The following is a 121896-nucleotide window of genomic DNA, read 5'->3' as shown; positions in this document are numbered from 1 at the left end:
CTCCAGTTTTTCCTCTCCTTTTCCAGCCTTTGGTTTTTCCTTATTTCTTCTTTCTACCTCTTTTTCCACCAGAGAGAAAAGAGCAATAAAATTTACTTTTTGGGCCGGGCCCAGTGGCTCACACCTATAATCCTAGCACTCTGGGAGACCAAGGCGGGCAGATTGCTCAAGGTCAGGAGTTCGAAACCAGCCTGAGCCAGAGCGAGACCTCGTCTCTACTATAAATAGAAAGAAATTAATTGGCCAACTAATATAGATAGAAAAAATTAGCCGGGCATGGTGGCGCATGCCTGTAGTCCCAGCTACTTGGGAGGCTGAAGCAGAAGGATCACTTGAGCCCAGGAATTTGAGGTTGCTATGAGCTAGGCTGATGCCATGGCACCTAGCCTGGGCAACAAAGCAAGACTCTGTCTCAAAAAAATAAATAAATAAAATAAGATAAAATAAAATTTACTTTTTGTGACCTGCCTGGATGACTGAGTTGATGGTTCACCAGTCTTCAGTATGGGTGTCTGTGTCTTCATTCTGGAAAAAAGAAAGTTGATCATCGTCGGGAGATGAGGCTAGGAGCCCTACACCTTCCTCCTCGTGGGTGTCTCATTTTGTGGCAAGTGATCTCTCTGGAGAAGACATGGCCAGAAGCAGTAGCAACCAGGTTCGAGGATGGTTTTAGCTACAACCACAAAGAATACAGACCAAAAAAACTGCCAACAGGGACAGTGTGAGGCTTTGGTAAGGAGACAGCCTCCTTGAGAAGAGCTTTAAATACTAGAGAATTTGGGAAGGGTCCCAGAGGTACTGGGACAAATTAGATGACCTATCCTCCTGTGTTTCAATGTGCTATATGTGAGACTTGGGGAATCAAAGGGGCCTGGGCTCACTGCACTAAAGAGAACCCCAGGGCTCCCTCTTCTTGTTAGTTTTGACCAAGATGCTCACCCCCAAGCCTGGAAATATCTCAGTAAAGCCCTCTGAGTTTACCAGGGTAAGTCAGCCCAACCTGTACCACGGTACTTGGAGGAAGAGGGCTGAGAACTTTGACAGGCAACTAGACTCGTGTCAGGGAGTGGGTGCTAAGCTCTGGTCACCATGACCTACCCTGCCATCTCAGGAAACTGAGACACTTCTCCAGCCAAACCTCCTTTTATGATCCTGGGGCTCTCATGCACTGTAATCGATCAAACCTTTATAGACTTTCCCTCAACAATTATACATTTACATGTATTGTTTCTTCTGCCTTTAATGTCCCCATTTTTCTCCCTATAGAATTCATTCTTTAAGACTAGTTTAAGAAGCACTCTCCAAGGCAACTTGGAAGTGTGTCCCAGACTGCAGTTAAATGAAAAAGAAAAAAAAGACTAGTTTAAAGACTACCTCCTCCATTAGGCCATCCCTCCAAGTTAGAAGCTCTTTTTTTTTTTTTAAGAAATGGGGTCTCAGGCTTGGCGTAGTGGCTCATGCCTGTAATCCTGTAATCCTAGCTCTCTGGGAGGCGGAGGTGGGCTGATTGCTCAAGGTCAGGAGTTCGAAACTAGCCTGAGCAAGAGCAAGACCCCGTCTCTACTATAAATAGAAAGAAATTAATTGGCCAACTAATATATATAGAAAAAATTAGCCGGGCATGGTGGCGCATGCCTGTAGTCCCAGCTACTCCGGAGGCTGAAGCAAGAGGATTGCTTGAGCCCAGAAGTTTGAGGTTGCTGTGAGCTAGGCTGACGCCACGGTACTCACTCTAGCCTGGGCAACAAAGCAAGACTCTGTCTCAAAAAAAAAAAAAAAAAAGAAAGAAATGGGGGTCTCAATATATTGCCCAGGCTAGACTTGAACTCCTGGACTTCTGGGCTCAAGTGATACTCCTACCCCAGCCTCCCAAGTAGCCAGCTGCTCTTTTGTCTTTGTTCTCAAAGGACTTAATTTATGCACGTCATTAGCCACATCCTTTTATTTGTTTATGCATGTGTCTGTGCCATTAGACTGTAATTGCCCAAAGCAAGAATCACACCTTAATTATCTTGGTATCCTCTGAATTTAGCAATTTAGTACATACTCTGTAAAGATTTGTTGAATGAATAACTGTATATTATACTTGGAACTAGATACCTTGAGGTGTATATATAAAAAAGACAAAACATAAAATAGAATCCCTCTCAATAAGAAGTTTGTCTATTAGTTAATAATAATTTAATTTAATAATGATGATTTAATACATTTAATATTTAATAATTTAATAATAATGAGTATGTGTATGATATATGTACCATTTAATATTACTTCTATATACCAGGCACAAAATCAATGAAGTAAACATATATACCCATTTTTTAATTAATTTATTTCTCAATGACATGTAAAATAAGTATTGTTATTTTCCCCAAATTACACGAGTAAAATTCGGCTATGAGATATTAAGAATTTGTCTGAGAGCCTGGTAAGGCGGCACAAGCCTATAGTGTCAGCTACTTGGGAGGCTAAGGTGGGAGGATCATTTGAGCCCAGGAGTTTGAGACCAGCCTGGGCAACATAGTGAGATCCCCCAGCCCTGAAGAAAACATTTGCCTGAGATCTCAAAGTAAATGTCAGAGCCAATGGCTGAGTGTTGGCATTTCTGACTCTGAAACTCATGCTCTCTCTCTTTTTTTTTTTTTTTTTTTTTTGAGACAGACTATTGCTCTGTTGCCCGGCTAGAGTGCATTGGCATCAGCCCAGTTCACAGCAACCTCAAACTCCTGAATTCAAGCAGTCCTTCTGCCTCAGCCTCCCGAGTAGCTGGGACTACAGGCATGCACCACCATGCCCAGCTAGTATATATATATATATATATATATATATATATATATATATATATTTTTTTTTTTTTTAGTTGTCCAGCTAATTTCTTTCTATTTATAGTAGAGACAGGGGTCTGGCTCTTGCTCCGGCTGGTTTCGAACCCCTGACCTCAAGCAATCCTCCCGCCTCGGCCTCCCAGAGTGCTAGGATTACAGGCGTGAGCCAATTTGCCCAGCCCTTGAAACTAATGCTCTTAACCATGATACTATGGTGCCTAAGACAAGTTCTTGTACAATACAGTTTATATCATTACTATTATAGGAGGATATCATAAAACATTAAATCACATGGTTCAAATAGAAAATAAAATATTTAAATGAGGTTATTAATTCCCTGGTACATATCATTGCAAAAGGAGTTAGAAAATAGGACCACAGGCCGGGCGAGGTGGCTCACGCCTGTAATCCTAGCACTTTTAGGAGGTCAGGAGTTCGAAACCAGCCTGAGTAAGAGCAAGACTCCATCTCTACTAAAAATAGAAACAAATTAATTGGCCAACTAAAAATATATAGAAAAATTTAGCCGGGCATGGTGGCGCATGCCTGTAGTCTCAGCTACTCGGGAGGCTGAGGCAGTAGGATCGCTTGAGCCCAGGAGTTTGAGGTTGCTGTGAGCTAGGCGGATCCCATGGCACTCTAGCTGGGGCAACAGAGTGAGACTCTGTCTCAGAAAAAAAAGGAAAAGAGGAATATATATATGCACTAACATAGCCGGAAAAAGGGTTGTATAGTTAGAGCTTGAACTGAACTGGGCCTTGGAGAGTAGATCAGAAGAAGGGAAGCAACATTAATGTACTTTCTGTATGTGCACTGTATGTACATTGCCTCACCTCATCCCTTGCACAACCTGTGATGGAAGCTCTGTTCTCCCTGATTACCAAAGGGAAACTGAGGTTCAGAGATTTCCCCAAATCCACAGTGCTAAGTACTGAGCTGAGACTCAAACCCAGATCTCTCTTCTACTCCATAATGCCTCAGTTTGGTAGAAAAAGCCAAGGAGGACATTCCAGGTGGAAGGAAGCAGCAGGAACAAAGATGGGAGGCTGGAATGAAAAGGATGGTTATGAAAGGGGTAAGCCAGGCATCTAGCTTTCCATCCTCATAGAGCAGAGGGTGGGACTTCCTAGCAGCTCCACCCACTGCAGAGGATTGCAATAGTGTGGGGGTGGGTTGGAGGTTCTGGGGTTCCTGGAAGGTGACTGAAGCCATAAGCCTGGCTCTGTGCCCATTGTGTGGCTAGAACTAGCCCTGCCCAGTAGTGCTGGGATGGAGAGCCCTGGCCTGAGGGCTAGTTCCTTGAAGTCTAGCCCCCACCGCTCCCCACCAACGCTGGTGCATCTTAAGCCTTGGCTCTCTCCCAGAATCAGGCTGCTTACTGGCTCCAGTTCTGTCCCAGGCATCTCTCTATCAGAGCCTGGCCTCCAGCTAGGGTGTTCTCAGTTCCTGGAGCCCCTGACACACTCTGGCCTCCAGGTATCTAAGCTTTCATTTCCTAATAATAATAGACTCACATTTGTATTGATCCCATTTTACCTTCCCAACAATTCCACTAAGGGGGAATATCATCATTATTTCCATTTTTCAGATGAGGAAATAAAGCTCAGAAAGATTGGGTAGCCCAAGGACACATAGCCATTAAATATCAGGACCCAAGCCCAAGCCTAAATTTTTTTTTTTTGTTTTTTTTTTAGAGAGACAGGTTCTCACTATGTTACCCAGGCTGGCCTCAAACTCCTGGGCTCAAGTGATCCTTCCACCTCAGCCTTCTAAGTAGCTGGAACTACAGGCACACACTATCATACCTGGCTCTAAGCCCAAGTCTTGAGATTCAAGATCTGGTACCTTTTCTTTCTAGATTTAGAAGTAAGCCCCAGGGGTTATTTCTTCTGAGCTATTCTAGACTCATCTGTCAGCCTTCATCCATTTGGGTGTCAGTGCTGGACTTTGCTAGCAAAGTCTTAGATACCAGGGTCTGAAAATGTCAGTCCTACCCATTCCCTTGAAAGCCCCATGCTCTTTTGGCCTGAGAGTGGGGTTCGGTATCCTTTGAACTCCTGATTCAACCCTCTAAAAATTCTTACCTAAGGAAAAAACCTCCTCAAAGACTTGTTTTAAATCCTATCCCAAACTGGAGCACAAGGCAAAATGAGCGGATGGTTCAGGAGGCCTGCTCCACCACCTGGGCTTCAGTTTATACCACTCCTCTTACTTTAGTAAGAGGGGCCTCACTATTCCCTGGTCCCAGACGCCTCCACCACCTCCCCCCACCATCAGGGTAACCGCCTGGCTCTGCTGCCTAGGATAACGCCCAGCCCTCCCCTTGCCCCCTGTGGCTGCCTCCCCTTTCCGTCTGTTGAGAGAGGAAGCCAGGGGGTGGCGGGTGCAACCCTGCAGGGCACTGATAAAGGGCCAGCCCTCCCCCACCCTCTGAGGCCACTGCGGTCAGACCAGCAGTCAAGCAGGCAAAGCAGCCAGCTCCCTCTGGGACCCGTGGCCCTCCCCTGGTTCCACCTCTACCCACCCCGCCCTTCTCGGGAAGCTGGTTGCATAACCCAGTGGGTGTTTGGCAACATTGCTTGTGGCTTGACCTGCTGGTGGTGGTGGTGTACACACACCACACGTTATGGGGGTGAGGGTGGAGATGGGTTGACCAGTGTGACAACAAGTCAACCTCTTGCAGGTGGGTGAGCAGAATAGGTGAGGAATGAGAAAATAGTAAAGATATGGGGCTGCATTTTTGTCTGTATTCTGTCTCTGCTACCTGGGTTGAAGTGGGAGAATCTTGGGGACAGGAAAATTTTAGGCATCCCTGCCCTGCCAAGCCGAAGACACTATCCAACCCATTCAGGGTGGTGCTTGGCTCCTACTGCCCTGAAATTCATAAATCAAGCAAAGGAGACTTAACGCAAAAGGGTGTTGACTCTGGACTTCAGGAATAGGAGAGGAAGGAGGTAACCAACCCTTTATAGCCTTTGCCTAAGGGTTTACTGGGTGCTGTGGAGCCAGGACACAGCCTGGGAGCTGCAGTGAAGTCCTCTTCCTATAGGAGAGGAGTGGGGGTGAGGAGAAACACCTCTGCCCTAGCCAGTCACCTAAATGGAGGTTGTCTCTTCACTTAGCTCACCCTACATGACCATGTCTGTCCCCCCAAAAAGTAGGAAGTGACTTCAAATACTTCCTTGACTCCCTCTTGCTTACAGAATAAAATACAATAGCTTCACTTTCAAGACACTTTATAATCTAGCCCCAGTCAAATTTCCAGGCTTTTCTTCTATTGCTTTCTACCGCATACCCCACCCTAGGAAACCCAAAGTATCACTCTGTGTTTTATGCCTCTGTGCAGCCACATCTTTGCTTAGAATACTCATTTCCCCTTCTCTTCCTGGGGAATTCCTAATCATTCTCCACAGTCCAGCTTAATAGTCACCTCCTCTATGAAGCCTTCCTTGAATTTCATCAGGCAGAACTTATTTCCTCTTGTGCTCCATACCACTTTATATAGACCTTTATTGATGTAATTCTCTAACGAGAATCTGAGGACACAGACAATGTCTTACTCATCTTTGTGTTCCTGGAGTGTAAAACACAGTAGACACTCAATTTATTTGTTGAATGAATGAATGATTAGGCTTGTGTTATCCATAGTTGGAGCTGTAACACCACAGTGTCCTGAACTGGAAATTCTTATTCAATAAATGTTTGTTGCCTATCTGTAATCTGATATCATTATATAATCAGCCACAAGTGTGACTATCATCACCGCTCATCCCCTCTGGGGGGCCCAAATAAGTATGCAAGCAAGAGAGCTATAGCTGAAAGCCCATGTATGTGACCCAGATTCATGCCCAGGTCATCAAAAGATTCTGAACTCACATGTAACATGAGATGAAGTCATTAGATTGCCTCCTGTCCTACGTAGATCAGGCATGCACAGTCATGATCTACTAGGATAGGGATGGAATTCAAAGCATGCAACCATGAGTTTGGAATAGGCATTAATCAATTCCAGCACATGCAGGTGGCATAGGAGGCTCCTTGTGGTGTCAGGATTGCCTCTTCACTTGCATAGTTGTGTTGCTGGGCTGAGGGGATTTTAGGGGAGCACTGGATGGCCTGGGTAGTGGTACAGTAGTGGGGGACACTTGGAGGCCTCACAGAAGCTGCTCTTTATCAACTAGGACAGAACATTTTCCATTATTTTAACAGTGAACACAATCCTATTAGAGCATGCTGGCTGAATGCCAGCCCTCCCTTGAGATGGCACCTGTCCACTTCCCCAGTCATCAAATGTTTCTAATATAACTTGAACACCATAAGAAGAAAAAAATAGAGAAAAAAATGTAAGCTGCTGCTATAAGGATTTAAGCTAGACTTATGAAGGACATTCCTTAGAGCTGAAAGCCACTAAAAGCTAGAAAGAAGGAAGATCTCCGTCTCTCTCATTTTTTTTTTTTTTTTTTTGTAGAGAAAGGGTCTCACTCTGTCACCCAGGCTGGAGTGCAGGGATTTAAGCAATCCTCCTGCCTCAGCCCTCCCTAGTAGCTAGGCACACACTGCCATGGCTGGCTAGTTTGCGGGTTTTTTGTTTTTTTTTTGAGACAGAGTCTCACTTTGTTGCCCGGGCTAGAGTGAGTGCCGTGGCATCAGCCTCGCTCGCAGCAACCTCAAACTCCTGGGCTCAAGCGATCCTCCTGCCTCAGCCTCCTGAGTAGCTGGGACTACAGGCATGCGCCACCATGCCCGGCTAATTTTTTCTACATATATTAGTTGGCCAATTAATTTCTTTCCATTTATAGTAGAGATGGGGTCTCGCTCTTGCTCATGCTGGTTTCGAACTCCTGACCTTGAGCAATCCGCCCGCCTCAGCCTCCCAGAGTGCTAGGATTACAGGCGTGAGCCACCGCGCCTGGCCTGCGGGTTTTTTTGTTTTCCATTTTTTTTTTATAGATGAGGGTCTCACTATGTTGCCTAGGCTGGTCTCAAATTCCTGGCCTCTAGTGATCCTCCCACCTCAGCCTTCCAGTTGCTGGGATTATAGGTGTGAGCCACCATGCCCATTGAGACAAAAAGATGAATGAGTGACTTCTGAGGGTACCTGATAGCCCACACACATGTCCTGGCCTGTCCTAGATATGTGGTTGCCATGTGGCTGGGGTGCCTTGCCTGGGAGAAAGGAGGACAGAGGGCACCCAGGGTTCCCTTTAAAGGAGATGAATAATCTCCCTGCTGGGCAGCCCCCCACCTAACTCCCCTCACACACTAACAAAAAACCTGGCCAAGAAAGAGGCCTTTGTCCTAGGACATCTGAGGCTGAGGGGGGAGGGGAGAAGACTACAGGTGAAAGGACACTTCAAAGCAGCCAGCTGCCCCTCCTCCTCAAAATAGCTCCCCTACCCTGTTCCTAGAGCCCAGGTTTTCCTTAAAGGAAGGCTGTGTCCTAAACGCTCACCTGCCTAAACAGCTGGGAGGCTAGACACCTGGTCCTTACCTTCAGCTGCCTTCCACTTTGCTATGACTCAGTTTCCCTGTCCCTACAACCTACATAAAGTGTAGAGATCATTTTTGACTGGACCATCACGATGGAACTCATCACCGGCATGGAAGAAACGCAGACCTGGCTGGACTCCTAGGCTGAAAGGAGGGCTGGAGAGGCTTGGAGCCATGTGTGCCCCCGCTGGCAGGGAGCAAGGTGGGGGCGGGGTGTAGGCAGAAACCACACCAGGCTCAAGTTTCCTCTCTTGGCCAGAAGGGGCAGGAGGAGAGGAGAGCCTGGGGAAAGGGGAGGGTTGGAGGAAGGACGAAGAACTCAGGCCGAGGGCGTCAGGGAGGAGGCTGGTGCGCCTGCTTGGGGCTCCCTGCCCCAGCCCAGCCCCAGCCCCAGCCCCAGCCTCCTCACTCAGAGCTCAGCAATGGCCCGGGGGCGGGGCGCGGCCCTCGCGGATTCTCAGAGGTAGCAGGGATCCTCGCCCAGGAGGTGTCAGCTCAGGCCCAGCCTCCCCAGAGACAGCACCCGGAGCCTCCTCTCCTCACCTTGCTGGGACTCTGCCACAGGTGCTTGAAAGGTGGGGTGGGCAGGTGGATTCCAGTGGGATCTGAGGGGCAGGCTGGGAAGGGCGAAGGTAGAGGGGGAAATAACCAACTTTCAGGATGTTCTTAGGAGGTCTCAGACCTTCCCAGACTGCTCCAGGGTTGAGAATCTGACATCCTTGGGAACTCCTCTATGAAAAGACCTAGATGGCTTCCTGAGTGCTCTGGGATCTTTGGGGTGGGAGACTGGATGGGGACTACAGGGTGGGGCTGGGAACCCTTCAGCTAGTGGGCTGCCCTGGGAGAGAGAGTAGACTCCCAGCTACATGCTGTCACCCTCTCCCCTACCCATTCCAATCCACTGCCCTGTCCAGCCAGCTGGGAAGGCTTGGGGGAAGCTAAGGAATTGAAGACACTGGATCTCTGGACCTCTGAGAAGTGTTGTTGCAGCAAGATGGGGTGGTGGGTACTGGGTGTTCCCCTCCCATTACTCCTTCTCTTTCGGGGGGCCCAGGAACAGTAGAGATCCGCTGGAACTGGAAGGGAGATGAAGGCATCCTAACCCCAGCGGAGTTCCTTCTGACTGGAACTCTTGGCTGATTGGGAAGTAGGGCATTGGGAAGCAGGGGAAGAGAAGAGGGGATATCAGATCTGCTGGGGTTGGGATTCTCTAGTCATTGGTCCCAATGGACTGGAATTTGGGGTCCAGGCATAGAGTGACAGGACAGTAGAAACTTGCCCCTCTCTCTCTTGTTTCCACACACAGGTTTGAGTCGGGCATGCCCCTGGGGCACTGAGCTCACTCTGATTGCCTCTCTCTTCCCGTTTCCTTCATTTTTCTTGTTTCTCTATCTCACCTCTGTGTGCCTCTCTTTGGGGATTCTCCCTAATATTTCTAAATAGGTTGCTTACTTGCCAACCCACACCCCACGTTTTACTGACCTCTCCCCATCCTTTTACTGCCTGTACTGACACTTGGAGAGGTGGGATAGTCCAATGAGCTTCAGAAGAGGGACCCTTCTCATCATTCCCTCTTGTCAAGGAAGTTGAGAGCCCTGGAGCAGCAGTGGAGGCCAAATGCCTTCCTCTCCCCAGCATCACTCTCCAAACGCTGCTGGCCCCATATCCCTGATCATAAAGCTCCATATCATTCTGTGAGTATTGGGGGGACTATGATAAAATCTTTCTGGGCTGGTAGGACCATCAGGATAAGAATAAAGAAGATGGCCGGGTGCAGTGGCTCACGCCTGTAATCCTAGCACTCTGGGAGGCCGAGGCGGGCGGATTGCTCGAGGTCAGGAGTTCGAAACCAGCCTGAGCAAGAGCGAGACCCTGTCTCTACTATAAACTTTTATTTTTTATTTTTTTTTTTGAGACAGAGTCTCGCTTTGTTGCCTAGGCTAGAGTGAGTGCCGTGGCGTCAGCCTAGCTCACAGCAACCTCAAACTCCTGGGCTCAAGCGATCCTTCTGTCTCAGCCTCCCAAGTAGCTGGGACTACAGGCATGAGCCACCATGCCTGGCTAATTTTTTCTATATATATTAGTTGGCCAATTAGTTTCTTTCTATTTATAGTAGAGACGGGGTCTCGCTCTTGCTCAGGCTGGTTTCGAACTTCCGACCTCGAGCAATCCACCCGCCTCAGCCTCCCAGAGAGCTAGGATTACAGGCGTGAGCCACCGCGCCCTGCCTGTCTCTACTATAAATAGAAAGAAATTAATTGGCCAACTAATATATATAGAAAAAATTAGCTGGGCATGGTGGCACATGCCTGTAGTCCCAGCTACTCGGGAGGCTGAGGCAGGAGGATTGCTTGAGCCCAAGTGTTTGAGGTTGCTGTGAGCTAGGCTGACGCCACGGCACTCACTCTAGCCTGGGCAACAAAGTGAAACTCTGTCTGAAAAAAAAAAAAAAAAAGAATAAAGAAGATGGATTTTAGTCTCTGCAGATGACTCTAGTTCTACCTGATCCACAATGTTGGGGAATAAGAGAAAGAACACCCAACCCAGTAGGAATAAGATGTTGTGTGACCTTAATACACAGGCTAAACTGTAAAGTGGGAGCTGCTTATTATTGTAAAAGAAAAGGGACACCGGGAAGCCTACTTCCCCAGTACCTCCCCAGTTTCTTTGCTCTATGGTGCAGAATTGGATCTGACTACACCTCCCTCCCTGAGCTATGCCTCTGCCTGCCAGTTCCCCTGTCCTCTGAAATACCTCCTAAGACCCAGAGGGACCTATACCTGGTGTATAGACCACTATCCACCTTTGAGTGTATAGGGAAAAACCTCCTATAGCCTGGTGCAATCTTGCTACTATACTAGAGAGCTGACTGGAGCTAATCCAGACATTTTCCTCAACTCCCTGTCCCCGAACCTCTTTCTTCCCCCTGCTCCTCTCCTTCTATGTTCTCATTTTCCTTTCCCAGGAGGAGGGGGAGACTGAGCTCCAGGTTTTCTTGGGAAGGGGCTGATATATAGGCTCAGAGACAGGGGCTACCTGGAGTCCAAGCTTGCTTGGGTCAAGGGAGTGAAGTTAGAAGCAGCCTAGTGATCATTTTCTGGTCTCTTTTCTGGCTTTGTGTTCTTTCCTGTAAATCCATATGGTTGGACTAGTTTAGCGTTTCTCAAGGCAAGGTTGATCTGTTGTATTAGAATCACTGGGGCACTTGTTAAAATGCTGATTCCTGGGTGCCTGCACCTATGAGTTCAATTCAGTGGGTCTGAGGTGGATTTTAAGAATCTGTGTTTTTACAGGTAGCCCAGGAGAATGTAGTGACTCCCTGAGCTAGATGCTACCTACTGCCTCTCACAGCACGGAGGGCCTCTAGTCCTATCTCTATTTAAAGGAACAGACCGAAGGTGAAGCAATTTGGCCAAGGTCATGCATCTTGAAGTCCAGAGAACCCCTTCTCCTACCTCTAGGGCAGGATCTTTGTACTACACCTTAAAAGTTAAATCCAGAAAAATAAAGGAGAGACAAATGGGGGGGTAGGGTGGGTGAAGAACTATGAGGCAATAGTCTTGTCCCTGCCCCTAAACCCCTTCTCCATTCACTTTGCCTTTGGGCAATTTCCGTCAGAACCTGGGTAGGGGAGGGTGGGGTTCCGGTGTTGAAATGGCATCCTGGACAGACATAAACACCCCACCCACTCTGCCCACTGGCCTAAAGCCTGTGCCTACACCAACTCCCAGCTCTGGTGATGGCAATATGACAAGGGAGTGGAGGGAGAAACTAGGGGAAATCCTCTTTCAAAAGGATAATTTGTAGTTTCCACTAATTTTGTGGTAAGTCAAAGAGTGGAATCCATATTAAATAGCTGTGGCGGGCCATCCTTGTGATGAGTGGTCTAAGGTCATGGAATTTGAGGTCATCCAGTCCTATCCTCTGTCCTTCTGTGAGTTTCCTTCACCTCTAGCCTGCTTTCCTTTCCTTATATGGCAGTGCATGTGTGTGCGTGCACGTGTGTGTGTGCATATGTGCAATGTCTAGCTCTAAGAGATCAGGAGGCCCCTGACAAATCTACCTGGGATCTCTTATGGAAGGCAGGTAAAACATTCAGGGAGAGACAGGTATCAGGGAATAGGGAGGCAGCATGAGGAGAGGGACTGACAGAGAGAAGATAAAGGCAGGAGTAAGGGTTTTGCTGAGAACACTAAGCTGTCCAAGCAGAAAGGGACCTCTGTGTTTAACTTGTCCAACTCCCTAGTTTTACAAATGCGGAAACAGAGGTCCGGAGAAGTGCGATGGCTTGCCCAATGCCACACTGCTGCTTTATGGCAGAGCTGCAGCTAGAGTCCAGATCGAAAGAAAAGGGATTGGAGGTGAGTGTGCATTTAAGGCTCTAAAGAGATATTACCCAGAAGAGAAAAGACACAGACTCTACAACCCTAAGCAAGAGCGAGACCCTGTTTCTACCAAAAATAAAAAAAATTAACTGGTGCACCTAATTATGGTGGTGAAACCCTGTAGTCCCAGCTACACCAGAGGCTGAGGCAGGAAGATTACTCGAGCCCAGGAGTTTGAGGTTGCTGTGAGCTATGATGATGCCACTGCACTCTACCCCAAGGGAAAGAGCAAGACCCTGTCTTCAAAAAATAAATAAATAAATAAAAAGAGACAAACTCTACAGAAAGAACTGACTGATGTAGGCTGCCAATAGAGGACTAGAGTATGGAGACACAGGGTGGGATGGAAAGTGCCTGAAGGCATTATAGGCAAGGAGAGTCAGATTCCAGACCTAATCCTGATATTTTTCTGCTTGGATCTCAGTTTCTGAATATGCCTTATAGGATCTTTTTGAAAACCAATCTCATAAACTAATGCTTGTAAAATGCCAGTACAGTTTTTGACAAGTAAGTCTTTGTTGTTGTCATTATATTGCCTCAAAAGAGGAAAGACCTCCTGTTATATGGGTTGGGGTATGGCCAAAATGACCCTGTGAGGACACAGGGAAGAGGTCCTGTGTCTCCAGAGTCCATTCCTACTCTGCCTCTGCTGCCTGCAGCTGATAAACCCCTTATCTGGTGCAGGCGGGGGAGCCAGGGCCAGGATAGGAGGAGAGGGCAGGGCTGCTATCAGCCCCCAGGCCTGGGCCATATCATGGAGAAGGGGAGAGGCTGTCTGCTGGCTCTTTCCACAACTAGTCTTGGGGATCCCCAAGCACGTATTCTCATCTTAGGAAGGAAAGGCATAGACCCTAAAACTGAGGCCAGTGGAGGAAAGCTGGGATGACTTCTGATGTTGCCACAGAAAAGAGAAAACAAACCAAAACAAAAAACCCAGAAGATCTGACTCTGCCCCTGGCTAGAAAAACCATTTTGGGGAGTAAGAAGTAGGGGAAAGAGAAGACACCTTGTCTGGAAAAAAGGTAAAGACCTATGTGCTTCCAAAGGACCCGACTAGGGCCATAATAGGTGAGGTAGAGATCACACTACAGAAAAAGACTTTCTAGCTTAAGGGGTTGGTTAATGAGACCAGCATGAGTGAGGGGGATGGGGTCTCTCCTTCCCCCATGTGAAGCTGGAGGGAGCCCCTCTCTGGGGCAAACTTGCTGATCCTAGCAGGTGCAGCTCTAACACCCTTCTTCCTTTAACACAGGTTTCTGGGGCCATTTGGGCTTTGGGGGAACCTGGACCAGACCCTGGTCCAGTAGGATGCCCCCGTGTCCTCCCCAGCAGAGCAGGAACAGGGTGATACAGCTGCTCACTCCGGAGCTGGGCGAGATGGAGCTGACTTGGCAAGAGATCATGTCCATCACTGAGCTGCAGGTGAGGAGGGAGCAGGAAGGGAGTGGGGAGTGGGGATGAAGGGAGAAGCAGGGAGTTGGCCTGTACTGAGGCAGGGGGTGGGAGCAGGCAGGGCTCAGGGCTGGAAATGTTGCACATACTAGAAAAGGGAGGGTTGGAGTATGGGGAGATCTGGATGGAAGACACTGAGGAACGTTGAGGAAAAGGGGGTGTGGAGGGGCAGGGATAGGAGTGGTGGGGAGGGAAGGATGTGATTGGGGTGTAGGCTTTCTCAGCAGCCATCTGCTTACATCTCTCTCCACCCCAGCTCCTGCTCTGCCCTCCATTGCTCACCTTATTCTCTTCTGAGTTCCCTCCCCTCAAATCCTGCCCTTTTTCCCTCATTTCCTCCCCCTGCCCTTAGCAGCGGGGCCCCTTTCCCCCAGGTAGCAGTAGTTCAGAGGCCTCAGGAAGGGGAGTCAGACTGTGCCGGGGTCCTCTCCTCCTAGTGGTTGGACAAAAGGGTGACTGTTGGCTTAACAATGATGCCTTTGTCTCCAGCTGGGCTGGAACAGGGTGGCTCCCCGATGTGGGTTGGGGGCCTTGTTTCCAGCATGCTCTCTTCTCCTCACTGCACCTGGGCAGGGACAGAGGAACTGAAGAGGAGAGGGCAGAGCTTGTGCTGGCTCCCCACGGTGTTTCTTAGCCTCCAGCCCGCCCCCTTTTCCTCTCCTGATGCCATGCCTGGTGCCCTCAGCATCTGCCCTAGGCCCTCCTGCCACACAGCAGCTCCCTCTGCTGGGCACACAGGGCATGGCCAGGGTCTGAACTTGACCCTTTGACCCTAGATAACCGCAACAGGAAAGTGTTCTGAGGGGTCATCTTGGATAACAACGCCTTATCTTCCTGAAGGAAATAAAGGAACATGAGCCATTTCAACCCAGCAAGAACTTTCTCCTGAGGAGATTTCATAAATGTTCCAACGTTAGGTAGTCTTTTCTGAAGTCTGACCTCAGTGACTTCCATTCTTGCTTAAGTTGCTTTCTTCTTGGAAGAGGGGCATCACAGCTTTGCAAGAAGCTTCCAGTGATTTTTAGCACCTTATTCTTTCCTTTACTATCTCGCAGGGTCTTTCAGAAGAACCAGCTTGGTCTTGAGAGAGTGCTGGTTTCTCTTCCTGTCTCCAAACCTCTTTGTGTCTTTTCTTGCAGGGTCTAAATGCTCCAAGTGAGCCATCGTTTGAGCCCCAAGCCCCATACCTTGGACCCTCGACACCCCCAACTTACTGCCCCTGTTCAATCCACCCAGATGCTGGCTTCCCCCTTCCTCCACCACCTTATGAGCTCCCAGCATCCACATCCCATGTCTCAGAACCCCCCTACTCCTATGGCAACATGGCCACACCAGTCTCCAAACCACTGACCCTCTCAGGCCTGCTCAGTGAGCCCCTCTCAGACCCCTTGGCCCTCCTGGACATTGGGCTGCCAGCAGGACCACCCAAGCCCCAAGAAGACCTAGAATCTGACTCAGGATTATCCCTCAACTATAGTGATGCTGAATCTCTTGAGCTGGAGGGGACAGAGGTTGGTCGGCGGCGCAGCGAGTATGTAGAGATGTACCCGGTGGAGTACCCCTACTCACTTATGCCCAACTCCTTGGCGCCCCCCAACTATGCCTTGCCACCTACTGAGAACCCCTTGGCCTTAGATCCCTCCTCAGGCCCTGTGCGGGGTAAGCCCACTGCACGGGGGGAGGCAGGGAGTCGGGATGAACGTCGGGCCCTGGCCATGAAGATTCCTTTTCCTACAGACAAGATTGTCAACTTGCCGGTAGATGACTTTAATGAGCTGTTGGCAAGGTACCCGCTGACAGAGAGCCAGCTGGCACTAGTCCGGGACATCCGACGGCGGGGCAAGAACAAGGTGGCTGCCCAGAACTGTCGCAAGAGAAAGCTGGAGACCATCGTGCAGCTGGAGCAGGAGCTCGAGCGGCTGGGCAGTGAACGGGAGCGGCTTCTCAGGGCCCGAGGGGAGGCAGACCGGACCCTGGAAGTCATGCGCCAACAGCTGACAGAGCTGTACCGTGACATTTTCCAGCACCTTCGGGATGAATCAGGCAATAGCTACTCCCCTGAAGAATACACACTGCAACAGGCTGCGGATGGTGCCATCTTCCTGGTGCCCCGGGGGGCCAAGATGGAGGCCACAGACTGAGCTGGCCTAGAGGGGTGGGACTGGTGATGGGAATTTCCTTCCTTACCTCCTGATAAAGGTACCCCCTAACCCTGGGACCCAGAAGGCAACAATGGTAACAAGGTGTTTGGGAGCTCCCAGGTGTTTATAGAGGCTTGCCTTGAGGGAGCATGAGAGGGCAGGGTTGGAATGTCTTCCCTGACTCAGTCTCTCAGATCTCCAACCTCCACCTCTTGTCTAAGCTTTGGTCTATAAAGTGCTCTACAGAAATAGCTTTTCATTGTGTCTTCCTTCTTGAGGGAGGGTGATGAAGCTGAGCACTCCACAGTGACCACTGCCTGTTGGGGGTAGGTAGCGAATACTGCCAAGCTCATTTCTTCCTCAGAGCTCTGTATGAGAGGTACACATAAAACGGGGTTGAGCAACATGGACATCTCCCATCTTCATCCCTTTTCAGAGTGATAGGCCATGCATGATCTGAGGAATCTCACACCTCCTAAACCCTATTTATAGAGCTTGGAGAGCTGCCAAAGCTGTTTAGACCTTCTATACAAGTTCCCTCCTCTGTTAATCCTTGGAACACAAAAAAAGCTAGAACACCCACAGGACTTTTTTCTATTCTTTCCCTCCTGCTTACCTTTTTTTTTTTTTTTAATTATTATGGGTACATAGTAGTTGTATACCTTGAGTGAGTGCCTTGGCATCAACCTAGCTCACAGCAACCTCAAACTCCTGGTCTCAAGCACTCCTGCTGCCTCAGCCTCCCGAGTTGGAACTGGGACTACAGGCATGTGCCACCATGCCCGGCTAATTTTTTCCTCTATATATTAGCTGGCCAATTAATTTCTTTCTATTTATAGTAGAGACGGGGTCTCGCTCTTGCTCAGGCTGGTTTCGAACTCCTGACCTGGAGAAATCCGCTTGCCTCGGCCTCCCAGAGTGCTAGGATTACAGGTGTGAGCCACCGTGGTCGGCCTAGTTGTATATCTTTATAGGCTACATGCGATGTTTTGATACAGGCATACAACATGAATTAATCAATCTCCTGCTTCTCAGCCTGGGTGCTAATGTGCCTGGGCTTGCTCAAACTGAGCAAATGTGCCTGGGCTTGCTCAAACTGAGAAAGCGGTTCTTGACTGGAATGAGTTTGATTAGACACCAAAGTTTCAGAGGATTTCATATCCAAGCCTTGATAAAACCTGCTCTACAGTGGTGTAAAATATGCATCCTGTGAAACTTTCTTTTCCTGATTATATGAGACAAACACTATCCAGTTCTTGTTTGGGGGCCCTCCTTTTCTAGATTCTTTAAGTTTTGCTTACTAATTCTTTTTTTCAGACAGAGTCTCTCTGTTGCCCCAGCTAGAGTGCCGTGGCGTCAGCCTAGCTCACAGCAACCTCCAACTCCTGGGCTCAAGCAATCCTACTGCTTCAGCCTCCCAAGCAGCTGGGACTACAAGCATGCGCCACCATACCTGGCTAATTTTTTCTATCTATATTAGTCAGCCAATTAATTTCTTTCTATTTATAGTAGAGATGGGGTCTCAACTCTTGCTCAGCTGGTTTCAAACTCCTGACCTCAAGCAATCCGCCCACCTCGGCCTCCCAGAGTGCTAGGATTACAGGCGTGACCACATTGGGCCTGCTTACTAATTCTTTCTTCTTGAAAAAGAATATAATTGGACTAAGTATCAGAATTCCTTAGCCACATTAAGTCCAATCAAACCTTCCAGAGGCCAGGCGTGGTGGCTCACACCTGTAATCCCAGCACTCTGGGAGGCCAGGCGGGAGGATTGCTCCAGGTCAGGAGTTCGAAACCAGCCTGAGCAAGAGTGAGACCCTGTCTCTACTATAAATAAAAAGAAATTAATTGGCCGGGCGTGGTGGCACGTGCCTGTAGTCCCAGCTACTCGGGAGGCTGAGGCAGCAGGATTGCTTGAGGCCAGGAGTTTGAGGTTGCTGTGAGCTAGGCTGACAGCCAGGGCACTCACTCTAGCCTGGGCAACAAAGCAAGACTCTGTCTCAAAAACAAACAAACCTCCCAGACAGGATGGGTGTGGTGGCTCACACAAAGTAATCCCAGCACTTTGGGAGAGGGGAAGATCACTTGAGGCCAGGAGTTCAAGAGCAGCCTGGGCAACATGGCAAAATCCACCTCTATAAAAAAATTTAAGAATTGGTTGGGCATGGTGGTGCTCACCTATAGCTCCCAGCTACTCAGGAGGCTGAGAGGGAGGATCGCCTGAGGCCAGTTTGAGGCCTCTGTGAGGTACAACCACTCTACCCAGGAGACCCTGTCTCTGAAAACAAAACCACATCTCCTGGCTTCCAGCTGGGGGGTTCCTTATCTTCTGAGCCACTGAAATTAGTTTACCTCTTTGGAGTATTTTATCTCTATCCATTTATTTAACTAGTTCCTCTACAATGAAACCTTATTTCCAAGTTCTAATATAGACACCACAGATGTTGAGACACAAAAACAGATTAAAGATGTAGAATCTTCATGCCTTTAAGCTTAGGGAATGAAAACAACTTGAATCTTCTCAAAAAATTCATCTTTTTAAAAAAAATGCCCCCACATTTCAAGTTGTAAAAGGTAGAGCCCTTAAGTTAGTTCTTCAGAAATCTGATTTTTATATTAAATATTATGATGTATAATTAAAAAGAAACTATTTTACTAGTTCACCCGACAGGATTTTTTATTCTTTCCAAGCTCACAAATGTGTCAATTCCTGGCTTCAGATGTCTACTCAAGAACCAGATAGCTGGCTAACAAATACTTGTTCACCAAAGACGAGATATATCATGCCCCTCCACAACTCCACGCAACAGATGGTAAGCATGGCTCCCAGTGGAGACCTACTGAGCTCAATGGCAATGTTAGCTTGTACAACTTGATTTTCCCTTGTCAGGGGAGCTAGAAAAAGCACATGCTTAAGTGGAGCGATAGTAAATAGCTTACTTCTACTGGGCCAAGACTTACTTCTGCAGTGAGAGCTTGTTTCTATTTTCATTAAACCATGACACTGAATGGGATAAATTTCAACATAGTAAATGAAAGTGTTAGACTTCAACAACCAATACTCCCTAACCTGAATTTGAACATGTATTAAGATATTTGTTTTTCCATGTTCTCTAAGCAGTGATGCCCACATAATGCCTTGTGCCTTAAGGATCTGAGGAAGCACTAGTAAGGGATTAAAAAGAGGCTGCTACTGGCTGGGTGTGGTGGCTCACATCTGTACTCCTAGCACTCTAGTAGGAGGGTGAGGTGGGAGGTTTGCTTGAGCTTAGGAGTTCTCAAGACCAGCCTGAACAAGAGCAAGATCCCATCTCCACACACACACAAAAAAGAAATTAGCCAAACAACTAAAAATAGAAAATATTAGCCAGGCATGGTGGCATGTGCCTGTAGTACCAGCTACCTGGGAGGCTGAGTCAGGAGATCCCTTGAGCCCAAGAGTTTGAGGTTGCTGTGAGCTAGGCTGATGCCACCGTACTCTAGCCCAGGCAACAGAGTGAGACTCTGTCTCAAAAAAAAAAAAAAAAAAAGCAGCTGCTAAAAATTATAATTTACCAGACAACTGGTATGTCAGACACCTACATTTCTGATCCCCAAATCTGAAATGGTACAGTATATAAAGTATGAAGCTATTTATCATAGATACCATTAAGACAAAACAAGCAGAACAAAGTCAAACAAGTTATTTATTAAAAAACCCATTCACAAAATAGAATGACTAGATTAATTAGATAGAGCTGCAAGCAGCTTACGTCCACTGCATGGCAGTGAGAATGAAGTACAGTGGCTCAGATAAAGGTTGTCCTCAACAAGGATGTTCCTGCAAAAGGAAAAAGAGGTTATGAAGTATTTACATAAGCAGAGGTGCCAGATTTTACAATTACATACACTGTGCCCAGCCTCAATTTGGTTTGAAATGCCTGTCATTTTTTTACTTGGGAAATACAGAGCACTCTCTTGTTGACCATTACCTTATAAAAGCTTACCTTTTAGCCATGAACTTGGACAGATGAGTTTCTGGCTTTTTAAATTTTTTTTAAGAGTTCATAAGACAGTAGTAGCAGACTCCTCCCTAGAAAAGTAAAGAACCTTTAGAACTAGCTCTTTTCTGAGACCAAGTCCCATCTCAAGCTAAACCTCCCACCTCCCATTAATGGTCCACCCATCCTCCCACCATTTGGGGAAAAGATTCTAATGCATTACTTTGAGCCATTGTTTTAAGGAAATGGGTCAAAGGAAGGTAAATAAAATTAAAGGGCAAAAATATATTACGATAGTAGAAATTAATATGCTCACTTCCTTCAATTAGGAGACACCAAAAGTAGGGTGTCAATTTAAAACAATTCATCTCCAGAAAAACCAAGTTCAGCTTAACTGGACTATTTTGGCTCAATATATTAAGTAAAATGCAACAAAACTGGATTTTTAGGTAACTATATGGATGTAAGTAAAATCTGTTCTTACCTACAAGCATAGCAATAAAACCTTTCCTCCTGGTTCTGACTGCTAGTCCTAAGAGTCAGGTGTGCCTTACTCTTGTCTGCCTCCTTCCTTGCGATGATCACTGAAACTTCACTCCCTCCTAGCTTTCAAGGAGCGTGTCGTGGCCTGTCCCTGGCTTATCTGTACTCCACATACCACAAGTGTCTACTCTCAGCTGCAGAGTGTCTGAGCTCGGAGCCATTCGCGCTATACTTGCTAGCAGTTCCTAGTAGCTGAACATCTCTCCTGGATCTTTAAAGGCATTGTCACGAATCCTGAGGTATCTGCAAACTCCCTCAATAGTTAAGGTTCCACCTGCTATTGCAAACTCAGCCAATATCATGGAACTATCACCCATGCTTTCCCACCCACCACCACCTCCCACCCTCCTCCAACCACCCTCCCCCCCAAACTTCCAAGTAACACACCCATGGGATGGAATATACAATTCCTATTGATAAACAAATCTCTATGCTACTAGGTACAATGGCACTGAAATTATTAGGGTAAAGGCAAGGCTCAAAATAACCTATGTACAAATAACAATTATTGGATATTAACTGTTGATGGTTTAGAAATCATTTTCCATACAATTAACACTATAGGATGGTTGTGTAATCTTGTGCCATATAAAGGAAAACTGCAGTTAACATGAAATTATGCAGAAAAGAATATGATTCCTTCTATTTTTATAGTTTCAATTTCTAATTTAACTACTGTGGTAAACCTATAACTTCCGAACACCCACCCAACCAGAACCCAGTAAAACTGCAGTTTTCCTTTAATGTAAGCCTATTTTTATGTTCATTAAAATTCTTGCTGGTACTGGTCATTTTAAAGAAGTCTCCGAAACACTTCTAATCTGTGGATTTACGGGGTGGCATTAGCCACAGCTGGTTTCTATTATCTGGCAGAGCTTTGAACTTGAATTGTGGTAGAAGCATTCAACATTATCAGGGGTAGTGGGTAGGGAAAAGTCCAAATCTCTGCCAGTCCCAAATCCATACAGTTGTCATTTCATTCAAGAGAATTAAATCGTTTATTGATTACACATGATAATGGTTGATACACAAGCTTCATTCCCATCTATAATTTTTATCTGGTACCATTATTCAATTTAGATATATTGCATAGGATATGCCAACAATCATCTTTATAACCAATAATTCCATGATTTTTCCTTGCATGACCCCTTTTAATGGTGAACTTCAGGTCACAACAGTAACCATCAGTTCAACTACATCAAGGTTTCTGAAGACAATGGCTTCTCCACCCAAGCAGGTTGTAAATGAATTTCAAATAGAACCTGGCATCACCCTGAAGGAATTCTATCTTCACACTTTTGGGGAAGTTTACCAAAATGGCTTCAGAGTAGACTAACTTTACACAGCACATTTAAAAAAAAAAAAAAAAGACACATTTATTCAGCGTCATGATCAGACTATTACATTTAGCAATCAACAGCATGGGTGCAAAAAAAAAAAAAAAAATCTACATTAAAACCCTTTGTTGGAATGCTTTACACTTTCCACAGAACAGAAACTAAAATAACCTGTTATACAATTAGTCACAAATACAGTCCTCGAGTTTTTTGCCCATACACATGAGTATTGTCTAAAACATGTCTTCTTTGTAGCAGCTAGGCCCTGCCACCACTGTGCTTGGCTGAGTTCACAAATCTGTTGTAACCTGTAGCTTCCCTGTCACTTCTCTGGCTCTCCTCTCCTGCTAAGCTTTGTTTCCTGTTGAACAATATGGAATAAAGTTGTTAATCTAAACATATTAAGACTCATGGCTACAATCCAACAGCAAGTTTTGTTCCCACAAATTTTGCTGATCTGAATATTAACTTAATATCCACAATTTTACTGCAATTACAATGTTAACTATGTTGCACTGCTCAGCTACATTAGGGTTACTGGGTTCATCAGCAATTTAAGAATTAAGCTACACACAAAAAGGTGCTTACTTACCTGGGAATAATTAAAACCTTCTGCCACTGCCATAGCTACTGCTGCTACTGGAACCACCATAGCCACCTGAGAACAAAATTTTTCTTTTTAAGGTTTGGAAGTGCTAATAAAAATGTTTTTATATTTGAGATAATCAAAAGCTTAAAAAATTTGACTATTTTAAAATGGCCCCAGTAGAACTGATAATGGAGGTATAGAGGTCACATTAAGTTTTCCAATTTAATTGCAAATTATACCCCCTTTTGGAGGTTTTCAATTGTCAGCTTTTTAAAGATTTTGATTTTAGAGATGGGGCTCTTGCTTTATTCCCCAGCCTGGACTTGATTCCTGGGCTGAAGGAATCCTGTATCATGCTCTCAAAGTAGCTGGGACTATAGGTGTATATCATAAAGTCCCAGCTTTTTATTGATCATATATATACCACCCTAAAGAGTTAATCCACTGCTTTCTAGTAGTAGCTATCCTCTTATATTAACCAATATTACATACACACTATACCTTGGTTTCGTGGTTTGGCAAAGTATTGGCCTCCACCACCATAGGGGCCAGAGCTTCTGCCTCCAAAATTTCCTCCCTTCATGGGTCCAAAATTTGAAGACTGATTGTTGTAATTGCCAAAATCATTGTAGCTTCCACCACCTCCAAAATTGCTTCCTAGGAATGCAAAGAGGGCCTTTGTCTGTTACTTGAGGAATATAAGCCCCAATTCTGTTTAGTGTTTTATTCAAAAGGCTGTATTATCTGCCTGCCTTCCTCCTCAACTCTGGTGGCTCCAAATCTTTGTATTTCATTCTCTGGGGAAGGCATGCAGTACAATGATCTAACTTGCCATGACATTAAGAGTTTTTCATGACGGCATTTACAAGCACACTCTCCAGTCTTAAGGCCTTTATGGATTCAGGGCCACTGCAAACATAAGTTCCCTGGATGTAACAACTGAATGTCTAAGGTCCCAAAGGAGTTAAGATACTAAATCCTGCCATTATGCTAATCTAACTCAAACACACCACTATCTACTTCTCAGGGAGTGAGGCGGCCCCAGCTTAAAGCTAGGAGGAGGTAGCATAGCAAGCTGTTTTTTAATATACCATGCACTGTACCACACAATGCTTTAAGAGCTTCAAACCCCAATATGGGCAGCACAAACTCTAAAAGGCTAATCTAGCTATCACACCAAGTACTTGGATCACTGGATACCTACCACTACCACCGCCAAAGCCGCCTCCGCCTCCTCCGTTGTTATAGCTGTCATAGCTGCCACTCCCGCCATAGCCACTGCCCTGGTTTCCATAACCCTGTCCACCACTTCCATAGCCTCTGCTTCCACCAGAGTAACCAGGGCCGCCTCCTCCATAACCACCTATAAGAATACAATTCTTCTCAATAAGACCAAAGTATTTAACAGTAAAAATTTGTTCAATGGCTAAAGGCCTGCTCACAGCATGCGTGTTATGGGCCAAATGTAACTTGTCATGCACTAGTTTTAGTCTCTAACTAGCCTACTCTAAAGACAGAGATTGCTAGGTATTTTTGCCAATGTACTCCTTAAAAGAGCTTACCATCATTACCAAATCCATTGTACCCATCCCCACTGCCACCATATCCACCACCACCACGGCTGCCACCAAAGCCACCTGGAAAGAAACAAAGTTGTAGATTAGAAGTATACATGAACAGCATTTATGTCTTGGAAACACCTCCTGTACTGTAAATAAAAAGATTTTCATATTCAAGATTTTAACTTTTGGTTAGAAAAACTACATGTAGATAACATATAACTTTGAAATTGTAGGCCAGGACAAGTCACACAGGGAAATCAAATTACAAGCTTTCTATTACGTTTTAGTAAACCTTAGCTAACCACACATACCTCGACCACTGAAGTTTCCTCCACGGCCAAAGTTGTCATTCCCACCAAAACCACCTCCACGACCACCACCAAAGTTTCCAGAACCACTTCGACCTTAAGAGACAGAAGAGTTTAAGCGTTAAACCACACATATTGTTATAACTCTAAGTTATCTTCAAAGTTTAATTAAACAATAGTCAAACACACCTCTTTGGCTGGATGAAGCACTAGCCATCTCTTGCTTTGACAGGGCTTTCCTTACTTCACAGTTGTGGCCATTCACAGTATGGTATTTCTGAACTAAAAAAATTTAAGATAAAAAGAACATGATCTTAGGGTTTAGAATATCACATGGATTTCCGAACACTTAGTAAATGCCAGTGATCTGATACTTACTGACAATCTTATCCACAGAATCATGGTCATCAAAGGTTACAAAAGCAAAGCCCCTCTTCTTGCCACTGCCTCTGTCAGTCATGATTTCAATCACTTCAATTTTCCCATACTGTTCAAAATAGTCTCTTAGGTGATGTTCTTCCGTGTCTTCTTTAATGCCACCAACAAAGATCTTTTTCACAGTTAAGTGGGCACCTGGTCTTTGAGAATCCTAACAGGAGGAAAACCATTTATGCTACTTAGATTACCAAAATTGTTTAAGTTTAGAATACTTCCCAAGTCTGAGTCCACTAGCAGAACATCTCCAAATGAATATGGGAAGAAGGGTAGGAAAAAAACACTCACTTCTCTGGAGACAGCTCTCTTTGGTTCCACAACTCTTCCATCCACCTTGTGTGGCCGTGCATTCATTGCTGCATCCACCTCCTCCACAGTGGCGTACGTGACAAACCCAAAGCCCCTGGAGCGCTTGGTGTTTGGATCTCTCATTACCTGAGAAAAATGTTAATTCATTTAGCGCATATACTGACCCCAGAAATTACTGACACTAACTTTCTGAATAAAAGGAAACGTGATGCCAGTCCTTCATACAAAGCCCTGGTTTCCCACTACCCTACATTTAAGAGGCAGCTTTTCCAATCAGAAAACAAGTTCCTTTGGAAGTTTACTTCTAACTATAATACCATTAACCTTTTTTAGTATTCAGACAGAAACTGCACAAAGGTAAACCAAGGGAGCTGACCAATTCTATTGCCTTTTGTCCCTTCCAAGTCTTACCACACAGTCTGTGAGCGTTCCCCATTGCTCAAAATGGCTCCTCAGACTCTCATCGGTTGTTTCAAAGCTCAATCCTCCGATGAATAGCTTCCGCAGCTGTTCGGGTTCTTTAGGAGACTAAAGTAGGGGAAAAAGCATTACACGGGCTTTAATACGAAACAGTTTCCACTAAGGAGAAGCAAAACTAGACGGTGGCGTACGTAGCACGTATTGTTCGTTCGGGTCGCAACAAGACACGTGCTTGCCCCCATTAGGGGAGGTGGTTCGCTGGGGGCTGGGAGTGCTGGGAAGCTGCAAGCGCATGCGTCCCTACTCTCCCTCTGACGCACGCGCAACAAAAGGCCTGGCAAGGAGGGGTGCATCGCCAAAAAGGGATTAATAGCTCTTAAGGTAACTCGCTCACCGAGACAAGGCAAAAAATACACCGTATGTGTCTCAGAACTTTGCAATGAGTTACGAGCCAGGAGTGATACCCAGTGGTTGACGGACGGCGGCCTCATGGCGAAGAGGACAAAATGGCGACTTGAACTTTGGGAGGGGTAGGCCCTGGAAGCGACCGAAGAACCGTCGAATGGGCTGGCGTGCAAGCAACGAAACCAAGCCGCATCCTACCGCATTGAGGATGGGACAAGGGAGAAATTCAAATTGGAAAGGACTTGTTACTCACCTCTGACTTAGACATGACGGCAGTGGGAAGAGAGACTTCAACGATGCTTCCTCGACAGCGTCCACGGACAGAAAGGAGTAAGCTAACGAACGTATCTGCCAGCCTACCTTCGGCCTCTCTTTTTTATCCCGCCTCCTAGCCTTCGGCATTGGTAGACCCCGCCCCCACCTAACTCTGATTGGATAGTTGAAATCGCTTACTCCTACGATTGGCCTGTGGTACCACACGCTGTGAAACGTCACCCGTTTGGGCATTCTAAGTAGTCTCCACCCCTTGAAGTCCATTGGTTCCCGAGTAATTTTATCCTTAACCTGTCTGATTGGTTAACCGAATAATCATTCATATTTGAACCCAAAGCGTTTAAACGTGTTTTTAATACTACACGCCCAAACATTACATTTAACTCGCTTGACAAAGCATTATTAATACTATACATTAAAAAGCAGGTAGCTGGTGACGATTTTTTTTTGCAACAACAGCCTGTTGAGCGCATGTGTAGTAAAATGGAGAATTTACGCAGGCGCATTAAGAAGTTCCGTCTGCCTCTTGGAAACACGTGAAATGGCGGGCGGGAGAGGGCAGTGAACCTACGGCGCCTGCGTCGTGGCGGGAGTTATGCTCCGCTTTGCGCATGCGTAATGGGCGGAGTAAAGGTCTCAGCCCAGGATTGGTTGCGCAGGCGCAGGGAAGGATCCGTTTTGGCGGGCGGTTGGCGTTGCGCAGAAGGCGGCGGCAGAGGTGGCTTGTGGTGCCGTCTCACCATAGAGGAATAGGGCAGAAGGTAGCGTGAGTGATCATTCTCGATCCCGGGTAAGTGGCACACAGTCTTATTTACCCATACGAGGGCTTGAACTGACTCCAGTTAGGCCCGTTATTGTGTGAAATGAATGGACTGCGGGGTGGGGGAAAGTGAAGGGGCAGCGGTGGGTCGGGCCAACCAATAGTAGAACAGGGGGCGGGATGTCTTATCCCTGTAGGTACTTTGGAGCTGTGCGGCCGACGAGTGTGACTGGCGAGTGTGCAGGCCAATTGTGTCTGCCTTGAGCTGCCGACTGATCGGCCCTTGGGCCATCGGAATGTGGGAGGCGGGCTTTCCCCTCCTGAGCAGCGTCTCACTGAGCCAGTGAGCACCGAGCGCGCGGTAGGTTGGGCTTCTCCAAGAGGCAGCGGTTTGACTCCAATGGGGAATGCGGGGGTCGGGCGGTTAAATGGATGGACCAAATCTGGAGCTAGTAGACGGACAAGCGGACGGACAGCCTAAGGAAGGCGCTCGGACGCGTAGTCCAATCGGCTCCACAAACCAGGGAAGTCTTAGACTCGGGGTTGTGAGGAAGGAGATTCAATGACCGTGATGGTGTGGGAGGGTGGATATTTCATCCACAATGACTTCTAACGAAGCCTTTAGGCCTTCGTCCCGTACACCTCCCTGTTAGAAAAAGTGTACATTTGTTCCTGTATTGGGCATTTTTTCCCCCCACTTCGGTACGTCCCACAGTCCACCAGTTTAGATTTTGGGGAACGGGGGAGGTTTTTTGACTTTGAAAACTCGCTTCTTTAGGGAGGCGGACTTAAAATGTTAGAACGAATAGGATAAATCCATGTAGTGCCGCGGAAAGGCGTCCGAGAAAAACCTCCATCATAATAATGCATACTTCCACGGACAGATAGGTATATTTATAGGCCATAGAAAAAGTTTTGGAAATCTACACATCAAAATGTGTTAGTTATAGGGACAAAGTGGGATCGAGGCAAGTTGGTTCTCTGTGGTTTAAATCTTTGCCGGGATAATAAATTGTGATTAAAATTAAATAAAAATGAACTCTGTTGTTTTTGTGTTTCTAGTCATAATCACATACTTCTCACCACCTCTTTTCTCTCTTTCATTATTCATGTTCCCAATGCTTTTATTTTAGTTTTTACCAGGAAATTTACCACGCATGTATATATTTACACCATTAAAGATTTCCTAAGCCCCTCTGCTTGTTCCCTTGAGGATGTCTGACTGGCTAAAAAGGAAGCTGCTTACAGAGAGTGATATTTAGGGTTTTGGGAACCGAAGACTCATACATACATCACTTGGATTATTTTTTACCTTTTGATTAGATTTCTTTCAAAGTGTAATTTACCTGCAGTCTGCTTCATGTTGGCAGTGCCCACTCTACTTATTCCAGGATCTTTGGAAAAGATACAAATTTTCATTACGTATTGGCTGTATCAGAGTCTTACTGCTTTATTGTTCACAGATTTATTTAGGGTCAAGGAAAAATATTTAAATACTGTAAGAAAATCAACTATATATAAATTACACTTAGGATTAAGACCTTTCTGACTTTATACCAAAGACAAATGATTTTAGTGAAGTTTACAATGAACAGAGGAGAGATTTCCATGTTCTCTGGCACTTGCAAAAGGACAAACCTATATTTTATACTTGGTTATAAACCTGTTTGTAGATATGCTAATAATGCATTTGCTGAGCTAAGAACTAAAGGGATGTGAGTTAAGGGTATCTGTCTTGGATTAATTTAGGTTTGAAAGGAATACAATCTTGATCTACTGCAAAGTTTTTCAACCTCAGCACTATTGATATTTTGAGCCACATAATTCTTCATTGAGAGGGTGGGTGGGTATCTTGTGCATCTGTGCATTGTAAAATGTTTGGCAGCATCCCTGGCCTTGACCCACTAGATGCCAGTAGCATCTCACTTCTCCCCACACCCCCATTTGTGACAATCAAAATGTCTCCAGACATTGCAAAGGGGGGGGCATTGAAATCTCCCTTAGATTAAAAACTCTTAATCTAAAATGCTAGGATTTGCTGGGTTCAGTAACATGAGGCTGTAGTCCCAGCTACCCGGGAGGCTGAGGCAGGAGGATCACTTGAGCCCAGGAGTTCTAGGCTGTAGTATGATGGTGGCATTGGGTAAAGGCGGGATAAGATGTGTGGTAAATGGATCACTAAATCCTATTGTTTATGTCTTCAGATATAGAATGGATCATTACTCCGCTAGATAAAAGGAAATTTTCATTAAGATTTTTTACCATTTCTTGCAATTTAAACATATAATTGGTTGCATCTTGTGTTTGTTTTGTTTCCTAAAATAATGGCATTTTTTTTTTATGAGACAGAGTGTCACTCTGCTGCCTGGGCTAGAGTGCCGTGGCATCCTTGCTCACAGCAACCTCAAACTGGCCTCAAGCAATCCTGCCTCAGCCTCCTGAGTAGCTGAGACTATAGGCATGTGCCACCATGCCTGGCTGTTTTTTTCTATATATTTTTAGCTGTCTAAACAATTTCTTTCTATTCTTAGTAGAGACAGGGTCTCATTCTTGCTCAGGCTGGTCTCGAACTCCTTAGCTCAAACATTCACTCACCCACTTTAGCCTCCCTGAGTGCTAGGATTATAGGCGTGAGCCACTGCACCTCAGCGAGGATTATGGGGGTTTTTTTTGAGACAGAGTCTCGTTTTGTTGCTCAGGCTAGAGTGCTGTGGGGTTACCCTAGGTCACAGCAACCTCAAACTCCTGGACTCAAGCAATCCTCCTGCCTCAGCCTCCCGGCAGGGCCTACAGGCATGTGCCACCATGCCCGGCTTATTTTTTATATATATGTTAGTTGGCCAATTAATTTCTTTCTATTTTTATAGTAGAGACAAGGTCTCGCTCCTGCTCAGGCTGGTTTCAAACTCCTGACCTCGAGCAATCCGAGGCCTCCCAGAGTGCTAGGATTACATGCTTGAGCCACCACGCCCAGCCGAGGATTATGTTTTTGAAGAAAGTAAACTTTGCCCCAGATGCTTCTTACATTTTTCACTTGATTTAAGCCTCTTTCCTTTTGTGAGATTCTTTTGAATCAGTGTCTCAAACTTTTTTGACTTTGACCCTCAGTAAGAAATATATTAACATTTTACACTGACCCTGTACATCCATTGAAACAAGTTTCACTAAACAAATGTGCAAAGCACTCTGATACTGTCTCATCTACGGTCTGCTATTTTGTTTTCTTAAAAAGGCCTATTTGCACTGAACTGATTTCAAAGCTGTTTAAAGACCTGTAGTTGGGGGTGGGGGTGGGGCAGGGATAATAACACTGATCTGAAGAATAGGTAACCAAGCAATCATGCTTGGATTACTTAGATTACTTACATTACTTAGATTACTCTTAGTGGATTCCTCCCATCTTCACCCCCATTTACTTGTACAGATGGTCCCCAACTTATGATGGCTCCATTTAGGATTTTTCAACCTTAAAATGGTGCAAAAGGAATACACATTCAGTAGAAACCATACTTGGAATACCCATACAACCATTCTGTTCTTCACTTTGAATACAGTATTCAATAAACTACATGAGATATTCAACACTTCATTAATAGGCTCTGTGTTAGATGATTTTGCCCAACTGTAGGCTAATTTAAGTGTTGTGAACATGTTTAAGGTGTTACGTTCAGTAGGTTAGGTGTATTAAATGCACTTTATTTATTTATTTATTTTTTTTTGAGACAGAGTCTCGCTTGTTGCCCAGGCTAGAGTGAGTGCCGTGGCGTCAGCCTAGCTCACAGCAACCTCAAACTCCTGGGCTCAAGCAATCCTGCTGCCTCAGCCTCCCGAGTAGCTGGGACTACAGGCATGCGCCACCATGCCCGGCTAGTTTTATATATATATTAGTTGGCCAATTAATTTCTTTCTATTTATAGTAGAGACGAGGTCTCGCTCTTGCTCAGGCTGGTTTCGAACTCCTGACCTCGAGCAATCCGCCCGCCTCAGCCTCCCAGAGTGCTAGGATTACAGGCGTGAGCCACCGCGCCCGGCTTGCACTTTATTTTTTGTTGTTGTTAAGAGAGCCCCACTCTTGCCCAGGCTAAATTCACAGCAACCTCAAACTCCTGGGCTCAAGTGATCCTGCTTCAGCTTCCCAAGTAGCTGGGACTACAGGCATGCACCACTACACCCAGCTAATTTTTCTATGTTTAGTACAGACAGAGTCTCTCTCTTGCTCAGACTGGCCTTAAACTCCTGACCTCATGGGATCCTCCTGCCTCAGGCTCCCAGAGTGCTAGGATTACAGGTGTGGGCCACCACACCCAGCTTAAATGTACTTTCAAAACAGTATTTTCAATTTATGGTGGGTTTATCAGGACATAATGCCATCTTAAGTCAAGAGCATCTGTGTAAACAGATTAATTGGTGACCTTTTCTTACTGTTTTTACTAATGCATTTTACTTTGAAATATTATAGGACCTGAACTGAGACTTCCTACTTTACTGTGGTGTGCAAGGAAAAATTGCTTGTTTTACTGTGAAGTCTCTTACAATATGGTGGTAGGTGCGATGAACATTTCTCTCTGGTGGGGAAATTTTAGTCTGCCATTTTTCATTGAAATTCTGAGATTATCACATTGAAGGCTCTAACTTTAGAAATATTTTTTGCCTTTAGAGAACCTGGTTTGGTTAAATTATACCCCTCTGTTAATACAAAGTGTTGAGCCCCAGTCATGAAAGTTAAAGCACTTGTTCTTGGTACTTAAAGACATACTGTTGCAACCAGATCTAAAAGGGTTGTTCTTTAGAAGGGAAAATAACATATCTTCACTGATCTGTGTGAAAACTAAATAGAAAGCTTCTATCTGGGTACTAGATCAGGATAATAATCAGGGAAAGAAAAAGAAAGAGCATTTATCTGAAGTAACTGGATTTTTATATGGCTAAGAAAGTTTTGGAGATTCTCAGAGCCCTTGCCAATACTCAAGTAAAAAGGTTGGTATCCAGGGTACAAAGATTTCTGAGGAAGACTAATGAGTCTTTTTTGCTTTTATTGAGGTATTTCTGTAACTACTTAGCATGATTTCTATATCTTATTGGAATAGCCCATTTAATAATTCCCCATAGTAAAGCAGTTCTAGCCTTTATTTTGTCATTTTACCTGGTTTATTTTTATTTCCATTTACCTTACATGAAATTGAGCCTAAAGCTGTGTTATGCTATTGATTTTTAAAGTAATAAATTATAGTGCAGGTTACAACTTGACTCAGTATAGCTTTTTTTTTTTTTTTTTTTTTTTGAGACAGAGTGTCACTCTGTTGCCTGGGCTAGAGTGCCATGGCCTCAGCCTAGCTCACAGCAACCTCAAACTCTTGGGCTCAAGTAATCTTCTGCCTCACCCTCCCTAGTAGCTGGGATTACAGGTATGCGCCACCATGCTCATCTAATTTTTTCTATATATATTTAGTTGTCCAATTAATTTCTTTCTATTTTTAGTAGAGACGGGGGTCTCGCTCTTGCTCAGGCTGGTTTTGAACCCCTGACCTTGAGCAGGCCTCCTGCCTTGGCCTCCCAGAGTGCTAGGATTACAGGTGTGAGCCACTGCGCCTGGCCTCAGTATAGCTATTTACATATTGTTATTCATGAGCTTGGACTCTGGGTAATATCATCTTTTTCTCCTGATATAAACTTTGATTTTGCTTCCATACTTACAGAGGATGACTTTAACTGATCATTGTACTGACAGGAAGGAGTCCAGGTCATCCTGAGAGGAGTTGGCTTGTACAGAGTCCAAGATGCAGATTTGTTGGATTTCTGCAAACCACTCGAAGTCACATATTTATTTCTGATGACAACTTTACACTTGTGCTGGAAGAACACCCACAGTGACAACTGCTGCCTATGTTTAGTCTGTCCAGGAACTCTACCAGCTAGCATGTTTGCAGAAAAACCTACACTGTTCTTGTTAGCAGCTATGTAAACATTAGACCTTTCTGAGTTTGTCTTCTCAGGTCTACCAGTTTATTTTTGGGCAAATCGTATCCTGTGGTTGCCTTACTTTACCCTTTGAAGTGAGGGATTAAACATTTTAGGCATTCTTTGGGTTACTTGAAGCCCAATTCTTTTTGGATCAATAAATGGTTTTACATATGTCTAGTTTATGATTTTTTATTTTTATCTTTGAGACAGAATCTTGGTCTGTTGCCTAGGCTAGAGTGCCGTGGTATTGGGCTTGCTCATAGCAGCCTCAAACTCCTGGGCTCAAGCGATCCTCCTGCCTCAGCCTCCAGAATAGCTGGGGGTACAGGAACATGCTACCATGCCTGGCTAATTTTTTTCTATTTTTAGTAGAGACAGGGTCTCACTCTTGCTCAGGCTAGTCTTGAATTCCTGACCTCAGGCAGTCTTCTGCCTCAGTCTCCCAGAGTGCTAGGATTACAGGCGTGAGCCACTGCTCCTGGCCAAGTTTATGATTTTTAAATTTTTATTTCCCTTGTGTATTAGTTTCTTGTAGCTGCTATAATAAAGTACCACAGATTCGGCTTAAAACAAGAGGAATTTATTCGTTTCACAATTCTGGAGGCCAGAAGTCTGCAGTCAAGATGTTGAGCCCCTTCTGGAGGCTCTAGGGGGGAGTGCGTTCCTTGATGGTGGTTGGCATTCCTAGGCTTACAGCTCATATTTCTCTGCTCTGATTTCCTATTGTCTTCACCTTTGTGTATTTGTCTCAAAAGTTCATCTGCTTCTCTCGTAAGGATACATGTGATTGCATTTAAGACTCACTTGGATGAACCAGGATAAATTCCTCCTCATATCTTTTAATCAAATCTTTTGCTATATAAGGTAGTATTCACAGGTTCAAGGATTAGGATATGAAACTTTTTTGGAGGGCCACCATTCAGACCATTACACCTTGATTCCCTAATCCCTTCCCAAATAAATTTGACCTGATTCCAAAAAAAGGTTTTGAAAAATGAAAGAGAGGCTTATGAAAAATAAAAGGCTCTGTAACCTGTATTCTCAATCTACTCCTGCCATTCATTAACTAGTGATATAACCTTGGCTGGGCCATTTGCCCTCTTTGGTCCTTAGTTTCTTTTTTTTTTTTTTTGAGACAGAGTCTCGCTTTCTTGCCCAGGCTAGAGTGAGTGCCGTGGCGTCAGCCTAGCTCACAGCAACCTCAAACTCCTGGGCTCAAGCGATCCTCCTGCCTCAGCCTCCTGAGTAGCTGGGACTACAGGCATGAGCCACCATGCCTGGCTGATTTTTATATTATATATATTAGTTGGCCAATTAATTTCTTTCTATTTTTATGGTAGAGACGGGGTCTCGCTCAGGCTGGTTTTGAACTCCTGACCTTGAGCAATCCACCCGCCTCGGCCTCCCAGAGTGCTAGGATTACAGGCGTGAGCCACGCGCCCGGCCTTGGTCCTTAGTTTCTTCATCTTACATGGAATGAGTTGGATAAGTGATAGCTCACATCCTTTTTGACCTCCGACTTTTGTGATATGACTTCTAAGTCATCTTGGAGTTTGTTTTTTAAGTGAATAATTTCACATGCAAATTAAACATTCCAAATTCTAACATTTTGGGCCTGTATAGTCCTATGGTATTCTTGCCTAGAACTTGAGGGACAGAAGATTGAGTTATTCGTTAATTGTCAGCTTGGGATATTAACATAGGGTAACAAAACTGCTTGATAACTGTGCTTAAACGTTTTTGAAGAAAAGATTTTCTACAAAGAGTGTAATGGCCTAACTGGGCCATTTTTACTCTCGTAGTGAGACTGTGGACTATGTAGTCTGGATTTCCTTTCCAATAATAGTATTTATCAAAATTAAACACTGACAGATTTTTCTACCATAAACTAGGTCATGGATAGAGTAAAAATGTTCACATGTCTGAATCTTAATCTTCACATTTACTGAGTATCTCTTCCATTGTGTTTTATTGCTAGGAAGGACACTAGAAGGCATGAGCTTGAGATGGTGTACTTGAAAAAACTGTTTCAAGATCAAGTTTTATAACACACTCATTATTTATTTCTTCCATGGAAAGGAGGAACCAAATTGAATTCAAGTATTTCTCTGATTGTAATCTACGTTTCTTAGAATAAAGCAAGTTTGTATCTGAGCCAGTGGGCATAATTATGTCGGAAAAAAATGCCCTGTGCTAAAGAGGTCAACTAACAGGCTGGGAAATCTTAAGTTTGGTTTCTGAGGCAAATCCTTGAACTCCTTGTGCCTTTTTCCTCATCCCTAAATCACCACAACTCACCTCACAGGGAGTTGTGAAGGGTAATATACTGCTAATTTGTTCAGTATTTCACAATAATAAATTATGTGTAAAGATCTGATAAAACATAGGCAAACCTCATTTATATGAGTAGTTGGAGACAAGCATAGATAAAACTTACAGATAATAAAGAAAATTCATTAAAATTTTTTTGCTTCCTTTATTACCAAACATTTTACCGTCTGTTTCCTATATAATTTCCAAAGTATTTTCTTGTTCTTTTTTCATAATAGACTTAAGAGATAAGTAAGGCAAATAACTAACACCAGGTTATGTAATAAAGGAATCAATTCATCAGAAGGACATAACAGTCCTAAATGTTCATACAGCTAATAATAAAGTTTCAGAATACCCAAAAGAAAAAAGAGAAATGAAATAATAGACATCTGCAATTGTATTTGGGAATTTCAATACCTTTCATTAATTGATAAGTAGACAGAAAATCAGTAAGGAAATAGAAAACTTGAACAGCATTATCAAATAATCTGATATAATTGAGACTTATAGAATAGCACACATAGCAACAGCAGAAGACACTTGCTTTTACAGTGCACAAGTAACATTTACCCAGACAGACCATCTTCTGGGTCATAAAACAAATCTCAGATTCAAAAGGATTCAATCATACAAGTCCGTATTTTCTGGCCTTAGTGCAATTAAGTTAAAAACCAATAACAGAAAGACATCTGGAAAAATACGCAAATATTTGGAAACTATACAACACACTTCTAAGTAACCCACAGAGATCAAAGAGGAAATTACAAAGGAAATTAGGAAATATTTTGAATGAAAATGAGAAGATGTCATATCAGAAAACTTGGGCGACTTGGGGTACCACGCCTGTAATCCCAGGTACTAGGAGGATTGCTTAAGGTCAGGAGTTAGAGAACAGCCCGGTAACTGTAACAGGGCACTCATCTCTTAAAAGAAATTATCCAAGCACAGTGGCACGCCTATAGTCCCAGCCACTTGGGGCTGAGGTGGGAGGATCACTTGAGCCCCCCAGGAGTTTGAGGCTGCAGTGAGCTGTGATCATGCCACTGCACTCCAGCCTGGGTGACAGAGTGAGACCCGTCTCAAAAAACAAAAAAACCCCAAAACTTTGGGATGCAGTTCTGGAAGTTCTTGGAGGGAAATTTGTAGCTTTAAGCACTTCACCTGCAAAAGCAGGTCTAAAGTCAATGACTGGCCAGGTGTGGTGGCTCGTGCCTGTAATCCTAGCACTCTAGGAGGCCAAGGTGGGCGGACCACTCAGGGTCAGGAGTTTGAAACCAGCCTGAGCAAGAGCAAGACCCCATCTCTACTAAAGATAGAAAGAAATTAATTGGCCAGCTAAAAATACATAGAAAAAAATAGCCGGGCATGGTGGCACATGCCTGTAGTTCTAGCTACTCAGGAGGCTGAGGCAGGAGGATCGCTTGAGCCTCTAGCCCAGGCAACAGAGTGAAACTCTGTCTCAAAAAAAAAGTCAATGACTTAGGTTTCCACCTAAGAGCCTAGAAAAAGAAGAGCACATGAAATCCAAAAGTAAGCAGAAGAAAGAAAATAGTAAAGATAAACGCAGTCATTACACCACTACACAATCAACTTCCATTAAAAAGAAAGCAGTAATTAATGGAATATAAGACAATAGAGAAAATCAGTGAAACTGAAAGTTGATTCTTTGAGATCAATAAAATTGATAAATTAGGAAAAAAAGATTACCAATATTAGAAAATAGGGGATATCACTACTGATCCTGTAGACATGAAAATAATAGGGGAATATTATGAAAAGCTATGCCAATACATTCAGTGTCTTGGATGAAATTAATCACTTCATTGAAAGACAAACTACCAAAGCTTGCTGGAGAAATACAGAAACTTGACTGGGCGAGGTGGCTTACGCCTGTAATCCTAACACTCTGGGAGTTTGAGGCTGGAGGATCACTCAAGGTCAGGAGTTCAAAACCAGCCTGAGCAAGAGCGAGACCCTGTCTCTACTAAATAATAGAAATTAACTGGCCAACTAAAAATATATATATTGGCCGGGCGAGGTGGCTCACGCCTGTAATCCTAGCTCTCTGGGAGGCCGAGGCGGGCGGATTGCTCGAGGTCGGGAGTTCGAAACCAGCCTGAGCAAGAGCGAGACCCCGTCTCTACTATAAATAGAAAGAAACTAATTGGCCAACTAATATATATAGAAAAAATTAGCCGGGCATTGTGGCACATGCCTGTAGTCCCAGCTACTTGGGAGGCTGAGACAGAAGGATCGCTTGAGCCTAGGAGTTTGAGGTTGCTGTGAGCTAGGCTGACGCCACGGCACTCACTCTAGCCTAGGCAACAAAGCAAGACTCTGTCTCAAAAAAAAAAAAAATATATATATATATATATATAGAAAACATTAGCCGAGCATGGTGGCGCATGCCTGTAGTCCCAGCTACTCAGGAGGCTGAGGCAGGAGGATTGCTTGAGCCCAGGAGTTTGAGGTTGCTGTGAACTAGGCTGACGCCACGGCACTCACTCTAGCCTGGGCAACAAAGTGAGACTGCCTCAAAAAAAAAAAAAAAAAAAGAAACACAGAAACTCACTAGCCTTGTTATCTATTAAGGAAAAGGGATTTGTAGTTATTATAAAAACTATACCACAAAGAAAATTCCAGGTTCAGATGGCTTCACTGGAGAATTTTATGAAAACTTTCAGGAAGAAATAATTATCAATTCCACACAAACTTCCAGAAAATAGAAGTGGAAGCACTTATCAAAGCATTAATTGGCCGGGCGTGGTGGCTCACGCCTGTAATCCTAGCATTCTGGGAGGCTGAGGCAGGCAGATTGCTCAAGGTCGGGTTCGAAACCACCCTGAGCAAGAGCCGAGACCCCGTCTCTACTATAAATAGAATGAAATTAATTGGCCAACTAATATATATAGAAAAAATTAGCCGGGCATGGTGGCGCATTCCTGTAGTCCCAGCTACTCGGGAGGCTAAGGCAGCAGGATTGCTTGATCCCAGGAGTTTGAGGTTGCTGTGAGCTAGGCTGACGCCACGGCACTCACTACTCTAGCCTAGGCAACAAAGTGAGACTCTGTCTCAAAAAAAAAAAAAAAAAAAGCATTAGTTATTTTTAACTTCACTCACTATCAGATATTTAACTTATATTTGGTTTATATTTTTCAAAGCATTCTCTTGTTTTTCCTACAGACAGATGTATAAGTAGGGCAAATAGCTAACACCCTTAAGGTTCAGTGAACTGTCCAGTTTGATCTTTTAGTGATCTAGTTGGGATAGAATACACGCACACCTAGTTATTTCTAGTCCTCATCTTTCCACTGTTAACAAGTTGGCCTTTTAGTAGCTTGTCTTATATTTTAAAATCCTCAGCCCTTAAATTAAATCCTGGAATAGACTGCCCATGCAATGTTTGACACTTACTAGACCTTCAATAAATATCTTGTAACCAACCAAATAATTTATAACATGGATCAGAATTACTATACTAGCCGTTGGCATAGGTTTGAATTGGGAATGTAGTTGGAAACTGGACAAAAAGAATCAGAAAAATCTTACTTGGCTTAAGTAACATGTCAAAACAGTCAGTTGAAGAGCCGAGTGGCCTGATATTGGCCATCATTTTAGCCATTTTTCTGATGGTGCCCTTTCTTTGCATTTAACTATCAATATATCTGAAGTGTGGAATACACTTTTATGATATTGTGGCATAGTAACTCACACTTAAATGTCAATAGAGACACTTGCAAAGACCTGCAAGGTTCAATAACTTCTGGTATGGGTTTGTTTCTCCTGTCATCACCCATTATGTATTTTTTTACAGCTTTTAAATTGCCACAGAGAGAAATTGGTCAGGATCATAATAGATGGCCCAGGAGCTGCCAAGGATACCCTTGTATGGGATGAGAAAAGTTCAATACTGGCTTGATTTTATTTATCTAAATTGTAGACTATTACTTCAATAAAATTCATATTGCAGATACACCAAGGTGATGGCAAAGCACAAAATTATGCCGTAGGTTGAAGGAATGTTCTGTTTTACTCCCTGTAGTTTTATAGTCTGAGATATTTCTTATTCCAATTATATTCAAATTTATTTTTTGTCATCATGTATTAATCAGATTTTAGTATGTTGATTTAAATTCTTATATCTTAACAATTAAATTAGAGATGTTTTAGCAATTTTAGTTTATGGTTATGCAAATTAATTTTTATATCTCTTGAATGTCTGCTCTAAACTGAGACTATGAGAACCTAAATTGTCTGACTTAGTACAGGCTCTTCCTTAAAAATAGGTGATTTGTGGCCAGACGCAATCACACCAGTAATCATAGCACCTCGGGAAGTGAAGTGCTTGAGCCCAGGAGTTCAAGACCAACCTTATCTTTACAAAAAATTTTAAATATTAGCCAGACATGTTGGTGTATCCCTGTAGTTTCAGCTGTTTGAGAGGCTGAGGCAGGAGGATTGTTTGAGCCCAGGAGCCCAGGAGTTTGAGGTTGCCATGAGCTATGTATGATAATGCCACTGCACTATGTATAGCCTGGGCAACAGAGCCAGTCTCAAAAAAAAAAAAAAAAAAAAAGTAATTTGTTGAAATAACCTGAAAGGGACTTTGTAACCCTTAAGCTGCTGATATCTAAAATCTGTGCAAGCTAGATGATGGCAGGGTAAGGGCTGGGTCTTAGTTTTATGGCTGATGTTTGAAAAATGCTTTATGACCACAATTTTATTTGGAGGTGAGCATTTCAGTTCTCTTTTAACCCTTCCATATTTTGTGAGCATGATCTGCCAAAGTGGTATATGTAAATCTAAGATTCATGATAATCTATTTAAACATTGCTGTTACCCATTTTTCTTAAGATTTATTTATGATGAAATTGCCAGGTTCTTTGTGAAAGGTGACAAGGTCTACAAGTTCATGCTTCATCACATTTAATTAAGAGAGGAGTGAGTGTGAGATTAACACCCACCTGAGAGTGTGGTGCTTTGAGATGAGTTCAGTACATTCCAAGGATAGAGTTGTTGGAAAGCACCATCTGGAAGATATTTTCCCATAGTGGTGCCAAGTTCTACTTTCTCATAAATCTTGGAACAATTAGATATTTAACCTCTTGCCCAGTGGTGAGTTTAGGTGTGCCCTAACTAAATTTAAAGAAAACTGACACTTGAGAGGAGAAATCCAGTAAATTTTAATAAAAGGGGGAAAAATCCCATGGAAAATTATGAGATATCAAGAATTTGTGTCCTTGCGGGATATACCAGTGTACCAGACTGATAACTTCAAGCATTTCTGAGAATTAAGTCTTGTAATCCACATTCACTTATAATAAAATGGTGGTCAGAGCTTGGAAGATGTACAGCCATATGGAATTTATAGGGCAGCCTTTATCTCCACTATGTGTTTTTATCAAAAAGAACAAAAGGTCCTTTACTCCCTTGCTTACTATAGCAGGAGACTTGGATAATCAACAAACATACTTTGCCCCAGAATAGTTCTGTAGCTGATTGAAGCAGTGCCTTGGCCTGATTTTTAAAGGATCACGAACTGGAGCTGTGCTAGCCAACAGGAGAGCATTTCTTCTCTCCACACTCCCCTCTATTAATAAAGTTTGTGTTGTCTATATGTGGCTTGTTAATGATAGGAGTGTTAACAACCACAGTTAATCTTTCTCCTCAACTCTTTCCTAATCCAGTCTCTTAAATAGACATTTAAAAAGCTTTTAACTCCTCTTGAATTGGGTGCTCATGGGCTTTTGGTGGAGGTGGAGTGATAGTTATCAGCCCATTTAACAAAACCTGAGACAGCCAGGACAGCTGTAATGTGCATCTCTATGCTGTGTTTTTGTTAAAATGCCACATGGCCAATACTTTGGAAATCATAAATCCACTGCAAGAAAACATCTTTATAGAGGGTATTTTAGTTTTATGCTGTTTGTGTTACATACCTAAGACCATCAGTACTTTAAGATCCATAAAGAGCAAAAAACATAGAGCAGATTAAAATGGTTCTGTAAATTTAGTTTGTTTTCATCTCTTTTATTTGCTGCAATAAGGCTATATAGAGGACGCCTTGAAGACAGTGCTATAGTGACAATTTAATCTTCACCTAAGCCACTGTCTTTCCCCAAGGGCCTCAAGGGAGAAGTAGGAATTTGCAAGACTGGGCCAACTGAAACCTCTCATCAATGGCATATCTAATTAATCCATGTGATTGGGAGCTTTGCATACGCCCTCTCCTTTCCCTGCTCTTCAAACCTGGCCTACTTTCTGGAGGATTCTGCCTACTTAGTGTGCTTATAGAATTTATATTGAAACCCTAAAATGAAGAGAGAGTTCATTGATTATGCATCTTGACATTTAATCTGATTACTACCTCCAAATAATTTGGTGGTTAGTTCAATGAGGCAGCTTACCAACTGGCTTTTATTCTTTTTCTTTTATTATTATTATTATTTTTTTTTGAGACAGAGTCTCGCTTTGTTTCCCAGGCTAGAGTGAGTGTCTCGGCGTCAGCCTAGCTCACAGCAACCTCAAACTCCTCAGCTCAAGCGATCCTCCTGCCTCAGCCTTCCGAGTAGCTGGGACTACAGGCATGCACCACCACGCCCAGCTACTTTTTTTTTTTCTTTCTTTGAGACAGAGTCTCACTCTGTTTCCCAGGCTAGAGTGAGTCCTGTGGCATCAGCCTAGCTCACAGCAACCTCCAACTCCGGAGCTCAGGTGATCCTCCTGCCTCAGCCACCCGGGTAGCTGGGACTACAGGCATGCACCACCATTCCTGGCTAATTTTTTCTATATATTAGTTGGCCAATTAATTTCTTTCTATTTTTAGTAGAGATGGTCTTGCTCTTGCTCAGGCTGGTCTCGAACTCCTGACCTCAAGCAATCCGCCCGCCTTGGCCTCCCAGACAGAGTGCTAGGATTACAGCCGTGAGCCACCATGCCCGGCCAGCTTTTATTCTTTTTAAACAATAAAAAGAAAGCTTAGAAAATATCTAGAATTGTGTTATATGTGCTTTTGCTTATCAGTGTTGATGAAAATAAATTGTGCTACACCAAGATTGAAGAAAAGCCACCAGGACAGCTGGCACTGAAAAATAGTGACTGGAGGGACTAGAGCAGAACCTGAACTGGACAGATCAGGCAGATTCCAGGGACCCCCATGTAGGTTGTTCCAGGATCGATTGGTTAATGCCAAGAGCTAACCATGATATCTGTTGTTCTGTGTCACCCCAGCTTTCTTGTAATGCCCTCTCTGTAATTGCTGGGGACTGACAATTTTTAAACATTTTCTTTTACCAGCATGATGTATTGAATCCGCCCCTCCCCCCAGCAACACACACACACACACACACACACACACATACACACACACACACTCTCTCTTTTTTTTCTGCTTCACCTCCTCACCTCTTCCCCCATCTTTTTTGGAAGATTCATCTGTTAAAAGAGTCCCCTGTCAGCAGCTTGGAATGTGAGTTCTGACTGTGCTTGACCACAAAGTTCTTTGATGTTTTTCCAAGGCTGACTTCTCACCAGATCCCTGGTTTGAATGTTTTTCCCCCAGCATACAGAGGCCTATAAGGTGAATTTGCCTTGTATTGTTGATGCGAAAGGTTGTTGGAACCTGCTCTTTTCTCGTGACCTTATGGTGGTTTTTTTGTTTGTTTGTTTGTTTTGAGACAGAGTCTCACTCTGTCACCTGGGCTAGAGTGCTGTGGCATCACCGTAGCTCACAGCAACCTCAAACTCCTGGGCTCAAGCAATCCTCTTACCTCAGCCTCCTGAGTAGCTGGGACTACAAGTGTGTACCACTACACCTGGCTAATTTTTAGTAGAGATGGCGTCTCACTCTTGCTCAGGCTGGTCTCTAACTCCGGAGTTCAAGCGATCCTCCTGACTCAGCCTCCCAGAGTGTTAGGATTACAGGCCTGAGCCGCCTCACACTGCCCTTCCTTCAGATTATTAATGTTGGGTTTTATCTCACTGACTTCAGCCTTCTAAAACATGATCTTACGGTTTTTTGTTGCTATAATCTACCAGTAGTTGTTGATACCTTTACCAGAGAGTTCCTGTCTATATTCAGGAGAGAGCTGAGAGCCGTTACGCCTGAAAGACTTTCTAGAAACTTGAGAAGCTACTTAGGCCTTCCCATGGAGATTTCCACAAGGATAAGGTTGCGCTCAGAAGCTCATCCTCTCTTCCTCTGTCATGGTATTGGGATTCTACCTTAATCACTCCATCATCCTGCCAGCCATGTCTCATTTCTCATACTGGAACACTCCCTCCTCCCAAGCTCAGCATGAACCACCAGTCTTGATGCTTTATCTGGTCCCGGCGCTAGCTCTTAAATTGTCCGTCTGGCTTTGTGTTTCATTTGACCCTAATACACTGGGTCGCACTGTCTAAAAGAGAATTATGTCCCCTCCGATGTCTGAGTGCATTTCTCATTTCTTACTGCTGCTCCTGAGCAGATCTGTAACTTCAAGGTTAAGATAAGACACATTCCATCAGAACTATGTCGTCATCCTTGCCAGCTTCTGATCTGTGACTGTCTAGGAGATTTACAAGACAATTGCACACCATTCTTTAAAGAATATTATGGTTGGACTCTGACTCTTGGCATCAGGCCCAATTCGATTTGTCAGCTGTTATAAAACCCATTTCCCAAATAGAAAGGGACCTCAGCCCATGTGCCCTTTAGGCAGTGTTTAAGGATGGGAAGGAGGGAATTGATCTGAATCTTTATTTCCTAATGTTTTAGGGAAAAAGGAGGAACCAGAATATTTTTGTCCCCTTTTCTCATTGAATTCACTTTTTTTCTGAAAGATTTAACGAAAATTTAGTGTTGCTGTCACTCTTTCCTGTCTGTTATCCCTTCACAGAATTACTATTAGTCTTTTCATTCTGTCATCTTCAACGTTATTCCTGAGTTTTAAGGAGTAAGAATAAGTATTTTCCCCTTGAGAGAGAACATACCTACCCTGTTCTTTCAAGGTTTATTAGTTTTCCAGTGTCTCTTAACAAAGACACTGTTTCTCCTTTTTCTGCCGTTTACTAACATGTTAAGCTCCAGGAGTTAATGCATGTGATAGAGTTTACTGGCTTAGGAATTTGGAAGGTCACATACTTCTTTCTGCTGTTGTATTCGGCCTTGACATATTTTTACAGAAGGTTCTCTTTGGGGGACTTAAGAGCTCTTTAGTTTCAACATAAACTTACTCTTCCCCTAGGAGGTAGACAGTGGGGATTTATTTGGCCCGTTTTAATGATACCAGAGTTCTAAAATTTATTTACTCGAGATCACACATGGCAAGTTAATCACAGAATCAGAACTGTGTTTTAATTTTATGGCATTGTTTTCATATCCTTTAATTATGAAAAGTTTGAAAAAAGATAAGAGTTTAAAACAGGCAGTTTTTACTCAGGGTTCCTGATGGGTCCGTTTAAAATTGAGGAAATCCCCTGTAATTAAAAAATTTCTCCTTTGCTCTCATGGTCTATGATTTCTTCTGTTTGACAGCCACAATAGTCGCCATTCTCTGCTTTTTCTTCATTTTGAGTTCCTTGCTTTTGATTGTCCCTTTACTGTCCTATGGCAGCAACCTCTGGCTCTAATGTTGCTATATTTGTAAAGCAGAGTAGTGTTTTGATGCTCTGTAAAAATGTTCTTTAGAGCCAGGAGAAAGGAAAATTTGTAGAATTTCAAGTCTATCAGTATCTTTTTTCTTTATCCCAGTTCTTTTCTCAAGTATTAGGGATTATTGATGTAGGGAGTTGTGTATTAACAATGTATTAGGCGATGAATAATTATTAAGAGATATGTTTCATAACATTATAAGAGTAACTGAGAAGTGGTTTTAATTTAACAACCATTAGGTTGTGGTCAAACTGTTCTCTCCTTTTTAAAAACTTCTTAGTGACTAAACTTTTTTTCCACCTATAATTTCAGTTGAAAGGGTTTTTGCTAGTGCTTCAAGCCTCTGGATTCTATTTCTGTGTCTAGTAATCCTCCCAAAGAAAGAAAGTTGTATAGTATCTTTAAAATACTTCCCCTCCCCCCTTTCCTGTTATTTTTCCCCTGAAGCAATTTTAATTAACCGTTCAGTGACAGATGGTAGAAAAGGCCTTGTCCAAAGTGCTTCTGGTGGGCTGGATTTAGGGATGTGTGGTTTGTGCCAATCCTGTTGTAGAGGGACCTGGCCTTTCCCCTCCCCCCTCCAGTTGAGCTGTAATCTTGTTAGATGATCTGAAAATGCTATTGATTTATTCACATCACTCTTAGAGGAATAAATATAAATTTTGGATTTAAAACCCAAGAACTAATTCCCTTGAGCTCTAAATGCCTTAGCCTTGAGGCCAAGGGAGCTACCTTTCAACTTCTCCACCCAGTCTTCACTGAAAAGGAAAGTTAAGCCTTTTAACTTTTCCATTTGCCTCTCCCCCTTAGTGTAGTACTGCTGCCAGTTGCCATGGCAACGGACTGGGACAGCTGCGCACTGGCGCCCAGGCAGCTGGGTGGGGGCAGGGGAGCTGCCAGCCCGCCAAGCCCCAGACCTGGGAGGGGAGGCCCCTTCTGTTAGCCCAGAGGGAAAGAAAGAACTGGGGCGATCCGGTAGGTACAGGAGGGAACCCCCATTTATCTTCTACCTTTGGGGCTCCTCTTCTGCATGAAAGGTATAAAGGGAGATTTTCCTTTTCCCTCCCTCAAACTGAAGAACACATGTAAATCCTTGTTTTTCCTGGTGAGGCAGGGGAGGCCATAGCCACAATGCTTAACTGCATGCATCTAATATGGGGCTGGTTTTAACCCCAGTGCTCTGACCTAAACTGCTCAGCTCCCGGAAATTCCAAGGTGAGTGGGAGTGGGGGTGGGGTACTCTCCCTGGAATATGACATTTCCTGTCTCTGAGGTTGGAGGCTGTTTTTATTTTAAATAAACCAAATCAGATATATTTTCTTGAAGCTTAGGGCTCTTCTAAATTCCTGGAAAAATTATTTAAAAGCCCTCTATCTACATTCTCCCACTACTCTTCCAAATAAAGTATTTTAATGAAAACTTAGTTTTATTGTAGGGCAGTAATGGATACAGGTAGTTTTTTAGGTAGACAGACTTATTGCATAAGTTCTGGAGATATGGCTTCCAACTATATATTTTTGTAATAATTTTTATTTAAGTTTTGCTGATTTGAAGTGACTTGATAAATGTAGCTTTTTATACTACTTGAACATAATTCTGAAATTAATAGTGTCCCTCCCTATTCCCAGCACTGGTTTTCTGGTCAGGATAGAAATATTATATATTTAGAGACTGCTGGAAAACACCTTTAAAGATTGCAGCAAAATAAAAATGGAGTTCCAGCTAAGAAAACAATTCCTGCTACTCTGTAATCCAGACTGTAGGCACCATTTAACATGGTTAAGGAAGAATTCTTAAAAATGATTATAGTAACAATGTGGGAATTTAAAAAAATAGATTCTGTATTGAGTACCCCCTGGTGTGCATATTTCTGTGCTTAACTCAATTTCCATTTGTGTTGCCTTGTTTCAGCTTTCCTTGGGCCTATGAATGGTTCCTCTGTGTTTTGAGAAGGTTTCATGTTGATGCTGAGTCTGGGGCCAGACTTCTTTTTCCTCCTCCTCTTCCTTTGGCCCAGAGTCAACTTCAGTTAAGAGGAGAGGTACCTCCTTGACTATTTGTGTTAGTTGCGCCTTGGGAATTACTGAACAATCCAGTGATTAGTTTTGAATTTTAGGACTAAAAATTTTTTTCTGCTCCCTGCCTCCTTCCCATCCCCAAATCAGCTTGCTAAAAAGGAGGCTTAGTGTGTTTGAGATGTCATTCTTACTTTTGTTAGCTGATGGATGCTCTGAAGGGACAAGCTCAATTTGTTGAAGGGAAATGTACCGAGTCACTGAAAATGTGAAAGATGTCTGAGCAGGATTTTTTGTGCTGCTAAGAGACTAGTCAAGATACTCAGAGCAGAGATAAGTTATATTTTAGTGGCTTTTCTTTTTTTTTTTTTTTTTTTTGAGACAGAATCTCATTCTGTCGCCCTGGGCTAGAGTACAGTGGTGTGATCATAGATAGCTCACCACAACCTTGAATTCCTGGGCTGAAGCAATCCTCCTGTCTCAGGCTCCCAAGTAGCTGGGACTACAGGCATTCGCCACCACACCCAGCTAACTTTTTCTATATTTTTAGTAGAGATGGGGTCTCACTTTTGCTCAGGCTGGTCTGGAACTCCTGACCTCAAGTGATCCTTCTACCTCGGCCTCCCAGAGTGCTAGGATTATAGGTGTGAACTACCACACCCAGCCTTGGTGGCTTTTCTTTTTTCATTTTTATAAAGAACCACATTCATCTTGGAGGGAATGGTTTTTAATATTATCATGGTTCATTTAACTGAAAGTTTTCCACGTTTTACATTTCTGTTTGAGTTCCTGGCTTGTCAACAGTTACAAACATAGCCAGGAATAACATACCACACTACTTGTCTTTTGGAATCTGGAATTAGGGGAGTCAGATAATTATGCCATCTAATAATTTTGGTCTCTTTAGCCAAAGAGAGAGTCATAGTTGAGGAAGTGAGGATTCACCCATTTTTAAATTAAATTCTTAGGACTCATCTGTACAATGACTCAAGACCCAAAAGAAGGGCACATGGCAACTTTGTGTTGTGCCCCCTTCATCCCATCAAGAAGAAGTAGAATTTTTAACTTCTTACCTGGATTCTAACCAATTTGTCCTTCCCCTTTGCCAGGAACCCGGTGGCCTTAGTCTTCAGGTGGAACCGTGTGCGACATGGGAAAGAAAACCAAGCGGACAGCCGACAGTTCTTCTTCAGAGGATGAGGAGGAATACGTTGTGGAGAAGGTGTTAGACAGGCGTGTAGTTAAGGGGCAAGTGGAATATCTACTGAAGTGGAAAGGCTTTTCTGAGTAAGTGCCTTTTTTCAGGCTTTAGAACCCTGCAGAGGTAGACATCTTCAGTTTACTTCCCTGTGAACCACCACCATCTTTGTCTTTTTCTTCCCCCTCCAAACCTTTCCTAAGAGTAAGAAGATGCAGCAGTAAACTAAACAAATTCTCTTCCTCATGGAGCTGGTGTTCTAATGATACTGCATTTGAGAGGCATTCCAATGAATTGGTTAGGAGCACAGGCTTGAGAGCCACATTGCCTGGGTCTAGATTCTTGCTCCACAGCTTGTGGTACAATCTAAATGACTTTGGCTAATTTGTTTAATCGTTTTTTCTTCTAAGTAAGATAGATAAAAGAAATAGTACTTATCATAGGGTTGTTGGGTAGATGTATAGAACCTGACACATAAGCTCAGTGTAAGTGTAAACTGTTATTGTTATTATTTGGATATAATAAAGCTAAAATGTGTAATGTAAGCAAAAAAAAAAAAAAGGAAGATGATCCCAAACATAGCCCATAGTTCTACAAGATTGGATCTCAGAATTATCCCAGGACAAAGCACCCATCTTAATGAGAGACTTAAGCCAGGTGCATTGGTTCACACCTATAATCCTAGCACTCTGGGAGGCTGAGGCAGGAGGATGGCTCAAGATCCGGAGTTCCAAACCAGCCTGAGCAAGAGCGAGACCCCCGTCTCTACTAAAAATAGAAAGAAATTAATTGGCCAACTAATATATAGAAAAGATTAGCCAGGCATGGTGGTGCATGCCTGTAGTCCCAGCTACTTGGGAGGCTGAGGCAGTAGGATTGGTTAAGCTCAGGAGTTTGAGGTTGCTGTGACCTAGGCTGATGCCATGGCACTCTAGCCCAAGCAACAGAGTGAGACTCTGTCTCAAAAAAAAAAAAAAAAAAAGAGAGAGAGAGACTTAAATCTGAGGGCACATTTCTTTTTCAACATTTTGTTTTTTAAGATTTCAAACATAGATCTGAGGTGAAAAAATTTAGAGTGAATGCTCAGATACACAACACCTAGTTTCTATAATTAACATTTTAATATAATCTATCCATTTATTTATCCCTTTAATGAGCTTTAAGAATGATAATGAAGTGTTGACTAGAATCTGTTAGGCAGTAACTGGCTTTATGCTGAAATGTTAAAGTAGATTATTCTTTCCTTTGGAATAAATAGGATGAGGCACATATTAAAGGATAGATGAGGCAGCTTGTAGGTGAAATATGTGAGGCTGTGTAATCTTCAGGCATTCTTCTGCCTCAGTTTCTGATGAATTTTCTTCCCGGGATGCCTGATAATGAAGAATGGATTTCTCAGAACCCCAGTGAACTTATAGGAACGGGTAAAGGCTCCTTAGAGCAGTGCTGTCCAATAGAAATATAATGATATTATATTAAATTTTCTAGTGGCCACATTAAAGAAAAGTGGAATTGATTTTAATGATGTATTTTATTTAACCCAGTATATCAAAAATATTATTTCAGCCAGGCGCGGTGGCTCACGCCTATAATCCTAGCACTCTGGGAGGCCCAGGTGGGTGGATTGCTCGAGGTCAGGAATTCAAAACCAACCTGAAAAAAGAAAAAAAAAACAGCCCGAGATGCCGGGCACAATGGCTCACACCTCTAATCCTAGCACTCTGGGAGGCTGAGGTGGGCGGATTCCTCGAGGTCAGGAGTTCGAAACCAGCCTGAGCAAGAGTGAGACCCCGTCTCTACTATAAATAGAAAGAAATTAATTGGCCAACTAATATATATAGAGAGAAAAAATTAGCTGGGCATGGCGGCGCATGCCTGTAGTCCCAGCTATTTGAGAGGCTGAGGCAGGAGGATTACTTGAGCCCAGGAATTTGAGGTTGCTGTGAGCTAGGCTGACACCATGGCACTCACTCTAGCCTGGGCAACAAAGTGAGACTCTGTCTCAAAAACAAACAAACAAACAAACAAAACCAGCCTGAGCAAGAGTGAGACCCCGTCTGTTCTATAAATAGAAAGAAATTAATTGGCCAACTAATATATAGAGAAAAAATTAGCCGGGCATGGTGGCTCATGCCTGTAGTCTCAGCTACTCGTGAGGCTGAAGCAGCAGGATTGCTTGAGCCTAGGAGTTTGAGGTTGCTGTGAGCTAGGCTGACGCCACAGCACTCACTCTAGCCTGGGCAACAAAGCTAGACTCTGTCTCAAAAAAAAAAAAAACTATTTCACAGCTGGGCGTGGTGCCATGCTCCTGTAGTCCTAGCTTCTTGGGACACTGAGGCAGGAGGATCACTTGAGCCTAGGATTTCGAGGCTGCAGTGATCTGTGATTGCACCACTGCACTCCAGCATAGGCAACAGGGCAAGACCTTGTCTCTAAAAAATATATATATCTTCAGGTCGTATATGGTGAAAAACCAAAAATAAAAAAGAAAATAAAAAAACATATATACTATTTCTACATTAAGCAATAGCAAAACTTAGGCCAGACACGGTAGCTCACTCCTATAATCGTAGCACTCTGGGAGGCCGAGGCGGGAGGATCACTCAAGGTCAGGAGTTTGAGATCAGCCTGAGCAAGAGCGAGACCCTGTCTCTACTAAAAATAAAGAGAAATTAGCTGGACAATTAAAAATATATAGAAAGGTCTGTAATCTTGGTGGGCAATACAGAGTTATGTGTGTTCACTGTAAGGGCAGACCAACAAGAACTTTTTCCTACTTTTTAGCCACCTCTTTTTAATAGGAGTGATTCTTCCAGTTGCCAGGGAGAAATTGTGGTAACTGGAGTGAGAGAGTGGGAACAGGGCATGTTAAAAGAAAAAAAAGATTTTATATATGTGTGTGTGTGTGTGTGTGTGTGTGTGTGTGTGTGTATAAAATTAGCCGGGCATGGTAGCGCACGCCTGTAGTCCCAGCTACTCAGGAGGCTGAGGCAGGAGGATCGCTTGAGCCCAGGAGTTTGAGGTTGCTGTGAGCTAGGCTGACGCCACAGCACTCTAGCCCAGGCAACACAGTGAGACTCTGTCTCAAAAAAAAACTTAATGAGATTTTTTTTTCTTGTGTACTAAGACTTCAAAATCAAAATCTGGGATATATTTTACATTATGGCACATGTCAGTTCAGACTAGCCACATTTCAAGTCTCAATAGCCACATGTGACTAGTGGTTACCATATTGGATAGCAGAGCTCTATGGTGTAGGACCTAAGTATACTAAAAGGTCTAAGGTTTTGCCAATGCCTGGGATAAAGGGTGTGCATCAGGAGCCTTCAGAACATAATAAAGATTATTCCATTACACGAATCAAGGTGTATCTGGAGCACTATTGGCATTTTATTTTATTTATTTATTTATTTATTTTATTTTTTTCTTTTTTTGTTTTTATTTTTTTTCTCCTTTTTATTTTTTTTCTCTTCTTTTTTTTTAGTCCAACTTAACCCTTGTAAAACTATTGGCATTTTAGATGGGATGATTCATGCATTGCAGGATGCTTGTCAGCATCTCTAGCACCCAGAGTGCTAAATATAGGTGGCACAACAATCAGAAAATCCCCTCCATATTTCTAAAGAGGAGTGGTATCACAGCTTCCACTAGAGATGACAACCATTGAGTTTGAGACACCTAGAGCACTATAAGATAGGAATTAAAGTAACACCTAAAAATTTTGAGGATGGGCCAGATACGGTGGCTCACGCCTGTAATCCTAGCACTCTGGGAGGCTGAGGCGGGTGGATCACTCAAGGTCAGGAGTTCGAAACCAGCCTGAGCAAGAGCAAGACCCCGTCTCTAGTATAAATAGAAAGAAATTAATTGGCCAACTAATATATATATATAGAGAGAAAAAGTTAGCCGGGACTACATGCCTGTAGTCCCAGCTACTTGGGAGGCTGAGGCAGAAGGATTGCTTGAGCCCAGGAATTTGAGGTTGCTGTGAGCTAGGCTGATGCCACGGCACTCACTCTAGCCTGGGCAACAAAGTGAGACTCTGTCTCAAAAAAAAAAATTTTTTTTTTGAGGATGTTTATTGGGCCCATTGAATCACCACTAGAAATACTTGGGTGTTTGAAAGGTGCTTGAAACTCTCTGTCATTGAGCTACCAGTACCTTACCATAGATAAAAGGAGAAAAGATAAGGTTTGGGGTAGACATTTGTCCTTACTTTGTCAGAAATGTATAGGATTTCATAAAAGACTGGAACAGTCCCCTCCCCAACCCCAGCATTGTCTCTATAACTGAGTACCTACCATGAGCTATGCATTGGTCAGATTCTACCTTTTATGTTCTCTTTAATTCTCTCTTGTTTTTTCTTTCTTCTCAGAAAAGCATTTAGAGGTATTTTCAGTTTACTGATGAAGAAATTAGTGAAGTTTTTTGCTGAAGGTCATGTAACTTGCAGCTGCTGGAACTAGGATTCAATATCAGATTTCTTCGGCCCTAAAACCCAGGCTGTTTTTATTTTTTTAATTTTATTAAGACAGCATCTAGCTCTGTTGCCTGTGCTAGGCACAGTGGTGTTATCACAAAGCTCACTACAATCTCAAACTCTTGGGCTCAAGCAATCCTCTGGCCTCAGTTTCCCAAGTAGCTGGGACTATAGGCGTGCCACCATACCTGGCTAATTTTTTAATATTTTTGTAGAGACAGGGATCTCGATATTGCCCAGGCTGGTCTTGAACTCTTGGCCTCAAGCAATCCTCCCACCTCACCCTCACAAAGTGCTAGGATTTAACAGATGTGAACCACCACTTCTGGCCCTAAGCTCTTTTAAAAGTATACCATGCCTTCTTTTGGGTGAAAATTGGTTGAAATGAAATCAGCAGAACCAAAATGTTAGGAAAGGGATAATCCCATTAGGGGACTGGCTTTCCTTGCTATCAACAAAGACTATCTCCAATCTCTAAGTTTAGTTGGCTTGTTTTATAGTGTTGGCATGCCTATTGGTTTTGGTGCTTTAATTTCCTCTGGGGTAGTGAACTATATGGTCTGTGGGTTTGGAGGAAAGTTACTGCGTGAGGAATTTTTTTCTGCTAAGAGAAGGGATATAAAGGAGAGACTTTTCTAGTGTTAGCTCAAATTATTTAGAAATAAATTTTGTCTCATTCTTATGCTCCTTTTAGAGAAAGTTGTTTAGGTCAACAGTAAATATTCTATCATTTTGTTTCTTATTTGAATCAGGTTATTATGGCATGTGTTCGCATCATTCTTATCTAAAGATACCTTATTTAAAAAACAATACAATACCTAGGATAGGTAGTGCATAAATTTAAAATTTTTTTCCCCAAGTTGACTGACAGATTGTAGAAGCTGCTTTTATGACATATTGAGAGATGTATCTTAATGTAAACTAGTCCTCACTATATAACCAGAAGAACCTCTGCCACTGGCTAAGGGGTAAAGAGGACCCCTGCTCTAGTTTTGCCCATGTAGGTACATTTCTTGCTTTGATTCCATAAGCTTCTTTTTTTTTTTTTTTTTTTTTTTTGAGACAGAGTCTCACTGTGTTGCCCAGGCTAGAGTTCCATGGTATTAACCTAGTTCATAGCAACCTCAAACTCCTGGGCAGTCCTTCTGCCTCAGCCTCCTGAGTATCTGGGACTACTAGGGCATGTGCCACCACGCCTGGCTAATTTTTTCTATATATTTTTAGTTGGCCAATTAATTTCTTTCTATTTTTAGTAGAGTCAGGGTCTCGTTCTTGCTCAGGCTGGTTTTGAACTCCTGACCCTGAGCAATCCTCCTGCTTTGGCCTCCCAGAGTGCTAGGATTATAAGTGTGAGCCACCGAGCTCAGCCTTGATTCCATAAGCTTATGATGTAATTGGTGGCTTTGGTTTTCTAAAATCCATGCCGGGAATACAGAGAACAACTTTGAGAATGTCAACTGTTTGTTTTTTTCAAAATAAATGCCAAAGTTTAATGAGACACAATTTATGTTTTTATTGTTTGTTAATATAAAAATATATTTTGACTTCATAGTGACAGTAGATTTGTGTCCAGAGCACTTGAATTAATGCACTCTAAATCCCACTTCATCATCATCTTCTTTGTTTATTATTTATTATTATTATATTATTATTAATTTAAGACCATACTGCCTTATTATTTTTTTTTTGCATGAGGAGCTGAAGGAAATACTGCCTTTTTTCTAAATAACTATTTCTAATCCTCTAGTATTTGTTGACATTTTTTCCAAAATATGAGTAACATATTTAAGGTAATGTAAAATGGGGGTGCAAGATTTAGTAGGTTTTCTCTAGAGTTGCACAGATAATTATATGTATGAAGTCACACTACTTTGCCACATATAAAGCAGAATTCAGATTTGGGTTTTGAAGCAGCTTTATTGAGGTATAATTTACATACCATAAAATTCATCCATTGAAATTGTGCAACCGTCACTATACTGCAGTTTTAGAACACTTCTCTAACCCCACAAAATTCTCTTGAGCCTATTTGTAGTCAATTCCAACTCCCACCCTCAGCCTCAGGCAATCACTAATCTGTTCTCTGTTTCTCTAAATTTGTCTTTCTTAAGCATTTCATATAAATGGAATCAAACTGTATAGTCTCTTGTGTCTGGTTTCTTTCACTTAGTGTAATATTTTTGAGGTTCTTCCAAGTGGTAGCATGTATTAGTTTTTTGTTGAATAGTATTTCATTGTGTGGATATACCATATTTCATTTATCCATTGATTACTTGACGGACATTTGAATTTGTTTTCTGTTTTTGGCTGTTAAAATGCTGCTGTAAACAATCGTGGCCTGTGCCAAGACTGACTGTGATAAAGAAAAAAAAAGAAAAAAGAAGAAATTAAAAAAAAAAAAATTGTGGCCTGGTTGAGTCAGGAGGATCACTTGAGGCCAGGAGTTCAAGACCCATCTGGGTAACACAGTAAGACCTTGTCTCTACAAAAAATTTAAAAATTAGCCAGGCATTGTGGCACACATCTGTAGTCCTAGCTCCTCAGGAGGCTGAGGCAGGAGGATTGCTTGAACCCAGAAGTTCAAGACCACAGTGAACTATGATAGTGGCACTGCACTCTGGCCCAGGCGGCAGAGTGAGACTGTTTCAAAAAAAAAAAAAGAGAGAGAGAGAAAATTGTATACAAGTCTTTGTGTGGACATATTTTTTTATTTCTCTTCGGTAGAATTCTAGGATCAAATTTGTTATCTCCTTTAAGTATCAGGTTTCTGCCCTTTCTTTTTGTTTTTTTTTGCCTCAAAGTCCTCTTTAAAATAAGCCATTGGATTTTGTTATTTTTTTAGTCATTCTTTTTCTTTTTCCTTCATTCTTACTGCCCAGGGAGCACAATACTTGGGAACCTGAGAAAAACTTGGATTGCCCTGAGCTAATTTCTGAGTTTATGAAAAAGTATAAGAAGATGAAGGAGGGTGAAAATAACAAACCAAGGGAGAAGTCAGAAAGTAACAAGAGGAAATCCAATTTTTCAAACAGTGCTGATGATATCAAATCCAAAAAAAAGAGAGAGGTAAGCTTTCTTTCCCCTTTTCCCATAAACTACTCTTTTGCTGCTTGCCTCCCTAACTCCCCACTTAGCTCCCCCAAAAAGGGTTATTTTGGTTGTTTCTGTTCTGAGGATGGATCTACAAAGTAAATTGTTGAACAAAAGAGCTTCAGGGGAGATATGTTGATTAACTACAGTGCCCCCTCCTGGCTGAGTGAAAAATGTAATTTGTGGCCACTGAATTGTTTTTAAAGTGGCAAAATTAAATGTTTGTAAAACATTAAACCACTCTTTGCTTTCTGCATAAATAGAAGGCTCTGTTATCTTAGGGAGCATCTTTGGTGAATTTTTTAAGATGGAAAAGGGCTTTGAAATGTTTACCACTTCCTTTTCTCTTTTGTTCCAATGATAGCATTTATTGCCAACCCTTTATATTCCCTTTTACCTTTTTTTTAATTGAGGTGAAATCCACATAACATACAATTAATAATTTTAAACTGTACAGTTCAATGGTATTTATATCTTCTTGATCCTATTATTTCTACCTATTCCTAATAAGAAAATAATTTTCATCTTCTTTTAAATGTTTTTATTGTTCAGCTTGTGAAGTGTATTTATAAAATTTTGGTTTGATTCAGTTGCTTTAATCCTTCTGATCTTTCACTCTCAAGTAACTAGCTTAAACTGTTATTGCGTCTCTTTTTTTCATCTATCTTTTCCATCTGTGTGTTCGTGCAAACACACACATCCACTCCTCACCTCCCCAGCTTCCACTCCTTTCATTTATTTCAAGGTTATGGAGCCTTTTGTAGCAAAGGATGTATATAATACACTTAAAGTTAAATAAAATAAAAGCATAAGTCCACTTTTGAATCTTCTAGCATTCCCATTTATCTTCATTCTACTTGGATATCCATCTTTCTAGAGCATTAGTTCTCAACCCTAGCTACACATCAAAATCACCTGGGAGGTGCTTTAAAAAAAACCTCCAAAGTCCAAGATGCACCACAGACCAGTTAAATTAGAATTTCTGTGGGTTGGACCCAGTCACCAGTGTTTTATAAACTCTTACACGAGTGATTTCTGGTCTTCATAGGAGAAAAAATGGGAGACCAGCTTTCCAAAAAGAATCGAAATGAGAGTGAAAGATTAAAGGTTGCAAGTAAAAGTGGACTGCTGTTTGTGTCTGTCTCTTTATTTGTTTCCCTGACGGTATTTTATACAACCTTATTTTTTAAACTGCCCTATTCTGGTGAGGTCTGTATATTATTATGATCTACTTACTAACAAAGGATTTAAGAATGCTTTCTCTTCTGTAAAGAGCTGGGACTTGATTCTTTTTTTTTCCTTTTTATTAGTCTTTTATATTCTAGCTTTTGTCATTTGATTCATTTTCTAGCTAAGTGAAGAGAGCAAAAACAGCATAAGACCTCTGACTAGCCATTTGTGAAAATGTGTATTTCCACAACCTAGGGTTTCTGTCCTTTTGAAAAGGAGCAATCTGAATCATCTGGCTTAGAGCCACTGGCCAGTGCAGAGAGTTTTGTTCCTAGGCCAGGTTCTGAAGCTGCCGACCTTGAAAACAACCCCCACGTGTCCCTTACATCATAATGTTCATCTGGGGCCCCTGATAGCATTCTCAGCAGTACTGGCTGCTGTCAGGTAGGCAGCTGGGAAGATAGGTGATTATATGTTTTAAAGGTACAGAGGGGGATTGTGTTTTTTTCTTTAGACCACTGCAGAAGAAATTTGTTAGTCGGTATTATGCCTGATTTAAGATTACTGCCTGTGTGATGATTTTAGCATTTTCTTCGCCTCGGCTTCTTTTCAGCAGCTTGAACATTTTTCTTCATCATCCCCCGCCCCCCCTTCTATGGCAAACTGTTTTCAGCCGCCAGCTATGATTTACAACTCAGTCCATGTGCCAGCATTCCAGCTGTGAGCAGCTGTGTGCACATCTGGGAACCTCTTCCCCTTAAGCACCCCCAAAAGAGGCTATGTTTTTAAAAGTCAGTATCTCCCTTGATCCATGTATGGAATTTCCTTCCTATTGTGGGTTATGGTATTTTTGGGGACCACCTGGACCCTGAATTCTTTGTATCTCTCAGAGGAAAGCAAGGTGAACATCAGATCAAAGAGATTTTTTTTTTTTTTTTTTTTGAGACAGAGTCTCACTTTGTTGCCCAGGCTAGAGTGAATGCCGTGGTGTCAGCCTGGCTCACAGCAACCTCAATCTCCGGGGCTCAGCGATCCTACTGCCTCAGCCTCCCGAGTAGCTGGGACTACAGGCATGCGCCACCATGCCTGGCTAATTTTTTTTTTGTATATATATTTTTAGTTGGTCAATTAATTTATTTCTATTTTTGGTAGAGACGGGGTCTCGCTCAGGCTGGTTTCGAACTCCTGACCTTGAGCAATCCGCCGGCCTCAGCCTCCCAAAGTGCTAGGATTACAGGCGTGAGCCACCACTCCCGGCTCAAAGAGATTTTATTATGGAAATCAGACATCAGAGACTTGGTTCGTTTGGGCAGTCTCTCTAGATCTTTTTTGTGTTACTACTAGACAAGCTTGCATTATCTTCCATAATAAAGTTTTAAAAATTGGCCGGGCGCGGTGGCTCACGCCTGTAATCCTAGCTCTCTGGGAGGCCAAGGCGGGCGGATTGCTCAAGGTCAGGAGTTCAGAACCAGCCTGAGCAAGAGCGAGACCCCGTCTCTACTATAAATAGAAAGAAATTAATTGGCCAACTGATATGTATATAAAAAATTAGCCGGGCATGGTGGCGCATGCCTGTAGTCCCAGCTACTTGGGAGGCTGAGGCAGAAGGATCGCTGGAGCCCAGGAGTTTGAGGTTGCTGTGAGCCAGGCTGACGCCACAGCACTCACTCTAGCCTGGACAACAAAGCGAGACTCTGTCTCAAAAAAAAAAAATAAATAAATAAAAAAATAAAGTTTTAAAAATTATCTGGTTTGTGTAAAATTTTATTTTTTGCTCTCAATAGTGTTATTACACTGGATCAGACCCTCTGCCCCTTGTCTAGATTGCATGATTGCATTTAGACCCAATTTCAATACTCCCCTCATGAATTATTAGTATTGTTTTCTTTTCTTCTTCTTTTTTTAATCATGGACCAGTTCTGCCTTCTAATGCTAACAAGTCATCCATGTTAGAAGGAGGTAGGCACAGACCAGGGCCTCCCCTCCAGACAAGTGTGTGGGTATTGGTGTTTGTGATCTCTGAAATTTTCTGTTTAATAGTATTGGCTTTGTATCATTCTTACCTCTGCTTTCATAAATATAGGTGACTACTCTGTGAAAAGTATTAAAATAATTGGTTAGTATTAACGTAAACTAAAAATAAAAGAAAAAAGATTGAGAGAAGTGTTAAATGTCAAGTTTATAAAATGGAAAAGGGTTTAGTTAGGGTAAATATAGATTCGTCATTTCAGAAACTACAACTTAAGAGTCATCATTTACAACATAAAGGAGATTCAAGATGAATGGGATTTGAGGAATTCCTAGATGATGACTCCAAAATATTTTATAGGATATTAAAGAGTTTTAGGGTTCACTCTTCATCTTTTGAAGGAATTTCAGGAAGGACAACTACATCTTCTTGCAAAAATAACTCTTGGCATCACTGTCCACTGGCTGACATAGTATTATATTTTATTAAGTTCTAAGAATTTTTCTGAATTGGTGACAGAAATGTATCAGATGATATTAACTTAGATTGTGGTTTTTGAGCTGAGAAACAGGGAGATTTTTTTACTCTTTCTCCAAGCCCTAACCTTTCTTCATCTTCTATTTATAGCAGAGCAATGATATCGCTCGAGGCTTTGAGAGAGGTCTGGAACCAGAAAAGATCATTGGGGCAACAGATTCCTGTGGCGATTTAATGTTCCTAATGAAATGGTGAGAAAGATTGGGCCTCACTTTACGATTGTGTTTCTTAGTCATTGACTTGAATTTGTGTGGAAGATAGGGTAGCAAGACCGAGTATTCCCAAAGTAAGAATTTTCAATGTCAGAGATCCTTAACTGATACCAACTGTTGATATTAAATGGAAATTATGGCTCAGAATAGATGTAAGACATTCTCAAGCCTTGGTATTAAGCCAAATAATTATATTATTTTAGCCCAGATATCAGAAAAAGGTAAATTAGAGGTAGAATACATATAAACATGACCTAACCAGTTGTTTACACAGTTCTGAATCATCTACTGTAAGACGATGAGCCTATGACTGTGGGATAGGAATTAAATGAGGCTTTCTGCCGTCATTGAGGGCCAAGACCACTGAATAATGTCTAAAAGAGAAAAATAATCGCAGCCAAAAGCATTAAAGCTAATACTGGCGAAAGCACAAGCTACTGTATACCATAGAGAGAATGGTTCTTAGATGAAAGTGAAGTACTTCCCCTTAATTTGATTTCTTCACGACAGAGTGATTTATGGTGTGGCCCCACTACCTCTTCATTCCACTTGTTCTGGGCTTATGTTGCATAGAGGATTTGTGCCACTAAGGGAGCTAATTACCCTCAAAGTTGTACAAATGGTTAAATTTTTTTATCTAGTCAGAATGCTGCTGCTAAATTACCCAGAAGCCTATATTTGAAGAATCACTATACTCTGTCAAGAATAAAGAGCTATATTTACTGGTTTTTCCTACTCAGCCATATGTTTTACTTACGATTTACATTCACTTATTAACTAGCTTTTTGTATCATAGTCCAAATTTGAGTATCTGCTCTAAACTGTGTATTTTCCCTCTCTTCTCACCTGTAATAATTAAACTACTCAACTTTCTAGTAAAAGAGGTAGTTATCTTTGTCCACCTTGCAAGAGATTTTTTTTTTTTTTTTTTGAGATAAGGTCTTACTGTGTTGCTGAACCTGGAGTGCAGTGGTGTGATTATAGCTTACTGCAGCCTTGAACTCCTGGGCTCATGTGATCCTCCCACCTCGGCCTCCTGAGTAGCTGGGGCTACCAGCATGTATCACCATGCCCAGCTAAGTTTAAAAATTTTTTTTTGTAGAGACAGGGTCTCGATAAGTTGCCCAGGCTGGTCTCGAACTCCTGGTCTCAAGCAGTCCTCCCACCTTGGCCTCCCAAAGTGTTGGGATAAGCGATGTGAGCCATTGTGCCTGGCCACAAGAGAATTTTAATTAAAAATTTTTTGTCTTGATTTGAAATCGTGGTTAAGGAACCATGTTGCTAGATTTTTTTGTTGTTGCTGTTTTACTTGGTAGTGGAGGCTGAACTTGAATAATTGAAATTTGCACCTAGATTTTTTTTTCTTACTGTTCCACTCCACAGTTCTGACCAAAGGGGTAATGAGTATTTAAAAGGCCACAAGGTGAAGAAGATTAGGACCCCTTTACTTAGATGATCCAGAAACTAGATTGATCAACTTTACATAATCAATAGAGCTGAATATAGATTTGATTGCATTCACTCATATGCTTATACACACAAATACAAATTGTGGAAGCAGAATTAATATAATTTATTACTCAGGGTTTTTAACTGAGCGTACCCCCTTGTTTTACATTTAAATTCTAGCTGCAGACATCTGTTTCTGTCTGATATAGTAGTTAAATGATATTCACTATAATTTAATTTATTTACGTAAATTTCTCCTTGAAAATAATTAACTTAGGGTCCTTTTCACTTTGAAATCAAGGTTAGGAGGAAATTAAGTGAATTAAATCCATGTAATGACATAAACCTTTGTTTGAACAGATTCTTTCCCTCTTACTTCCTTTCCTTCTAAGTCTCATAATTTTTCTTTTCAGGAAAGACACAGATGAAGCAGATCTGGTTCTTGCAAAAGAAGCTAATGTGAAATGTCCACAAATTGTGATAGCATTTTATGAAGAGAGACTGACGTGGCATGCATACCCTGAGGATGCGGAAAACAAAGAGAAAGAAACAGCAAAGAGCTAAAGGAGGGGGTGGTCTCTGTCATTTCTCTTTGTACATAATACATTCACCCACCCCTCCTCTTCCTTCTACCCATCCCCTTCTATCCTAAACACATCCATAAAAAATGTGCTTATCACTGTGCTCCACAGGAGAAATGTTGGTATTGGTTCTCTTGTAACATAACTGATGGTCTGATTCATGATAAGTGTCTCTCTGTGAAGACCAGGCATTTACATACTGTGTGTAATTCCCACAATTTTTTTCCTTTGCCCTGATCTCTTCCTTCTGCTCCCCTGTGACCTCAAGATGAGTTTTAACTTTTTAATCACCTTAGAGTCTTGATCTTTTCAGGGTTGGTCGCTTTTTAGATTTGGGGATTTTGTTACAATGATGATGAATTTTGGTTTCTTGCTTTGGTTCTTGGAACATGTTGATGACCAGCTGGCCTTTGTTTTGACATGTTGGGATGGAAAGGATGTTGCCCATATTTTAAAAAGCCAATAGCAATTGCCTACCTGTTGGGGCTTTCCCAACCTCATTCAGCTCTACCCAGAAGAATACAGGGTTTCTGGTGTGGTCTTCTGGGCCACCCTTGTTGTTCATCCTCACCTTCCCAGAATAATTCCGTCCTTTGGAGGACTTGAAATTTTACACTGAAATTTGTCAAGGCACTCCTTTTAGCCCCAGGACTTTTGGCCTTGTTCTTAGCAGTATCCCTGACTCTGCTTCTGCAAGGTGGTGTCAGTTTGTCATAAGTGACAAGATTATTAACTGTGGAGATTTTTAGCTGTAGTACATGAGGATGATGGGGTAGGGGTAGGATACAATTGTCTTTATTATCATATATGGTATGTATGTATTATTTCCTTCCATCCCTCATATTTAGATTATATATTTATGTAGGTATGAGTGATTGCCTGGTGCTTGCTTGTGCCAAGGTGCTAGGCACCCTCCAACCCTGCCAACTTTTGTGGCCTCCCAAAGCATTCCTGTTACCAAAGAGGCTTCAGACCTGACCCTCACTTCTCAGTGGACCTGACTTTCCCTTCCATGTCATTATTTGCAGTGGGGAATTTTTGGAGGGGAGCCATTGGCCACAGTATCAATTTTAAATATTCATAGCAGTTATAGTCATAAGTCTCCTGCTTTCTTGACTCCTGGATTTACCACCAAGAGTCCCCAAAGTATTAATGTTCTCTCCTTTTACCACCCTCAAACTTTCAGCTGTATCTTATTTTTTAAAATGCATTTTCATGAAAGAATATCACCTCAAAAAGTGACAGGCCCTGGCATTAGCATGTCGATACAACCTTCTCTTCCTACTCAGCAAAATATTTCCCTTTTGGTTCTTCTTGCTTTCTTATTATATTGAGAGATTTTTCTGACCATATCCTTTTGCCTTTGTCCTTCGAGGAATGCCCTACTTCTTTTTATCCTTTTCTTCTTGTAGTTGAGGGGGGCTAGAGAATCAGGACTAAAAGTAAGGAAATTAGCAGGGTTTTGAGCATCCTTGTCCCAGCCCCAAAGCTGAGGAAATAAGAATAAATGCTTGAAACAGCCTTAATTCTAGAGTTCACCAGCCATTGAGGCTGCTTTTGTTGTTGCTTTTGATTTTTAAAACATATAGCTGTCTGGCCAGGAGCATTCAACCATTTCTAGATTATTCAGAGTAAGGAGGGGATGGATTGCTCCAGTCCACAGATGAGCCAAATAATATGCAAATCATACATCCATTCATAGCATTTGTTAACATTGCTTCCCTGCTCAGCTGCTGATTGAATTCTGTGTGCTTGTATAAATTATGTCAAAAATTATACTGCAGTTGAGAAGACAGCTGTTGCTGCAGTGACATGACAGACTTGAACAATGAAGATTTTGGTTTAAGTCAGCCAAGAATTCTTTTGAATGATAATGTGATTGGGGGAGAGCTCATAACCCTTACCTCAAGCAGGTAGAGTTTTATCTCTATATTCCTTTGCTCTCTGAAGGAATTAAAGGCCTAGATCAAGTGCTAGATAATTGACAATTGTTTGTACTTAATCTGATGGGCATCTAAAAGAAAGAAAGGATGGTCAAGAAAAAGGGTTGTCATACAAGTAACCAAGGATATCAGGGTAGACAAGAATAGGACAAAAATAGGCCAGAGCTCTTGATGAGGTGATTTGGGTCTCTTGATTTGCAGCTGGAGAAAATGACAGCCTATCTAAGTAGCCAGTGTTTGTCTCCTAGTAGCGGTGAGTATGCTGCTGCTACTGATCATATTTTTAAAACCAAACATCTAGCATGGGGACAAAGAACATGACAATATTTGGTATTGGGATTGGTCCTGAGAAACCTGAGACATGATTGCTGTGGTTATAGGTGATATTTAAGTCATTTGTCAAAATCTGATTTTCTTTTACCAAAATAGCCCTACTTATCAATCTACCACTTTTTACCACTTTAATACTCCTCATTCCATCTTTTTCTGTCCTCAGTTTATTGAATCATGGTCTTATACTGAGTATTGCCAAAGCAACCTTTGGTCTCTCCCTGCCTACCCATAGCTGGTTCTGTAGGAATTTAGGGAGCCAGAGGCCAATACTGACTTCAGCCCTTAGCACAAAGGAAATCAGATACTTGCCTCCTGCATTTTTGAGTGCTGAGTAGCTGTCCTTGCCCTTGGAGAATTGCAACTTCCAACAAAAACCTGTTTTGTGGCACTTTTCTCCCCTCTAAAGAGTTAATAACCATGGGCTAAGCACTCTTAGGGCTAGATGTCAGGTGCCCAAAGTATAGTTTTCCTGTGTTTACTCCTGTTTGAAAACATATTTCTAATGCTGAATTTCTTCCAGTAATTAGCATTGAATGAGCTCCCTTTCTGCAGACTTTGGCATAGCTTTGCCCAGTAGAGTCTACCAAGGACAGCTTAGCAGTTCTGATCCCTAGGCTAGGCAGATGGCCCTTAAGTTTAAGATCAACTATTGGAAAAGTCAGCCTGGATGGAAGTGCCCATTTTAAACCTGGAAAGAGCTATATTGTTTTTTCTCCTTCCAACAATCCAGTTTTTATCTGTTCTAGGGAACATTTGGACCTGTGGTGCTTCTAACACTGAAAAATCTAAATGGTCTTTGGCTGTCCCTCAACCATAGTGCATACTACTTTTTGTTTTTGAGGGCTTCGTCCTGTTCCCAAGCTTGGGCAGTTATTATTCTTAACTCTCCATTCCTGTTCTGTAGCTATCCTGCAGTCCATTTTCCTTATATTCAGGCCAAATAAATCACAGGGCATTGGGAAGGTTATTGGGATTCTCATCTTGAGATTTTTACAGTTCTGGGGTTTAACCCAATCCCCTAAGGTGTACAGTGAGAGAGATCTGTGTTTGGGCTGGGGGAGCAATTGTCTCTATCCTTAGGGTTCAAGTTTGAGGGCCTAAAATACTACTTTGCAATGATATGAGAACCCCATTAGATTTGAAATGAGGAAACTCTCTCAAATAAGGTTAAAGGACAAGTTCATTTTGCATCCATGATCCCATCTTTTTGACTGAGACTTTTAGAATAAAAATTACAGTGTTGAGGTGTATACTTTTGTCATTAAACCACCAGACATGTCTGTGGCAAGCCAGAGAGAGGAAAGATTTGGAGCAAACATATTGCAATTTCATGCTGGCTTCACCTAAAGTTATGTTTTCAAAAATAGAGATGTTGCTAGCCTTATACCCATAAGCAAAAGCTCTAAATTAGGTACCTGTCCTGCTCAATTTGCATCAAGCTTTCCAAATTCCAGCCATATCAATGCAGGTCAACAATGGTTTCATTTAATAGGTATTTTCTGTCCTACAGAGACAAAGGTCAAAAAGAGACCATCCCTGCCCTCAAAGAACTTTCATGCTTGTGTAGGATGAACTGACCGTTCATTAATAGTTTGGTGTAATAAATGCTACACACTGGTACAAATTTCTGGTTTGGGGGCAGAGACAACTGGCTGGTGTTGGTATAGTTTGTGGCCCTGGAATAGGAGGGTAACGTTATTTTTGGTTCATATGTGGAAAAGACCTTGGGTGAACTGAGCTAACTGGCCATAGAACACATAAGGGTTTGTTTTATTCCAGGAAATAAATGTAAGTGAGAGTTAGGAATATTATTGAGAGAGAGAACAGGTGAATTGGGATTGAGAACTTCTGATTTTGGTTCCTGGTTTAGACTCTGCCAGAGTATTTAGTGATAGAGTGCGTTGTTCTTTGTGGAAAGCATTAACTGTGTTGCAGATTCAGTTGTATGTAACACTGCCCTTTCTGTAACATTTATTCATCATGGACATTTTGTCAGAGTTGCTCACACCTTTTTCAATTTCTTATCACTCTTGGAGGAATGAACATGAGGCTGGCTTTATGCCTAAAACAGGGACATACTTTCCAATGACAAGAGATTTGCTAAAAAGGAGGCTTGGGACACATCTTTTAATATCTGAGCATCCGAGCATAGTTTTATTTAATGTGGCAAGAGAGTGGTTTCTAAGCAAGGACTTTTGTCGATTATATGGAAACCTTTCCCAGAAACACACCTACCCTGCATATTGAAATCTGAGTCTCAGATTTAATCAGTCCATGGAGGTCTAGAGTGAAGTTTAGCTTGGTTAAGAAACAGTCTGACCCTAAGAAAGTTCTCAATTCTGACCCATCTAACCATAAGAAAAAGATGTTTATTTCTGTCTGGATAATTGAAAGTTGACTAGCTTTGGAAGTCAAAATTCCCAGGAATTAAAGTAACTGTTCAGGAAAGTTAAAGTGTGAAGTGTTTTTTGATAATTTCACATAAACCATTCTAGTTTCTTTTTGCTTGTGCTGAATTTCTTGAATTTTAATCTACCTCACCGTGGCTTTTTAGAGTTACTTCAACTTGTTGCCACTTTAACATCAATGCTTGACTTTGGTTGTTTTCTAAGGTAGAAGTTTTCCTATTCATTGATAGTTTGTTCTCTTGCTTTTTCATCCTGATTCTCATTTCACCTATCATCCCATGTTGCTTCTCTGTCAGAGAAATGTTTTAAAATAGTTTAAAGTCTTACTTTATGGGAAGTAAGTGATCCTCCAACGCTGTTTGTCTCTGAGACCAGTAAGAGAAGGAGTTAAAACAAGGTAGTGGGGGAGGGGATGAATCCTGCACTGGAGGCAAAAGCTGACAAGGAAAGAGCCATTAATTAACACAATTTCAAAGTCAACTGATTGTGATCATTAATGTCACAATAGATCAAAACCTAATTATCACAGCCTAACTAAGAGCCATCAGTATTAATCGGAAAATCTAATAGGAAACTATTATCAAGAAATTAGGCCAAATTGAATGCAGTGAACTTTTTATCTTGTCATTGTCTCTCTCTTTTTTCTTTTCTTTTTTTTTTGTGATGTCTCATGGCATTGGCAGGTGTGACCCTAACAGTTGATCTAAGGCCAAGTGGCCAGTTTATTAACGTTTTTTTTAAGGAATTTTTTTTAGGAATTCTAAATAGACTGTACCTGAACTGTCATTGCTGAAAAATCAGTTTTTGGAACATTCTCATCACCTGTACTTGTCTGGTATGATCAGCAATCAGTGAAAAAAAGTTTATATTTAAGTCTTAGAATGGTTCCTGGAACTAGAATATCCCTTGTGAACATTTTACTGTGTGTGTTGATAAATCACTCTTGAATTTCTGTTGTATATAGGGGTCCTACTACACTGGATACTGTGAGAGGGAGGGGGTATGGAAGAAAGGAGATTTCTGCCTAGAAATTCTTTGAGAACACCTGAAAAGATAGAGTTTAATTGTATCACAGCAATTAGGCCCAAGTCAGTGTTTTGTAGTTTCTAGTACTATTAGTGTTTGATTCTAAACCAGGGCTGGCTGTGGGTTTGCTATCCACCTCATGTCTTTCCCACCTCTGCTCCCCTCCCCCAATTTTAGAATAAAAGACATAATGACTTCTATCAGAATCCAGAGTAAATCCAAAGGGGGAAAAAGACATCAACTTTTTTCTTTTACCATTCTTTACTAAAGAGTTATGTCTCCTGCAGGAGGAAAGAAAATTACAAGAGTCTATAATGACTAGTTATAAAGAATATTTCATCTCCTCTCCCTGAATAGAAAAGCAGGGGTCAACATTATATTTTTAGTCTTGAGCTGTTTATAAAGATGCTGCAACTCTTTGAGTTGAGGCAGAAAAGTTGGAAAGATAGTATTGTGAGGAGGGACACGAAGCAGCAGAAAGGTGTTTGGTGATGCTAGGATTTCTACCCTTACCAGCCTTGCAGCTCTACAAAAGCACTACCAAGACCACCACTGGGGAGATGGTTCTCATTGTTCCTGCTTGACTATGGTCTTTTTGGATTTTAGGAATTTGGGTTACTCAATACAAAACTTTGGGAAACCAGTGTGACTTTGTCCTTCACCTCTTGGGATAAAGTAAATATTTCTTTACAAAAGAATTCATGTCCTTAATGTTTAAAATGTAATTTTATTTTCAAAATATCCATTAACACATGACTTCCAGTAGCAGTTTGTTTCTCTAAGATTCCTCTCATTATACTAGATAAATAATAGGCCCTCACTTAATACTTGTGAGTTGATTGAGTTCATTTAGTTTGCAGAGTGAAGTGTACCTGTCAACTTCCTTTTGCTCCCAAGTGCATTCTGAGAAGTAAAATGCTCTAGGAAGTGAAACAAGGACTAAATGGATGCTGACTATGTGTGCCAACCTTCTCAACTGATTGATAATGGCTGACCTTGGGCAAGTCACTCCTTTCAATGCCTCAGTTCCCCATCTGTCAAATGGGGGTAATAATACTGACCTACCTCACAGGGGTGTTGTGAGGCATTGTAAATCAAAGTGGATAGAATACTTCAGGGTCCTCTGTGGAGGATTCCTTGAGCCGAAGTTTAAGCCTGACACAGGCTTTAGTCCTCGCTGAGCTGTCTCCAAGATTGGAACTACTTAGTGATCTCGGCAAATTCTCTGCCCCCCACCCCTCATCAAAGCTGCTAGTTCAGATGTTGACAGTGTTTTCGTGAATGTTGGAATCTTACTAGTCCAGACTTACTTAGGACGTTATGGGGGAAGGCACGTAGTATTTTCTATGTTTTGCATTCACAAAGAGAGGCTATTTCAGACCCAAGAGCATTGGATTAGGGAATCATGAGGCAAGAATGCTACTACTTGTTCCTCTCTGTAGGTTGGGAATTAAGGTCCTATTCCCCATGGGTTTGGAGCAGACTCAAAACTGTCTCAGGAGCAAAGCAACCCTCAGTGGTTTTTGATTTATGTCGTTTCTTATCACTCCCCAGCCTGATCCCCAGACAGCTGGGTCACTGCACCCCTTTGTGGTATCTATACTCCACTTCCTCATAGGGACCAGCTGGTTCAATAAATGTGACCACCTCCTCATCCCCCACCGAAAAAGAGCTACATTGGAATTTTTTTTTCTAGAAATATGTGTAACACTCAGAATTGGGCATCCTTAAAGCTTCATCCAATTTACTGTATTTAGCATCTGTCATCTCCCTCAGTGTCCACAGTCTGAACTTAACCTTGACTCTTTCCCCCTCTGGTTTGAGAAAACTTTGGACACTTTGCCCAGGTATGCACTTGAGGGCCTTACTCTTTCCATATCAATTTAGGGGCTCAACAAGCTCCTTTTCCCAATAGGGCTCTTTCTCCTTTCCCTCTCCTTGGCCCTAGATTTGTAATCCATGAAAAAGCACAAGGTCCTGGCCCCTAGCAGTCACATTCTGGTTCTCTGTGTTTTGTGGACTCTGCTCCCACTGTTCACCCAGCACTGGCGGTACCAGACAGTTCTGTGGGATCCTGGAGGATGGAGCGAGCACAGTCCGACATACTGCCAAGTAGCCAGGAGTTGACTCACCCGTGGCCCGCTGGCTTTCCCACTGTTTCCTGCAGGATGGGATCTAAGAGACTCAAGAGGCTGGGTTTCTTTCAGCACTCTCTATCCTGCGCAGCAACACAAATCATACTTTGTAGCCAGATTTCTGAATGGAAATGAAAAATTGAATTCTCTTAGACTTTTAGGTTTGTGGGGGAGTTTTGGTTGTGTTTCTTGGTTTTATTTCAACCAAACATGTCTGCTTTTTTTTAAAGGATAAGTGATCTATATATATGTTCACCTTTTAAATGTAAATGTTTAAAAGTAGGCATTTATGTGTTTCCATAACTGACATCTGATGCAGACCTCATTCTCTCCCCCTCTTCCACCCTCCTCTTTTCCCCTTTTCATAATCTTGTATTGGTTCTAATAAATGGTTGCTTTTCAAATACGGATCCTGAGTGGTGGTTTAAAGATCTGGGTCTTAACACCCCTTCTTTAATTTGGGCCCTGGAGTGTCAGCCAGTAGTCACACATCCCAGTTTCTGAAAGAACAACTTGGAGAACAAGGGCTCTTTTCTAAGGATTGTTGGTCTCTGACTTTCTACAAATAGCCACAGGGTGGCTCAAGTCTGAGGGGATAAGAGAACGTGTCCTGTCTCCTACTCTATTTCCTTAGCTGGTTCAGTTTGTAGCCTTCATGGTTTCAATGCCCTGCTCCTGATGGTTTCAAAAATAAACTTGGAATTAGCCTTCAGGGTCCAAGGGACCCCTAGAAGAGTCATTCGTGGTTGTTAGAATTTATGGAATACCACATCAAGCAAACGATCTAAATCAGGTCTGAAAATATGTGAGTTTGTAAATGTAACTTTATTTTGTCTTTCTGATTTGCTTCATAAATACCAAAGAAAGTGTTTTCTCTGAGGACTGATTACTTGTGGGTCAGGAATGTGGTTTGGGGTGAATTGGACTTGAATGAGGAGGGGGAAAGTGTGTGGATAATCAAGAATTTATTGGGTAAAAGAAGCTGATGCAGTCCTGAATCTAATGAAGATAGGCAGAAACTGTCAGCAGAGTAAAGAGAAGTAAAGAAGATGGAGAGATTCCCCAAACCCAGACATCCTCCCACTGAGCTGTGACTCCTCTGAAGCTAAGTACTTTTTTCTACTGTCTCTTATCTGCAATTCCCTCTTGTTCTCCTTTCTTGCTGCTGAATTATAGGGTCTCCCCAGTCTAATCTCGTAAAGTCTTATGAAGACATCTGTAGGGTGGCTGGCTTAATGTTCCATGACCTCATAAACATGGGACAGGAGAGCCATTTGGTCCACTCAGAGCCAGACCCTTCTGGACATTATTTATTTCCTGCCTCTGAAGCCTGGGACTGCTTGCCCTCTTCCCTTTCGATCTTTCTAGTTCTCTAGAAATTGTACCACTTTGTCTCTGCCTCAGGCCCATTGGAAAGGACAACTCCAGGGTTTTGACACCTGCACTCCCACTCCTAAACAACTGTGTCTTGGTTTTTGTTTCCCTCCAGTGAGGAGTATGCCTGCATGACACTCATTCAGATGAGCTCATCATTGCTCATAACTCTTCTCTCAGGAACCTTGCCTCTCTGTCTGCTGGCGACGTCCAGAACTGGGCGATTTTGCCTCTCCTTTTGTCCTTACTAAAGGGCTGCAGAGCTAGTGAAATCGATGCAGCACTAACAGCCTGGGAAAATGGAGGATCGCAATGTGGGAGTCTCCACTTGGATCCTTGGACTGCTGAGCGCACAGCTCTAAATTGCCCTGTGAGGAGAACCCGCAGCCCTCATGCAGCCTCTGCCCCTTGGAAGCAAGTGTGAGCCGGGGATGACAGCCTCAGTCTTGTGGGCTGCTGAACTTGAGTGTGTGCAGAGAGCCCATTACAGTCTGTGGACACTCCAAGGCACTACCCAAGCCTTGAGAGAGACCTGTGTGTGTGTTGAGGACAAGGTGAAAGCTGGGGGCCAACTGGTGTGTGCAGGCATGTCCCATGGGGGAGATGGGGGAGTAACGACTGAGTGTGAGAAAACCCAGTGAACTCACCTGTTTAAAGTCATAGACAAGCAGAAGACAGATGAAGGGAAGGGTCTGATTCTTGCCTTTCTGACTCCATGGCCTTCCTTTCTCCTCCCTATTGCTCTCCTGCTTTCCCCACTCCCCTCTGCAGCTGTAACATCTTGCTTTCCAGGTGCCGGCTCCCTCCTCTCAGCTTCTGCCTTTATTTGTGTGGCTGTATTTTTTTATGGTTTCTCCCCTTTGTCTACTATATTGTGTGTATTTTCTTTCTTTGTCTTTTTTTCTTCTCATTTCTGGCCTCTCCACCCCATGTTCTCTCCATCCCCTTTAAATTCCATAAGCAACCTCAATTCGGACATTTAATTTTAGCCCCATCAAACTGTTATCTTTCTTACAGCAATCTGGGACTCTCCACGAGCTCTTTCTACCCCATGCCACCTTTGGAAACAGGTGCATCTCTTTCTGTGTATAATGTGATACCCCCTCCCGGACTGGGAGAGCGATGTTGGCTCAGTAGCCTCATGCCTCCTTTCAGCAAAGCCTTGTTTGATCATTTGGTTATGAGCCAGGGAGGAAGGAAGAGATGCTAAGAATTGAGCTTGCTGGTGTATTTGGGGGCTGCTGAGATGAAAAGGTTTAGGGTTATTATTGCAATCTTTTTTTTTTTTCTTTCCATTTCTACTGTTGCTTCTGTCTTCTGGAGAAGAAAGCTGGTGGGGAGTTGAGGTATTGGCCATAGTTGCTGCAGCTTATGAAATTCTGCTTCTACATCTGCAGCAAGGGTGGGGGGTGGGAGTGGGGGGCAGGTGAAATCTGCAGAAAGGGGGAGGAGGGTAGATGAACTGGAGCCCTTGTCTTTGCTGTGTAGGAATGGGATGGACCGTTCCTTCCTGCTGCTGCCAATACTCGCAGCTCTCCCTGTGCAGCCTATCTCCCCCTGGCTCCCTCCTCTCCCCCCACAGGCTATAACCCTCTGCTTGTTTATGTTTCAGCTTTTCCTGGCAGCAGCCAGGACAGCCCAGCTCCTAGAGACCTGGGCCTGACTGCTCCTTTGTCCTCTATCACATACACTGTTGCTCAGGTTCCTGCCTTACTGTTGTTCTCGTCCTGTTTGGTCTAGGAGCTGGGAGACAGAGGGCATGGAGCTGCCATGGTGCTCCCAGGGGCGAGCAGGGCTGGCGCTCCCTGCTGCCCAACTGTGTGGCGCAGCCAAACGTCTCTTGCTTCTAGACCAGGACTCAGGATGCTTCCTCTCCACGTTTTCTCTGCCCTTTTTCTCTCTCCTTGACCTTTTCTCTTGTTCATTGATCTTTCTCAGTTACCGTTTTTTTCCTTTCTGTCTTCTCAGTTCTTTCCTCTTCTCATTTTCTCAGTTCTTCTTTCCTCTTTTTCCTCTCCCTGTTTTTTATTTCTATATTTCCAGGAGTAGACAGCTAATAAGGAGGATTGAGGGAAGGGGTTAAGAGGGAAATAAAAGTATAGATTGTTTTTCTTCATCTCCTTCGGAGCTGTGGGGAAGGGGGAAATTGCCACCTTTTTCTTCTTGAGGATTGGTGCATCTCTCCATTCATAGCCCTCCTGATTCTCTCAGCAATGATGTCTATAAAACAGGGAATTTTTTGTTGTTGTTGAGATCGCCCAGGTTAGAGTGCAGTGGCATCATCATAGCTCACTGCAGCCTCCAACTCCTCAGCTCAAGCAATCCTCCTGCATCAGCCTCTTGAGTAGCTGCGACTACAGGCTTGTGCCACCAGGTCTGGCTAGATTTTCTATTGTTTTGTATAGACAGGGTCTCACTATTGCCCAGGCTGGTCTCAAACTCCTGGGCTTAAGCAGTTCTCCCGCCTTGGCATCCCAAAGTGCTAGGATTACAGGCCCAAGCCACACTGCACTGGGTCTAAAATGGATTCTTAACCTTGAAAAATAGTTTTAATTCTTATAGGGTCCTTTGTAATTATATGTTTGTGAGAAAGACCCTTGCCATTCCTGTGAAAACAAAGTCAGTTCTCTGGTATATTTCTGTTAAAAATGTTAGATAATCACTTTTGAGAATTTTATAACCCTCCTTGACATGATCGGAGCCATATGTTATAACAAGACCGGAAATCACTGATCTTTTGTGTCCCACTAAACCAGTTGTATCCTTATTTCTGTCTGAAATTGTTGCTGCCTTTTAGCATGGGAGTAAAAACTTTTTTCTCTGGGGCTCTCCCACTGCCCCAGTCGTCAGCCTAAGGAATGAAGGGGCAGATAGAAACCATTTCCCTGATTCCCACCACTCCCCGCAACCACCTCCCTGTGGAGGGAAGCCAGGAACAGTGCTTAGGCTCTGAGATTGGATCTCAAGAGAGATGACAAGAGATTGGAACTCAAGCTTAAATGTTGAATAATGATTTCATTATTTTTATGAAATATCCCCACCCTTTGCTTCTCCGCATGCTTGTGTCATTCAAAGCAAAGAAGTGGTTGGAGACCAAATTACAAGCTTGGATAGAGGAGGTGGAAGAGAGAGAGGTGCAAGGTTGTCCCTGTGAAAAACTAGGAGACTGGAATAAAATGAGGAAGAATGGGAGATGAGGGACTTGGAAAAGGGGACATGTGTGTGCCAAAACACAGATGCCAGGAATGGGGAAGCTCGTGGACAGTGCAGCCGAGGCCCTCTGCCACTGGGCATCCTCTGCTTCCAGGCACAGCGTCTTCTTCACCCACACAGACACAGCTGGCTGGAACTGCACTTCTGAAGAGCTCCGGGCAAGCAATGAGTCAATTCAGCATCCACTCTGATATGTTCTGGGTTAGTCTTTGCCCTGGACTGGATCGCCTGCCTGAATATCTGAAAAATATTTGGAGTATTTCAGAAGGCCTTTCTGTATCCCGAATGACTTTAATTTTCACTCTAGTGTGGGGAGGTGGAGGACCTGGAATCCTGAGGTTTTCTTCCCTCAATCTCCCATCCTGCTTCAAGTGGTCCCAGGGAATGAGAGGAGGGTGTGTATAGGGAGGGAGGTTGAAGGCTTCACAGTATAGGTGGCTGCTGGTAAGGATATCTCAGTCCTCATCAGAGATCTAAGAACTAGCCAAAAAAAACGAAAAAAAAAACAAAAACACAAATTGTTAGGCCATAGTTGCTGCAAAACAAAAACAAAAATAAAAATCTGAATAACTGCTACTGTCTCCAAAGGAGAGATGGAACAAACAGTCCCCTTCTCCCCCCAGTGAAATGGCAGGTCTGTATGTATAAGTTGGAAGAATGTGTTAATTTAAATATAACTCTGAATATATTAATATGTTTGTGCTCATTTGAATACATTAAATTCCACTGAGTCACTTTAATGCAGGGGAAGCAATGGCCTAGATAATTCAAGACAGATAATGCTCAAATCATTTATGAATGTGATTGAAGTTGCTTAGAAGGAGTTTTGGACGGTGCCGTGTGGCCTTCTCTGGGCCAAGAGGAAGAAATCATTAATGGAGGCAAAGGAATAGCTGCTCTTAGATCTGCACTGGGACAACCATACAGATCAGAAGCAGAAAACTGCAGGCAATGTGTCTCCTCATGTGGAAAGCCAGGAGACCAGAGAGAGCCCCAGGGGCAGCATGCTGTTGGAAGAGCAGCCAGCATGTTGGAAGTGCAAGAGCACAGAGAGAGTGGCAGGATAAAGTGCTGACTGAGAGAGGCTAGGAAGCAACATAAGCTCACAACCAACCTCACTCCAGAATTAACCAGTGTCCCAGCCCAGAACAGACCAGGCACTGGGCAAAATCATTAGGCAAGAATTTAAGTGACTTTATAACACAGCATGGCCTAAAGGACCTTAAAAAAAAAGAAGAAATAAAAAAAGAATTAATAAGGCCAGGCGCGGTGGCTCACGCCTGTAATCCTAGCACTCTGGGAGGCTGAGGCGGGCAGATTGCTCGAGGTCAGGAGTTCAAAACCAGCCTGAGCAAGAGCGAGATCCCGTCTCTACTATAAATAGAAATTAATTGGCCAACTAATATATATAGAAAAAATTAGCCAGGCATGGTGGCGCATGCCTATAGTCCCAGCTACTCGGGAGGCTGAGGCAGGAGGATTGTCTGAGCCCAGGAGTTTGAGGTTGCTGTGAGCTACTCTGTTGCCATGGCACTCACTCTAGCCTAGGCAACAAAGCGAGACTCTGTCTCAAGAATTAATAATTTAAAATAAAATAATAAAGAAAAAAATAGAAAAAGAATTTAAGTGACTTTGTTATCCACAGGCTATGGCACAATTAATTCCCTTCTCTGGGTATCAGTTTTCTGAGTGAACTCAAGCTTAAATGTTGAATAATGATTTCATCATTTTTATGAAATATTTTATCTTTTTTTGTAATTATAATAAAAACTTGATAAAAGTAAAAACTGAAAAAACTATGATCCTATCATGTTAATGTAATACATATTTCTACATTTGGGTGCTTGACCAGATTTTGTCCATATAAAACAAATTTCTGTTTTTACATAGCGTGTGTGTCATTTTATACATTTTTCACTTAACATCAAAAATAACTCGGCTGGGCACAGTGGCGCACATCTGTAATCCTAGCGCTCTGGGAGGCCGAGGTGGGAGGATCACTCAAGGTCAGGAGTTTGAAACCAGCCTGAGCAAGAGCGAGACCCTGTCTCTACTAAAAATAGAAAGAAATGAATTGGCCAACAAAAAATACGTAGAAAAAATTAGCTGGGCATGGTGGTGGATGCCTGTAGTCCCACCTACTTGGGAGGCTGAGGCAGGAGGATTGCTTGAGCCCAGGAGTTTGAGGTTGCTGTGGGCTAGGCTGATGCCATGGCACTCTAGCCCAGGCAACAGAGTGAGACGCTGTCTCAAAAAAAATAAGTATAATAATAATAACTTTATAGCACTAAGTATTCCTAAAAAAATTTTCATTGACAAAGTATATATTTATGGGGTACAAAGTGATGTTATGATATATACAGTGTGGAATGACTGAATCAAGCAAAATAACATATCCATCACCTCAAATACGTATTATTTTTTTTTTTAATTTTTAAAAAATTAAGGCCGGGCGCGGTGGCTCACGCCTGTAATCCTAGCACTCTGGGAGGCCGAGGCGGGCGGATTGCTCGAGGTCAGGAGTTCGAGACCAGCCTGAGCAAGAGCGAGACCCCGTCTCTACTATAAAATAGAAAGAAATTAATTGGCCAACTAATATATATAGAAAAAACTAGCCGGGCATGGTGGCACATGCCTGTAGTCCCAGCTACTCGGGAGGCTGGGGCAGAAGGATTGCTTGAGCCCAGGAGTTTGAGGTTGCTGTGAGCTAGGCTGACGCCATGGCACTCACTCTAGCCTGGGCAACAAAGTGAGACTCTGTCTCAAAAAAAAAAAAAAAAAAAAAAAAAATTAAAAAAAAATTTTTTTAAAGCCTACATCACTCGGTATTCCCAGGTGGTCTCCCTTCCAAGTACTAACCAGGCCCGACCCTGCTTAGCTTTGCGAGATCAGACAAGATTGAGTGTGTTCAGGGTGGTATGGCTGTAGACTACTTGCTGTTTATTCATTCTAACTTAAACTTCATATCCTTGACCAATATCTTCCCCTTCCTCCCTCCCTTGGTTTTGCTATCCACTATTCTACTGTCTGCTTCTATAAGTTTGATTGTTCTAGATTCCACATATAAGTGAGAACACGTGGTATTTGTCTTTCTGGGCCTGGCTTTTTTCACTTAGCAAAATGGACTCCAGGTTCATTCGTGTTGTAAAAATGATGACTTTCCTTTTTAAAAGCTGAATAGTATCCCATTGTGTGTATATATCACATTTTCTTTATCCACTCATCTGCTGATAGGCACTTAAATTAATCCCGTAATTTAGCTATTGTGAATAGTGCTGCAATGAACATGGAAGTAAGTGCAGATATCTCTTCAACATATTGATTTCAAATCCTAGGCTATATACCCAGAAATGGAATTGCCGGATCATACGATAGTTCTATTTTTAGGTTTTTGAGGAACTTCCATACAGTTTTCCATAATGGCTATACTAATTTACTTTTCCACCAACAGTGTGCAGGGACACCATTTTCTCCACATCCCTACATCCTCGTCAACACTTGTTGTCTTTCATCTTTTCTTTACTTTTTTTAGAGACAGGGTCTCTCTCTGTTACCCAGGCTAGAGTGCAGTGACAAATCATAGTTCACTGTAGCCTTGAACTCCTGGGCTCAAGTGATCCTCCTGCCTCAGCCTCCTGAGTAGCTGGGACTACAGGCATGCACCACCATGCCCAGCTAATTTTTAAATTCTTTTGTAGAGATAGGGGTCTTGCTACGTTGCCCAGGCTGGTCTTGAAATCCTGGCCTTAAGCAATCCTCCCACTTTGGCCACCCAAAGGGCTGAGATTACAGGCATGAACTACCTTGCCAGGTCTCATTTTTTCCATAATAGCTGTTCTGACAGGTGTGGGATGATATCTCATTGTAGTTTTAATTTGCATTTCCCTAATGATTAGTGATACTGAGCATTTTTCATATATCTTTTAACCATTTGCATGTCTATTTTCATGAAATGTCTATTCAGGTCTTTTGCCCATTTATTAATTTTTTTGTATTTTAGTGATGGAGTCTTGCTATGTTGCCCAGGCTGGACTAGAACTCCTGGGCTCAAGCGATCTTCCCACCTCAGCATCCTGAGTAGCTGGGACCATAGGATCGTGCCACTTTGCCCAGCTCTTTGCTCATTTCAAAAATCAGGTTATTTATTTTCTTGCTATTGAGTTGAGTTCCTTGCATATTTTGGATATTAATCCTTTGTCAAATGTACAGTTTGCAAATATTTTCTCCCATTCTATAGGATGCCTCTTTACTCTGTCATTTCCTTTCTGTGCAGAAGCTTTTTAGTCTGATACAATCCCATTTGTCTATTTTTGCTTTTGTTGCCTGAGCTTTGGGGGTCAAATCCAAAAAAGCACTGCCCAGACCAGTGTCATATGATTTTCCCCCTATGTTTTCTTCTAGTATTTTTATAGGTTCAAATCTTACATTTAAGTCTGTAATCCATTTTTTTTTTTTTTTTGAGACAGAGTCTCGCTCTGCTGCCCGGGCTAGAGTGCCGTGGCCTCAGCCTAGCTCACAGCAACCTCAAACTCCTGGGCTCAAGCAATCCTTCTGCTTCAGCCTCCCGAGTAGCTGGGACTACAGGCATGTGCCACCATGCCTGGCTAATTTTTTCTATGTATTTTTAGTTGGCCAATTAATTTCTTTCTATTTTTAGTAGAGACGGGGGTGGGGGGTGTCTCACTCTTGCTCAGGCTGGTTTCAAACTCCTGACCTTGAGTGATCCTCGCACCTCAGCCTCCCAGAGTGCTAGGATTATAGGTGTGAGCTACTGCGCTCTGCCTGTTTGGCTATCTTTTATTTCTTTCTTTTGCCTGATAGCTCTGGCACAGATTTCCAGTACTATGCTGAATAGAAGTGGCAAGCGTGGGCATCCTTGTCTTGTTCCTGATCTTAGAGGAAAAGCTTTCATCTTTTCACCCTTCAATATAATGGTAGCTGTGGGCTTATGAAATATGACCTTTATTATGTTGAAATACGTTCCTTCTATACCTAATTTGTTGAGAATTTTTATCATGAAAATATGTTGAATTTTGTGAAATGCTTTTTCTGCATCTAATGAGACGACCATATGGTTTTTGTCCTTTATTCTGTTAATGTGGTATATCACATTTACGGACTTGTATACTTTAAACCACCCTTGCATCTCTGGGATAATCCCACTTGATCATGGTTATTGATTTTTTTAATGTACTGTTGAATTCACTTTGCTAGTATAGTTGTCCTTCAGTAAACATAGAGAATTGGTTCTAGGCCCCCTGTGGATACCAAAATCTGCAGACGCTCAGTCCCTTATTATAAAATGGTGTAGTATATGCATAGAACCTATGTGCACATCCTCCTGTGTACTTTAAATCATCTCTAGATTACTTATAATACCTGTATTTTAATGAGAATTTTTGCATCTATGTTCATCCATGTTATGCACTATATATTCTTAACAATTATTGCTTAAAATTATTATCAATGTACTATGTATGGATTCTACCAAGATCCATGGTGTGAAGGGCCCTCTTCTACTTCCCCGGGCCATTTTATCTCAGTCTCATACCTTTGAAATAGTGGTGGTTCCTACCTAGGTATTTTCTTAGAGGAAGAAAAAATAAATAAAAAAATAAAAAATAAAAGAAAGAGATAGTGGTGGTTCCAGTGTTTCATTCTCAGCTCTTGTTGTCATCCCACTTTGTTTCCTCCTTCTGAAATAGCTTATATGCTTTCATTATTTCAGGCACTGCTTATGGGCTCATGTCCCCCAAACCTGTATCTCTGGGCCCAGCTGCTCGCTGTTCCCTTTGTATCCACTTGCCCTTTGCTGCCACCTCCTGAGAATCCTGGAGACTCTTCAAGGGCAGACCCTTCACAGTCTGACCCAGACCTCCCTTCTGCCTTCTCTCCCACTTCCCTACCCTCCCTCCCTGCATTTCACAGAACTATGCTCCAAGCCCCAGGAGCTGCTCCCTTGGGTTACAATGCCCCTCCCCCAGTACACCCTGCATATTCTCAGTGCTTTCTTCCTCCCTCAGGTCTTCATTCCTCCAAGTAGAACTACCCACTACCTCTTTGGTGCTTTCACAGCCTCTTGTACCTCACCTATATTGTAAAATAAACTGAGTTTCTGTGGGTAGAGTCCATTTCTAGTTCACCTCTGGACCTTCAATCCTGGCTCAGCGTGTAGCACATGGCAGGTGCTTATTAAATATTTGTGGGATGAATTAATGGCCAGCATCATAGTCCCCACTTCTTTCATTTTTACCAGTGCTGTCTTTATTACCACTGGTCAGCATTCTCACTGTCACCATTGTCGACTTGGTCATGGTCACACTCCCTTCATGGCCAACATTAATAACTCCATTGCCCATACCATCTCATCAATGACAGCGATCTTTGTTAAATATCTGTTCTCAGGGGAGAGTATGCAAAGAGCTTTACTGATGTAGTTACATGTTACCCCTGCCTCCCAGAGCTCATAGTCTAAGACATAGCTGGTCCTGGGGGATCATCATTATAGACTTTCTAAAAGATGGACAGTGAACAAGAAAGTAAAACTCATTTAAAGAATGACATGAGGGAAGTTGGAACTATCTCGGTGATAACCAACAAGTAAGAAACTCACGAAGAACACCAATAATGGTTAGCAAGACCTTCACTGCTCAGACTGCCCCCCTCTCAGCCTCAGCTCCACAGTCCTTCCTGCTGCCTCTCTGCTTTCTGCATGGGACTGTCTTGGTCTCGATACCCTTATCAGTGAGGCTGATCCCAGCAGAAAGGTTGCATGTTATACCCCTTGAACCACCAGAAGGTGTTGGTTTATGAATTTGGGATCTCCAAAAAGTGGCTCAGAAATCACTTAGGCCCTTCTGGGACCTCAGGCCTTGGAGAGGAAGCATGGAGGACAGAGGGATAATTGGAGAGAGGTGATGGAGAACTGCCAGTGGTGGTAGTTCTAGGGGAAAGCATTTGGGATGGAGAGAGGATAGGATTTCTAGAGAGTGAGAAAGAAGGACGGGAAGAAACAAAGCCCCAGAAGAAAGAGGGGAGAGGAAATGGAAGTAGAGAGGGTGGATATGTAAAAGGATAGGAGAAGAAAAGGTGGTAAAAAGAAAGGCGAGAAGAATGAGGTGAAGTATGATGGGTGTGAGGGCACTATGTGAAGGAGGCCACCTAAGTGTGTTCAGGCTTCTCCTAAGGACCAGGACCATGAAAGAAAGGTGATGAGAGTCTCAGCAGTGGCAATTTCATCAAGTCCCCTGTCTGTGGGATGGGAGGTGCGAGCACTGGGGATTCCAAGGGTGCCTAGCCTCTTGGATGTCAGGTCCCTCACGGACATGCACCAGCCTCCTATAAGGAAATTGCGTTTTCAGTTGTTTCACATGGTGGGACTTTGTAGGTGGGAATGGAACTCTATGTCAGTTTCTTTGATGTTGGGCACACTCTTCTCTGATGTGAAGCTGGATATAGACTATCTCTTGGTATGGTAGGGCTCAGTATGTGTATCCAAAGAGGAGTCAGGGTTAAAGATGATAGATTGATCTTTGTCACTAATACAAATTGAGACCAGACCACAAATAGGGCTAGTATGAGGGAGGCTCTGGCCTAAGCATGGGGGAGGGTGAATCCTGGGTAGAATCAGAGGGAACAATATTTGACCAAACAGGCACAGGCCAAAGCTTTCCATGCAATGAATGCACGTGTATCTTACAACTCTGAGAGGAACCTAGGAGAAGGCTTTGACCTGCCCAAGGCGTCAGTCGATTAATGGCAGCACCAGGCCTGGAACCCAGGTCTGTCTTACCCCAAACTCCTCGCTGTGTTCTGTTCCCAGAAGCTTTGGCTGTGTCCCTCCTAATCCCGGGATGTCCACTTAGGACGTAATTGACCACTAGTAAGGGCAGCTGGACAATTAGGAGGCCTGGACACTTGCCATAAGTTGGCCCAGGGAAATCAAAGCCACAGGAAGCACGGGGGGGGGGCGTGTTGCACACCAAGAACTGCCTGGGAGGGAGGGGATGGTGGGCACAGGGGAGGGATGTGCAGAGCAGGACTCAGTCCTCAGAGGACAGCCCAGAAGGGTCCTTGCCTCTAGCCCAGTTAGGCAGCCTAAGGCGATTTGGGGGTTTGTGCTGCCCCCTGGTAGCCATTGTGGGAACAGCATCGAGGACCAAGGACCTTACTTCTCACACAAGCAGGTATGACCCCCATCCTCTGGGATGGATTCTTGCTGTCCCGTATGCTACGTTCTTGCAGAATGCGTCCTGGTGAAATTCCTTAAGCTTCTTAGCCTGGATAGTTAGTGGAGGTGCTCTCCTCCCCAGGGGCAAGGGAGTGAGGTGGAACCTCATGTCATTTACCTGGAATCTCAGAGAATCCCACACTTTTTAGTATGTGGTAAGCATTTCATGTATATGATTTCATTCAATCATTACAAAGTTCCTATTAAGTAGTCATTAGTATTCCCACTTTACAACTGAGGAAACAGCCTCTGAAGGAAGTTACTTTTTCAAGGTCACACAGGGCCAGAATTTGAACCTAGGCCACTGGACTCTGCTTTGTCACTGCATCAGCTCACCACCCACAATCTCCCTGGTTCCTCACCCCTCAGGACCTTGGAGGTGGTTGGAGAGATATGTGAGGACCCAGGGGTGGGGGCTCTCCTGTGGGCTCACAGGTGTCATGTGAAGGCCGCCTGGACCAGCAGGGCCCTGAGTATCTCTGTGTGTGTTGTAACTCATTCAGTATTTCTCAGCATCTCCTGGACTTCAAACTCTGTGCCCAGAATTGGGACACAGCAAAGAACAGACAGGGTCCTGGTCTTAACTGAGGGACCTCACCATCTGGTGAGTGCAACTGACAAATGTGTATTCAGAGACTGATCATAGATGTGATTATCAATTGCCAGGGATAAGAAGAATTAGGCAGGTCTTTCCAAAGGAAAGAACATCCGAGCACTGACTTTCAAAAGACGTGTCTGTGAAGCAGAGGAGAGGACAGAGGGTCTTTCCAGGTGGATGCAAGGTGCAGGCAAAAGCCAGACAGAATGACAGAGGCCATGAGGAGTTTAGGAACTAAGTGCTGACTGGCCACCATGCGGGGTATAAGGCAGGGAAGGGGTGTGCTGGCAGAATGTGAGGGCCTTTCCTTGGCAGAGTGAACGATACCAATTTATTTCGTAAGCCTGTGAGTCCTGAGTTTTCAGCTGTTGACCTTGGTCGGACCTGTTTTTTTAGCAAGGTAACCCGGGAGGCAGGACTGCCACCTAGGAGGCTATGCACCAGTCCTGGCAGGAAAACCCGACCAAAAGCCCCAGGCCCAATGGGTCAGGGAGAGAAGAACACATTCAGGAGACCTTGACCAAGCGGAGTCCAGCAGAGGAGGCACCGGGATCTGCGGTTTCAGGCCCTGTGCGAGGCAGACAGATGCCCAGAAGGTGGCGCGAGCCGGGGGAGGCGGCCGAGGCAGGACTGCGCCCGGGGCTGCTCAGGGAGGCGTGAGAACCCGCCGGCACCCGGGGCGTGAACAGCCGCGGCGGAGGCGCGCGGAGAGGGCGCCCGCCCCGCGTGGGGCCCGCTCGCCTGGAGCCGCCTGCCACGAATTTATGGCCCAAAGCCGAATGCAGCTGTGCGCAGCTGGGTATGCAAATGTATGCAAATTAACACTGCCCGGCTACGTCGCGAGCTAAGGGTGGGGGAAGGGGCGCAGCATTGTTGCTGTTCTTCCGCTCCCCAAAGGAGTTCAGACAGGGTGGGGGTGGGGGATACATTTTCTCCGTCCTGGCGGTGGGACGAGTCCCTCCTTGTCCCGAATGACTTTGTGCTCCCACGCCCTCAGCCCCCACCCTGCGGAGGTGCGAGCAGACGGAAGGCCGGTGACACCGGGTCGACCTGAGCTGGAAGGAGCCGCGGGGTAGGGTGTGATGACCCCACACTCGCCCGGGTCTCGGAGAATTCCCTCTCCCCACCGTCTGGGAGCGAGTGGTTTGGAAGACCTGACTGCTTTCTTTCCTTCGAAGCGATTCGTCCTCCTGCCTCCCATCCTCTTCTTGAGCAGTCCCTCCAGGAGTCTAACCACAGTCACACTCGCGGCTGTTTCTGTTTTATTTCCCCTGTGGTTTAGTGAGAAGACTCTATTCCTGAAGTCCCAATTGTTGGGCTTTGATGGTGCAGGAGTGGAATGAATAAAGGGTTGCCGGGCACAGCTAGCCGCCGAGGCCCTCGGGGAGTAAGTCCCCACCGGGGCAAGAACCGGACGGGCGTCTAGGCTGGGGTTTGTGGTCTCCTGGCCCTGGCCTTTTCCTTGCCGGCTCTTCCTGCAATGGCCACAAGGGGTCTTCCTTGCGCCAAGAATGGGAGATCCTGCGCCAGGTCTGTGCGCAGGGAGTGGGGGGGCACCTGGCGAGGTTTCCTCTCTGCGGTCGCCCAGAGCCCAGACCTGCAGGCGTCCGACCGCCCCCGCTCCTCCCCGGCCGCTTCGCCCAGCCGCGGACGACCTTCAGCTCTCCACCCCACGCTCCAGACGGGAGATTGGCACTCCTAAATCTCCTGCTGCCTCCTCTAAGCCGAGGGAGCAACCGGAGGGCTGCAAGCCGAGGCGAGGAACCCGGGCTGCACACATAATAGGTGCTCAATAAATGCTTTTGAGACAAATGGAATATGTGGCTATGTCCTGTTCAGGAGCGGGGAGAGGGACGAGATGACTTGGATGGGGAGGAGCCGGACCCCCTCCAAAGCAACAGGATGCCACGGAGGCTGCTTAACTTCCTTCCGGGAAACTGAGGCTTTGTGTGGGTCCAGCTACAAGAGACTTGGATATTGAAACAGCGGGGGAGGCACTGAAGTGAGGGGTTAGCCAATCAGAAAGCAGCCTTGGATTACCCTGACGTCTCAAGGCAGGAGAAAGGGAAGATTGGGACCCCTAAAGGGAAGACTTCTCAGGACGGGGAAATGGGATATGAGCCTACAAAAGGGGCTGGAGATTTGGATTGTTTAGCTCAGAGAAAGTTAAGGCAAATGCTTTCTCCTGCGAGGGCAGAACTTGCCAGGTTTAGCTGAAGCTGCAGCAAGAGGAATAGTGGTCAGACACCAGGAAGGACTTCCCCAATTGGAATCAGACCTGGGGGCATGGGTGAGGGTGGTGACGTCATTCCCGGGGGCTGGAGGCGAGTTACCTGAAACACTTACAATGGAAACCCGTTTGGGATGGTTGTGGCAGGAGATACAGTTAAGGGTTAGACACAGTGGTCGGAAGTTCAGATGGAGTCGGCTGCCCTTCCCCCAAGGAAGCGGCTGCGGGGCCCAAGGAGTGGGCGGTGTCAGGCCAGGTGTCAGACCGGGCAGTCACTTGACAGCCCACCAGGACCGACACCTGGGTGGCCCCGCCACCGGCTCCCGCCCACGGCTTGCAGGGGGCCCTGCCCATCCAGATGGGGTGAATTATGTCTGGGTGAGCCGGAGCCTCGTGCAGCAATCCGGCGGCGCGGACCTCCTCATGGACCCTCAAAGGGGCTCCAGCGGCGACTCGCCGGCCCCACCCCTAACTTCGGCCAGCTCAGGTCCGCTCCTGAAGTGTCCTCCCCAAACCCTAGGAAAGGCGCCTTCGGAAGCTCGCCCTGCTCTCGCCAGCCCAGCCGAGCGATCCTATTACCCCTCCGGTTTGCTTCCCTGGGGGACCCGGCGAGCGGGGACCGCGCCTTGATTCGCACGTAGGGACAGCAAACATAGCTTTACGGTGTGGGCCGGGTGGAGGCCCGGGTTTAAGTCTTGCGCTTGACTAACCGTGTGACCTCGGTGTGAAGCCTCCGCTTCCTCGTCTGTGAAATGGGGCTGTAGCCTGTCTTGTTCACTTCTCAGGTTGTTGAAGTAATGGAAGGGAAAGCGTTTTGTTTTATGCAAATATAAGCCATGGCAGCGCGAGCCACGCAGACACCCGCGTATACAGGGGCAGGTACACCCACATTCACACATGTGGAGTCTCTTGCAGGGGCTGGGTCCCTTGAGGCGACCAAGCAAAAGCTAGAGAGCCAGCTATCGGAGATGCTAGAGAGGGATCTCAAGAATGCAGCGGGCAGTCCCCAGAGCTAGCTGTCCTAGACCCAGAATCCGATTCTCCAGGGCGGGATCGGTTCCCTGAGGGAGTCTGGGTGCAGCCTAGCGGGTCTGGGCCTCGGCACTGAAACCCAGGACTGGAGACCGGACCGCGGGAGCCCGGAGTCGGGGCTGCCGGGCAGGTGCCCAGCAGAGGGCGCCCGGGCCAATGCCGGCACAGCGCTACAGCCCCCTCCGGGTGCGGCCGCCTCCTGCGCGCCCTCTGCTGGCCACAGGGGACACTGCCACACAGACCCTCTACTGAGGCCACCCAAATGGGCGGGTTTCTGTTTATTCAGGTTCTCCTGGCCACGCCTCTCCTGCTGAAGCCCCAGCCAGGCCTGGCTCTAAGCCCCCCGCCCCCCCTTCCTCAACTCCATGGGGGACCCAGGAGTCACACGCCTTCGGAAGTGTGGATGGATCATAGTACCAGGTTTCCTGCCCAGCTCCGCACTCACACTGGACAGCAGGAGGGTGATGAGAAGAATGTCAACAGTCTCATACTTAGGATTTCTTTATATTCAGACTTATTGCGGCTGGAAATCAAACCTGCCTGCTCCCAGCTCCCTGGCCTGGTCCCAGTCTGTCCGTGCTTCAGGATATCTCAGCCTGGTCATGTTCCAGACTTCCATTATAATTGGACCCCCTGCCCACCATCTCTCCTCTACATTCAGGAAAATTATCTTTCTAAAACACAAAGCGGTGCAGGTCACTCTCCCACTTTAACCTTCAGTAGCTCCCCATTGCCTACAAGAAAAGGTCCAGACTCCCTCCTGCTCAGGCCATCTCGACATTTTATGTTTGGCTAAATCTAAGCCTCCTATCTCATCAGGTTGCCTTCTTGCCTCCCTACTCACAATTCTCCACACACATCCTGCTCTTGCATGTCTTTGCACATGGTTTTTGGTCTTCACTTGGCATATTCTTACTCATTCCTCAAGGCCCAGTTCAAATGTCCTCTCTCTGGGATTGTTTTTCTCTGACACTCCCTGGGGAACTCCCATGGGCTTTATACACACATCTTTTTTTTTTTTTTTTTTTTTAATGGCATTCATCCTGGTGGTTACCTATTTAGTGGGGGATGGTTCTCTCCCCACTAGAGCTTGAGCTTCACTAGGGCAAGGTCTGGTTCTACTCTGTCCTGGAACATACTGAGAGTCTAATACAAGGGTGCCCAGTGAAGGACCAACCAGTGTGTCAGCCCCAGACTTGGAGAAATGGCCTCGTATGTCTGCCCCTGGGCCTAGAAGGTGGCAGAGATGCCTCTGCCTATCCAGAAAAGGACTGGACAAGCCAGTTATCTCCCTCACTCTTTGGGTGGCCTCTGCCTCCCTTCTTACTTCCCAGGAGATCAGCTATCTCCTGTTTCTCCTTGCTATTTGCTCCCCTCCCTACTAGGAAGGGGGTACGCTAGACCCTGGGGTTCTGGGGACCCAAATCTAAGTCGGACGCAGAACTTTCTTCCTCAAGAGCCCAGAAACAAATGGCAGGGGGAGGCTTCTCCCCCCTGCAAAATCTGAAGATTCTCCACTGATTCTTGGACCCAACCGCAAGTCATCCCACCCCCACCCCAGAATTCACCTAGTCCTCGCTTGTCTAGCCTGAGGCTTGGGGGCAAAATCATAAATTTGAGAGACAAGAGGCGAGATAAAGATCATTTGTTGAAAATGGTATCATCAATCATTTGCTGGAGAGAATACATCCAAGAATTCTCTAAACCTAGGTGCTCAAATGCACCCCTTTAAGCTCCCTCTTAGGCTTTCCCTTGCCTCCCCCTGCCCCCCAATGTCCCTGTCCTCCCTGGTCAGCTCCCTTCCTGGGCTTGAGGTTGCCTGGTCATTTTTGTCTCAGTCCTTCCCAGCTGCATTCTCAGAAAGCCCTCAGGCCCTTTCCTCTCCTACCTTGGGAGGGTCTCCCAATGGAGAAGCCCCATCCCCCACCCTTCCCTGCCCACGTTAATGATCACATTTCTGAAAGACCCTGGAGGGGAGATTCCCAAACTCCTTGTTGCAGAGTTTCAGGCTGAAGATGAACAGATAAATAATGGCTTGCCAAATTAATTAATTATTTTATTAGCCTGAGTAATTATTAATCAGGTCATTAATCACCCAGCTGTGCACTATGAATAGTAATTACGGGGTAGGGGGACAGTGTTGGAGCTAGTTATGGTTCTAAGGTCTGGCAGTGTCTGGACCTTCTTTTGGTCCTAGGGAGATTTGGGAGGATTTATGGGTCCCATCTCTCTCCTCACCCTCACACCCCTGCTTAGAGATTAGGGACAGAGGGGATCTGCCTGGATGGCTTTGCAATGGCAGGCACCAGTTTCATCCTTCCCCTCCTTACTTCCGGACTTCAAAAGGATGTAGGACATGGAGGCAGGGACACGTACTCACAGATGAAAGGAGAGTGAAGAGAACTTGGACTTGTGAATGTGTGTGTGTGTGTGTGTGTGTGTGTGTGTGTGTGTGTGTGTACTGGGGTGGGACTGGGTTGGGAGAGGCAGAGGAAAGTCCTAAATGTGCCAGATGTCCCCACAGACTCAGTTTGACTGTCATTTGATTATGAGAGTGATGCTTGGATTGACTCAAAAATTTGCCTTTGGTCCTGATGCTTTGGGAGGTGTAGAAACTAGGAAACCAGAAACTAGGAAAATTAGAGGAGTCAGAGGACAGAGATGGGAGGAGGTATAAGGTGAGATGGAGTAAGAGGAGAGGAGGAAGGAGGAAAAGGTCGAAATGGCTCTTTACCTTTGGGTTTGCAACCCTGCCAGGTCCAGGATTTCATGTCTTTGTCTCGCTGGGGTGGCTGGTAACCCCCTCTGGGCCTTCTTTTCCAGACTCCTTGTGCTACTCAGGACTGTCTCTCTCCTGAGGTTTGGAGTAGGCTCCAGTTTCTGAGTCTTTCTTTGGGCTATTTCCCGGGACTCTGTCCACCACCCTGGAGGCTGGAGGGAAGAGAGATGTGAGGTTAAAAAGAGATGGTGCAGTGGTGGCAGGTTACACTTGCCTTTGACACCAGGAAGTCAATCTGCAAGTCTCATCTCCATCCCTCCTGCTGTTTGGAGATCCCATCAACTCCTATCCCTGCGTGGTGCCCTCCAGACAACAGTAAGCTCCTTTCCAGGTGTTTACTGCGCCAGGTGCTCCCAGAACCTCTTCCTTTCACTGGTCACTTGGGGGGGGTCAGTGATCATGCTTTTAACCACCCTGGGGCCCCCTGCTCAGAGCCCATTTTACTTTCTGTTTATGGCAAATTTCACTCTTTATTTACAGTAGGTCCTGCTTTGTTTATGACCTGCTTGAGGTCAGTTTCATTTTTGTATCTCCAGTTCCTCTCCCGTGCACTGTTTATTTATTCCTCCTTTTGGCACCCTGTTTGCAGGGTCTTCCCCAGGACCCCACTCTGAGAGGGCACGGGGAAGGGGAGGGCCTGGACCTGAGAGCCTGGACCCTGCAGCTCCAGGAGATGGTTGGGCTGAGGAGGGGGCTGAGGGCTGATGGTGCGAGTCTCCACTCCTGGGCCTGGGGGGTGGGCTGTAAGAATACCTAGGAAGAGGAAGCCCCTGGGTCCTGAGAAGGATTTTCAGAAGCTGGCCAGAGATGAGGCCCTGACATGCCCGGCCCACCTGTTTGGGGCTCAGACTGCTGTGAGCATATGGAACATCCACGCTCCTCAGGCCCCAGCTCCTGGAGGGCCTGTCTACTGGGCATCCCTGTTCAGTGTATCCTCTAGGCAGAGCTCTGGGGGCAGGGCAGGGGGTCAGGCTCAGGGGCAGCTTCTGACATGACAGAGCCTGTCATGAGATAAACACGGGCCTGGAACCCAGCCTCTTGTTTGGAATTCTTGTCGGCTGGGGATGGTGGTGTATGGGGAGGGGGCAGCTGGTGGGAAAGGGAGTGGAGGGGGAAAGCAGACCTCATGGAGGGTCTAGGGGTGCAGACAGAGGGGACCACAGCTCTGCAGCCCTTGGTGTGGCTCAGAGAGGACTTGTTGCCAGTGGCTTTGAGGAAAGGTCTAGTATCTAAAGTCCCCTGAACTTGGCTTACCATCTTATGAGATCACTCTGTGCCACTGCTGAGTAGCACCTGATGTGCATGGGTGGGAAGGACAGGGGACAGGAAGAGCTGAGGGTAGATTCTCAGCAACTCAGGGCAGTACAGACATCTCAGCCACCTCTTCACATTCCTCCTCTCCTCCAACTTCCACCTCTCTGCAAGGGATGCAGGGCGGGGAGGGGAGCGAGAGTGGAGGCCCAGGGTCCTTGCTCTTTCCTCCAGAGCCTCCCTGGGAGTTGTTCATCTTCAGCCAGGTTCTGAGCATTATCCAAAAGACACTCCAGGGAACTAGCTCCAGCTCTGCTGGAGTCTTATCTCGCCTGCAGACAGACTCAATTAACCTCTTCCCACCCCCAGTGTGTGTGTGGGACATCCTCCTCCCATCTCGCCTGGCCCCCCTTTCTATATGTGCCTGGGGACATCACAGATATTCCTCGGTCTCCATGTGCTCTCCCTCCCCAGTCCTCTTCGGGGTAAGGGGGTGTCTTCTATTTTCTCTCCCTCCCTTCCCCTAGTTCCCCCTGCCCTTCATCCCTGCGAAGCCCTTCTTCAAGTCTTCCCTTCATCTCTCCTCTTCTATTCACCTTTTCCTGAGAACGCAGGCATTCTAGTCCCTGCTCCTGCTCTAAAACCTCCCTGGGTCCTGCTGTCTTTTATGGATTCCACGGTGGTTTTCGCAGACACCTGGAACAGCAGGAATGATTTCACCTCTCCCTCCTGAGCCTCCGGTCTCCGGGCGGCAGAGGGGAGATTTGTGTGCAGTTCTTCCCTCCGCCAGCAGAGGGCAACACACACCCCAGCCGGGGCAGAAGGGTGGGGGGAGGTGAAGGGGACCGGCTGGGGCCGCTCTGCTGAGAGGTGGGACCGAGGAAGCTTTAGCACAGGGACTGCCTTGGGGGCAGAATTAGCGAAGAATTTCTAGGACCATTAAACGGGCTGGGAATTTCTAGTTCTTTGCCTTATTTACAAGCTAATCTCAGCTACAATTTGAGGCAGGCACTTTATGTCAAAGTCTCAAAATAACCACGAGGAACTATTATTTTCATTTTACAGAAGGGTAAACTGAGGCTGAGGAAGGTCAAATCATGCGAGAGATCACACAACAAGGACTTGGCAGGGAGGGAATTCAGTGGTCCTTGTGAGGTGGCCCACGCCTGGGGGGTCTGCCTCCTCCGCCCAGACACGCAGCTAGGAGCCGACGGCCCTCGCGGCGCCCACCCGGCCCCCTCCTTCCGGCGCCCAGCAGGGTTCAAAGGAGGGGCTGGGAAGCTGGGCGGGGGACCCCTGCCTCCACAGGCCTCCCTCGGCCGGCCAGATGCCTTTGGGGCCTGGAGACAAGGGCCGGAGAATGGGGCTGCCATAAACAGTGTCCGGGCCGCACCGCGAGGCTGTAAAACCAGCCCGGCCGAGGCTGGAATGTGGAGGGATCCGGGAAGGATTTTCCGGCGGCCGGTCTGGCCTGATAGCATCTTTGGGGCCTGGGGTCAAAGGGGAGCCCGCCTCCCTTCCCTCCCTCTTCCCGGCCATCCTGCTGCTGCGTGCTCCTCCCCCTCCCCCACGCCTTTCCCTCCCACTTCTCCTCTCCATCTTTCTCCTTTCTTCTAGAGACTTCTATGTTTCTGTGGCTGTGTCTGTGTGTCTCCACCTCTACTTGGTCCTTCGGCCCCCTACTCTCTGAGGGGCGATACAGCCCCCCTTTGAGCCCACTGGCTTACCTTAGGGACTTCTCTGCCTCATCCCCGTCTGTAGGATGGGGAGTATTGCTAGCACCTATCTCAGAGGCCAGATGAGGCGATATCTGTAAAACACTGAGGACAGTGCCTGGCTCATAGTAAGCACTAATTGTCTGTTAATGTAATAAATATCAGCGTGTCTGTTTATTCCGGTTTCTCCCCCCTGCAGAGGGGTCCAGGTCAGCTGATGGGCTTTATTCTACTCATTCCTTCCCACAACCTTACTTGCATCCAGGGAGGGAGGCGGCTGGGCGGGGGGACTCTAAGGACTGGGTGAATACTGGACATGCCACCTCCCACCAGGCCAAGCCCCCACGCCTCGCTTTGCCGGCCCGGCGGCCATCCCTTCTCTAGCCAGCAGGGGGCAGCAGATGCCCGGCCTGAGACGTAGAGGAAGGGCCGTGCTGGCGCTCACCTGGCCCTGCCTGGGAGAGGGGCGATGACAGCGCCCTAGTTGTGTTTGCCTCTGGCAAGGCGGGGTCATTTCCCAGGTGCCTTGTTCCTGCCCCCGTGCCTTTCTGTGTGTGAAGGTGAGGTTGCTACCCATGTTGTGACATGTACAGGGGCAGTGGTGTGTTTTAGAATGTACCAGAACTACCAAACCAGCATCTTATGGCCCCGAAGGAACTCAGAGCATGTCTGATGGTCCAGTCCCCGTATCTTCAGGTGGGGAGGCTGAGGCCCTGAGAGTCAGCTGCCTGTTGTGGCCTGCACCGTGAATTGGTGGCAGAGCTTTCAGCCTCCTGCTTCATTGCTCTTACATGGGGTTCCATTCAGACACTGAGGCCTCACAAGTGCCTGCTCCGCCCCACCCCAAGGGGTGGGGGCTGCCGCCTAGAAGTGGCTGTGCTCCCTTTCTCTGGCTTCCCTGTCTCTGCCCCAGCCTCTCCCTCATGGCCCAAATGAGCAGCTGGATGAAGGATATTTACCTTTTTCGCTAGAATCTAGGTGTCTGGAGATTGGGGCTCTTGTAATAACAACGGTAAAAACTACTATTATTACTATTATGGCCAACATTTGTAGGATGGTTATTGCCACATTCATCAGATCACTTAATTACTTAATCCTGCAACACTCTTACAAGAGAGGCGCTCTGGCTATTCTCATTCTATGTGTGAGGATATTAAGGCACAGAAAGGTCAAGGGCCTTGCCTGACACTGCACAGCCAACAGGTAACCAGGCTGTCTCAGCCAAGCAACAAGATGAAGCATAACATGTCCTATACGATGGTGCTAGCCAGAGCCCCGATAACCACTTTGACTGCTTATGGAGCACTCCCATGTGCCCAGCACTGTGCCGAACACGTCTCATTTCATCTTGGCTCTAATCTGTGTGATAGCCCCGTGAAGCCGTTTTGTTATGTCCACCTCGAAGATGAATGAACGTAAGCCTATTGGTAAGCAGAGTGGCCAAGCCTCTATCCGAGCTCTGTGACCAACCCATGTGCTCCACCAGCTGCTGGCGTGGCACTCTCAAACTTCACACCCCTGGGGATCTTGTCAAGGTGCAGATTCGCACTCAGTAGGTCTGGGGCAAGGCCTGAGATGCTGCGTGTCTATGAGCGCCTCCGGGGTGCCAGTGCTGCTGCTGCACGGACCACGCTTTGAGCACTGAAGATCTAAAGGTTCTTCCAGTCCTGGCACCATGGGCTTGCTCTGGGCCTCAGTTTCCCTATCTGCAGAATAAGAGGATCTCAGGATCCTCTTCGCCTTTAGTCTTTTTATGTCTCCCTGCCCCCCACTACTCCCTTAGACCATCTCTAAGCACTTGGCATTATGTGTTCTTAGAGCAGAGCAGATGGAGATGCTCTTAAAGGCCTCCTAGTGGGCTCCCCACATTTAACAGCTGGGAACACCAAGGCCCTAGCGGGGTGGGTCCTTTTCCACAAAGCACATTAGGGGCAGATACAGAACTAGAACCCAGTCAGCTGGTCTGTTCCCCCTGAAAGGGACTTGGGTGCTCGAGGAACCCACAGGAAGCCCAGCCGCTGGGCAGGGGAGGCCTGGGGGTTCCCATGAAAGGCTGGATGATGGGGCCTTGCTGTGGGCAGTAGCTTCGAGGGGGAAATTGAGGCACAGAGAGGCAGATTACTCTTGTTTCATTGGCCCCATCCTATCTGCCTTGGTTTCTTCCTCCTTCTTCCCCACCTTCTCTGCTTCTTGCTGTCCCTACTCTGAGTGCTGGCATCTTATCCTATGCCTGTTTTTCTCTGGTTGACTCTAAGCCACCTGTCTTCAGCCTGCCAGGACTCAAAGTGTCACTTCGAATGGTCATTGAGCAGTCTGCATGGCTAGCACTACTCTCCCTTTCTCTGGCTCAATCTGCTCTTCCCATGGTCTGTGCCCTCCTGGCTTTCTGCATCAGGAGACCTTCAGGGCAGACACTGCCGAGGCTGACAGAGGGGACCCCCCCCCATCTGAGAGGGCTAGAGCAGGTTAGAGGGTCTCATCCGGGCTGGGGACGGGGAGATGGACCTTTCCCAGAACTGTACCCCTGCGTCCAGCATTCAGAATGATCCTTGCTGGCCTTCAGCTGGAGATGGAATGGAGCATCCATAACCCTTGGTCTTCTCAAGCCACTGACACTGCCTGGCCTCCAGGGGTGTCTGCTGACCTCGTGCATGTACCTGGAGAATGAGCTGCTCTCCAAGGCAACCGCACCGCAGAGCTAGTGTGCAGAGCTGGGTCCTGTGGCTCTCCTGGCCCTGGGTGGGGCTCAGGTGGCTGAGGAAGAACTTGGAACCAAGGTATCCCTGGTCCCAGCTCCCTACAGGACTCAGACTGGAGAAGACAGGATTGAGCTGCTCTTTCCTTTGCCTCTTCTCAGGGACTCCAGGCATGGTCCTGCCCTCCCTGGGTGGATGGAGTTGTTCATCCCACAAATGCCTACTGAGCGCTTCCCATGTGTTAGGTGCTGGGATGGACATTAGATGCTTCGGCCTAACTCAGGTCTTGGTGACTGAAAGAAGGTCTGTACTTGGGCCAGAGAGTGGGAGGGAGTCCCCCACAGCACCAGAACTGAGAGGCAAGGTCAGGAAGACCTTTCCTGGAGTCAGGGGCTAAGGAGGTGTGGAGGGGAAGTGAGACGGCCTCCCTGCCTGCACGTGTGCGGTCCAGCCTGCAGCTGGTGACTGGGAAGGTTGCTCTTCCTCTCCTGGCTTCGTTTCCCTATGCTGAAAGTGGCAGCATGAGGTTGAGCCAGGAATTCTCAAGAGATGACTTAGAATGGCTTGGGGATGCTAAAATCCCGATTCCTGAGACCCTGCGATCCAGGAGCTCTGGGGCAGGACCGAGGGTTGTTCCCCTGAGTCCTGCCGGATTCTGGTGGGCAGCCAGGTGGTAGGTGCTAGGGGTAGAATGTGGGGACCTCCAGAGCCTCTCCCTAAGGCTGTGGGGGCATCCAGGGTCCTTCCTGCTCTGATTCACTTGCATGTGGTTTGAAGGAAGCCCCTGTGTTTGCCTTTCTACATGCTCGGCCCTGAGTTGTGCTCATTTAGATCCCAGATGAGAAGGAACAAGCCCAGAAAGGCAAGTGGACCCATCCGGAGCTTTTTCTATCTTAGGTCCCTGCCATCTGTGGTTTTTTTCTCTACTCTCTCTTCTTTTGATGGACAGGCACTTCCTTTTTTCGTCTCTTGCCCTCTCACCTACCTCTTCCTTTCCTCTCTCTCCCTGTCATCTCCAGTTTCTAATCTAAAATATTTTCAGAGATTGTTTTCATCCACCCTTTTCTGGGAAGCCCTCCCTGTCATTCATCCCAAGTTTTCCCTCCAAGAGGAGTCTGTATTCCCTGGCTTTTCCTCCTAAGTGGGGAGAAGGTCTTGAGCATCACCCTGTCACCTGTACCCCCGTGCCTCCTGCCCTCTCCCTGTCACCCATCACCAGTTTTGGCCCTTCCTTCCTCTTCAGGGTATTGGAATTGTTTGGTTCACGACAGAGGTAAGAAGCCAGAGCAGTCTCCAGGGAGAAATCCCCTCCAATCCCAGCAAGAAAGCTTGAGGTTAGATGCCTGGAAAAACTTCCAAATAGCCAGAGAGTAGTCCTGCAAAAAGGCTGTGGATCCCGGGGCGAGACTGGTCCTCATCCAGGCTTATAATCCTTGCTCTCCCCAGTCCCTTCTGTTCACACCCCCAGGCCCCTGCTAGGGTGTTTTCCTGCTCATCCTCTGGCCTCTCTGTGAATGCTGGCAGAGGAGTCAGGGGGCCTGGCCTCTTCAGGGCCCCACTGATGCTGGAGGATGGGCTGGGGCACCTCCCACCCTGGCCCTGTGCATGGTCCCTGCTCCGGGACCTGTGCCTCCACCATCCACTCCAGCCTTCCCGCATCTTCTCAGGATGGGGCTGATGGAGAGACTAAGGGGGGCCGAGCAGTGTGTGGGGAGATCTGAGTGTGTGCGGTACATCTGGGGAGCCAGCTCTGTGTGCCTGTGCGTGGGGGGGTATACATGCCTGGGTGTCCCTTAGTGCTTGCCCAAGCCCCAGAAGGCCCCTCTGGTCTCTGTTCCCCATCTGACCCTGAGGTCAGCTGGTAGGTATGATGGATTTGTGCCTGCACAAGCCTGGAGTGGGCACTGGCACTAGGAGGTGGGCACGCTGACATCCTAGGCTTCCCTGATGTCCCGCCGTACACTCTGGGGTCCCAGGCCAGCTACGCTGCACACTATTTTTCTAAACTGGTCCTTACCAAGCAGTCCCACCCTTCTGAAAGTAGGCATTGGTGGGAGAGTTCTATGTAGGGGAGCTTTTCTGCTCCTTCTTCTAAGGGTCCCCTCCCTCTAGGAGATCATGAGTGGTGGGTTTAGAGGGGGCAGAATCCATCTGTTCCAATCACACCCCCATTACAAGTTCAGAATCCCCCTCCCCACCTATTTGAAGAAAAGTCTTAAAAATGACTCATAGTTGTTCACATACAGAACATTATTATTGCATTTGGTTTTTACCACACTCCTGTAAGGTAATGGTGGGCCAAGGGGAGTTTTTATTCCCTTTTAACAAATGAGGAAACTGAGGCTCAGCGCAGGGGAGTTTTTTTTTTTTTATTTTTTTATTCTTTTTTTTTTTCTTTTTTTGTTGCAAAATTAAGGTATTACGCAGGGGAGTTTTTATTCCCTTTTAACAAATGAGAAAACTGAGGCTCAGCGCAGGGAGGTGTGCCCAGGGTCACATAGCTGGAGAGCAGCAAAGTAGGAATGGAATGGGGTTAGCCTGCCTCTCCTTCCAGTGCTCCCTCTGTGCCCTGCTGCTTCCTGAGCAGGTGCTGCTGGGCTGGGGCTGGGATGGGGCCTCGCACAGAAGGTGGGGCACTGGGGCTGCCTTCCCTGCACAGTGCCCTTGGGCCCCAGCTCTGATCCTCAGGGCGGTTAAACCAGAGCTGCCTGTCCTGCCTCTGCGTGGCCACAAGAGGGCTCTGGGACCAGGTTTTTCTCCTTTCAGAGGCAGCTGCAGGGATTCCCAGCAGCCCCAGCACTCGGAGCCTTTCTGGAAGTGCTGGAAGTGCCACCCTCCTGCAGCTGCCACCGAAGGGTCTCTGCCAGGCTGGGAGGCCGCCAGAGGGGGTGCAGCATTTGCACTTTATGATCCTATTCCAGAAGTACCTCCCGTCTCTCAGTTAGGAAGTCCTTCCAGTTGTCTACCCTCCATTTCTACTGCTAGTAGGGAGGAGGGGAGAGGGCTCAGTGAACCACTCTTCTTTTATTGCATTATCACCCAAGGCTTGAAGTGAAGTGCTTGTTCTCTTACCTATTCCCCGACTGTTAGAGTTGAGATCCTGCTCTTCTGTCACTGCTGAGGACTGAATAGACAGCAGCAGGAAAGATGTAAGGTAGACATCAGGAAGGACTTCCTGCCAGAGCAGGACATGGGCCACTGGGCTCGGCTATCTGAGGGAGGCTGAACACAGGGAAGTCGCCTGTGCCTCTGGGGTAAGGCTCTGGTTCTGCAGGGTTGGGGAAAGTCCTCTGTGGTCCACAGCCCCCACCTATACTTCCCTGTGGGGGGAGGGGACTGGGTACAGTTACTTGCCACTGTGCACCTCTAAGCCGCAGAGAACCATGGGCATTGCTGGCTCCTTAGGCTTTCGGGATGGGCAAGAGATCTGTGCGGGGTGTCTCAAAGGGGAGGATGGTAGGATGCCTGACCGGCTCCTGCTGGCTGCTGACCATGGCAGAGGAAAGGATGGAACGGAGCAGCAGTTTTCTGCATCTGCTTACATGTGTCTGCAGAGCCCCGGTGAGGTCCTCAGAGTCTCAGATCGAATATCATCAACCTACCAGGCCAAGACTGAGTAGGTGCAGGAGGGGCGCTTCCTGGGGCAGGAGATGACACCGCAACGCCGCACACGTGGGGTCTGGTCCTCCTCTGTTCTCTGCACCTTGGCTTTCCAAGTGGGCCGGGCAATGTCCTCTGCCTCTCTTTCCTGCCTGTCTTCAGTGCTGAGGGGCAAGCGCAGGCTGTGGGAGTCAGACCCACCTCGTGGAGGCGGCTGGCTTCCCCTTAGTCTCGGCCTGCGTGGGAAGGGAAGGTGGGGTGACAGGGCTGCTGGGAGATAGTGTACGTGAAAGGAACACAGGGCGCAGGGGGCAGCCCGTGCTCCCTGCCCAGCCTCACTTGCTCCCGGAGAAGGGGAGACGTGTCCATTTTCCAGATGGGAAAATGGGGGCAGGAATGACACTGAGGGTCAAGGCCAGGACCTCTGCTGGACGTGCTTGGAGTCAAAATCTCGGCCCTTCTCCTTCCCCTGGCTTCCTCCTGTTCCCCTCCCTCTCCCTCACGCCCTGCCAGCTCTGTCCTTTCTTGCCCGCACCTACCTACCTCCTTTCTGCCTTCTCTTTGTTCTCCTTTTCTTCCTTCTTCCCTCACCCCCTTTGGCTCTGTTTCCTGTTTCCTCTGTTCCTCCACCTTCCTCTCTCCACTCACACATTCATTTATGAGCATCACATTACAGAGTTATTACTTATGATTATTTAGAAAATTAAATAATGGACATCGGTACCCCTGGGTCATCTCCTGAGCCTTCTTGCACATTTCCCCAGCGTCTTGGTCTTTCTTTCTGACCCCAGTAGGTCAGTGCTTCTGTTCTGTGGGCCTGGGAAGGGGAAGGAAGGTGGTAAGGAAGGTTCCACTAAGTAATCTGTGCCATGCCTGTGTGCGATCTGGGGAGGAGCTGACCAGGACATGGTGATCCCTGCCCTTGAAGGACGTGTGGCTGGGCTGTCAGCAACAGTGTGACAAGTGCTGCCTCAGAGGCTTAATATGGTGCTAGGGGACTGAGGGGGAAACCAGGAAAGGCTGCACAGAGAAGGTGAGAGTGGAGATGGGTTTTGAGGGATGAGCTGGAGTTCGCCAGGTTCATAAGAAGGTGGAGAGAAAGGCAGTCCCGTCAGAGAGACCACCATGGTCAAAGACATGCTGCTAAGAAAGGGCAAGGAGAATTTAGGGAACTGCCAGTAGTTCCGTACAGATGAAGCCCAGGGAGTTCATGGCAGACTAAACTCCCAATCCAGAAGTTGCGCCACGGTACCTAATGGTAAGCTCACCAGCCATGCAGAACAGGGCGTGGCTCCCTGCTGCAGGAATGACAGGGAAGGGTGGGAGCTGGGGATGCGAGAAGAGTACCCTGGGCCTTCATCTCCTCCCTCCCTCCCTGCTGTCCTCCCCTGGGAAATGGACATGACTGAGCCTGGGCCTCAGTTGCCTCATCTATCAAATGGTGATGGCACAGCACCATAGTCCTGAAGATAGGTAAGGCATATTGTGGTTTCTCTAGGTGCCTTCCAGCATTGAGAGCTGTAATTTTATGATCACTGTGAGCCTGTGTGACCAGGGAAGGCTTCATGGAAGAGGAGGGCTTGGTGCCTGCCCTTAAAAGACGGCTAATACTGAGCAAAAGAGAGAAGAGTAGGGAAGGCTAGGGGAACCAAGGGGACAAAGATCAGAGGCAGGACAGTGAAAGTCATGTTTGGAGGAAAGCATGTCTAGCTGGCTCTTGGGGTTGAGAGGTTGGCTATAAGTTAGGAGGGAAGGCACTGCTTGGCAGGGCAGGAATGTGACTTGTGCTGTCAGGAGGTGCAGGACAGACACTCCTGGGCACCAGTGTGTGAACCCCCTCCCCACCCTGCCCTGTCCCCACCCCAAGCCTCCTAGGGCCAGACTGAGCTGGCAAGAGCCTGGAATCGGAGGGCCAGCTCTGTGGAGATGACTGGTCGTCAGGGACATGCAAACAACACGCAAACGGCATGTAAATCAGTCACACCCCTGCAGCCAGAGCTGGGGGCTGCTCTGTCTGGGGTTGATGCACGGGCCTCTATCTTCCCCGCCAGGCTCCTCTTGCCTGGTTGGCTGAGCCTGGCTAGGCCTGGGCACACAGTCCTGCACGGCTCTCCGCCTGCTCCAGGCCCTGTCCCTGCTGTCCGTCCCTGGGGGCCTGGCCCAGTTCTGCTGGGAGCCTCCCAGAGCCCGCAGGAAGTGTCTGAGTTTTGCTGGGAGGAAGAGTGAAGGGCAGGTCGGAAAGATGACCTGAGACAGAGGGAGTGACTGGATGGGGTCACAGACAGGGAGACCAAAGGGTAGGGGACAGAGAGTCCTGAGGAAAACAGAGATTCCCATGAAAATGGATAGATGCAGATCCAATGAGCAAAAAGCGTCCCAGAGACCCTGACAGACACATTCCAGCAGAGACCCTGAGTGACAGAGACAGACGGAGCGAGCTGTTCTCATGTGTTCGGCCCCACCAGTGCCTCTGCTGGCTTCCTCTTGCCTGTCGGCCTGTCCCCGGCTGACGGTCCCTTTGTCTGTCTAGCTCTTTGTTTGTTTGTCTCTTTGTTTGCCTGTCTTCCTCCAGTTGTTCCTTCCTTTATCCTCTGCTGTCTGTCTGTTGGTCCAGACCTCTCTATCTGTCACTGCCTCTGTCTGTCCATCTCTCCATGGAGCGAAAACTGCCTGCTGGGAGCCTGGCCTGCCCCCTGGTTTTGGATAGGTTCCTGCCTTTCCTTCTCCTGACTTTGGGTCAGGAGACTTTGGGTCTCAATTTTCTCCTTTCTAGGATGGCTCCAGCCTCTGACTCCTATCATGTTTATAAGTCTCAGGAGTGTGGAAGAGTGACGTATTTATGATTGCTTGGACATCCTAACAAAGGGTTTAATGCATGTGAGGAACAATATTGCCCATCAACCTTCTAAAGACAGAGCAAAAAGAAAATCATGACTGCAGCATGAGGCACAGTGGTTAGACATTCAGAGGGACTTCCCAAAACGGAGATGTGGAAAATATTAGAGCAGGTCAGTGGAGAGGTTAAACAACCACTTTCATAATCTCCTGTGGAGGAGCCTCATGGCAGGATGATGGGTAACATGACCTTCCCTAGTCTATGCAGTCTAAGAAAAGGTCTTTTGATGTTGTGAGGTAGCAGCGACTTGCCTAAGGAGGCTAGGGTACAACCCTCGCCATCATCCATCCTAGGCTCCCACCTGCACAAGCTCTCTGGTGGCTGGGGAGCGGGCCCTGAGGGTAGAGGGGTGTGGAGGAAGTGCTATCTATCTCTCCACCTCCACCCTGTTTCCTCACAATCTTCCAAGCTGAAGACCACCCCGCCCTCGCCCCCGACAATCCATGAGAGATGGCTGCTGGGGACGGAGTGATGTATGTAATGCAGATAAAATGTCAGCAATTCTAAATGGGTCCGGAGATGCAGCCATGGGGGGGTGGGGAGGGAGAGAGGGCGGAGCAGGGGGACGAGAGGAAGGAAAATGAGATGTGGTCCTCACCAGGGACGGCAGCAGGGGCAGACACCCTCCTCCCCCCAGCAAAGGCCAGAGGAGGGGTGGGCCTAGGAGGCAGGAGCCCAAATGAGATTTTGAAGAGGGAGCTAGAGGGTGGGGGTGGAGGGGAGGCGGCGGGCGGGGGCAGTGGGGCCGGAGCTGCTGATGTATAGCGGTTTCATAACTTCCTCAGTATTAAAGGCAGGTTCATGGGGAGGGCAGCGCCATTAATCACCAGGCTGAATGGGGCTGGGATTTGCTGAGAGGCGCGCTTGCTGTCTGCTGCGCCTGCCCGGCTCGGGCAGGGAGGGGGCGGGCAGGGATGCCCCTCCTGAACTGTGGGGTGAGACCCCAGGACGCTATTCTGGGTGTTGGGCAACTGGGTCCTTGCTGGTAGAGAGGGAAGCTGGAGGCTGGGGACACTGGCAAGGAGAAAGAGGATAAGGAGCGTTGTGGCAGGGGCTGGGAGAAAAGTGTCAGGGGCTCAGGGTAGAGATGGGGGTGCAGAGGCTGAGGGGACCCTGGGGGAGAAAATCCGGGGAAGGGAGAATTGTGCATTTGAACATGAAATTGATCACATGTAAATATAATGCAAATGACATGCAAACGAGCCCAGGATTTCTCTGGGTCCACCGCTCAGGCATTCTCTTTCTTGGACTGAGAATCCAGGGCAATTTGCATCCAGTTCTATGCCCAGTGCCTCCTTTCTTTATTATTAATATTTTCAGAGGGAGAACTCAGCTCTCACTTGTTAAGGGGGTGGTGGAGCCAACGTGGGGCTGGTCCCCTGGGCTCCCTGGGAAAGGGTGAGGCCACCCCTGGGAGTGGGAACATCAAGAAGGTTGACATGCCTGAGTGACAGTGAGAGAGCCGAGTAGTAGATCTCCTGGGCTATGTGCCTGAATTGAGGAGGTCAAAGAGGTAGAGGCTCAACAGTGAGGCAGAAAGTTGGAGAGACAGACACATCCCCACAGCCTATGTAACAGGCCCTGAGCAGATAAGATGAGAATGAGTCACGTGCACTGCAAGGTAGGCATCAACATCCTCCCTTCCTGGTGAAGGAAGAAAAGACTGGCCCAAGGTTCAGAGAAGTGATGATCTTCCCGAGGTCATACTGCTGCTAAATGCCAGATCACCAACTCCAAGTTTCCTTGAAAGTCCCGTGCTCCTTTCAACCTGCTCTTAGGGCATCCCTGAGTGAGATAAAGCAAACCAGGGAGCAGATATCGTGTTTTCCACGGTATTACTGAGCACCCAATAGGTCCAAGGTGGCCTGTGCTCAGGAGGGAGAAGTCCGAAAACAGCCTAGTGGGGCCATTGGCATTTTAACAAGTGAAACTCTTAACAGTTGGTGAGAAGGGTCACCAGGGAGGTATAAGTGAAGGGAAGATCAGGGAATGCTTCCAAGGGAGGTGGCATTTGACTTGGCCTTGGGGAGGGTCAGGATGTATTTGATGGCAGAGATGGGGTGGGAAGAATGTTCCAAGCAAAGGGACAACGTGGGCCATCGTACAAAGGCAGGAGAAGATGAGTAAGTCCAGCTCTCCAAGGTGCGCGGGAGTGCGTGCAGAGGTATGAGGGACGTCGAGCTGAGGTGTTCAGAACACAGGAGGGCTGGAAGGTTGAGCCAGGGATGTGGTAATTACCAGGAGGCTGGTGGGAGTAGGGGATAGGGTAAATCGTTCATTCAATCATTGATTCAGTCAACAGACATTCATGGTACATCAGCCATGCACCAGGGCTACCCTGGTAGCTCGGATGCGAAGATCAGATGTGGTCCCTCTCTTCAGGAAGTCGTCAGTGGCAGTGTCCTCATCAGTAAAACGGGGATGTAAGAGTATGTTCCTCAAAGTGTTGTGAGGATTAAATGAGGGAATCTACACCACTTAGGGTGGTGTCTGGTGTGGACGAAGCACCCAGTAGTGGTCAGTTATTGTTATCATCCTTATCACTGTTTTGGAAGGGTGGGAGAGGGGTCGGCAGTCCATTGCAAAACCTGGTGAGAGATGAGTGGGGCAGTGTGGGTGGGAAGGAGGGGACATGATCTAGAGGGCTGCAGGAGCAAGAGAAGGCAAATGACAGATCCAGGACAGGGGCAAAGAAGGTTGTCTGGGCGAATTGCAGGGGAGGAGCAGGGCTCAGAAGACTCACCCTTGGTTCAAGTTCCTGCTCTGTTGTTGGTTCCCTGGGGTGCAGGGCAGGGCAGGGCCTGGGCATTGAGCAGGTTGGAAGCTGGGATCTTTGGGTCTCCTTCCCACTTGGTTACTTGGCCCCTCTCCCAGACTCATCTTGACTTCTCTTCCTAGTTGCTTAATGCAGCTCAACCTGTGGGAGGTGCTCCTCCCACTCTGCCAAAAGTCTACTTTCCATCCTTCCTGCTGCAGGTCTTGGGGATCAGCCCAGGCCCCTTGGCTGTCTGTTTGAGTCTGTGTGGTCCCCTCAGGATAATTGCTCTGGACAACTCTAACACCACTCAGACAGATTGTCCGGCCTCCTGGCCCCGACATCTCCCACCACTGCATCAAGCCAAATTACTCAGCACCCCCCCAGCCCCGGGCTCTGGTGAAATCCGATTAGCGAGAAGAGAGCTGCGCTGAGCTGACAGCTCCTCCGATAATTGCTTCCCAAGTAAGTGATGCAAATTAGCCCATGTAGCCTGTTCCTGCTCCTTTCCTTGGGACCCAGGCACCCAGGCCCCAGGAGATGAAGGACACCTGAGTGAGGGAGAGTTGGACGCTATCCCTGTCTCTAGCTAAGTGGACATCAACCCACAAAGCTGGGCTGTGCTGCTCTGGAGCTGAGCCAGGGACCACTGGCTCTGCATTTCTGTCTAAACTGAGAGGGCATTGCTGTGCTTCCTTCTCAACTCTTGGAGAAGAATCCTATGTGCCCATTTCCCTTTAAGGTAGAAGGCAGAGATATGGAGACACAGACTGGGAGATGGCCGAACCTGTTAAGGAACAACTTGGTGAACTCACAGCCTAGCTCCCCTGGTTCTCTGGTTCTGGGAGGAAGGTGGGAGTGGCACCTGTAGGACCTGCAGGTAGCTTTCTCTATTTGTGAGTCCCTCCCCAGCTGGCTGGGGGAAAGACACAGAAGGTTTAGTCCCCACAGAGGTAGAATGTGGCTGTGATACGATACACCTCTGGAGGCTTGAGGAGTCAGATCAACCCTCGAGACTTTTGTGCCTGGGCCAAGGACACATCCTTGGGATGCAGTGGCCCTAGCTCACCTCACTCATCAAGGACCTCTCTCCCCTTCCCTAAATCAGGGCACTTAAAAGGGCCTGTTAATGCCTGTTCCTTAATGCATTTCCTTCCTACTCTTTACCTCAGACTCTTTTTTTTCTTGTTTTGAGACAAGGTCTTGCTCTGTCACCTGGGCTGGAGTGCAGTGGTGTTGTCATAGCTCAATGCAACCTCAAACTCTCAGGTTTTAGCGATCCTTTTGCCTCAGTCTCCCAAATAGCTGGGACTACAGGGGCGCACCGCCATGCTTGGCTAATTGGCTAATTTTTTTCTATTTTTCGTAGAGATGGAGTCTCGCTCTTGCTCAGGCTGGTCTCGAACTCCTGAGCTCAAATGATCCACCCACCTCAGCCTCTCAGAGTGCTAAGATTACAAGCACGAGCCACTGTGCCTGGCCTCAAGTTCTTTCTTTCTGTAACCCTTTATCCCATCTCCTGCTGACCTTGGAGACCTGAAAAGTACTTTCTTTGCAATCCTGAACTTCCAATCTCTAAACCTAGCCCTGTATGCAGGTCATTGTCTTTGTTGAAATCACCAGTCACCCAATCTTGGTCTCTGTGCTTGTGTGTCTGATATGGCTCTACAGCGTGGATCTCGGCTACTCAGAGTTGCATCTGCCTGCGACCCTGGCCATGGTCATAACAACAACTACCCTTTATGGAGCACAAATCCTGTGCTAGGCACTATATTAAGCACCTTATATAAGTCATCTAATTATCACAAAAGAAGAAGTAGATGGTAATGATTATCCCATTTTACAGCTGGGATAACTGAGGCACAGGAATTAAGTAACAAGCCCAAGGCTACTACTAGTAAGTGGCAGAGCTGCGAGTCAAATCCAGCAGGCTGATTCCAGAGCCCACACTGCAAAGTCCTGGCTGTGCTGCCTTTTCTCTCCAGTGCTCTTTCAATGTTTGTTGGACTGACTGAGACAGGGTCCAATGTAGTGGAGCTGGGGAAGGTGGCTACCCTAAAAGGTAAACACTGGAATCGCTTTGGAGTTCCCCAGGCCAGAGGCAGTGAGTGGAAGCTGATCAGGTGACACCTGGTACCTAGAGAGAGGGAAACCTGGCCTTCCCAATCTTTGTTTTCCGCAGCTGGAGGCCCTGCAGCTAGACAGTCCTTTTCTAGGAGAAGCACAAATGCGGGGGAAGGGCTGAAAGATCTGTCTAGAAACCCAAGTGAGCTGGTAGTGAGAGCTAGGACCTGCAGAGGCCGATAGATGGCGCTCATGGTCCAACACAGCCCCAGCAGCCCAACGAAACCAAAGGAAAACAAGTGAGCAGGTTAACTCCTTCCCGCCCAGGCTCAGGCCAGAGGAGCAGGGGTGGGCGGCCCAGGGCCCCCTCCCAGGCCAGGTGACCCAGCTCTCTAGGATCTTAGCTAGGCCATAACCTGGGTCTGTTTCTGCTCCTGGCCCACAAGGCTCTATCCATAAATCACCAGCAGCCAGCCTCTTGAATACATCCCAGAAGACCAGAAGACTAAGAAATGGACAAGGCTGGTTGGGAGGGCTACACCCAATCCCCTGTTTCGTCTCTCCCGCTCTATCTTTTGACAGTCTCTGGGTCTCTGTTTCTAAGCATGCCCAGTTCAGGAGATCTCCCCACCTCATCTTTCCTGAGAGTGACTTACCAGTTGAGGAGGAGCAGCACAGATGTGAGAAGGCACCTAAGTCCCTCTGGGGTGGGTAGGGACTCAATGCAGGGTGCCCAAGCCTCAGCTTCTCCTCATATCTGGACTCTATCTCTGGGCTTCCTGGGATAGGTGGACTTATAAGCATAGAAACAGTTATACAATTCTTCCAGGAAGTTGAACTTGGGGGGGTAGGGGTTATAGGGGATCTCTGCTTGCCTGTCACTTGTTTCACTCAGTGCTGCCCTGTCAGAAGCAGACATGGAGTGTGGAGGGGCTGCCAAGATGAAAAACTGGAAGTGCTGGACAAACAAGGGCAGAGAGATGAAGTGGGCAGGAGGGTTGTCCACAGAATGGTGGAGATCATAGAATTTTTAAGCAATGAGCTGACACCACAGTGAGGTCTCCCTCCATCTTATTTTTGGTCAGAAACACACAAATGCATAGATACACGGAGATGGGGGGGGGGCCTGTTCTAGAAGCTCAGATGCTCTCAGTTCAGTCATTCCAGGGCAAGAAGCAGAAATAAGGAAATGTACACAAATGGAGACATGGATACAGAGAGAAAGCTGTACAAAAGACCAGAGACAGAGATAAATTTACACAGCCAGAGAGAGACACAGAGAGGGAGAGAGTCTGGTATGAATTAAAGCTCAGGAAATAATGGGCTTCATGAGGTGGATGATTAATTTAGTTTCTAAAGTCTTGGAAGGGTAGGGGTGGTTCTCACCTTTGATGTCAAAGGGTCACTGCTCACAGCTCCCTGAAAGTCTTGCTGTACACATTAAGTTTTTGTCTGTTGATAGGAGACCAGGCAGGTCTTGGGAAGGAGGTGGCATCCTTGTTCCTTCACTTCTTCCTGTTCTGGGGTTCATTAGTCTCACTCCCTTTCATCTACAGAGAGACCTTACTTCTTGCTTATGTCCTGGCTGTGCTCAGTGTGTGTGCAGGGGCTGGGGGTGGGATGAATCTAGAAGATAATTAGCCTTAGGGGTTTTCCAGTCTAATGAATGTCTTAGAGTCAGGACATAGAAACAGATCCAGATGGAGAACAAGAACTAAACTAGGAATAGGACAGCTTTGAACATAGGTATTGGGATGGGGTGGGGTGGAGGAAGGGACTGTTAAGTGTAGCCATAGGTTTAGGATTGGTCAGGGAAGACTTCCTGGATAGAGTATTTGAGGGGGAAGATTTGGAAGGATGGAAGGTGTGATGGTTAATTTTATGTGTCCACTTGAGTGGGCTGAGGGACACCCAGACAGCTGGTAAAACATTATTTCTGGATATGTCTGTGAGGGTGTTTCTGGGAGAGGTTAGCATTTGAATTGATATACTGAGTTAAGATATATATCGCTCTCACCAATGTGGGTAGGTATTATCCAATTCCTGGAGGGCCCAAGAGAACAAAAATGTGGAGGAAGGGCAAATTCTCTCTCTTTTAGTGAGCTGGCACATACATCTTCTTCTGCTTTCAGACATCACTGGAGACCTGGTCCTTCAGGCTCTGGGACTCACAGCAGTGAGCCCCTGGTGCCCTTTTAGACTGGGACTTAATTACACCACCTACTTTCCTGTTTCTCCAGTTTACAGACAGAAGATCAAGCAAAGTATGAGACTTCTCAGCCTCAATAATCCTGTGAGCCAATTCCTATAATAAAAATATCCTATAATAGATAGATAAGTAGATACCCTGTTGATTCTATTTCTCTGGAGACCCATGGCTAATACAGGAGGTTATAGGGCTGGGCAGATAGTAAGACAGAGGAGAGAGAGATGTCAAAATGGGCTTGGACAGTAATAGGGGATGCTCTTGCTAAAGGGTTGTTAGATGTCAGAAATGCCTTCGTGGATGTTCTATACACAGTAATGGCCCTTGGAGGGTGAAAAGGAGAGCTCTTTTATACCTGGGGCAGCCCCAGTTTCATTTCTAAGGAGGTTCTCTTGAGCAAGTCATTTAACTCTTTAGAGTTAAATGGTTTTACCCTCAGGTAGTTGAGGGATTGGAGGTGGTTGAGGCCTTCTGATTAGCCATCCCTTTGGGAGAAGTGTTGTAAATGAACTTTGGGAAGGGTGATATCTTTTAGGGCTAGAACGTGGGATTTTCTTGGTCTTTAACAGATCCTAGCCTCTCACTTCTCCAGACTTCTTCATTTAACCCTGATGGAAAAACAAACTACAACCCCCAGCGTCACTTAGGGCAAACTCAGCACGCCTTCCGGGGATTTGAGCATTTCCGGCGGAAGTGGCCACGGCTACGCCAATCTCCTTCCTTAAATAGTGTAGACTACGACTCCCACTGCCCTTCGCGCCGGGGGTGGGGAAAGGAACCGGAAACAAGATGGGGAGCTGGACCAGGTGAGGAAGTAGAAGGCTGGGAGCCTGGGGGCCCTGGGGCGAGCTGAGGCGTCCCGGGGCTCTCGGGGCTGAGCCGAGCGGGTAGTCAGAGTGGCTGTGCGTGGGTCCCCTTGTTCCGTCTGGGGCTAGACCCAGTGCGGGGGTAGCCCAGTCTACGGAACCGCCGGGGAAGCCTGCGGGATCAAGGCTTTCCCATTGGGCGGAGCCAGCGGGCTCAGGCGGAGGTTTTGTGTGGTGCTTTAGCCAGCCGTCAGTCTCCTCGGTACCAGGAGAGGGGATGAAATCTTTTTGAGTCCACGCTCTATTATTACTATTATATCATTATCATTAGTTTGAGGATTTTCTTATTGGCTGGGCACGGTTGCTCACACCTGTAATCCCGGTGCTTTGGGATTCCAACGCGGAGTATCACTTGAGGCCTGGAGTTGGAAGTTATAGTTAGCCATGATTGACCACTGCATTCTAGCCTGGACGACAGAGCGAGACCCAATCTCAAAAAAAAAAAAAAAAGTATTTTCTGAATGCCTCCAAGGGACAAGGGTTGGATAGAGTGTTTTCAATTCTTTCTTCACTTAGTGGATTTGATGTCAGACAAATCTGACATCAGTCTGAAGTCCGGTCTTGGTGGCCAGACTTATCTTTAGGTCACACTCCGCTGCCTTTGTGCTTAATGTAATACGACACTGTATTTTATAAAGTATCTACATTTCTTAAGCCTCTGGCTCTTGGTGACATCAAGTAGAACTTCCAAGTTCCTCCTTTGGGCTCCCGTAGTGTTCAGGATATTAAATCTCAAAGCACACTGTATTACAGTTAGTTGTGTATCAGTGCTCTCACAGTAGTTTATGAGCTTACTGAAAGCCTGGCCTACAGTTTATTCATCTTGGATTTCTTCCCCACCAAGAGACTCATAAATATTGAAGAAAATAGATGAGTTAACAGCTGGTAGTAGGTTGGATGGAATATGTGATTTTCATAAAGAGAGTTAAATGACTTGCTCAAGAGAACTTTCTTAAAAATGTAACTCGGACTAGAATTAAAGTCAATTGTCTTCTAGCCTGTAGCTCTTGTTGGATCAGGTTTTGGAACTCTGGAACACTGAAAGTAAGACCTTGTCACTCTTTGTGTACCCCAACCTTACTGTCTCCAGCACAGGTGTCTAAATGTCAGAAGTAGACCCAACTTAAAACTTGAGGGAGATCTTGGAACTGGAGCAGCCAGTCTGCTAATGTTTGTGTTATATGAGGTAATGCAAAGCAAGGTTCCTTGAAACATTTGAGTTCTCCACAGCTCCCTTTACAGTTTTCATATGAGCCAAGCTAGTCTTGGGTAGCCACCTGGACAGATCAGTTAAAGACTTCTGAGATCAATCTGGAGAAGGGCTTCCTAAGTTTGGACTTTGATTTATTTTTATTTTTTTTCTCCCACTTCTCCTAGGCTAAGGTTAGAGAATAGTTTGATTGATTAAGTTGTTGTGTTAACATTGAGGTCTCATTTGGGGGAAGAGGTCACTCTTGACCTGTGCAGGTGATTGAGAGCAGGAAGAACAATGGTCCCTTCCCCATGGGAGGCCCAGATGTGAAGGAAACACACTCAGAGGCTGTCAAGCCCTGGAAAGCAAGCAGAGTGCAAAGTGGGCAGCTGAACCTTGAGTGAACACAGGATATAGAAGTGGAGAGGAGTCCATCAGGAATGGCTCCTTGGTAGAAGGGTAGTTTTAAACAAGATTGAGAGGCCAATTATGGTGGCTCACACCTGTAATCCTAGCACTCTGGGAGACCAAGGTGGGAGGATTGCTTGAGATCAGGAGTTAGAGACCATCCTGAACAGGAGTGAGACCCTTCTGTACGAAAAATAGAAAAATTACCCAGGTGTTTGGTACATGCCTGCAGTCCCAGCTACTTGGGAGGCTGAGGCAGTAGGATTGCTTGAGCCGGGAGTTTGAGGTTGCTATGAGCTATGATCATGACATTGCACTGTACCCAGGGCAACAGAGTAAGACTCTGTCTCAAAAAACAAAACAAAACACAAGATTGAGAAAGAAGAGATGGACAGAGCTGAGTAGGCTTTTGTTGAGTAGTTAATAAGAGCCAGGGCCTTGGGCTTATGGAGGGAAATTGAATAGGGCTGGCCCCTGATCTGCCCAAGTCTAGCTGGGAAGGCAAGGTGTGAATTCATGAAGAAGCCACAACCAACCGTGGTGACAGGCAATGCTTCTCAGCTTTCACCAACCATCAGAATCACCTGAGGAAGGTTGCTCAAAATGCAGATTCCCCTCTTTCCTTCCTCTCCCCAGTCCTCTCCTATTTCTTCCCTTTCCCCTCTTCTTCCCCTCACTGACACATAACATCTCATTCCATCCTTATATCAACATTATAAAGTGGGTATTATTATTCTTAGTATTTGGGTGAGGAAACCTGAGGCTATAGCCATGGTTGCATAACTTGCAAGAGTATTCTGAGTCTGGTGATATCTTACTATTCTTTTTTTTTTTTTTTTTTTTGCTAATTGACTTCTTACTATTCTTGAATGTCAGAAAGAAGCAGGACTGGTGTTAGGGGATTGTAGAATTAGTGGGTTGGCTGATCAAGCCATCTAAGGCAAGATGGTGTGGGTGATAAAGAGCATAGCCTTGAGCCAGATAGATTGGGTTCAAATCCAGACCTTCATTGCTTGCTAACTATGTGACCCTGGACAAGTTGCTTAATCTTGCTAAGCCTCAGTGTCCTCACTTGTAGCATGGGAGCAGTAATACCCACCTCATGGGGTTGTTGTAAGGATCAGTGAGGTGTACCTGGTGTAGAGCAATTGCTCACCACCTGGAAGGTATTGTAATTAGCCCTCCTAGGGCTCTGGGCTGTGGCTGTGCACCTGCGTTATTCTTTAGCACTGTGGTTTCCTGGACACACCCCATCCTGGCTAGGCTTTTTTTTTCTTTTAATTAAGGATGACATTTAAAGGTACTGAAAAGATGCCACCAGTAGATGTTTATGGAGAACCTACTATGTGCTTGGTGTGGCCTAGGAACTCGTGACTCAGACCTATGCCTGATGGAAAGGAGGTTTGGAGTGGGAGGTGTTTGGTGGTTATGGCTTGTCATCTCCAGGTGATATGTGAAGTGGGGAGGGCAAGGACCTTCATTATCAAGAACTGAGTTGAGCTCAGTCCTACTTGGCAGCTGGATGACTGACATGGTCTCTCAGGTCCCTCCTAAGCCCAGGAGATGGAAGTAGGGGCTGTGGCTAAGGGCTGATGAGGTCTCTGTCTCTTTTCAGGTGACAGCAGCATGGCTGTGCCCCAGGCTTTCCCACTGGGGTCCCTCCATGAGCCTACAGGTGCCTTGATGGAGCCCCAGCCCCGCCCTCGAAGCTTGGCTGAGGGCTTCTTGGAGGAGGAGCTTCGGCTCAATGCTGAGCTGAGCCAGTTGCAGTTTTCAGAGCCAGTGGGCATCATCTACAATCCTGTGGAGTATGCGTGGGAGCCTCATCGCAACTATGTGACTCGCTACTGCCAGGGGCCCAAGCAAGTGCTCTTCCTGGGGATGAATCCGGGACCTTTTGGCATGGCCCAGACTGGGGTAAAGGGCTTGGCTTCTCAACTGGGTATAGTGTGAGGCTCCAAGGTGGATGCTTGGCTGGGTGTGATATGGAGGAGGAGCACGTGCATGGCTGTGGACGTGTGTGGGTGCCCCCGCCCCAGCCTCTCCCAATACATACTCTGGCTCCTGTGGTCTCAGACACTCTCCTGGCTTCTCTACCCGTAATTAACCAAGCACATTAGTGGTAGTTCCGTTTTCCCTGTGAGCTGTCCACTAATTGCCTCTGAGAGCCCTTCCTTCCGCCAGCTTTATCTTTACCTTACCTTGCCGGATCTCCCCTGTCCCTAGGGTGTGGTTGGGGTCAGAAGAGGGACTGGGACTGCTGGGACCTCAAAGACTGGTTGACAGGGGTGGGTATGTAAGAGATGCAGGTCATTTTGGCAACCTGGGTTCTGTTTCTTAGCTGATGAGAGGTTCAAACTAGAGCCAGGCTCCAGGGCCTTCCTGCTTTCCTTTCAGAGCTCAGGATAAGTGACTGACCCTCAGTGGGGGGTGCTTGGGGGGTATGGGGGGAGGGGAAGAGGCTTCAGGGCAGGAGACTCAATCGCTTTTATTGACCCTGACTGGGTGATGAAAGGTGATCAATAATGATCGATGGGAATGACAGCCTGAGGCCTGGGGCTGAGAGGGCACCCAGAAAGCAGTGGTCAGCCCTGCCCTCGTACCTCCTTTAATTCTGGCTGCCTTTCTGTCTCAGGCCATCTGTCTGTCCCTGATACTAACCATGAAGCCCTATGCAGGGCCAGATATCTCAGTGTATTCCCTGTGTGTGGTCCCAAAGGCTAATGAGGATAGAGGCAAACAATTAGATTTTTCTGGACCATGGTCCATAATGAAACACTGGAGAAAGATGGACAGGCTCAAACCACAGGGCCAGGAATCCTCATCTCAGGTGAAGGTGTAGGTGGATGGGTCCCGGCTAGATCTCAGTGAAGGTGTGTAGGGGTCAGTTGACCCAGAGCCCAGGCATCAGGTCTCTGGTATAAAGACTCATGCTTCTCTCCTTCCTCACAGGTGCCCTTTGGGGAAGTGAGCATGGTCCGGGACTGGTTGGGCATTGGGGGGCCTGTGCTGACCCCTCCCCAAGAGCACCCTAAACGACCAGTGCTGGGACTGGAGTGCCCACAGTCAGAAGTGAGCGGTGCCCGATTCTGGGGCTTTTTCCAGAACCTCTGTGGACAGCCCGAGGTCTTCTTCCATCACTGCTTTGTCCACAATCTGTGTCCTCTGCTCTTCCTGACTCCCAGTGGGCGCAACCTCACTCCTGCTGAGCTGCCTGCCAAGCAGCGAGAACAGCTTCTTGGGATCTGCGACGCAGCCCTTTGCCGGCAGGTGCAGCTGTTGGGGGTGCGGCTGGTGGTGGGAGTGGGGCGACTGGCGGAGCAGCGGGCACGGCGGGCTCTGTCAGGCCTGATGCCAGAGGTGCAGGTGGAGGGGCTGCTGCATCCCTCTCCCCGTAACCCACAGGCCAACAAGGGCTGGGAGGCAGTGGCCAAGGAAAGACTGACCGAGTTGGGGCTGCTGCCCCTGCTATCGAAATGAATACCCCTGGGGCCTGGCATAGGACAAGACACCTTCTGGATGAGAGCCAAAGGTCCTGGGCTCCCCAGTTGCTGGGAAACATGTTCTTTGATCTGTTGACTGTCTTCCAACCTGCCGTGGCAGTTTGACACTACTCCTGTTCGCCCTCCTGACTCCTGCTTTCTTCACCTTCCTTTGAACATCACCCCTTTTGCGTTATCTAACTCCACAGAGAGTCTGCAGAAGGTGGGCTCTGTTGCACTTGCAGCCTGCTCTGCCTCATTGTTTCCTTGGGAAACTCTGTTCAGCAGAGAGTGACCTAGACAATGACTTCTAAGGTCATATTTGCTGTTTCAGAGGAATCTTGCCAAGATCCCTACCCATTCATATAGAACAGCTTCCTGCTGCTGATGCCTTTCCTCATAGTGCCAGGACAAAACATGGGACGTGATATTAAAAGTGAACTTCTTTGGCCGGGCGCGGTGGCTCACGCCTGTAATCCTAGCACTCTGGGAGGCCGAGGCGGGAGGATTGCTCAAGGTCAGGAGTTCGAAACCAGCCTGAGCAAGAGTGAGACCCCATCTCTACCAAAAATAGTAAGAAATTAATCGGCCAACTAATATATATAGAAAAAATTAGCTGGGCATGGTGGTGCATGCCTGTAGTCCCAGCTACTTGGGAGGCTTAGGCAGCAGGATTGCTTGAGCCCAGGAGTTTGAGGTTGCTGTGAGCTAGGCTGATGCCATGGCACTCTAGCCTGGGCAACAAAGCAAGACTCTTCTATCTCAAAAAAAAAAAAAAAAAGTGAACTTATTATGGGAAGCTGAGGCTGGACCAGAGGGAGAATTCAGTGTGGTGGAGTGGGAAAGTCAGAAGACCTGGATTTTCATCCCAGCTTTGACAGACTGGTGAACTGTATGATGGATAATTGATTAGCCTCTCTAAGCCTCAGGACTCCTCATCTGTAAAATGGGGATGCTTACTCGTGGGGTTGGTGTGAGGATTAACTGAGATAACACTGGAAAGTGCCTTGCATAGGCTGGCATATGGGTGCTCACTATGTATTCTTCTCCTTGTGTTCTTGACTCTGGGCTGGGGTGTCACTGCACTACAAGGGAAGCCCCTCTCCACTCTGAAGACCTTGCTGTGGGGGAGTCTGGGCTTCCACCTGCGGCCAGGGCGAGGGGCACATTCTTGCCCTACCAGAGATGGACCAATGACTTTATGAAAACACAGCTTGTGATTTTTTTCAATTTAAGCATTAAAAGCTCCTAAACCCTTTAGTCTTGGTACTTTTTCCTCTCCTTCTGCATGTCAGGGGTGGGAGGTAATTTAGATTTTCCCCTCTCTTGCTTCTTGTTTGCAAAAAGTTCTTTTGGGTAGCTGGGATAAGGATGTAGCAGATACCTAGTTGCCTTACCAAAGCCGCATGGTCTCTGTTAGGGGCCTGCCCAGTAGTTTATGTGATACACAGGATACTATTAAGGAGCAGGTGAGGGGGCGGATGGATGCCTAGTTTCTAACTCATTTTTTATGTCTGCTAAATGGCTAGTTAGGTGCCCCTTTGGTAAAGACTTGAGAAAGTGGACCAAGTTGGGAGCAGAGCAGATCTTGAGACCACCTTAATGTGGAACACGTGGTCTTCTTCCCATCTCCTAGGACACAGATGATCTGTAGCTTTCAAAATTAATAAGACTTTTAGTATAAACCCTCTCCTCCTCCATTGTATAATAAAGAATTTGCCTGGCTTTTGTCTTAGTTACTGAAAGAGAAACTCTAAATACTTGGAACTTCCCAAGTGATAGGAGTGTCTTTCTTATATATGGTGGGTCCCTCAAACCACACCTGAATTTATGTTGAGATTTGACCTTAAACCATACCTAAGTTAATATTGAAATTTGATCTCAGATCGCACTTGAGTTTATGCTAAGATTTGACTGAGGATGGAAGTTGACCATGCCAGAAAGACCAGCCATATGATTAGACTTTGAGCTGGGTGATGTCAGCTTGATCTCCAGGGAGGGAAGAGGGGTTTGAGATTGAGTTCAACCACATGTCCCGTGATTTTAATCAATCATGCCTACATAGTGATACTCTCATAAAAACTCCTGACACTGAGATTTTGGACTAGCTTCCTGGTTGGTGAACACATGGATGTGCTAGGAGGGTGACCTGTCCTGATTCCATGGGCAAAGGACACAGCTCTGTATTTGGAACACTCCCAGACTTCACCTTACATTTCATTTGGCTGGCCCTGATGTGTATCTTTTATAATAAAACTCTAATCATAAGTATAGTGTTTTCCTGAATCTATGTTTCTAGTCATTCTAGCAAGTTATTGAACCTGAGGGGATTGTGGGAACTCCTGAATTTGTAGCCAGGTGATTAGAAGTGCAAGTGGCCCGAGGACCCAGAGGTTTATGACTGGCATCTGAACTGAGGGCAGTCTTGTTGGGGACTGTGCCCTTAAACCTGTAGTTTGTGCACTAACTCTAGGTGGCTGGCATCATAATTGAATTACAATATTGTACTTTCACATGCCTTAGACTCCTTTTTCCTCTCTTCTATCAGTGGTAGAGTGCTAAGTAGGGAATTGTGAGTAAAGAGCACTGGATTAGACACTGTGGAATAATTGCACAAGGATAGAAGCCATGGTTCCATTATATATTGAGCTGAGGCAGTCAGGGGAAGCTCTCTCAAAGAGGTGGTATTTTAGGGAAGGTTTTGGAGAACTTAGAGAACAGCATTGTTGTATTCAAGGGGTGTCAAATAGATTATAGTGTTGGCCGAGTTGGGAGAAAAAGCTGGAGAGAGAAGTCAAAGCTAGCTTGTGAAGGGTCTTGATAGCTAGAATAATCTTTGAGAATTTAAAGCTCAGTGGGGGAATTGAGATGCACAGAAGACACACGCTGAAAACACCCAACAAGAGGTAGAAACCCACAGAAGGAGAGGAAGGGGCAGGCCAAATAGGAGGCAGTGTGGGTGCAACAGGGAAAGGAATGGAAGAGAGTTTATAGTGAGGACATCCTAGGGGCATGGTAGGGTCTGGGTAAAAGCCTACAGTTGGGGTCTCTAGATCATTCACAGAGGTGCTTGGACAGTAGCAATGAGGATGGTGACTTGAAGGCCTGGGTATGGCAGAGTCACTGCTGGGTCTGGCTTCTAGTGGGGCCGTTGTCCTCAATTGCTGAGGTGCATCTTGTCAGGGAGGGCCTGATTGGAGTCCTGGGCCTGTCTTTTCCCAAGGGCACTATATATTAGTCTGCCAAGGCTGCCATAACAAAACTACCGGAGACTGGGTGGCTTAAACAACAGAAATTTATTTTGTCACAGTTTTAGAGCCTGCAAGTCCAAGACCAAGACAGGTTTGTTTTCTCCTAAGGCATCTGTGCTTGACTTGCAGACAGCTGCCTTTTTGCTGTGTTGTCCCGTAGCCTTTTGTCTGTGTGTGCACCTTCCTGGTATCTCTCTTCTTAGAAGGACACCAGTCATGTTGGATTCAGGCCCCATCCCGATGACTTCATTTAACTCTACCTACCTCTTTAAAGGCCCCGTTTCCAAATATAGTCATATTAGGGCTTCAACATGTGAGTTTTAGGGGACATAATTCAATCTATGACAGGTAACCAAAGCCATGTTACTGCTCTTTTTTGTCCTCCCCCAATGTCAACCTCAAACAAACTTAGGAGTGCCTTCTTTCCAGTCCAGAGGATTGGAAGCTGTTCTAGGGGCTTAGCTAGTTGATGGGACTTAATCCCACCAGATTGCCCTTTACCCCCTAGTACATTCTAGAGTAGTTTCTTCAGTGCAAATTAAATGTCCTTGGGGAAGGGAAGCTCACTGTTTCTCCTGAGCAGAAGGAAATGGAGACATAGCAGCTACAGTATTGTGAAAAGTATTCTAAAACCAAATTGAAATAATCTGGAGTCATTTAGAGTTTTGCAGACCAATACAGTAGCCACTAGCCATGTGTGGCTGTTTTAATTTTGATGAATTAAAATTAAGTAAAATAAAAAATTCAAGGCCGGGCGTGGTGGCTCACGCCTGTAATCCTAGCACTTTGGGAGGCCAAGGCAGGTGGATCCCTTAAGGTCAGGAGTTTGAAACCAGCCTAAGTAAGAGCAAGACCCTTACTCTACTAAAAATAGAAAGAAATTAATTGGCCAACTAAAAACATATATAGAAAAAATTAGCCGGGCATGGTTGGCACATGCCTGTAGTCCTAGCTATTTGGGAGGCTGAGGCAGAAGGATTGCTTGAGCCCAGGAGTTTGAGGTTGCTGTGAGCTAGGCTGATGATGCCACAGCACTCTAGCCTGGGCAACAGAGTGAGACTCTGTCTCAAAAAAAAAAAAAAAAAATTCAATCCCTTAGTTTACTGCCCTTATTTCAAGTGCTCAACAGCCACACATGGCTAGTGGATATGGAAAATTTCCATTATCACAGAAAGTTCTATTGGACAGCACTGATCTAGAGATCAGTGGCTTACAACCCTGGCTCTGAATCACAATTAACCTGTGGAGCTTTAAAAAAATGCAGGTATCTAAGCTCCACTTCAAGAGATTTTGATTTGTAAGGTCTGAAGTACATCCTGGTATCTGTCTTTAACAAAATCTCTTGGTGCTACTGAAAGGCAGCCAAGGTTAAGGCAGGATTGCCTCAGTGTCTTGAAGGCAAGGAGAGGGTCTCTTCCCTGCCTTCCCTCAGTATGTAACCCTACACCTGGCACAAAGTAGGTGTTTAGGGTGAACATGCAAGTAATGCATGAATCTACCCCAATGTGCCCATCCAGGAACATTAGTTTCTCTGGAGTTTGTTGCTTTTGCTGGGTGATGGCGATTTCAAGTTCTGGTTCAGAGGAGTGATGGAGTCCCACCCAACACACACAAACTCAACCTGGTAGAGACCAGGGCTGTGCTTGGGGTGGGGGCGCTTCCTTCTGAGAGGTGAAGTGTGTTGGAGAAGAAAGAGAATATTCTTACCTCTTGTTTTCCTCCTTACTCGAGCAGGATGACTTAGAGGAAGATAGAGTCTTGAATTAGACCACTGTGTGGTTTCTTACTTTCATTTTTCAACTCAATAAATACTTATTGATGCCTGCTGTGTGTCATTCCCTGTGTTAGATACTGTAGGGAGTGACAGAGGTGAATTAGATGATTCTTTGCCCTCATGTTGTTCACTGTCTAGTGCTGGGAGATACAGGCATATAATTATAGTATAAATCAAACCGAAAGCACATTGTGAACGAGTTATAAACACAGCACTTTGGGCACACTGAAGAGGAGAAGGTGATTAGCCCTCAGAGTTTGAGTAGGCATGTGTACCTTTGAGAGAGGGCTGATTGGAGATTTCTTATCACTTGCTAAATCTTACCACCTCCATGGAGTAGATATTTGAAAAATGAGACTACTATGGCAGATATGTCCAAGAATTTCTCAGCCTAACTGCAAGGGGCTCGGAAACAGGATGAGGGGAGGGGCTCGGAGGCCAGGAATTAGGCAGTAGCCAACCAAGTGTTGGGCAGGGTTCTATGGGAGATGGGAAGTGGAACTTCCTCTCAGAATAGACCTATAGTCTGTTAACTTCTAGGATGGAAAACTGCAGCATATTTTTTCAGGGAGGGTCTGGGTACTAGATCACAAAAGACTGGAAATGCAGCTTGGCCATAACTGGGGCATAGAGGCTAGTGGAGGAATGGAAGAAGGGAATAGAGATTGTGGCCTGTCCCAGGCTAAGTTTTGGCTCTTTGAATATTCTTGTTTAAGAGGATATAGGGCCGCTCTTCTCCATTTTTTCCTAATGTCCCAAAGAAGTAAATAACTTTAACTGGAGCATGAGACATTGAGGTTAGACACATGGATAAACTTCCCAGCTTTGACCACCAGGTGATACAGAAATTACTTTGAGGGAAGATGAATTGCTTTTTTCTTCAGAGGCCTTAATGCCAGGCTGGCCTGAGCCCAAGCTTACCAGTCAAGGTTGAATTATAATGTATTTGAGGAAGCTCTCTCTCCCTCCTTGTTTTGGCCCTCACACTCTCAAAAGCAAAACAGAACAAAACAGCTGCAGTAGAATTTTCCTGTGTGTCTTCTTGTCCCTTCTGCCTGTACATCCTGTTTAAGGATCCTCAGCCTCATGTCAGTCTCTAGGCTGGGCTCAGAGGGGATGGCTGAGAGCCCAGAACAGTCTTCCATGGTGGCCTGTGCCAAGCCAGGTTGCCATTTCCATTTTCATTAATTGAAGCAGCTTGACCCTGCTCATTTCAGGCCAGCAATTTCCTGTGTGCTGGTTGGGAGTGTGTGGAGGACATGCCTTTGCAGGTCATTCTGTCCTTCCATCTACCTTGATGGTGCTAACTCCTCATCCAGGCTGCAAAAATGGGCGACCTATTGCAGTTGATGGGGAGAAAAGTCCAAACTCATACAAATGCCCAGCTTCACCTCTTGGGATCTCACACTTTTTGTCTTCTTAGGGAGGACTTCTTGGTGTCTACCCCCCAGTCTACCTGTTGTAATTTTGGCTCAGTTTTGTTTTCTTCTCCAGTTTTTAGGAACTTGCTGACTAATGCAGTTGCCTCTCAAATCCTCATGTGATGATACTTTCTGGTGTGGCCTGGGAGAAGAACGAGATGTCTTTGAGGGAAAGGTTTTGCTTTGGAACCCTGGGAAACCACACAGTTGAGAGATGGGGCATGATGGCTTTGCTCTGAGCATGAAAGTGAATGTGTTTTGCTCCTTATCTAGCTGTAAGGAAGGTCCATGTGTCACCCTGTGAGTCACTGAGTTAGCGTCATTTTGTTCCTGTGTTTGGTAGTGTCACTTTGTAAGTACCATTCCAAGGAGTAGGGTAGTGTATGCAACTCTCCAGTGTATTACATGCATTTGTGTACTCTTGTGATTCATGGGATCTGTTTTGTCTCTACATGTTTTATTCTTCCAGACGGACACTTGTGTAATTGAGTGTGACCCATTTTTGCTGCTGTGTGTCTTTGTGTGTCTGTGGTATTCTTGTGTAGCCTGTATGATTTCGTGCATTTTCAGGGGGCTTGTGTCTTTCTGAGTGTCCTCTGGCTCTGCTTGGGCGGGGGGAACAGAAGAAGGAGCCCAGACTCGAAGGGGAGCCTTCGGGGTGGGGGGAGTGTGTGGGGAGGGGGTGTGCTGCAATCTGTGACTTGGAAAACAGATTTAGCGAGGAGGCGAGCAGCCCGGGCGTGCGGAGCGTGCGGGGCGGGGGCGGGGGGCCGCTCTGGCCCCCAGCTCCTCCGCAATCCAATTAAATAACATTTAAATGCATAACCAGCCCGCGCGGCGATGAGGCTGGAGATTGGAGCGGGCTCGGCGGCGGGCCGCGCGGGCGGCGTTTTGTGGAGCTCAGCGATTCTGGCGGCAATTTCCCCGCTCGACGCGGCTTTTACGAGCCCGCTCCCGGCGCCGAGCCCGCTCCGCTGCGCCCGCCCCGCTCCCGCCGCTTCCCGCCACTCCCCGCCTCGGCACTTCCCCTCCCTCGCCTTCTCTGCAGCCTTCTGGTCTGGCCGTGCGCGTGTCTCTGCGCCTCCATCTCCTTGGGTGCACCTGTCTCCCTCGCCCCCTAACTGGCCGCGCCTGTGTCTCTAGGCCTCTTCCTTTCTGTCTGTCTCTCCGACTCCCTCTCCGTCCATTTAGG

The 121896-nt window shown here is 45.8% G+C and overlaps 4 protein-coding genes, 1 non-coding gene and 1 pseudogene across 17 annotated transcripts; 4 read left to right on the top strand and 2 right to left on the bottom strand.

The window, feature by feature from the left end:
- Positions 1-8593: 8593 nt before the first annotated feature.
- Positions 8594-16542, top strand: NFE2 (nuclear factor, erythroid 2). 6 transcript variants are annotated; one of them, XM_076007324.1, is made up of 5 exons: positions 8594-8879; positions 12562-12676; positions 13534-13722; positions 13953-14122; positions 15292-16542. In XM_076007324.1, the coding sequence occupies exons 4-5, from the start codon at positions 14009-14011 to the stop codon at positions 16291-16293; spliced, it is 1116 nt and encodes a 371-aa protein (XP_075863439.1). In that variant the 5' UTR covers positions 8594-8879; positions 12562-12676; positions 13534-13722; positions 13953-14008; the 3' UTR covers positions 16294-16542. The 6 variants fall into 6 exon arrangements, with proteins under 6 accessions (XP_075863439.1, XP_012619882.1, XP_012619886.1 ...); XM_012764428.2 differs by lacking the exon at positions 13534-13722; XM_012764432.2 differs by lacking the exon at positions 13534-13722 and having other exon boundaries at positions 8594-8890.
- Positions 16543-19961: 3419 nt separating this feature from the next.
- Positions 19962-26571, bottom strand: HNRNPA1 (heterogeneous nuclear ribonucleoprotein A1). 3 transcript variants are annotated; one of them, XR_001153902.3, is made up of 12 exons: positions 26438-26571; positions 25771-25887; positions 25339-25485; positions 24994-25204; positions 24805-24897; positions 24619-24711; positions 24308-24382; positions 23950-24108; positions 23247-23402; positions 22749-22814; positions 20280-20365; positions 19962-20113 (listed from the first exon to the last, which is right to left on the bottom strand). XR_001153902.3 is itself a non-coding variant. In XM_012764320.3 (11 exons), exons 1-10 carry the CDS (start codon positions 26450-26452, stop codon positions 22759-22761), a joined length of 1122 nt encoding a protein of 373 aa, XP_012619774.1. In that variant the 5' UTR covers positions 26453-26571; the 3' UTR covers positions 22041-22517; positions 22749-22758. The 3 variants fall into 3 exon arrangements, 2 of the variants coding, with proteins under 2 accessions (XP_012619774.1, XP_012619787.1); XM_012764320.3 differs by lacking the exons at positions 19962-20113; positions 20280-20365 and adding an exon at positions 22041-22517; XM_012764333.3 differs by lacking the exons at positions 19962-20113; positions 20280-20365; positions 23950-24108 and adding an exon at positions 22041-22517 and having other exon boundaries at positions 26438-26570.
- Positions 26572-27073: 502 nt separating this feature from the next.
- On the top strand, positions 27074-67776 carry CBX5 (chromobox 5). 4 transcript variants are annotated; one of them, XM_012764357.3, is made up of 6 exons: positions 27074-27247; positions 27415-27578; positions 48250-48427; positions 55698-55884; positions 59675-59775; positions 61659-67776. In XM_012764357.3, the coding sequence occupies exons 3-6, from the start codon at positions 48291-48293 to the stop codon at positions 61807-61809; spliced, it is 576 nt and encodes a 191-aa protein (XP_012619811.1). In that variant the 5' UTR covers positions 27074-27247; positions 27415-27578; positions 48250-48290; the 3' UTR covers positions 61810-67776. The 4 variants fall into 4 exon arrangements, with proteins under 4 accessions (XP_012619811.1, XP_012619796.1, XP_012619826.1 ...); XM_076007327.1 differs by lacking the exons at positions 27074-27247; positions 27415-27578 and adding exons at positions 46018-46100; positions 47037-47166; XM_012764342.3 differs by lacking the exon at positions 27415-27578 and having other exon boundaries at positions 27077-27247.
- Positions 51011-51253, top strand: LOC142873658 (small nucleolar RNA U85). Its single transcript, XR_012921640.1, has one exon. It is a non-coding gene; the product is annotated as a small nucleolar RNA U85 (small nucleolar RNA).
- Positions 67777-77068: 9292 nt separating the features above from the next.
- On the bottom strand, positions 77069-77188 carry LOC142873677 (uncharacterized; annotated as a pseudogene).
- A 31850-nt stretch (positions 77189-109038) lies between these two features.
- On the top strand, positions 109039-115516 carry SMUG1 (single-strand-selective monofunctional uracil-DNA glycosylase 1). Of its 3 annotated transcripts, XM_012764301.2 has the most exons (4): positions 109063-109116; positions 110267-110362; positions 112392-112693; positions 113729-115516. In XM_012764301.2, the coding sequence occupies exons 3-4, from the start codon at positions 112403-112405 to the stop codon at positions 114254-114256; spliced, it is 819 nt and encodes a 272-aa protein (XP_012619755.1). In that variant the 5' UTR covers positions 109063-109116; positions 110267-110362; positions 112392-112402; the 3' UTR covers positions 114257-115516. The 3 variants fall into 3 exon arrangements, with proteins under 3 accessions (XP_012619745.1, XP_012619755.1, XP_075863438.1); XM_012764291.2 differs by lacking the exon at positions 110267-110362 and having other exon boundaries at positions 109039-109116; XM_076007323.1 differs by lacking the exons at positions 110267-110362; positions 112392-112693 and having other exon boundaries at positions 109095-109116.
- Positions 115517-121896: the final 6380 nt, after the last annotated feature.

This window comes from Microcebus murinus, chromosome 10, assembly GCF_040939455.1.
Source record: "Microcebus murinus isolate Inina chromosome 10, M.murinus_Inina_mat1.0, whole genome shotgun sequence".
In the NCBI taxonomy this organism is placed as follows: Eukaryota; Metazoa; Chordata; class Mammalia; order Primates; family Cheirogaleidae; genus Microcebus; species Microcebus murinus.
Note: the sequence above shows the minus strand (reverse complement) of the source record. Positions and strands in the feature narration are given on the sequence as shown.

Bases quoted from the DNA above. Each gene is read 5' to 3' on its own strand.
- SMUG1 (XM_012764291.2), top strand. From the start codon at position 112,403: ATGGCTGTGCCCCAGGCTTTCCCACTGGGGTCCCTCCATGAGCCTACA. The intron at 112,694-113,728 runs GTAAAGGGCTTG...CCTTCCTCACAG, and splicing joins TTGGCATGGCCCAGACTGGG to GTGCCCTTTGGGGAAGTGAG.
- HNRNPA1 (XM_012764320.3), bottom strand. The intron at 25,486-25,770 runs GTAAGACTTGGA...CATTTTTCTCAG, and splicing joins GAACGCTCACAGACTGTGTG to GTAATGAGAGATCCAAACAC. The intron at 24,712-24,804 runs GTGTGTTTGACT...CTGTCTCTTAAG, and splicing joins TGCTTCATCCAGCCAAAGAG to GTCGAAGTGGTTCTGGAAAC.
- NFE2 (XM_012764419.2), top strand. From the start codon at position 14,009: ATGCCCCCGTGTCCTCCCCAGCAGAGCAGGAACAGGGTGATACAGCTG. The intron at 14,123-15,291 runs GTGAGGAGGGAG...CTTTTCTTGCAG, and splicing joins TGTCCATCACTGAGCTGCAG to GGTCTAAATGCTCCAAGTGA.
- CBX5 (XM_012764357.3), top strand. From the start codon at position 48,291: ATGGGAAAGAAAACCAAGCGGACAGCCGACAGTTCTTCTTCAGAGGAT. The intron at 55,885-59,674 runs GTAAGCTTTCTT...TTCTATTTATAG, and splicing joins AATCCAAAAAAAAGAGAGAG to CAGAGCAATGATATCGCTCG. The intron at 59,776-61,658 runs GTGAGAAAGATT...TTTTCTTTTCAG, and splicing joins TTAATGTTCCTAATGAAATG to GAAAGACACAGATGAAGCAG.